The following is a 144,179-nucleotide window of genomic DNA, read 5'->3' as shown; positions in this document are numbered from 1 at the left end:
ACACCCTTTACTTTGGGTCCTTCATCCTCACAGGTGCGACTGGGCCGGATCCTGCTGGAATCGGGCCCAGTTTTGCCCAATTTTGTGTCTGCTTACAGCTTATGCTCCGTGATCGGAACCATGACTGTCCCCAACAGACTGACACTGGCGCATTGGGCAATGAATATAGGGAGAACCCGGGCTAATTGATCCACACAAACTCAACGTCCCTGCGTAAAGAGCAGGACGAGTGTTTGTTCTCCAGCCCACACTCAACCAGATTCAAAGTGAGCCAATGAGCTAAACTCACATGGTGAAGTGAGCAATGGTCAGAAACCGGTCAGATTCTTTATCCGAACCGTCGTAACGGCAGCTTCTCGTCTGTTTAGTCGTCGAGCAGATGCAGTTATTTTACCATCAGTAATTAATTTAGTTGAATAGTTACTTGTAGACAGTTTTGTTGGAAAATATTCTACAACTCTGAACTCCAGAGCAGGATTGTGCATTTGATTTGCCCCTCGATGAATCTGCCGAGTTTGCTTTGTCCGCTGGCTGTCATGTCTCTGTTTACTTCCATCCTCGCAGTGAACACGCTGACGATTGTGGTCCTGTCCCGGGGAAAGTGCGGCCTCTCCAGAGGTGTCACTCGCTACCTGATCGCCATGGCAACGGCCGATCTACTGGTCATTATTATCGACCTGATACTGAGGCAGATTCCAATTGCTTACCGGCAAGCATTTATGTTCTTGAACCATGTCCGAGTGTGTAATATCTACGCCGTCTTGCTTTACGCCGTCACAGACTGTCCTGTCTGGTTCACCGTCACCTTCACCTTTCCAGAATTATCCAGAATTTGCCATCGGCGAAGTAGGCTACATGCTGCAGATCCTGAGCTGCTGCACAAACACGGCTCTTTACGCCCTCACCCAGACTAAGTTCAGGCAACAGTTCAAAGAAGTGGTGACATCCCCCATTTCGCTGATAGTTAAATGCACTCAGCGGCGCGGGGTTTAGGAATACGTGCCCTCTCCATTCCATCTGCTCACCCTCCCCCTCTCTCCTCGACACGCTGAGGATCCTCAGGGCCTGTCCCACTTTCACGACCTAATTTACGACATCTACCGAGTTTTCACAAGATTCATACTGGCAGCATGGTCGTCACGAGGTCGTAGGATGTCGTAAGAGGTCGTAGGTAAGTCGTGATGTTATCCGTAGGTATCCGTGGCATTAAGTAGGCCGGGGCGTTTTTCTAGCCTGATGAAAAATGTCCACCAGTAAAAAAGGTCGTGAATTAGGTCGTGAAAGTGGGGCAGGCCCGGACCTGATCCACAGATGACGCTTGTGACCCTGCTATGTCCTCCGATTCCGCCACGAGGATTTCTTCTTCAGCCCCACCGAATCTCCGGCAGTTTTTGGACCCAATACCGCCCTCCCACAAGAACCATCACCATTACCACACTATCACCAACAGCAGCGCCACGTTATTCCACTCAAAGATCCTAGAGGAGCTCCTCTAGTATCTTTGTTTCCACGAAGACAAAGAATGACTCGACGGATTCAATCCGCTTCTTGCAGGAACATCTTTGACTCACAATGGAGCGGCGGAAAAATAGCTCCCCTCTCACTGCGACAATAATGCGCCTAAATACAGAGTTTCTCAGAACTAGGAACCATTCCAAACTATCTTAGACACTCAGGCTTAATTGCAAATTATATCAATAATTATGAAGCCCAAAGGCAATACGGCATATACTGTCTTCATATACTTTCATAGAGCATTTCATATCGATGGTTCACCCCAAATCAATACATCATCTCAAAAGAATCTAACAGATAAAACACAAAGCTACGTCCAACTTCATCGGGATCACTGAACGTTAAAGACGAGGATAAGTTCACTAAGTCAACAAAGAGATGCAGCAGCACCCGTAGTCGGGATCGAACCCTGGTCTCGGCGCTGCATTCGCGCAAAGGCAGCAACTCTACCGCCACCGTGACCGCCCAGAGGTTAGAGTTCAGCCTGCCAGAGTACAACCGCACCTCCCTTGTGTTGGGTTTGTTGCTCAGTCAGTGTTGAGTTTTTCCCACCAATTTCATTTGTTCACAATGTCCTCTGATTCTTTAAAGAAGGAGAGGCGATTCCACCGCCTCCGTGAAGCCTTTGCCTCCCGGACCATTCCTGAACGGCATCTAACTGATCGTCTGACAACAGCGCAGGATGTCCGCTCGCTGCCGCAGCCACTGCCGGCGCAGAGCTGCCGTTCCCCGCGGCAGCCGCCAGGGGGAGGGGTCTATCTGCCGCTGCGTCTCTTTGTTGAGCGGGATGACGCCGGCGCCGCTGTCACACTGACTCAGGTCCGTCTCTTCACAGACTCATTGATCATGGTCACACGAGTGAATGCCCAACGGTAAATCAGGTCGCCTTCTTGTCGAAATAAGAAAACCCAGTAGCTCACTGTTGCTTTATTGGGGGGGTTGCACGGAAGGTCATCGGTTCAAAGGGCGCACTGAGCAGATCAATCCATGCGGAGGACATGGCAGCCTACGAGAGAGAGAGATAGAGAGACAGATATATATACAGTGGCGGACTGGCCAGGGTGTCAGCTTGCCCGATGGCAAGTGGGCCCCTGATGAAGTGGGCCCCCTTTGTCTCCTGGCAACCAATATTTTTAGACTCAGTCCGCCACTGGATAGATGACGGTAGTGCAGTAATGGTAGGAATTTCTGCGGTTAACACGGAAGGTGCAGATTTATTTTATTCCAAAGAGGATAAAAGATTCCTTGGGGAAAATAAGACGCCAATGGCTGACAACTTAGGTTAAGGACTATGTAAAAGAAAAATAGAAGTAAATAACATTGCAAAGGTTAGTGGAAAGCCCAGAGGATTGTGATGTTTTTAACGAACATAAAAAGTAACTAAAAGGGCAATACGGAGAGAAAAGATGTAGTAGGAATGTAAGCCTGCCAATATTATGAACGGCGATCGCAACCGTTTCTACGGATATATAAAGAGTAAAAAGGCAAGAGTGGGCATTGGACCGCTGGAGAATGATGCAGGAGAAGTAATAACGGGAAATCAGAAATGGCAGAGATGCAAAGGAATTTTTTAACGTCAGGTTTCACAGAGGAAGACACCAGCAATGTCCATGTAATTCGAGCGTGTCAGGGGTGGAAGTTAGTGAAGTGGCGATTACTAACGAGAAGTTGCTAGGTAAAATGAAAAGTCTGAGGATGGATAGGCCACCTGGAGCAGATGGACTGCGCCCCAGGGTTCTGAAGGAGGTGACCTCAGAGATTGGGGAGACATTAGTTGTGATATTTCAAGAATCAGTAGAGTGCGGAGTGGTTACTGAAGATTGGAAAATTGCGAATATCACCCCGCTGTACAAGAAGGGAGCAAGGCAGACAAGCGGAAACTATACACAGGTTAGCCTGATTTCGGTGGCTGGTAAGATTTGAGAGTCAATTATAAAGGATGAAATTACTTTTAAGTTCTCGATAATATAGGCCGAAGGTGGTTCTACTACAGTCGTACCACACCTGGAGTATTGCGTGCAGTTTTGGTCTCCTAATCAGCGGAAAGACATTCTTGCCATAGAGGGAGTACAGAGAATGTTCACCAGACTGATTCTTGGGATGTCAGGACTTTCATATGGAGAAAGACTGGATAGACTCGGCTTGTACTCGCTAGAATTTAGAAGATTGAGGGGGGATCGTATAGAAACTTACAAAATTCTTAAGGGGTTGGACAGGCTAGGCGCCGGAAGATTGTTCCCGTTGTTGGGGAAGTCCAGAACAAGGGGTCACAGTTTAAGGATAAGGGGGAAGACTTTTAGGATCGAGATGAGAAAAATATTTTTCACACAGAGAGTGGTGAATCTCTGGAATTCTCTGCCACAGAAGGTAGTTGAGGCCAGTTCATTTGCTATATTTAAGAGGGAGTTAGATGTGGCCCTTGTGGCTAAGGAGATCAGGGGGTATGGGGAGATGGCAGGTACGGGATACTGAGTTGGATGTTCAGCCATGATCATATTGAGTGGCGGCGCAGGCTCGAAGGGCCGAATGGCCTACTCCAACGCCTATTTTCTAAGGTTCTATGTTTCTAAGTCAGCGTCGTGCTGTGACTGGGAGATATTGCCTGTAGAATCTGCTGGAGTTCTTTGAGGAAATTAATAGCAGGAAAGACAGAGGGGACGCTGTGGATGTGGTTTCCCTAGATTTTCAGAAGGCCTTCGATAAGGTGTAGCACGCCAGGCTGCTAAGGGAAATGGGAGCCCATGGTATTAAAGGGAAGAACATAGCATGGGTGTGTTTAAGAACTACAGATGCTGGAAAATCGAAGGTACACAAAAATGCTGGAGAAACTCAGCGGGTGCAGCAGCAGGGGGGGGGGGGGGGGAGAAGATATGAAAAAGGAGGAGGAGGAGCCCGAGGGCTGAGGGAGAGATAGAAAGGGGAGGAGACAGCAAGGAATAACAAAATTGGTTGGATTCAATGTTGATGCCCCCAGGATGCAGACTCCCTAAGCGGAATATGCGGAGCTGTTCCTCCAGTTTCCGGTGGTGCTCGCTCTGGCCATGGAGGAGACCCAGGATAGAGAGGTCGGATACGGAATGGGATGGGGAGTTGAAGTGCTGAGCCACCGGGAATTCAGGTAGGTTAATGCGGACCGAGCGGAGGTGTTCGGCGAAACGATCGTCAAGCCTCCGCTTTGTCTCACCGACCATATAGCATGGATAGTGGGTTGGCTGGGTAGCAGAATCAAAGAGTTGCAATAAAAGGAGCTTTTGCAGGTTGGCTGCCAGTGACCAGTGGAGTTGCGCAAGGGTCGGTGATTGGGCCGCGTCTATGTACATTGATTATGAATGATTTAAATAAAGGGATTGAAGGCTATGTGGCCAAGTTTGCAGATGACCCTAAGATAGGTGGAGGGGCAGGCTGTGTAGATGAAGCAAGGACTCTGCAGAAAGACTTGGACAGCCTACGAAAGTGGCCAGAGAAGTGGCAGATGAAATTCAATGTAGCAAAGTGAACAATTTAGTATTTTGGCAATAAGAATAAATGCGTATATTATTTTCAGAATGGAGAGAGATTCCAGAAATCGTAGAGCAAAAGGGACTTGTGAGTGCTGGTGCAGGAGTCCCAAAAAGTTAATTTGCAAGTCGAATCGGTAGTGTGGATGGCAAATTCAACGCTAGCGTTTATATCACGAGGACTGGAATACAAAAACAGAGATGTAATACTGAGGCTGTATAAGGCGCTAGTCCGGCCGCATTTGGAGTACTGTGTGCAAATGTGGGCCCCATATCTGAGGAAGTATGTGGTGGTTCTGAAGAGGATACAGAAGAGGTTTACAAGAATGATTCCAGGATTGGGGGGTTAGCATATGATGAGCACTTGACAGCACTGGGTTGAGGGAGGACCTCATTGAAAATTGCAGAAAGATGAAATTAATCGATAGAGTACTTGTAGATAGTGCACTTCCACTGGTGAGAGGGTCTAGGACCAGAGGTCACACTCTCAGAAATAAAGGGCGCTCTTTGAGAAAGAAGGTGAGGAACATCTTCTTCAGTCAGATGGTAGTTAATCTGTGGAACGCATTGCCACTTGGCCTCAAGTTAGTGGATATTTTTTAACGCAGGGATAAACAAATTATTGATAAGAACAGGTGTCAAGGATTATAGGGAGAAGGCTTGACAACGGGATTAGATATCATCCGATGGGCCGAATGGCCCAATTCTACTCCTGTAAGTTGTGAACTTGTCTCTGTCGCTGTGTGGCAGCCACGCCAATGTGCCGTCCTTCAGTACCTAAGCTGGAAGCTGGCCAAACCGCCCACTGAGTCCTCTATACTATTTACAGACTATTTATAGACTATATACTAGACCAAGTGGGACCCGTTGGGTACCGTTCCCTCAACGCGCGGTTGCGGGGGTAGGCTGCGGCGTGACACAAACACTAACCCCCCCCCCCCCCCCCCCCCCCCCCCCCCACCCCCACACACACACACTAACAACCCCCTTGATATTATATTAATATTATTCATCCGCTTCTATTACTGATTATCACGATGGCCGCGCCGTTGTGTTTGGCTGCCCGTCGTCTCCCGCCTGAACAAAGACCCGTTAAAGGTAATCTCTACCGTTCGTATGGCCTGCAGTCAAAGCTGGCGTACGAACGGTAAACATTATTAAATTATACAAGCCTCGGTCGTCGAGGTCTTCACCCGAGGTCCCGCACCGAGGCCCGGACGATGCCCCGCACCGAGCCGAGTCTCTGTCGTCGAGAACTCCATCCGTGGCCCCGGACTAGACCCCGGACTGAGCCCCCCACTGAGCCCCGGACAAGACACCGGACTGGGCCTCCGACAGAGCCCCGGTCTAAGCCTTGGACCGACCCCCGGACTGAGCCCCCGACTGAGCCCCGGGCTGGGCCCCCGGCCGAACCCCCAACAGACCCCGGACAAGATTTCACTTACCATACGCTCCTTGCTCGGCTCCCGATGGATGTATGGGCTCGGTCTTGTGGCGGCCGCCGCACGAGCCGAGCCTGGAGACGGAGTAAACGCGCGGGCGCCGTGGTAAGGCTGAAGAACCTCGCCCGCGCCCGTTTAACATCTGCTCACCTCGCCCAGAGCTGTGAGGACGGACCTGGTCGGCCCTACCGCTCCATCCACCGGCGGTCCCTCGAGCCGATGTATGTTTCTCTCCGGTCGATCCTCCCGGTCCCAGGTCTGTCGGTACGCGGGCTCCCAGCCAGGCCCTGTGTGAAGCGCAGCGGCGTGGTCTCCCTGAACATCCGCCCGCTGGCGTGGGAGCCGCTTCCGGCCCTCAACTCACCTGCAGTCCCTGCAAAAGTGGCCCTGATCAATGCGAGATCAGTGCTCTATAAAACCTTCGTTCTCAATGACTTCTTCACCGCACGTGGATTGAACTTCCTACTGATCACTGAAACCTGGCTTAATCCTGGTGAACTTGCTGCACTCGTGGAACTCTGCCCTGATACCTGTAACTTTTTCAGCTCGCCCAGGCTCTCAGGTCGCGGAGGGGGCCTAGTCACTGTGTTTAAGAAAATTTTCAACTGCCGCCTTCTGAACACTGATCAGGTTTCCAGTTTTGAACATCAACTAATCATAGTTGGTCTAATCTGTCCGCTATTAATTGTTCTTGTGTATCGCCCACCAAAGATGCATAATTCAGATTCAGATTCAGATTCAATTTTAATTGTCATTGTCAGTGTACAGTACAGAGACAACGAAATGCATTTAGCATCTCCCTGGAAGAGCGACATAGCAAATGATTTAAATAAATAATAATAAGTGATAATAAGTGTCCGGGGGGTGGGGGGGTGATTGGCAGTCACCGAGGTACGTTGTTGAGTAGAGTGACAGCCGCCGGGAAGAAGCTGTTCCTGGACCTGCTGGTTCGGCAACGGAGAGACCTGTAGCGCCTCCCGGATGGTAGGAGGGTAAACAGTCCATGGTTGGGGTGAGAGCAGTCCTTGGCGATGCTGAGCGCCCTCCGCAGATAACGCTTGCTTTGGACAGACTCAATGGAGGGGAGCGAGGAACCGGTGATGCGTTGGGCAATTTTCACCACCCTCTGCAATGCCTTCCGGTCGGAGACAGAGCAGTTGCCATACCATACTGTGATGCAGTTGGTAAGGATGCTCTCGATGGTGCAGCGGTAGAAGTTCACCAGGATCTGAGGAGACAGATGGACCTTCTTCAGTCTCCTCAGGAAGAAGAGACGCTGGTGAGCCTTCTTGATCAGAGTTGAGGTATTGTGGGTCCAAGAGAGGTCATCGGAGATGTTGACTCCCAGGAACCTGAAGCTAGAAACACGTTCCACCTCCGTCCCGTTAATGTGGATGGGGGTGTGCGTGCCGCCCCTGGACTTCCTGAAGTCTACAATGAGCTCCTTGGTCTTCTTGGAGTTAAGGGCCAGGTTGTTGTCAGCGCACCATGCTGCTAAGTGCTGGACCTCCTCCCTGTAGGCCGACTCATCGTTGTTGCTGATGAGGCCAATCACCGTTGTATCATCTGCATACTTGATGATGGTGTTAGTACCATGTACAGGTGTGCAGTCATAGGTGAAGAGGGAGTAGAGGAGGGGGCTCAGCACACAGCCCTGTGGAACGCCGGTGTTCAGGGTGAGGGTTGAAGAGGTGTGCTTGTCTAACCTAACAGACTGGGGTCTGTTGGTTAGAAAGTCCAGTATCCAGTTGCAGAGGGAGGGGTCGATGCCCAGGTTACCGAGTTTGGTGATCAGTTTTGATGGTATAATGGTGTTGAATGCTGAGCTGTAATCGATGAACAGCATTCTTACGTAAGTGTCTCTGTTGTCGAGGTGGGAGAGGGCGGAGTGAAGTGCCGTTGAGATGGCATCCTCCGTACTCCTGTTCTTGCGGTAGGCAAACTGATAGGGATCCAGTGTGGGGGGTAGGCAGCTTTTGAGGTGTGCCAGGACCAGCCTCTCGAAGCACTTGGTGATGATGGGGGTAAGTGCAACTGGGCGGAAGTCGTTGAGGCTTGCCGCAGTGGAGTGTTTTGGCACTGGCACGATGGAGGTGGTTTTAAGGCACGTGGGGACAACTGCTTGGGCAAGTGACAGGTTGAAGATGTCAGTCCAGACGTCTGTCAGCTGCGCAGCACAGGCCCTGAGCACGCGCCCGGGGATGCCGTCAGGGCCAGCAGCTTTACGTGCATTAGTCCTACTCAGTGCCACAAATACGTCGTAGGGGGTGAGTGTGAGGGGTTGGTGATCGGCAGGTAGCACAGCCTTGATGGCTGTCTCTAGATTGTCCCTGTCGAAGCGGCCATAGAAGTGGTTAAGCTCCTCAAGAAAGGAGGCGTCGCTGGATGTGGGGGTGGTGTTGGAGGGTCTGTAGTCCGTGATGGCCTGGATGCCTTGCCACATGCGTCGGGGGTCGGAGTTGTTGTTGAAGTGCTCCTCAATCCTGAGCTTATGGCAGTGCTTGGCCTTCTTGATGCCCCTCTTCAGGTTAGCCCTGGCTGAACTGTAGGCTCGAGCATCGCCTGACCTGAAGCGGTGTCCCGTGCTTTCAGCAGTAGCCTGACCTCGCTGTTCATCCATGGCTTCTGATTCGGGAATATGGTCACCTGTTTGAGGGAGGTGACACTATTGATGGTGGAGTTTATAAAGTCCAGAACAGAGGATGTGTAGGAATCAATGTCCGTGTGGGAGTCAAGGGTGGCCTGGGCTGCAAACGCCTTCCAGTCAGTGTTTCCAAAACACTGCTGAAGTGTGAAGTCCGCTTCCTCTGACCAGACTTTAACTGTCCTCACAGTTGGTTTAACCCGTCTGATGAGTGGGGAGTACTTAGGGAGCAGGAACAATGAGACGTGATCAGACTGACCAAGGTGGGGGAGGGGGATGGCTTTGTAAGCTTCAGCCATGTTGGTGTAGACTTTGTCCAGTGTCTTGTCTACTCTAGTGGGGAAGGAGAAATGTTGGTGGAATTTGGGGAGTACAGTCTTCAGGTTAGAGTGATTGAAGTCCCCCGCAACAATGAAGGCTGCCTCGGGGTTGTGTCTCAAATTGAGGACTTTGTCTCACAATTTGGTGATCTTATTGCTAGCTTGTTGCCCAAATTTGACCAGGTCCTGATTCTTGGTGACTTTAACAGTCCTTCAATCTGTCTCTACTCACCACTGGTCCCACGCACAAGCTTGGCCATACACTAGACCTAGTGCTTTCGTCTGGTCTCCCAACTTGTAACACAGATATTATTGATGCCTGCCTGTCTCAAGTCAAGTCAAGTCAAGTCAAGTTTATTTGTCACATACACATACGAGTGTCTGATCATAGTGCTATTATATTTGATATATCTCTGCCTTTCACTCCCTCGAAATACCATCTCCCTGCTCGCTACTCCCGCTACGTTAACTCCACGACGGCCAGTAAGTTCTCTGAGGGTCTTATAGCCGCCACCGACATCTGCACTATTGAGGCGTCCACCCCTCATCTCAGTACCGACTACCTAATTTCATTATTCAATAATACCTGCTCTTCCGTCCTGGATTCTGTTGCTCCTCTTAAAATGAAAAAGCGAGCCGTGGCTCAATGATACCACCAGAGCCCTAAGAAGAGAATGCAGAAAATCAGAACGGAAGTACAAATCTGATAGGCTGCAAATTTCCTTTGAACTCCTGAAAAATAATCTTGACAAATACCAGGAAGCAGTAAAATCTGCAAGAACTAAATATTTTTCCACCCTTATCTCCAAAAACGCGCAAAATTCCAAGGTCCTTTTTAGCACCATCACCTCCATCATCTGTCCTGCCACCAGCACCAGCCTAACTGGGTCCCCTGCTAAGTGCGAAGAATTTACCACATTTTTCACCAGCAAGGTAAAGAATATAAGAACGAATATTTCCCCTCCCACCCGTGACCTGGCTGTCTCATTAGTCTGCTCTTCAAAATTAGACAGTTTCCAACCTGTTACTCTACCCTCCCTTGTAAAACTGATCACCACCATGAAACCTACTGCCTGTCCCCTCTGCCCTACTAAAGGACGTCATTACAACAGCTGGTCCCAGCATCCTCGCCATCTTCAACAGCTCTCTGGCCACTGGCACTGTACCTACCTGCTTCAAGCATGCGGTGGTCCAACCACTCCTGAAAACACCTAACATCGACCCCACCTTGCCAAGCAACTACAGACCCATTTCTAACATGCCTTTCCTCTCAAAAGCCCCTGAAAAAGTAGTTTTAAGTCAACTTATACCTTACCTTCACCAAAACACTATCTTGAAAACCTTCCAATCAGGTTTCAGGGCTCACCATAGCACAGAATCTGCCTTGTTGAAGGTACACAATGACCTACTGCTCACCGTTGGCTCCGGCGACTGTGCAAGTCTGCTCCTTCTTGACCTCAGTGCAGCATTTGATACTGTCGACCACACCATCCTAATTGACCGTCTCCGGTATGGGGTTGGTATTGATGGCACTGCCCTGAGCTGGTTCATCGCCTACCTCAAAGGTAGGAGTTTCTCGACTAACATAGGCAACTCATTCTCCTCCCCAGCTAATCTCTGCTGTGGGGTTCCACAAGGTTCCATCCTTGGCCCCGTTCTCTTCTCCCTGTATATGCTCCCCTTAGGCCAAGTCATTGAAAGGCACGGCATTTCCTTCCATTGCTACGCAGACGATACCCAACTCTATCTCCCCCTGAAGCCCAAAAACCAATCAAATCTGCTTAACCTCATCCGCTGCCTCGAGGATGAGGTTAAGCAGATTTGATTGGTTTTTGGATGGCCCAGAACCTCCACCAACTAAACGAGAGTAAGTCTGAGGTCATCCTTCTCGGCCCCTTGGACTCAATCAAAATAATAGCAGCCAACCTTGGAAGCCTTACTCCACTACTCAAACCTCACGTCAAAAACCTTGGCGTGATATTTGACTCAGCACTGAAATTTGACAAACAAGTCAATGCCGTGGTAAAAGTTAGCCTCTTTCAGCTTCGGACGCCAGCTAAAATAAAATAAAACAATTCCTCCAGTTTGATGACCTGGAAAAGATCATCCACACATTCATCTCCTCCCGCCTAGATTACTGCAACTACACTACACTACAAACAATTACACTGGCATCAGCCAATCTTCCCTGTCCCGCCTGCAACTGGTCCAAAACGCCGCAGCGAGACTCCTGACGGGCACCCGAAAAAGGGACCACATCTCCCCGATCCTGGCCTCTCTCCACTGGCTCCCTGTGCGGTTCCGTATAAACTTCAAGATCCTCCTCCATGTCTACAAAGCCCCCAATGGGCTTGCCCCCACCTACATAAAAAGTCTTCTCACCCACCACTCCACCTCCAGGCCCCTCAGATCGGCCGACTTGGGGTTGCTGAATATCCTACGGTCTAGGCATGAGCTCAGGGGCGACCGCGCCTTTGTGGTTGCAGCCCCTAGACTGTGGAACAGCATCCCCTTTCCCATCAGAACTGCCCCCTCCATCGACTCTTTTAAGTCAAGACTAAAGACTTATCTATACTCCCAAGCCTTTCCTGACGTCCTCTGAGTGAGGGCTACGTGTATATATGTATGTAGTTTGTTTTGTTGTGCTATTCTTATAACAAATGTAAAGCACTTTGGCCAACGAGAGTTGTCTTTTAAATGTGCTATATAAATAAATGTGACTTGACTGGACTATTACCCCATCCCCGTCCTATCTATTCATGCATAGACCCTCGCGCGCGTTTAGAGAGGGAGATGGTTGGGGAGGGGTAGAGAGAGAGGGTAGAGGGAGAGGGGGCAGTGACAGAGTGAGAGGGGGCAGAGACAGAAAGAGTGGGGCAGAGACAGAGGGAGAGGGGCAGAGATAGAGAGAGGGGCAGAGATAGAGAGAGGCGGGCAGGTACTGACACTGATGCCGAGAGGGGCGAGAGAGGGGAGAAAGGGTGGGTGGAGAGAGAGTAGGAGAGAGGGGGAGTGGGAAGAGTGCGGGAAGAGAGAGGGAGCAGAGAGAGGGGGCGAGAGATGGGCAGGGAGAGGGGGGAGAGGTGCGGATAGTGAAAGGGGAAGAGCGGGTGCAGAGAGGGGAAGAGAGAGGAGAGAGGCCGGGAGAGGTGAGAGGGGGGAGAGGAGGGAATGGGAAAAGGGGGGAGAGGATGGGTAGAGCGAGAGGGTGAGTGAGGGGGGACGAGGGGGATGATGGGGGGACGGGGGGGGGCAGAAATGTGGAGGAGAGAGGGGGGAGAGTTTCCGATCGAAATAAAATAAGAAAGTTATGAATATTTTTAAAATCGTGAGGTCAGCTGATTGGTCCTCTCGCCTGTCAATCACTATGGTGAGGGTAACGCCCCTTCCGGGGACCTGGAGTATAAAGCCCAAATTGTATGAAATTGCATTTGAATTTGGTGGCCTGCGTTCTGTATGAAATGGTATGAAATTGCATTTGAACTTGGTGGCCTGCACTCTGCTTGAAACGGTAAGAAATTGCATTTGAATTTGGTGGTCTGCACACTGCTTGAAATGGTATGAATTTGCATTTGAATTTGGTGGCCTGCACTATGATTTGGTGGCCTGCACTCTGCATGAAATGGCATGAAACTGCATTTGGATTTGGTGGCCTGCACTCTGATGGAAATTGTATGGAATTGCATTTGCAGTTGGAGGCCTGCACTCGGCTTGAAATGGTATGGCATTGGATTTGGTGGCCTGCACTCTGCTTGAAATGGAATTTCAAGGAGCAGCAGTGAGTGCACTGCCAGCCCACCAGGCCTGAGTGACAGAGCTGCCAGCCCACCAGGCCTGAGTGATAGAGCTGCCAGTCCACCATGATATATGTGTGTGTGAGCATATATGATGCAAAGAATTGAGATGTTAACCAACCAATCTAACACTAAACAATTTGTGTCTTACCTTTTGACGTTGCCGTTGTTAGCTTCAGATTCAAGATTGTCCTAATATACCGAGTAATGGAAATGAGTTCTTGAGTTTTATTTAAGATTTAGTTATTTTCTTGGGATGTAAAATTTGAAATGTGTTGGAATTGAATTTTGTATTAAACTTGCACTCTGTAATTCATCTAATCTCATTGTTCACAACAGCATGCGCCCTTCAAAGGAAAATGTTAAAACCTCTTCAAGGAATGACAATGCAGAGGGAAGTGGATTCAGGATTTTCTGGAGCTCCTTCCAAAATGACAGTACTTTGTATGCTCAAAGGTAAATAAAAAATGACTAGGCAGGAATACCAAATGATCACCTGCAGCTTAGAGAAAAATGATGATTTGTGTTTTATTTGGTAAAATAATAGCAATATGAAGATGCCAGTTGCTTGACTCTTGGAGTGTTCCTTAATATTTTTTTGTGTTTATGGAATTGTTTTGCAACAATAAAATGGGTTTGATCTTCCCAATAGCCAGAGACTGGAATGAGATCTGTCTGTAATCGTGGGGTTATCTAAATGAAGTATTTAACAAACTAACATTTGTTCTGAGCAAGATTAACAATGGATGTTTCACCTAAGGCTGATTTTATTCAGCGACCATACAACCTTAGATTGGGTAGGTAAGTACTGCAGATGCATGTACGTAGTTCAAAGGTAGATACAAAATGCAGGAGTAGTACTGAAGAAGGGCCTCGACCCGAAACGTCACCCATTCCCACTTTCCAGAGATGCTGCCTCTCCAGTTGTGTTTCTCCTAACTTATTGGATTGATCAATTCTAAATTGCAACCATATACAAGTGTTGAGGGAGAATTTGATATAGTTAAACTTAACCATCTTCAGAGCTCCAATTTCAGAACGTTGCCATTTGCTATGTCCTTTTGCTTTTAGTCAAGGTGCCATAAATTTGACAACTGATGTGAAAGGATGAGGCATTGGCTGTTTTAGCCATTTGACTTCTCCCCCTATCAATAAATTCAGATGGTTGTTTATGTTTCTCTGGCAAAATGGGGACTTGGATGAAATATCCTGGCAGTTTCATCAAGGTTGGTTTAAAACAAAAGGAAAATTGTACTGGGGAATTTTGCAGACCATTCTTGTTCTCTTCTTCTCTTTAACTTATTTCCCATGATGGACATAAGCCATAAATGCAATTATTAATTAATTAAATATATATAATTTAATATATATAATATATATTAAAAACATATATACACACATGTATTTTCATTATATGTATACATGTGTGAGACATAATGAAATATATATTCATTATATATACATGTGTGATACACATATATATGTTATATAGATGTATATAATTATATAACATATATATATATTACTTTAGTTTCTTATATATAGACACATATATTCATAACACATACATATATTTATATAGATATAGATGCATATGTATAGGTGACATATATGTACATAAATATATCACACACATGTATATTTCTCCAGTTTCTTCTTGTGAGCAACCTTTTTATTTATTTATTTATCCGTCCACCTATCAATGTATTTATTTATTTATTTGTCTGTCTGCTTGTATATTTATTTATCCATCTATTTATCTATTTATGTTTGTCTTCCTTCCTTCCTTCCTCCCTTCCTCCCTTCCCTCCCTTCCCTCCCTTCCCTCCCTTCCCTCCCTTCCTCCCTCCCTCCCTTCCTTCCTTCCTTCCTTCCTTCCTTCCTTCCTTCCTTCCTTCCTTCCTTCCTTCCTTCCTTCCTTCCTTCCTTCCTTCCTTCCTTCCTTCCTTCCCTTCCTTTCCTTCCTTCCCTTCCTTCCTCCCTTCCCTTCCCTTCCCTTCCCTTCCCTTCCCTTCCCTTCCCTTCAACTGTCTGCACATCTCTGGCCCGCTCGCTTACATCCCGTCTGCTCCACAGGTTGGAAATTTGTTCGGGAGGAAGCGCTCCACAGTAATCACGGTGTACAACGGGGCTTTCGGTTCTGCCCCGGCCATCTTCCTCGTGGTTAAGGTAAGAGACCTGTCAATACAATACAGGGAGAGGGAATTTCAATTGCAAGCCCAACACGGAGTAAATCCGATTGATTGCAGCAGAGGTTGGGCATTAATCGTCGAACAGGGGGGGATCTCATAGAAACATATAACATTAAAAAATGACTGGCCAAGCTAGATGCAGGGGGGGGGGGAAATCCCAATGTTGGGCGAGTCCAGAACCAGGGGCCACAGTCTTAGAATAAAGGGGAAGCCATTTAAGACTGAGGTGGGAAAAACGTTTTCACCCAGAGAGTTGTGAATTTGTGGGATTCCCTGCCACGGAGGGCAGTCGAGTCCAAATCACTGGATGGATTTAAGAGAAAGTTAGACAGAGCTCTAGGGGGCGAGTGGAATCAAGGGATATGGGGAGAAGGCAGGCGCGGGTTATTGATTGGGGACGATCAGCCATGATCACATTGAATAGCGGTGCTGGCTCGAAGGGCCGGATGGCCTCCTCTTGCACGTATTTCCTGTGTTTCTATGTAACAGCAGACGAATATGCCTATCGGCGCACAATATCACAGCAAGTTATACTAATCACTGCCGTCGCAGAATCCACGGACCTCCATCCCCTGCATGCACTTGAATAGGTGTAGGCATTCTAAATGTTAATATTGTACCTGCCTCCAACGCCGCAGTAGTAGCATGTTGCCGACACCCAGAATCTTTGCATAAAGGGCCACCAGTTCAGGGATCAATGCAGGGTGGAAGTGGGTGGGTAAAGACGTAGATCGAGTGTACGGCGGAGGAGGGCACGTGGCACGAAATGGGAAGAAAATTAGAGTGTGGACCGGTTAAAAGAGGTTGAATGGAGAGGGTATAATTGCACGTAAGGACAAGAGGAGGTGTCGAATGCAATTTCAAGATACCTAAAGAAAGAGATAAGATAGAGCACCGTGGAAGAACTTTCGTGCCATCCCATCCTTCCCAACCGCCCCATCTAAGCCGATCACACTTCGTATAGTTCAACAGAGAGAGATGGCAATGGGATATGTGTAGAACTAGACTAAGTGGGACACGTTGGCTCCCAGCATCACACGGGAGGGCTGGTACCCCAACGCAATATTCCACCTCTCCACCAATTCCAATATTGGTGGCCAGTGGGTTGGGGGGGGGGGGGTTCTGTAACGCTAGTATGGGTGTCGTGGGCTGAAGGGACTGGTTTCCAGAAGGCTAGTATGGACATTGTGGGCCGAATGGATTCTTGGGCTGGCGGTTCAGTCACTCAAGCCTGTTGTGCTGGCAGCTCACACACTCAAGGCTGGTGGGCTGGCAGTTGACTCACAGCTGATCCTTGAAATTCCATTTCAAGCAGGGTGCAAGGCCACCAAATGCAAGTGCCGTTTCTTACCACTTAAACCAGGGTGCAAGGCCACCTAATTCAAGTGCAGCTTCATACCATTCCAAGCAGGGTGCAAGGGCACTAAAGACAGCGAGTCGTGATCTCTCCCTCCTCCATCTTGCAGAGACTGAGCCACGCTCACACTTCTGGGTTTTATAGCTCCCCCCTCCCACCAGAAGAGACGTTGCCTTCATGGCGTGATTGATAGGAGAGAGAAACTCAACATTTTTAAAACAATAATAACTCTTTTATTTTTGATCGATGGGAAAAATCGAAGGAGGACTCTGAGTAAGATGGCCAAAAACCGCAGCCCTACGTGCAAGCGTTTTTCTAAAATCAATATAAAGCGCAAACAGGAAGTGGTCAAGATTAGACTTTTAATTATATAGAAGGCAAGGCAACTTTAATTAGTTAAGGCAACTTTAATTAGGCAAGGCAACTTTAATTAGGCAAGGTAACTTTCGTTAGGCAAGGTAACTTTAATTAGGCAAGGCAACTTTAATTAGGCAAGGCAACTTTAATTAGGCTTCACAGCTTTAGCATTTCAAAACCAAAGGCAACACAGCTTTAGCATTTCCAAACCAAAGGCAACACAGCTTTAGCATTTCAAAACCAAAGGCAACACAGCTTTAGCATTTCCAAACCAAAGGCAACACAGCTTTAGCATTTCCAAACCAATGGCAACACAGCTTTAGCATTTCCAAACCAAAGGCAACACAGCTTTAGCATTTCCAAACCAATGGCAACACAGCTTTAGCATTTCCAAACTATATTTTCAAACCATATTAAGGGGACTGACAGGTCAGTTAAACCACTCACATAGTAGACATGTGTTCAGTGTTATTCACAGCTCAGAATAAGAGACGTGACCCTCTCGCTCCCGCATCTTGCGGAGACTGACTGCGGCACTCAACACTTCCGGGTTTTATAGTCCCTCCGGAAGGGGCGTGGGCTTCAGGAGAGAGAATCTCAACATTTTTAAAATACTAATAAAACTCTTATTTTTCATCGATGGGAAAAAAACTTTTGTCCTGCGCAGCGGAGGGGGTCCCTGATTAAGATGGCCAAAAATCACAGCCGTGGTAGCGTTTTTTTTTTCTAAAATCAATATACAGGAAGTGTTCAAGATCAAACTTTTAGTAATATAGATAATCTGAAATAGAGATGGACAATGAAGCGAAGGAGAATGTTAGGTGCACGGAGTGCTGAGATGGGTAAGAGGGTAGTTAGATGGTTCCGGTGACCTGTTTGCTGATTGCTCTGAACGTTGTCAGATGTGAATGGTCAGACCAACACTCTGAATGAATCCTCTCTTCTTATCCCCTCCTCCCCTTCCCGCGCAGGTGACGTTTGAAGCCGGTTTTTCCTTGAGGGCGATATTTCTGTTCATCAGTTGCCTGACTTTCCTCCATGTTCTGCGCACAGTCTTCCTCCTTCCATGGAAACACATCCCCTACCCGCTGCAGGAGGGCTTCACCTACGGGCAATGTGCGAAACCGGAGCGCGGTTATACCTGCATGCGTGAGTGCGCGACAATGTGGAATAAAAACAAGGTATGATCCATCCAGGACATGCCCCGGATACAGGCCACGCCTTTATCCCCAGGATGTGAGCCGCCAGGCCACGTATCATTCTCCGTGCCACGTCCCCGTGCCTCCACATGGGGCAGGATGAACATCCAACATAGAAGAGCCTAACACTGGAAGGCTATCAAAGTATACGACGAGGTCATATACAATAGACAATAGGAGGCCATTTGGCCCTTCGAGCCAGCACCACCATTCACTGATCCATGATCAGTATCCCTTTCCTGCCTTCTCCCCATATCCCCTGACTCTGCTATCTTTACGCGCTCTATCTAAATCTCACTTGAAAGCATCCAGAGAATTGGCCTCCATTGCCTTTTAAGGCAGAGAATTCCACAGACTCATAACTCTCTGGGTGAAAACAATTTTCCTCATCTCCATTCTAAATGACCTACACCTTTTCCTTAAACTGTGCCCCCCTGGTTCTGGACTCTCCCAACGTTGGGAACATATTACCTGCATCTAGCGTGTCCAAACCCTTAACAAGACGCCCTGTCAAAAAGATCCCCTATCATTCTTCTAAATTCCAGTGTATACAAGCCCAGTCGCTCCATTCCTTCAAAAATATGTCAGCCCCACCATCCGGAAAATTAAACTCGTGAACCTACGCAATAGCAAGAATGTCCTTCTTCAAATTTGGAGTCCACAATACTCCAGGTAGGGTCCCACCAGGGCCCTGTATAACTGCAGAAGGAACGCTTTGCTCCTATACTCAACTCTTCTTGTTATGAAGACCAACATGCCATTCGCTTTCTTCACTGCCTGCTGTACCTGCATGTTTACTTTCAGTGACTGATGAACAAGGACCCCCAGATATCATTGCACCTCCCCTTTTCCAAACTTGACACCATTCAGATAATTATCTGTTTTCTGTGTTTGCCACCAAATTGGATAACCTCACATTTATCCACATTAAACTGCATTTGTCATGTATTTGCCCACTCACCCAACCTGTCCAAGTCACTGTGCATCCTCATAGCATTCTCCTCACAGTTCCCACAGCCGCCCACCTTTGTGTCATCTGCGAATTTGCTAATGTTACATTTAATCCCTTTGTAGCAGCACCAAACGTGGTGAATAAACAGTTGTTTATTCAATGAGATAACAGGTTTGAAATACAATTTGGTCCTCTAATATGAAAATGTCATTGCTGCTGCAGTTGACGGATGGTTCTGGACTCATCCAACATTGGGAACATTTCTCCTGCATCAAGCTTCTCCAGTCCGTATAAAATTTTATATGTTTCTATAAGACCCCCCCCCCCCCAACCCCCCCCCCCCCCCCCCCCTCATCCTTCTAAACTGCAGTGAATACAAGCCTAGTCTTTTCAATCTTTCCTCATGTGTCAATCCCGTCATCCCAGGGATCAATCTCGTGAACCTACGCTGCACTCCCTCAATCACAAGGATGCCCTTCCTCAAATTAGGAGACCTAAACTGTACACAAGACTCTAGATGTGGTCTTACCAGAGCCCTATACAACTGCAGAAGAACCTCCCTACCCCCAATACCATGTGCTCTAATTTTAATAACCAGTCTCCCGTGCGGGACCTTATCAAAGGCTTTCTGAAAGTCTAGATACACTGCATCCACTGGCTCCCCTTCATCCATTTTACTTGTCACATCCTCAAAAAATTCCAGAAGATTAGTCAAGCATGAGTTTGTTTTCATAAAACTACACTGACTTGGGCTAATCCTTTTACTGCTATCCAAATGCCCCATTATTACCTCTTTAATAATTGACTCCAGCATCTTTCCCAACACCGAGGTCAGGATAACTGGTCTGTAATTCCCCGTTTTCTCTCTCGCTCCTTTCTTGAAAAGTGGGGTAGCATTAGCTATCCTCCAATCCACAGGAGCTGGTCCTGAATCTATTGAACATTGGAAAATGATCACCAATGCGTCCACCATTTCTAGAGCCACCTCCCCGAGGACCCTGGGATGCCGACCATCAGGCCCAGGGGATTTATCATGCTTCAGTCCCATTAGCCTACCCAATGCTATTTCTCGCCTAATGAAAACTTATTTCAGTTCCTCTACCTCCTTAGATCATCTGTCCTCCAGTACTTCTGGGAGATTGTTTGTGTCTTCCATCATGAAGACAGATCCGAAGTAATTATGCCACTCTTCTGCCATTTCCTTGTTCCCCATAATAATTTCACCCGTATCTACCTTCAAGGGACCCACATTTGGCTTTGCTACTCTTTTTTCCTTAACATATCTAAAGAAGCTTTTACTGTCCTTCTTTGCATTCCTGGCCAGCTTCCCCGCGTACTTCATCTTTTCAGCCCGTATTTCCCGTTTTGTTTCCTAATGTTGTCCTATGACGGCTGTTTTTCGAGCGACAGCTGGTGGGAGAGAGACGGCTGTGGCGGGAGCGGGAGCTGGTGGGGTAGCGACGGCAGCCGCGGCCTCTCAGCTCCGGTGGTCTGCTCCGGGCAGGTCATGCGCGAGAGATTGGCGGCCGTCAAATGGCTGTTGGCTGCAGTCATCAGGTCTCCCGAGGCGGCATGTGTCGGAAGAAATTCAAAATCCCAATTTGGATCGTCGGGGTCACCAAACATGGTGAATAAACAGTTGCTTTATTCAGTAAGATAATCGGTTTGAAATACAGTTTCACCCTCTAACATAATAATGTAATTGCTGCTGCAGCTGAGCGAGGGCGTTGTCTCGAGCTCAACTACCTGTTGACTGATGATCTCAAGGTGAGATATGCTTATGTAGCAGGACACTCCCCTTAACCCATGACGTCACGTGACAGCCCTCGTAGCCACTGACAGGGTTCGACCTAAGTGGCCTGTCTATCAGCTGACGCCACACCTGCATCTTAATTATTAATGTGTATTGTAAATACCTGCGGTCCCAGGACCGAGCCATGCGGCACCCCACTAGTGGCTGCCTGCTATTCTGAAAGGGATCCGTTAATCCCTACTCTCTGTTTCCTATCTGCCAACCAACTTTCTATCCATCTCAGTACCCTACCCCCAATACCATCTGCTCTAATTTTGCCCACTAATCGCCTATGTGGGACCTTATCAAAGGCGTTCTGAAAATCCAGGTACACTACACCCACTGTCTCTCCCTTGTCCATTTTCTTAGTTACATCCTCCAAAAAATTCCAGAAGATTAGTCAAGCATGATTTTACCCATCGTAAATCCATCCTGACTCGGACCGATCCTGTTACTGCTACCCAAATATGCCGCTATTTCATCCTTTATAATTGACTCCAGCATCTTTCCCACCACCGATGTCAGGGCAACTGATCTATAATTCCCTGTTTTCTCCCTACCGCCCTTCTTAAAAAGTGAGATAACATTAGCTCCTCTCCAATCCACAGAAACTGCTCCTGAAACTACAGAACATTGGGAAGTGATCACCAATGCATCAGCGATTTCAAAAGACACTGCCCTAAGTACTCTTGGATGCAGATCATCAGGCCCTGGGGATTTATCAGCCTTCAGTCCCATCAGTCAACCCATCGCCATTTCCTGCCTAATGTGAATTTCCTTCAGTTCCTCTGTCATCCTAGGTCCTCTGGCCACTAGTACATCTGAGAGATTGTCTGTGTCTTGCCTAGCGAAGACAGATCCAAATTACCTGTTCAACACGTCTGCCATTTCCATGTTCCCCATAATGAATTAATCTGTTTCTGTCTTCAAGGGTCCAACTTTGGTCTGAACTAATTTGTTTCCTCTTCACATACCTAAGTAAGATTTTACTATCCTCCGTTATATTAAAGGCTAGCCTGCGTTCGTACCTCATATTTTCTATGTGTATTGCCGTTTTAGTTATCTTCTGTTGCTCTTTAATATTTTCCCAATCCTCTGGATTCCCGCTTATCTGTTCTATGTTAAACTTCTTCTCTTTTATTTGTATACTGTTCTTGACTTCCCTTGTAATCCACGGTCTCCCCTAACTCCCCTAATGCGGCTTTTTCACGGGGCGACTTGACGCAAGATGTAACCAGAGTGAAGTGGTCGTGGTCTAGCACGATATCACACGATATAACGGGGGGTAGATAAAGTGTTCCCGCGGTACTCGGCATTTCTGTTATTTGTGCGAGTGACTTGTCCGTCTCCCGAGCTTTCCCGTTAAATCTTGAATGAACATTGTGAAGTGTTGTTAAATCATCACGTGGCACAAATGATGTCACTTTTTTTTCACACACTATAAATATCCTCCCTTGGTTGAATTGGCTCATTTGGAGACATGTTTTACTGTGTATGTGGGAGACACAGATGGACTGAGCACAGTACCTCGGTCTTACTGTGTGTGGGAGAGGGGGAGAAAGAGACGTACACTCACAGAGGCAGGGTCTCTCAGCCTGTGTAAGAGGGAGGGAGGGGGAGAGAGAGAGAGGCACACACAAGGTGGATGTGAAATCTCACCTGCCTGTTTCAGTGACAGACACCCGCCGCCAGTAAATGAAGATACCCCCATCTGTCTCCCCCTACTCTCCCTCGACTCCCCCACCTTTCCCTCCCAACTCCAGTCCCGTCCCGTCCCCCTGGGAAACTGAATAGAGCAACAATCAACTGCTGCCTGTGCGCTGATATGACAATAAAGGCTACTTTACTTTACTGAGTTAAAGAGTTCCCACGGTAGACTGTAAAACTGGGACCCTGGTTCTGGACTCCCCCAACATCGGGAACATTCTTCCTGCATCTAGCCTGTCCAATCCCGTAGATACTGATTAGACCGGTATCTATTTATTTACTTTATTAATGATTTCAATTAAATATTGGGAACACCAGGCCGCAAACGTTAGTTCTTGAGTGTTAGTGCTGGACTTTGACTCGACCTTCCTAGTTAGCCGGCGCCTGAGACTGAGCCAAGCAATGTCCAGACCTGACTTCAACACAAAGTGATGGAGGAACTCAAAGGGTCAGGCTCGTCCAACGCTCTGTGTTTTGCTCGTGATTCCTGCATCTGCAGTTCCTCGTGTCTACAGACCAGAGTTGCCACTTTACTCCAAGATGACCATCACAGAGCATACGGAAGATAGACACGAAATGCTGGAGTAACACAGCGGGACGGGCAGTATCTCTGGAGAGAAGGAATGTGTGACGTTTCGGTTCGAGACCCTTCTTCAGAGTCTCGTCCCGAAACGTGACCCATTCCTTTTATCCAGATGCTGCCCGTCCAGTATTTTATGTCTGTCTCCAGTATTACTGTGTCTATCATCGGCGCAAACCAACATCTACAGTTCTTCCCGACACATTAGAGGATACCGTCTCGCCATAACTCGGATTACCCGCTTCATTTCCATAACGTTGCCACCTCTCTTTACTTTGCTTACTGAAGCCTGATCCTTGTCACACCCAGTGCTCTATCGCCCAGCCTCTCATCTTTCAATCGGGTTCGGCCAGGAAGGAACTGCAGATGCTGGATTAAAACGAAGATAGACACAACATGTAGCTCAGCGGGCAAGCAGCATATCAGAAGGGTCTCGACCCGAAATGTCACCCATTCCTTCTCCCCAGAGATGCTGCCTGCCGTCGAGTTACTCCAGCATTCTCTTTAAACCGGCATCTGCTGTTCCTTCCGACACATGCACAAGAAATAGGCAACTTTTCGGGCCGAAACGTTGCCTATTTCCTTCGTTCCATAGATGCTGCTGCACCCGCTGAGTTTCTCCAGCATTTGTGTGTGTGTGTGTGGGAGTTGGGGGGGGGGGGGGGGGGGGGGGGGGGGGGGGATTGAGTCTGAAGATGTGTCTCGTCCCGAAACATCACCTATTTTTCTCCAGAGATGCTGCTTGACTCGCTGAGTTACTCCAGCTTTTTGTGTCTGTCTTCGATTTAAACCAGCATGTGCAGTTCAAATGCGGAGACATGTTTTACTGTGTATGTGGGAGACACAGATGGACTGAGCACAGTACCTCGGTCTTACTGTGTGTGGGAGAGGGGGAGAAAGAGACGTACACTCACAGAGGCAGGGTCTCTCAGCCTGTGTCATCGCTGCTAGGGTATCTTTCCAGTCAAATTTGGCCAGCTCCTCCCTAGAGGTTCAATAGTCCCCTTTGTTCAACTGTAATACAGTCGCTCCAACATGCATTGCTGGGGGTTGCATTCATCAGCAGCCTGCGTGTTTGGAGCAGAGCAGCAAACAACGGCGCACGTTATTTTTGAATGCGCCGTCATCAGTCTTGGTGGAGGGGTAGACCTCACGGCAGGAATAGTCGCAATAAAGGTTTTTTTTTTCTAATTGGCTGCCAGTGACTAATGGCGTTCCGCAGGGGCCGCTGCTCTTCACGTTGTAAATTAATGATTTGGACGAGGGGATTGAAGGCTTTGTGGCCAAGTTTGCGGATGTTACGAAAATAGGTGGAATGCTAGGTGGTGTACAGAAAGCAGAGACTGCAGAAGGACTTGGACGGGTTTGAAGAGTGGGCAAAGAAGTGGCAGATATAGTGTAGACAAATTTGGAGTCATGCATTTTGGTAAAAGGCCCATCAAGTCTACCCCACCATTCAATCATGGCTGATCGATCTCTCCCTTCCAACCCCATTCTCCTGCGTTCTCCTCATAACCTCTGACACCCGTACTAATCAAGAATATACATATATATATCTCCCTTAAATATATCCATTGACTTTGCCCCACAACCTTCTGTGGCAAAGAATTCCATACATTTACCACTCTCTGACAAAATAAATTCCTCCTTATCTCCTTCCTAAAATAACGTGCTTTAATGCTGACGCTATGACATCTAGTCCCACGCTCTCCCGCTGGTGGAAACATCCTCTCACGTCCACGGTACGCAAGCCTTGCCTCTATGAACTGTGAATACGTATGAAGCGGAATCTTGCCACTATAAACTGTGTTTATCCATTTTGTTTCCGCTCAACTTGAATTGTGAGGCGATTGGATTGATCAGACATGAGGATCACAGGAGCAACTCCAGTCGGGCAGCCATTCAAATAGATGGAGAAGGGAACGAACGGCAGGAGGAAATTAGGGGCGATGCCGGAGAGGAAGAGAAGAGAGGGGAAGATGAAGTAGAGCACGAAAAGTCAGAGGAAGAGGAGGGAGAGAGGGGAGAGTGGAAGGAAGAGACTGAGAAACGTACGAGACGGAGGAGAGGCGAGCAGAATGGCGGATGCAGGAGAGAGGCGGAGAGAGAGAATGGGAAACGGAGAAGGCAGGCGGAGGGTCAGAAGGCAGAGTACACGGGAGAGGCAGATAATGGAGAAGGGAGGGAAGATATGGAGAGAGATAGAATAAATAACGAACAGTGGAATGGAGTGAGGGGATTGGGGACGGGAGAGACGGACGGAAAGAACGGAGTGATGAGGAGAGAGATGGAAGCAGAGGGGAGGGAACTAAAGGAGGGAGCACTGGGAGAGTTGAAGGAAGAGGAGGGAGAGTGGAGGGTAGAGCTGAAGGGAGAGGAAGTAGAGGGGTGCTACGACTTAGAAATGTTCGAGGTGATTTTGGATGTGGAAGGGTACCTTGGAGAGAAGGAAGAAAGTAGGGAGGGGACCGTGGAGGCAGAAGAAATATCGGGGGATGTCCGTGAGCATTCAAATTCCGGAGTGAATCTCCAGCACTACGGACAGGATGGTAAGGAGGTCTCGTACTTTCCTGCCAGGATTTGCCTCCAGTCCTTGCCTCCACATCACGTCCTGCCCTCGCCCTTAGCCTGTCACTTCATTCACTTTCTGATTAGAGTCCTTGATTCACTCAGCATGGAAATAGGCTCTTCGGCCCAAATCGTTCAGTACCAACCCAATGAGCTAGGCTGGTTCCATTTTCCCACTTTTGGCCTAATTGCCTCTAAACCATGTAGTTGTTCATTCATACCTTAAACGGTGTTATTTTACTCAGGTCAGCTCGTTACACACACTTACTACTCACTAAGTGAAAAAAAGGTTGTCCTCAGTTTCCTACTAAACCTTTATCTGCTCACCTGAAGCCTGTACCGCTGTTTCTTGATTCCCCAATCCTGGGTTAAACAATCTCTGTGCATTCATCCTATCTCTTCCTCTCATTGTTTTATACCCATCTATAACATCTCTGCTCTACCTACGCTCAAAATAATGAAGTTCTAGCTTGCACAATCCCTCTTCACAACCCTTGCACTTGAGTCTGGCAACTTGCTGGGAAATCTTCTGTGAACGTTTTCCAGCTGAATGATATCCTTCCAATAGTAGTGTGTCCAAAACTGAATAAAATGTTCCAAATGCGGCCTTATCAATGTCCTGGTCCATCAATATTAGCATCCACTTCCCCTCCATCTCCTCTCGTTGTGTTCCCTCCTTTCATCCGACACTTCCTGTTGCCACTCTCTTCCGTGTCAGTCAGGCCGCTTTCTGACATCCCCCCACTCAATGTGCTTCGTAAAACATTCCTATTGCATCCCTAATTCCACCCTTCCTACCATCTTCGTTGCTTCTTCTTCGCGGTCTTCATCCCTCCTCCTATCCTGCTCCCTCACACCGAAAACAAGTTTTTCTCCCGGTCATTCACCATCTCCACTCACGGGCCCTCCATGAAAGTTTTCCCCGCTCCACTATCACCCCAGTCAACGTAGCCCATTCTCTCCCAAAGTCATCTCCTCCTCCCTGCCTCTACTCCACTCTTCCCCCTGCTCCCTGCATCCCAACCCCTCCCATATGTTCTCGTTCCTTAGGCCCCACGCCGTTCAATGGGGGCCAATTGAATTGATTTTGGAAGCTCGGTTGTCAAATAATAGGGATAATTATTCCATTGAAGTCAATGTTTGCGCGATTCGTACGATGGAGTCACAAAACATTTAGCGCATAGTCCGAATGCTTCCTATGAAAATAGAACACAGGGACATACCCTCCAATCCACCATTACCATGCCTCACACGATGTGGTTCAATTAATGTCATCATATCCCTCTATCATCCGCATCTCCATCTAAACCATGCATTTTGAAATGCCTATGAAAATGCCTCTGAAATGCTACTATCGTATCTGCCTCCACCACTGCCCTTGGCAACGATATCCAGCCAATCACCACCCTATGTGTAAACAAAACTTGCACACATCTCCTTTGAATTGGAACCTTTCACATTAAAACTATGCCCCTCTAGTATTGGGGAACAGGGGCTCTGTGTATCTACCCCATCTATGTCACTCATAATTATATACTCCATCAGATCTACATCAAATCTCCGATTCTCCAATGAAAACAATCCCCATTTGTCCAACCTCACCGTATATCTAATATCCTCTAATCCAATCAGCATATTGCTGAACCTCCTGTCGAAAACTACCACATCCTTCCTGTAATGGGCGAGAAGAACCACATGTAATACTCCAGATGCGTCAGACCAAAGTTGTTTAAAGCTACTCGTAACTTACTAACCCTTATACTCAATGCTCTGACATGTGAAAACAGCATTCAACATGTTTAATTTACCAGGCTATTTACTTACGTTGCCACGTTCAGAGATTTATGGATTTGGACCCCAAGGGGCCACTATTCATCAATGCTTTAAGGCTCATTAATTTTATATTTAAACTTCCATTCGTCCACCCAAAGTACAACACCTCACCATTAGGCGGATTTGTCAGCCAGTTCTCTTGCCAATCTTATTTGCCGCTGTACACATCTATAGCGGCCATCACAGTCCAAGACCGTCCATCTTGGTGTCATCTGTAATTTATTAACCGAGTTATCGCTCTGAAGATAGGTCCTGAATCAAAATGTCAAATATCCATGTTCTCCATGAATGCTGCATGGTCCAACAAGTTACTCCAATGGCCGTCTACCTTTATGTCCTCTACTTAGTTGACGTTCACTGTGAAATGAAAATATATGCCACGAGGGCAAGAGACCTGCCTTTCGTCCCGTCCCTTTGCACCCTTGTCTGCCTGTGTTGTTCATGCGAAACGTCAGAGCCGTGAAAACTTTATCCGGCGTCTCTTCCACTTTCACATGTGTTGTTCATCTCCTGATACAGGTTCGCAGGTTGGAGAGAACGAGGAGGAGATTCCCACTTTCCGGAGCTGCGTCTTTTCTCGTCTCTTCCTCAGCAGTCTGCTCTGGTTCTCGCTCCTCCAGCTACGCTTCTCGTTTTTCATCGGAACATTGAACCCTTTGCTCAATCTCATGACGAACGGCGATCCCGAGCTGGGTAAGGGAGTTGGGGGGGGGGGGGGGGGGGTTGCAGTCCAGTTGACATTTCAATGAATTGATTGGTCGAAAGATACAAGGAGTCCACACCGACCGGTGGCATTGGCGTAGCTGCTAGCTGCCGCTTCACAGAGCCAGGGATCTGACCTGTGGTGCTGTATTTGTTCGTATGTTATTTTCACCTTTCCCATGTGACCGAGTGGTTTCGTCCGGGAGCTCCGATCTCCTGCCGCATCCAAAAGTCATCCTAAGGCCAAGATGTGTAGGTTAATTTGCCTTAGTAACAAATCCCCCCCCCCCCCCCCCCCCCCCCCCCCCCAGTGTAATACAGTGATAACATGGGACAAGTGTGAACGGGTGGACTCAACGTTTCCTTTCTGAATCTGGAAACTGAAATAAACTGAGTGCATATCATGCTAGTTGTATGATATCCCATTGCGTGATCCACTCCTTAAAGAGTTGCAGACCATTTTTTACAGAGGCCAATTAATCTGAATATCCCATACGTCTCTGGGATCCCATCAGAAAACAGCACCCGAGGTCATGATAGAAACCGAGTCTCTGGCGCTGTGAAGCGTTATTGATATTAATGGCATCTATGTGAATGTAGGGAGGCATGGTCAGTATGTTTGCGGATGACACTAAATGTGCTGTTGTAGTAGACTGTATTTCATCTAAAATTACAACGAGATCTTATTCAATGGGGCCAATAGGATGAGGAGCTACTACTGAATCTGGTGGTTCGTGTGTTAAAGCTTCTATGTCTTCTGCCTGACGAGAGGGGAGAAGAGGGAATAAACTGATGTGAAGCGGTCCCCGATTATGTTGAATGCTTTCCCCTGAGAGCAAGGAGAGAGTGGAGAGAATGGTGGGAGATATGCTGAATTTGGATGGGTCAACAAAGCAGGAAGCGGAGATGAGAGGCTGGGGGTAGAAGCATTCCGGCATCTCATGGTGCTGCTGCACAAGAGCCTACGTTTTCTACCACCCCCTCACCAGTTACCCGCAGCTTAACAGGCTAGAGAGCAATGGGAAGTTGCTGGAGAAACTGGACTGACGACGTTTTAGGTCGGGACCCTGATGGACGAGGGAGGAGATAGCGTGTAAAGAGAGGAGGAGGTGAGGCACGATCTCACAGGTGATGGATGGATGAAGGTTTGAGGGTTGATTGGTAGATGGGTTCAATCGGGGAGGCATGAGCGGACACAGTAACCAAGACTGGTGGTGATGGGTGGAGAAAGATTGATGTATAGGATGGAATGTTATGAAATAGTAAGATGCGCATTAAAATATAGCAGCAGCGTGAGGGATGGTGAGAAAAGGAAAATGGCTCCCGACTGATATGTCGTCATTACCTCTCTCTCGAACCCCTTTTCTCTAGCTCCCTTTCCATCCCTTTCTCTTTCACTGTCGCCTCACCGTTCCTCACTCTCGCCTCTTTGGCGTAGTTTGCCTGCCTCGCTGTCTCTCTCTCTATCATCGTCCCTCCCTCTCCACTGTATCTCATCCATTTCCCCTTACTTTCTTTCTCACTCCCTTTTTCACTTCTTCCTCTTCCTCGTGTCCGCCCATCTTCTATATCACGTCTTTCCGGTCGGTCAGTGACGGTTGACGGTCGGTGGTTGCTGAATTGGCCACTTCAGTCAGTCACTGTGGTACAGTTCCTGTCGTCAGCATTGCCCGGGATGCGCCACGTGGAGGGTTCTGCTTGCATCCCTCTGAAAGAGTCACTGTCTCTTTCCAACACCGCCCCCCCCCCCCCCTCCCACCATGCGACAAGATGTCTCCCTAATCCTAATGTCTCCTTGTCAGTCAGCAGATTTACAAATGCCTTCGCCTTCACCCAGCTGTTTACCGTCCTCTGCGCTCCTTTGAACGGACTAATTCTGGACCGACGCAAGTGGAGACGTCGGGGAATGAACTCGCCCTCGGGTAATCTGGGAGTGAATGCACGGGGTCGAGCCTGGGAGTGGGTGCGTTTTATTTCGGTAAATGTTGGGAAGAACTAATTTACAAACTTCATATCTAACGAAAACGGATCCCTTTTGCCCAGCTCATCCATGCCGACATTCTCTTTGCCAGCATATGGACGATATATCGCAAAAAAAACATTCCTGTCCATGTACTTGTCCCTTTGGCTTTGAAATCCCTCCAAGCCTTTCCTACCAATGAATCCTCCTCTCTCGCCCACTCAATCCCCCCCCCCCCCCCCTATTGTTCCTACCTCAGCTATTTACCCTGGCAGCTGGCCCTTCGTCCCGACTTTCCCACACCGGGGAAACGCGTTATCCCTCCAAACCTGTCCTTTCCGTGTACCTGTCTAATTGTTTCTAAAATATTGGGATAGTCCCAGGCTCAACTACCTCACATGGCAGCTTGTTCCATATACCCACCATCCTTTGTGTGAAAAAGCTATCCCTCAGATTAAACGTCCCAAAACGCACTTCTCTGTATTGAATTCCATCAACCATTTCTCAGCCGACCAGGCCCATCGATCCAGATCCTGTTGCAATCTTTCACAGCCACCTTCACTATCTGCAAAACCACCCGCTTTTGTATTATCAGCAAACTTGCTAATCTTGCCCTGTATTACATCTATCTATTATATTATATTATATCTATCTATTATTAAATAAAAGTCTGTGGCTGCCGCCTGCCGTCCGTCCGGCTGCCTGTCTGCCTTTTGATTCGTTTCCATCGTGTGATGTCACAATGCCCAATGCTCGCAGATGTTCAATCACAATGCCCAATGCTCGCAGATGTCCAATCGGAATGGATCCATTTACATGTACGGCTGCCGGCTGCATTTCTTCCTTTGATTCACTGCAACTCCGAAACCAGACGCAGAATCGCCGACATCTTTTCCATTTCGGTAGAGATTTCACTTTTCTTTCTAAGTATCCGCTCCTCATTACATTTCGTCGTGTTTAAGTACACGTTTTTAATCAAATCCTCCCCCCCCCCCCCCCCCCAATATTTCAAAAATAAACTGGCTTCGCACCCATAGAAGCAGCCCCAGCCCCAGCCCCTGGTGAACGTTCCAACGTGTGATGTCACAATGCCCGATGCTCACAGATGTCCAATCGGAATGGATTCATTTACATATGCCTTTGCAGGAGCCCCAGCCCCTGGTGAACGTTCCATTGTGTGATGTCACAATGCCCAATGTTCACATATGTCCAATCAGAACTTAAGAGGGAGTTAGATGTGGCCCTTGTGGCTAAAGGGATCAGGGGATATGGAGAGAAGGCAGTTACAGGATACTGAGTTGGATGATCAGCCATGATCATATTGAATGGTGGTGCAGGCTCAAAGGGCCGAATGGCCTACTCCTGCACTTAATTTCTATGTTTCTATGTTGCCCTCTCATCACCCATCTCCCTCTCCCACCCATCCCTCTCTCCCGCACCCCCCTTCCCTCTCTACCCCACCCCCTTCCCTCTCTCCCCCCGCCCCCTTCCCCTACCCCTCTGTCCCTCTTCCACCACTCCCCCTACCCCTCCCTCCCCACTCTACCACTTCTCTCCCCTTACTCCACCCCTCTCCCTCCCCGACCCCTCTCTCTTCCCCTCCCTTTCCCTCTCTCCCCCACCCCTTCCTCTTACCCCTATGTTCCTCTTCCACCACTCCCCCGTCCCTCTTCCACCACTCCCGTTACCCCTCTACCCCTCCCTCGCTCCCTCCCCACTCTTCCACCTCTCTCCCCCTTCTCTCCTCCCCCTCCCTCTCCTCACCCCTCTCCCTCTCCCATCCCTCTCTCCCCCACCCCCTTCCCTCTCTCCCCCCGCCCCCTTCCCCTACCCCCCTGTCCCTCTTCCACCACTCCCCCTACCCCTCCCTCCCCACTCTTCCACTTCTCTCCCCCCACCCCCTCCACTCTCCCTGCCCACTCTTTCCCCCCTCACCCCCCACCCCTCTCCCCCTCCCTCCCTCGTCCCCTCCCTCCCCATCCCCCCCCCCCCCCCACATCTCTCACCCCATCCCCCTCTCTCACCCCCTACCCCGCTCACCTTTCTCTCCCAAATCTGTCCCGTTTCCTCCTCCTCCTCTCCCCTCCCCTCCCTCCCCTCTTCTCACCCCCCTCCCCCCACCTGTGTTTGGGGTGTGGTTAATGTGAGTGTGATGCCGCAGCCCCCCCCGCAAACGCCGTTAGGGAAACAGACCCAACGGGTCTGCACTTGGTCTAGTATTATATAAAAGTCTGTGGATGCCGCCTGCCGTCCGTCCGGCTGCCTTTCTGTCTTTTGATTCGTTCCATCGTGTGATGTCACAATGCCCAATGTTCAAAGACATTGTTGCCATAGAGGGATTACAGAGAAGGTTCACCAGACTGATTTCTGGGATGTCAGGACTTTCATATGAAGAAAGACTGGATAGACTCGGCTTGTACATGCTAGAATTTAGAAGATTGAGGGTGGATCTTATAGAAACGTACAAAATTCTTAAGGGGTCGGACAGGCTAGATGCAGGAAGATTGTTCCGGATGTTGGGGAAGACCAGAACAAGGGGTCACAGTTTAAGGATAAGGGGTAAATCTTTTAGGAGCGAGATGAGAAAAACATTTTTCACACAGAGAGTGGCGAATCTCTGGAATTCTCTGCCACAGAAGGTAGTTGAGGCCAGTTCATTGGCTATATTTAAGAAGGGGTTAGATGTGGTCCTTGTGGCTAAAGGGATCAGGGGGTATGGAGAGAAGGCAGGTACATGATACTGAGTTGGATGATCAGCCATGATCATATTGAATGGTGGTGCAGGCTCGAAGGGCCGAATGGCCTACTCCTGCACTTAATTTCTATGTTTCTATGTTTCCCTCTCCTCACCCCTCTCCCCCCCCCCCACCCCCCCCCCCCCCCCCCCCCCCCCCCCCCCCCGTTGGGGAAACGCCGTTGGGGAAACGCCGTTGGGGAAACAGACCCAATGGGTCTGCAATTGGTCTAGTTTCCATTAAATCTCTCTGATCTAACCTAAAACCTATGCCATGTTCTTCAGCATTCCCTTACCCTGGCGGAATGACCCTTATATATTACCCCCATGATTTGAGGACTGCTCATCCGCCCAGCTTACCCTTGAGCAAACTGCAAAATGCAGATAGCACCGCTCAACCTCGATTGGAGTGAAAGCCACTTAATGTAATGTAATGATTTGATCCATGTCAACACGTTCACTCTGCTGCGTTCCAAGGAATAAACCACTGACCTACTCAATCCCTTCCAATAGCTCATGCCATTGAGTCCTGACAACATCCTCCGATATCCTCTCTGCACTCTTCAATGTAATGGCTTTTATCCTCTGGGTGAGGACCAAATCCAAATCTAGTACTGATTTGCCAAACATGTAACATATGGGACCAATGGCATTACAGTTCTCTGACCGATGAAGACGTGAGAAGAATCATATATTTCTGTCTGCATGTTCATACATATAGCTAGAATATAGGTTATATATCCGAACGTATTGGGACGGAGATAGCACAAGGAAGATAAAGGGTTAGAGGGGTATTATCTAAATATTCAGATCGTTCGATTGTAAGCTATTCAAACAGACTCTGAAGTATTCATACTAACAGCCATTCTAGGCAACCAGACCATAATAGGACAACGTTTATTCAACGTCTCCAGTAGACTTTTGCTGATGCAGAGTTGTTGTTAGTGTTGTGTACGCTGGTTCAAGATACCGATGTTTGTGGGGAAGAGGCTGTATTTGAACCCGGATGGGTATGTCGAGGTCCGATTGAATGAGTATCCACTGCTAAATTTTAACTCCCCTCCTGTTTCACCTCAACATGTCACCCTCTCTCCCCATCAGGCTCAGCAACCTCCCAGAGAGTGAACGACATACAGGCGGTGGTCCTCTCTCTCGCCCTCACCGTCACCCTCTCGGTGCTGTTCTCTCTCGCAGCCGCCATTCCCATACCGGAGGTTCAGTACCTGACATTCGTTCTCTTCATGATCAACCGATCCTTCCTGTATGGGGGACTCTCCGCATTTCTCGCCATGACGTAAGTTACGTCCGCCGGGATTGTTGTAAATAGTCAAGATACTCAGTTGACATACGTACCGCAACGGAAAAATGAGATTCTTACTTGCAGAAGCATAACAGGCCTGTAAACTCAGCACTTCCTTGCAACAGCATAACGAATGAATGAATGAATGAATGGATGAATGAATGAATGAATAGAATAGAATAGAATAGAATAGCCTTTTATTGTCATCCAGACCGAAGTCTGAACGAAATTTAAGCAGTCATACATATAATACAATACAATAAAAAACAACAATAAACACATATTAACATCCACCACAGTGAGTCCACCCAACATCTCCTCACTGTGATGGAGGCAAAAGTCTTAGGGCTGCAGTCTCTTCCCTCCTCTTCTCCTTCTGCGCTGAGGCGATACCCCCCGGGCGATGTTAAAACCTGTCCTCGCGGCTCAAACACCGCGGCCCGGGGTAGTCGAAGCTGCCGCTCACCAGACCTGCTGACGCAGCCGCTGGCCCGCGGCCGAACCCCCGGTCTCAGGCCACCGCCACCAGAACTGCCGTCCCAGCCCCCGGAGCATCGTTCCAGCCCCGAGCCGGATCGCCCTCACGTGAGTACTGCCACCGTCTCAGCCTCGCGCCAGGCCGCCGCTCCTCCCTCGCGCCAGGCCGCCGCTCCTCCCTCAGGCTGGGCCGCCCCGACCGTGCACCGCTCTTCCCTCAGGCTGGGCCGCCCCGACCGGGCGCCGCTCCTTCCTCAGGCTGGGAACGCCGTACCTCCCCGAGCTCGGCTACTCCACCGGGAGTGCCCTCCAGACGTCCACATCTGCGCAAGGTGCGTCGAGATGGGGCTCCTAAGGGACCGTGTCAGGAACCTGGAACAGCAACTCGATGACCTATGTCTGCTCAGGGAGAGCGAGGGAGTCATAGAAAGGAGTTACAGGGAGGTGGTCACTCCAAGACCACGGGAGACAGAAAACTGGGTCACAGTTAGGAAGGTCAACGGGCAGAGGCAGGGACTGGTGAGTACCCCGGTGGCTGTACACCTTGAAAATAAGTACTCATGCTTGAGTAAGGGTGGGGGAGACAGCCTACCTGGGGGCAGCGACAGCGGCCGGGCCTCTGGCACAAAGACCGGTCCGGTTGCTCAGAAGGGTAAGGAAAAGAAGGGGAGGGCAATTGTAATAGGGGACTCTATAGTCAGGGGGTCGGATAGGCGATTCTGTGGACGCAGACAGGAGTCCCGGATGGTAGTTTGCCTCCCTGGTGCCAGGGTCAGGGATGTGTCTGAACGTGTCCAAGAAATCCTGAAATGGGAGGGAGAGGAGCCTGAGGTTGTGGTGCATATAGGTACCAACGACATCGGTAAAAAAAGAGAAGAGGTCCTGAAAGAAGAATTTAGGGAGTTAGGTAGAGAGTTAAGGAGAAGGACTGGAAAGGTAACAATCTCAGGATTACTGCTTGTGCCACGCGACAGTGAGAGTAGGAATGGAGCGAGGTGGAGGATAAATGCGTGGATGGGGGACTGGTGCAGTGGGTATGGATTCAAGTTTCTGGATCATTGGGACCTCTTTTGGGGAAGGTGCGACCTGTACAGAAAGGACGGGTTGCACTTGAACTCAAGGGGGACCAATATCCCGGCGGGGAGATTTGCAAAGGCTACTGGGGAGACTTTAAACTAGTATGGTTGGGGGGAGGGACTCAAATTGGGAAAGCTAGCAGTCAGTGTGTGAAGCAGGGGGCAGAGAATGGTAGCACTCTGACCCAAAATGTAGGGGAGAGAGAAGAAAAAGAAAATAATCAGAGAATAAGAGAGGGTGGGTTTCTTAAATGTGTATATTTTAATGCTAGGAGCATTGTAAGAAAAGTGGATGAATTTAGAGCCTGGATTGACACTTGGAAGTATGATGTTGTGGCGATCAGTGAAACATGATTGCAAGGAGGGCTGTGATTGGAAACTAAATATTCCGGGATTTCGTTGCTTCAGGTGTGATAGAATTGGAGGGGCAAGAGGTGGAGGTGTTGCATTGCTTATCAGGGAAGATATTACAGCAGTGCTTTGGCAGGATAGATTAGAGGGCTCGTCTAGGGAGGCTATTTGGGTGGAACTGAGAAATGGGAAAGGGGTAGCAACACTTATAGGGGTGTATTATAGACCGCCAAATGGGGAGCGAGAATTGGAAGAGCAAATATGTAAGGAGATTGCAGATATTAGTAGTAAGCACAAGGAGTGATTGTGGGAGATTTGAATTTTCCACACATAGACTGGGAAACACATTCTGTAAATGGGCTGGATGGGTTGGAGTTTGTAAAATGTGTGCTGGATAGTTTTTTGCAACAATACATAGAAGTACCTACTAGAGAAGGGGCGGTACTGGACCTCCTGTTAGGAAATGAGATGGGTCAGGTGGCAGAGGTATGCGTTGGGGAACAGTTCGGGTCCAGTGATCACAATACCATTAGTTTCAATATAATTATGGAGAGGGACAAAACTGGACCTAGGGTTGAGATTTTTGATTGGAGAAAGGCTAACTTTGAGGAGATGCGAAAGGATTTAAAAGGAGTAAATTGGGACAGTTTGTTTTATGGGAAAGATGTGGAAGAGAAATGGAGTACATTTAAAGGTGAAATTTTAAGAGTACAGAATCTTTATGTCCCTGTTCGGTTGAAAGGAAATCGTAAAAATTGTAAAGAGCCATGGTTTTCAAGGGAAATTGGACACTTGGTTCGGAAAAAGAGGGAGATCTACAATAGTTATAGGCAGCATGGAGTAAATGAGGTCCATGAGGAGTATAAAGAATGTAAAAAGAATCTTAAGAAAGAAATTAGAAAAGCTAAAAGAAGATATGAGGTTGCTTTGGCAAGTAAGGTAAAAGTAAATCCGAAGGGTTTCTACCGCTATATTAATAGCAAAAGGATAACGAGGGATAAAATTGGTCCATTAGAGAGTCAGAGTGGCCAACTATCTGCAGAGCCAAAAGAGATGGGGGAGATATTGAACAGTTTCTTTTCTTCGGTATTCACCAAGGAGAAGGATATTGAATTATGTGAGGTAAGGGGAACAAGTAGACTAGCTATGGAAACTATGAGGATCAAAGAAGAGGAAGTACTGACACTTTTGAGAAATATAAAAGTGGATAAGTCTCCAGGTCCGGACAGGATATTCCCTAGGACATTGAGGGAAGTTAGTGTAGAAATAGCAGGGGCTATGGCAGAAATATTTCAAATGTCATTAGAAACGGGAATAGTGCCGGAGGATTGGCGTACTGCGCATGTTGTTCCATTGTTTAAAAAGGGATCTAAGAGTAAACCTAGCAATTATAGACCTGTTAGTTTGACGTCAGTGGTGGGCAAATTAATGGAAAGAATACTTAGAGATAATATATATAAGCATCTGGATAAACAGGGTCTGATTAGGAACAGTCAACATGGATTTGTGCCTGGAAGGTCAGGTTTAACTAATCTTCTTGAATGTTTTGAAGATGTTACTCGGGAAATTGATGAGGGTAAAGCAGTGGATGTTGTGTATATGGACTTCAGTAAGGCCTTTGACAAGGTTCCTCATGGAAGGTTGGTTAAGAAGGTTCAATGGTTGGGTATTAATGGTGGAGTAGCAAGATGGATTCAACAGTGGCTGAATGGGAGATGCCAGAGAGTAATGGTGGATGGTTGTTTGTCAGGTTGGAGGCCAGTGACGAGTGGGGTGCCACAGGGATCTGTGTTGGGTCCACTGTTGTTTGTCACGTACATCAATGATCTGGACGATGGTGTGGTAAATTGGATTAGTAAGTATGCAGATGATACTAAGATAGGTGGGGTTGCGGGTAATGAAGTAGAGTTTCAAAGTCTACAGAGAGATTTATGCCAGTTGGAAGAGTGGGCTGAAAGATGGCAGATGGAGTTTAATGCTGATAAGTGTGAGGTGCTACATCTTGGCAGGACAAATCAAAATAGGACGTACATGGTAAATGGTAGGGAATTGAAGAATGTAGGTGAACAGAGGGATCTGGGAATAACTGTGCACAGTTCCCTGAATGTGGAATCTCATGTAGATAGGGTGGTAAAGAAAGCTTTTGGTGTGCTGGCCTTTATAAATCAGAGCATTGAGTATAGAATTTGGGATGTAATGTTAAAATTGTACAAGGCATTGGTGAGGCCAATTCTGGAGTATGGTGTACAATTTTGGTCGCCTAATTATAGGAAGGATGTCAACAAAATAGAGAGAGTACAGAGGAGATTTACTAGAATGTTGCCTGGGTTTCAGCAACTAAGTTACAGAGAAACGTTGAACAAGTTAGGGCTTTATTCTTTGGAGCGCAGAAGGTTAAGGGGGGACTTGATAGAGGTTTTTAAAATGATGAGAGGGATAGACAGAGTTGACGTGGAAAAGCTTTTCCCACTGAGAGTGGGAAGATTCAAACAAGGGGACATGACTTGAGAATTAAGGGACTGAAGTTTAGGGGTAACATGAGGGGGAACTTCTTTACTCAGAGAGTGGTAGCTGTGTGGAATGAGCTTCCAGTGAAGGTGGTGGAGGCAGTTTCGTTTTTATCATTTAAAAATAAATTGGATAGTTATATGGATGGGAAAGGAATGGAGGGTTATGGTCTGAGCGCAGGTATATGGGACTAGGGGAGATTATGTGTTCGGCACGGACTAGAAGGGTCGAGATGGCCTGTTTCCGTGCTGTAATTGTTATATGGTTATATGGTTATATATGATATTAGCTACTAAGAAGTACAACGTGCTGGAGTAACTCAGCTAGTTCGGCAGCATCTCTAGTACGCCAGCATAGGCAAAGTTTAGGGTCGGAACTTTTCCTCAGACTGGGTATTAGCTGTTGGCAGTTCTGGTCGTCCGTTTACAGGAGGGATGTAGAGGCTTTGTAGAGGTGTTGCAGAAGTTGCAGAAGATATTTACCAGTGTGGCAGTGTGAACAGTGAAGAGGATGTTAGGAGGTTGCAGGGTGACCTGGGCAGGTTGAGTGAGTGGGCAGATCCGTGGTAGATGCAGTATAATATAGATAAATGTGAGGTCATCCACTTTGGCGGCAAAAAAAGCGGTCAGATTATTCTCACAATGGGGTTAGGTTAGGCAAGGGGGACGTGCAGCGAGACCTGGGTGTCCTTGTACACCAGTCACAGAAAGTTGGCGTGCAGGTACAGCAGGGAGTGAAGAAAGCTAATGGAATGTTGGTCTTCATAACAAGAGGATTTCAGTTTTGGGGTAAACAGGTTCTTCTGCAGTTGTATAGGGCTCGGGTGAGACCACATCTGGAGTATTGCGTCCAGTTTTGGTCTCCTAATTTGAGGAAGGACATCCTTGTGATTGAGGAAGTGCAGCGTAGGTTCACGAGATTGATCCCTGGGATAGCGGGACTGTCATATGAGGAAAGATGGAAAAGACTAGGCTTGTATTAACTGGAGTTTAGAAGGATGAGGGGGTATCTTATAGAAGCATATACAATTATGAAAGGACTGGACAAGCTAGAAGCAGGAAAAATGTTCCCAATGTTGGGCGAGTCCAGAACCAGGGACCACAGTCTTAGAATAAAGGGCAAGCCATTTAAGACTGAGGTGAGAAAAAACATTTTCACCCAGGGAGTTGTGAATTTGTGGAATTCAGTGCCACAGAGGGCAGTGGAGGTCAAGTCACTGGATGGATTTCAGAGAGAGTTAGATAGAGCTCTAGGGGCAAATGGAATCAAGGGATTTGGGGAAAAGACAGGCACGGGTTATTGATTGGGGAGATCAGCCATCATCACAATGAATGGCGGTGCTGGGTCGAAGGCCCGAATGGCCTCCTCCTGCACTTATTTTCGATGTTTCTATGAATGCTGCCATGATTATGAGGCATTGACTACAAGTAGCATGTATTGTTTTCTCTGGAATAACGAAGGTCGAGTCGATCTGATGCAAGTATAGAAAACGATGAGAGGCTTAGATAGCGTAGACAATCATACCCTTTGTCATAGAGTGGCATTTTCAAGGACTAGGGGCAAAGTCCTAAGGAGAGCGGGAATACTTAAATGAGGTACAGGAGAAGTTTACATTTCCACACAGATGGTCGTCGGCGTCAGGAACAGGTAGCCAGGCGCGGTGATAGAGGCTAATATGACAGTGGAGTTTGTGTTTTTAATATGGGAACAAGAATATGCAGTGAATGGAGGATATTGATAACATGCAGGAAGATTTGATTGCTATAGGGGACATAAAGAATAGCACAGTACAATAATGGAACGTGCCCTTTGCCCCATAAAGTTTGTGCGGAAAGTAATGTCATCACCAACTGGTATCTGCTTGTACTGGATCCATAACTCCCCATTCTGTGCATTAGCCTATCTAGACGTCTACAAAATACCATTATCGCGTGTGCCTCCATGACCACTCTGACGTTCTTGTCACTCACCACCCCCTTGTGTAAGAGAAAGGAAGCACAACTCCTATAAACGTTGCCACGCTCAATGCTTTGCCATTGTGTAATATTTATACCGTGGGGAAAGGTTCCCATTGTCTATCCTGCCGATGCCTCTCATGATTTGATGCCCTTTCATCAGATCTCCCCGTACACTGCGGCGTTCTAGAAAAATCAAACCCAAGTCTGTCTGCCCTCTCCCTGTTGCTGATACCGCCAATCCAGGCTGTATTATGATAAACCGACTCTGACACTTTTCAATGCTTCCCGTAATATGGCGAATAAAACTGCATATCGAACTACCAATACTGTGGAATTAGAGTCCCATAAAAGTACATCGTGGCATTCTGCTGTCCCTCTGTCTCTGGTATGTTGGGATCATGTTTATCACAAAAGGTGGAACCGAAAGCCGTGTTCCTGCGGCGTACTGTTCTATGTTCCATGTTCTATATTCACATTGACTGATACAAACGTCACGTGGGTCAGTAGCATAATGGGTTATTTGGATCAAATGGCCTGTTGTTTTGATATTGATTTACAGCAATAATCTGAACTCCCTCATTATTTCTCGACAAGGTTCCCTCCCTGCCACTTTGGGAAACTCTACGGGGCAACACGGGCGCTGGCGGCAATCGTCTCCCTGCTTCAATATCCTTTCTTCACTATCGTTAAGGGCCCCTTGCAGGACGATCCGTTATACGTAAGTCCCGGAAGTCCGAGTGTTTGGATTACCCCCCAACAAGTGTTGGGCTTTGCACTTCGATATGTCAAATCAGGGCTGAACACAATACATAATAATAGGTAAAACCCATTACTGGTAGATATTCGATGTAAACCAGATTATGTAGTACTTTCCTACACTAGCAGATAGTTACAGTACAGAGAGATAAGAAGCATAGTATTTATTTATGTTTATTGTTGTCATGTGTACTGAGGTACAGTGAAAATCGTGGTTTGCATATGCCATCCTAACAATTCAAATAGGCCATTCATAAATATAATCAGGCCAAAACGAAATATTATTGGCAGTGCAAAGAGGAAGACCCAGCATGCAAAATATGTTTATAAACATTGTCGCACAACAATCCAGTAGGCAAAGTCTATGGTCCTTAATGGATGTAGGTGAATCGCACAATACCTTAGCTTATGGATTCTTTTGATTATGCTAGCTGAAAGTGGCGAGACGGGTGGAGGGTGGCGGAGAAGGTATTTGGCACGCTACCTACATTGACACCAGCATTGAGTACAAAAGTCGGAAATGACGTAGCTATGCAAATCTTTGGGGGGAGTGTCTGTCTACACCAGAGGTGTCCAGGTTACAGAAAGGATCTTATTAAGTTGGAGAAAATGCAGAGAATATTCACCAGGCGGTTACCTAGCTTTGCGGGCTTGAGTGATAGGGAGACATTCGATAGACTGGGACACTACTCTTAAGGGTGCAGCACTCTGAGAGGTGACCTTGTTGAGGTATACAGTGTCATGAAGGCCAGTGGTGGGGGGGGGGGGGTGTTCTCTCTCTCCATGCTGTGCAGCGATGCGGGGTCGATTATGTTCATTACGCCTAAACTGAACCTCTTCCTCGTCTCCTTTCGGATGCAGATGAACATCGGTTTTATCGCATTAGTAGCTTTGGCCTACGCCCACCCAATCAACGTCTTCATCTATTGCCGATGGACCAATCATCAATTGAGTGTGTGAGGCAGGTGAGATGGAGGGAGAGGAACGGAAGACAGAAGCCCAGGAGATGCTGTCCCTACGGAATATTTGGAGGAAAAATCAACAGTAGATACTGGGATCTTGAGCGACACACAAAGTGCTGGAGGAGCTTGGCGCGACAACCATCATCTACGGAGGGAATACATAGACGACGTTTCTGTGTTTTCCCGGGACGATGAGATGGTGTCATTTTGGGCACGTTGATGCATTTGATGGGAGCGGGGCAGGGGAATCAGTGGGGTCGGGCTAAAATGAGGTGAAGGTCAGCGCATTAAGTAATTAGAGACAAGAAAAGGCCATTCGACTTCGCAATTGGATTGTGGCTTGACTTTTGTTGTTTCCTTAATCTCTTCCTTCCACGGGGTGCGAGAGGTATGTACAAAGTCGGGTTTCCACAATGCTCATGTGTTTAAACAGAACATGAGGGTCATTGTGACCCACAATGCCCGTGTCAAACGCCTTGCCATGTAAAAATAATCTATTCTGCCTGCCTCTGATTCATATCCCTCCATTCCCTGCAAATCAACGTGCCTATCCAAACCGCCATTCTCATATCTGCCCCCAACATTACCACTGGTAACACGTTCCAGGTACCCACCACTATTGGTGAAATAAGCCTTGCCCCATTCTTTCCTCGTCTGACCAAAATGGTATACCTTCTAGTCTTTGAATTAGGAAGCAATGTTCTGGCTGTCTACCCTATCTATTGATTACATAACTCCACATACTTGTTTACCAATATTTGTTTATGTGGGTAGCGAATAGGAATAGGTAGGGAGGGCACATAACTTTTAATATGTTCAACAACAGCCTCCCTGCAGCAGCAATAGTATTGCTCGGTTATTTCAGGTGAATTGACCAATTTGGGAATACCGTTTTATCCGGAGCCCGTGAGACTAATGTCGGTTTGAATAGGAATTTTTAAATAAACCGCGCCTGATCAAATATTGATGGGTTATCAATTAATACACCGCGGCTGATCAAACTTGTCACTATCTCGTGTGTTGTGAACTCATTTAAAAGTAGGATTATAAATGTATATGATTGAATGAAGGGAACATGGAAAATATGTGCCGGAGTAGGCCATTCAGCCGTTCGAGCCAGCACCGCCATTCATTATCATGACTGGTCATCCAGAAGCAGTACCTTCTTTCTTCCCATACCCCTTAATTCAATTAGCCCTAAGAGCTATAGCTTACTCTCTTGAATACAATTGACGTGTCACAACAAGTCCATAGAGGCTGGTAATGGAGTCGGAAAAATGCGTGTGTTGCAGACTAAGCCCTGACCTGGTAGTTGAGGAATACTGGGGATCTCTTGAGACAATAAAGATGATGCATTGTACCGCGCTGGAATCTACTGCGCGGGATCCTGTGATTCGGCCGAACACGCCCATGCCCCATATTCACATTTGCCGGCGTTTGGCCCATATCCACCAAAACTTCCCTACCCAAGTACCTGTCCACATATCTTCCAAATTATAATGTTCATTCTAATCTACAACTCAGAAGCCGTGTATTTCGCAATGTCAACCCATTCCAGTCACACCGTCCCGGAGAGCCGCCTGTTCCACAGAAGGCAACACTTCACAGAAGAATATAAGGACGTTAGGGAAAATGTTTGTGGGTGTGACCTTTAGGACCAGCAGCCACTCTTCTATTAGGTTTATGATTGTTATGGATAGACAGAGCGGATCCACGTATTGACGTTTAAAATTGAGCACGGTCAACTATGAAGATATTTTTTAAAGTGTGCTGATAAAAGTCCAGGACCTGCATGTGCATGTTAGAGTGGAGTTGCAAGCAGGTGGGCTTTCGGAGATTTTAATAAATAGAGAAATTGAAGCTCTGGTCAAGAAATAGAAAGAGGCTTTGAGCAGCTGGGATCATGTATCCTTGCAGGAGTTTCGGGTAGCAAGGAGCACGATAAAAAAGAAAAGGGGGACGGAAGATAGCTCCGGCAGACAATATTAAGGATCATCCCAAGAGATATTATGTACATTAAGGGAAAACAACAAACAGAGAGATAATGGGGTTCCGCATGTATGAAAACGGTCAACTCTGCGAGGAGGCAGCGGTTCTCAATTAGTTTTCGCCTTTGTTTTTAGACGTGGAGAAATCCATGCGTACTGGCGATGCTGGGGCAGTCAATGGCAGTGTCTTGAGATCATTCAACCTTACGGTCGAGAAGCTATCGGCGGCGAAAAGGCGTATGGGAATAGACAGATCTCCCGGGCCTGATCAAATATATCCAGGGACATTGAAGGAAGCTGGAAATGAAATTGTAGCTGCCCTGGCTGAGATTTATGTCATCACTAAAGGTGCCGGAAGACTGGAGGGTGCAAATGTCGTGCCTCTGTTTCAGAAGGGGTGTGTGAAAAAGGCTGTTAACTACCGGCCATTGAATCTCACCTATGTGGTCGGAAAGTTACTAAAGTGTTCTGAAGGAAAATATTTAAATGCATTTAAATGGACAGCGGTTGATTAAGGATGGACAGCATGGTTTTGTACGAGCGGATCATGTGTCACGAATCAGAATTATTTGAAGATATGCATATAAACGCTGACAGAGCAGAGCTGCAGAGGCGTTGTATATGTTGATTTCAATCATGCATTTGACAGGACCTCGCTGATTGAATGGAAAGTGTCCTTCATGGAAGGAAGCAGAGGGTGATGGTGGAAGGTTGTTTTTATCGGACTGGAGGACTGTGACGTGTGGTGTGGCTCAGGGTTTGGTGCTGGGCAGACATGCTGCTTGTCGCACAAGACATGATTAGTACGTTTGAAGGTTACACTAAAGTGAGTGGTATTGTACACAGTGTAGATTGTTGTAAAGAATTGCAACAGGATGTTGTGTTCAGATTGTAGTGTAGTCCAGATTAGCTAACTGGACTACACGTCTTCCCACCCTGCCCCCTGTAAAGACTCCATCCCCTACTCCCAATTCCTCCGCCTACGCCGCATCTGTTCCCAGGATGAGACATTTCATACCAGGGCATCGGAAATGTCCTCGTTCTTCAGGGAACGGGGATTCCCCTCCGCCACCATAGATGAGGCTCACACCAGGGTCTCATCCATACCCCGTAACACTGCTCTCTCGCCCCATCCCCGCACACGCAACAAGGGCAGAGTCCCTCTGGTCCTCACCTTTCACCCCACCAGCCGGCAAATACAACACATAATCCTCCGCCATTTCCGCCACCTCCAACGTGACCCCACCACTCGCCACATCTTCCCATCTCCCCCCATGTCTGCCTTCCGCAAAGACCGCTCCCTCCGCAACTCCCTCGTCAATTCTTCCCTTCCCTCCCGCACCACCCCCTCCCCGGGCACTTTCTGTTGCAACCGCAAGAAATGCAACACCTGTCCCTTCACCTCCCCCCTCGACTCCATTCAAGGTCCCAAGCAGTCGTTCCAGGTGCGACAAAGGTTCACCTGTATCTCCTCCAACCTCATCTACTGCATCCGCTGCTCTAGATGTCAGCTGATTTACATCGGTGAGACCAAGCGTAGGTTGGGCGATCGTTTCGCCGAACACCTCCGCTCAGTCCGCAATAACCTACCTGACCTCCCGGTGGCTCAGCATTTCAACTCCCCCTCCCATTCCCAATCCGACCTCTCTGTCCTGGGTCTCCTCCATTGCCAGAGTGAGCAACAGCGGAAATTGGAGGAACAGCACCTCATATTCCGTCTGGGGACCTTGCGTCCTTATGGCATTAACATTGAATTCTCCCAATTTGGCTAGCCCTTGCTGTCTCCTCCCCTTCCTTAACCCTCTAGCTGTCTCCTCCCACCCTCCCATCCGCCCGCCCTCGGGCTCCTCCTCCTCCTCCCCTTTTCCTTCTTTCTTTCCCCACCCCCCATCAGTCTGAAGAAGGGCTTCGGCCCGAAACGTCGCCTATTTCCTTCGCTCCATAGATGCTGCTGCACCCGCTGAGTTTCCCCAGCAATTGTGTGTACCTGCAACAGGATGTTGATCGGTTGGGAAAACGGGCATCAGCTCGAGGTATGGGTGGAGCGGACTATGGGTTTATTCCTTGAAGCCTAGGAGGATGAGGGGTGATCTTATAGTCGTGTACAATAGCAAGAGAGATAGATTGAGTAAATGACCAGAGTGGTTTATCCGAAGTAGGAGGGAAATAAAACCAGAGACCATAGTTTTATGGTGATGGAAGAACATTTGACGCGAGAGGCTAACTTCAAAGGCTTGTAAGTCTATGTCGGAGGTATTTGAGGCAGGTACTATCACAACGTTTAAGACACTTTTAGCCGTGTGTAAATTAGGTTTAACGGGATATAGACCGTACCTAAGCAGATGGGAAGAGCGTTGTTCGGCATGGGCACGTTGGGCCGTAGGGCCTGTTTCGCGCTGTGTGAATCTATGACATGGTTAGAATCAGGTCAACAACGGTTATCACACGTCGTTATATCATTTTCTATTGCGGTGCTCACCACCAGGAACTCCAATGACAGCAATAATCACGTGCTGGATTGTCTCCACATTTTCATATACCCCATGCATTTTCTCTGTCCAACGACGTGCCCCGTGTGCTACCGTTGATGGATATAAATGATGGGGCAGACATCCTTGGAGATTTTATTCCATTCCCATCAAAACCGGAATTATGAGGTTTCAATAGTATTAAAACTAGAGATGTGATTATTCGCAAGCAGGTTACATTAAACAGATACAATTCACGGTGTGAAAAGATGTGTTTAATTCAGGGAATTGATTGATAATCTCGAAAGACTGGGAATTGTGGCGATTATGTGGATTGGCAATTGAGAACGGAGTTATTCCATAAAATGGGACATTGTTTCAAACTCCATCAGACCCAATTCTACACTTTACGATGTTGATCTGAATTCCTTCAACCCGCTTCGCTCAGCAAGACAATTACAAATTCTAGGGAGCCTCTCGTGCGCGGTTAGAAAATACATTGGGCGACCTTTGTTCACAGGTTTAGGAATTAGGTCAACACATCGCCTCGGACTGAAGTACCCCATACACTCGGATTCGACCAGCCTGTCCTGACTCTTGTCCTAATCGGAGCAGTTGGGCCTTACGTTTATTTACGTACATTTTGTTGGGATCATTGCCCTCATTATACACACATCTGTATGCCTCTGTCAAAACGTCCCAATTCAACGATGGAAGGTCCTGCTGTCTCATTCACCCTGCATTCCGCTGGGGCACAACCATGCTGGCGACCTCTCGCTTTCCGGACTGGCAAATATTACATTTGTATCCCGTCCCTCCTATTTTCCGCCGGAATTCTCTTCGGCTATCCTGAAGCAAGTCCACATTTCACTCCAGGCCGATGCTAAGCTTGCATTGGAATATATATCCTCACCAACAGTCTGGAAATAAAGTATCTTGAAAGCACATACAGAAGAGTCAGAGATTTCGATCAAGCTAACTTCAACAGTGTACTGCCAAAATACTAACATAATCCCGCCCACCCCGAGTCCCAAACACACTCGACAACTGCTACATAACCATAATACATTTTCAGACCGCATTTTGGTAAAAAACGTATCACCTGGCTATGGTTCTACTCCTTACCTAACCAAACAAAGCCGAAGCGGAGGCGGGGGGGAAAGGGGGGGGGGGGGGGGGGGGGGGGGGGAGGGGGGGGGGGTAACAGCGCTTGTCTGTGGAAACTGGTGAATCCTTTGCGACTGGTCCATATTCAGGGATTCTGCGGTTACCGATGAACATTCAACTCCTGTCACAGACTTTATCAGTACATGTGCAGAGGATTAGGTATCAAACAAGGCGACAGCCGTGTTCTCCAACCTCAGGGGATGGATGAACACTCCCAGATGAAGTTCAAGTCTGCAGTGTTCAAGCGAAATGCGTGGATTACGTGAAGTCTATTCGAATATTCATAAAACACTCAAGGATTCCAAGAGGGAATCGAGGCTATGCTGCAGTCCAGAGCCAATTCCATGGAAACGCATAGATTGCGACAGGATTACTACATGCGCTTGCCCATCTTTCGTCTTGCTGACATTGAGGGGGATATTGCTGACCTGAAACCATACAACTAACCTGACTTCGTCGCGTCATTTGTTGTAATAAGCCCCAGCACATGTGTGTTATCTGCAAATTATATGGAGGTAGATCTGAATTTGGCCGCATAGTCGTAAGTGTATCGATCGATTCATTGAGGGCCATAAGTGAGAGGCATATGTGACGTATCATTGAGGGGCATAAGTGTTCCATACTATTGGGGAAGGGGGTTCCCACCGATTGTGTCTGTGAGACAAAAAGTTGAAGATTCGTGGTCATGCGGACTGCGGTGCTTATTCCAAAGCCCTGGTGTCCGACGATGAGTTTGGAAAATGATTATAGCGTTGAAAGCTAAGGTCTCGGCGATCAATAGAAGTCTATCGGAGAAGTACCGGTTGTTTAGGTTGTCCACAATGAGGTTAGACTTTAGTAAGTTGGCGTCTGGTATAGACCTGTAGGGATGGTGAACAAACCGCAGTGGATCAAGGCTGACTGGGAGGAAAGTGTGCACCATCACCAGACCCTCGAAACACTTCATAACGTTGGACGCCAGAGCCATGCACAGTGGTCATTAAAGTAAAGCTATCTTAATTTTCTTAGGCGTTGCGATAATAGATGTCTTCGTGAAGCAGGTGTGGAACTCGGAATGGAGTACTGGGAGATAGAAATGTACCCCTGCCAGCTGCCGGGGGACGGGAACTCCACTCGGATCAGTTGCTCTCGTGGATTAATTATTTGGAAGGCCAATCTTTTGTCCGCCACAGTAATCGATTGGTACATGTGCACGTGGGACTGGTGGGGTGGATGACGTTCCTCCAGCGAACCTCTGCTCAAAGGGGGCATAGAATGTGGTAGGCTCAGCGTTAGTCACCGACTTCGGGGGTGGTGGAAAACATACCCCAGTCTGCAACAATGGTGCTAAAGTGAAAACGATTGATCGGTTCAAGTGCCTTGGCGTTAAGATGGCCAACAGTCTGTTATGGACTAACTGTATTGAAGAGACAGCTAAGAACACACATCAACGACAAAGAACCATGCACTTGAACTCCTAGATCCCCTCTGCTCTACAGCACTATCCAGAGGCCTATCATTTACTTTGTAGGCCTTGCCCTTGTTCGACGTCCCAAAATGCAACACCTCACACTTCTCTGTATTAAATTTCACCCACCTGACCAATCGATCAAGATCCTGCTGCAATTGTTCACAACCTTCTTTACTATCTGCAAAACCACTTCATTTTGCATCATCAGCATACATGCTAATCTTCCACTGTATGCATTTCATTGATGTAGAAGTCTGTATGCCTAATTCATTGATGTAGATGACAAACAGTAACGGGCCCAGCACCGAACCCTGTGGCACACCTCTAGTCACAGGCATCCATTCTGAGAGGCAGCCTTCCACCATCACCCTCTGCTTCCTTCCATTGAGCTAATGTGCTATCCATTCAGCTATCTCTCCTTGGATCCCTCATGATTTTTTATACCTCTCATGATTTTGTTTACGTTAATAAGATGTCCCTTCATCCTCATACACTCCACGGAATAGAGACCAAGCCTACCCAACCTCTCCCGATAGCTCACACCCTCTAGTCCTGGCAACATCTTCGTAAATCTTTTTTGAACTCTTTCAAGCTTCTCTTCTCTCTGTACAAGACCCCAGTCCCGTGACCCCTGCTTGACTCTTTCAATTCGCCCTTCTAACATGTCACCCTCCGCTCCATCTCTCACTAACCTTCCTCTTGTTCACAGTCCATTCTTTCTACTAGAAACTAGGGTTGAAGGGGGGAAGGAGAGGGAGGTGGATAGGGGGGAGAGAGGGGAGAGTGCCCTTCCTCTCTGCCCCCCGCACGCCCCCCTTCGATGAACTAGACGAAGGAATAGCAGATGGCATTCATCTGAATACGGGTAAATATTTTGTAAGTTAATTCAGAGCGGGGTTAGTGTTTGTTGTTATTGGGTGTTTGTGTGAGGAATTATTGCTGTTAACGTTCCTGCTGTTACAAGGGTAAGTACCCGTGAAGGGGCTTGTTTGGATAGGATCATCCATCCAGAAGTCCCAATAGTCCTTCCGATGACACAGGTGTTTACATGTACCTCCACCACCGTCATCTCTACATTTGGCGCTGCTGAGTTGGGCTCCTTTGCAATGGCCAGATCAAAAGTAGCTAAGGCGACCGTTTGCCACGCGAGTGTTACAGCACGGAAATAGGCCATTGACCAATTCTTCCACGGCGGCCAATATGCCTCATCTAACGTAACCTCGTATGCCCACGCTTGGCCCATAATCCCTGTAAACGCTTCCCACCCTCGAAAACCCGACACGGTAACGGTGAAATTTTTACATACTCCGCTAGAGATTTACCTCATGATTTCAAAAATCCCATCAATGTAAATTTAATTCATTATTTCCCGGGTTTTTCACTAAAATTGTTCACCAATCTGACATATATTTAAAATCTAACGTGATGAAGTCAGCTGGATGACGTCACAATGCCTTTGCTCCTCGTGGCCAGCTGCGCAGAATTTTCAAATCGCAGACACGAGCTGCGAGTTACGTGACCCAGCCGCCCCCCCACCCCCCATCCCCACCCCCATCCCCACCCCCACCCCCAACAAGTCTGTGGAGTTGGGGGTTATGCGTGAGTGGATAGGGCGGGGGATTGGGTAAAAGGAGTGAATGAATAATATTAATTTAATATCTAGGGTGTGTGCGGGTGCGTGCGTGTGACGCCGAAGGCCGCTCTCCCACGCAACCGCGCGTTCAGGGGACGGGACCCCGGGATCCCTTGGTCTAGAATAATATAAAGCTCTGATCTTGGATGTGGATGTATGTGTGTGTCTTTGCATATGTGATTCACATCTCCTCGAAAACCCGACGCGGAATGTTACATATTCCGGTAGAGATTCACCTTATGAACTCAGAAATCCCCTCATCTGTAAATTTCATTCATTATTTCCCGGGTTTTTTTACTAAAATTGTTCACCAATCTGACATTTTAAAAATCTAACGAGCTGGATGACGTCACCTGGCCTTTGCTCCTCGCTACAAGCTGCGCAGAATTTTCAACGCGCAGGGGGACTGTTCTCCACGAGCTGCGAGTTACGTGTCGCACCCGCCCTCCCACCCCGGGCTCTGGATTGAACCCGATGACGAGTTACGTTAACCCCCCTCCCTCGACTCACAGTCGTTTTGTCGCCTCCCGACTCACAGTCCACTCGCTCTTTTTTTTAAATATGTTTTTTCTTATTTCGGTCCGCGCCAGCACCCAACCGCGGCAGCGATCCTCAGTGGAGGCCCCTCCACAAGGGAGTCCCCCGCCCCACATCTGGGACCCGGGGTGGTGAGTGCCATACAATTGACATCTGAGCCGGCTCACGGATTCGCCAGCCGCCCGGCCCTTCCGCGGCGAGGAAGAGACCGTGCCCCACCTGCAAATTCAGTGTGAGAGGCCGCAGCCCCCGCTCGACCATCTGAAGGGGCCGCTCCCCAAGTCCCGGACACATTCCAGCCCCACACTACCGACACCTGGGCACGCGGTACAGAGGGAGGAGTGCGGGGAGTGATGGGAGGGATCTCCCCTAACGTCTGCTGCTGGGCCGGGCCAAGACGGCCACCCGCCGGTCCATGCAGCGGGCAGCCGACCGCCACCCCGCCGTCGGCCGTCCGGGCCGACCCCGGAGGCCCTCCACGAACGCTGTTCGCCGCAGAAGGTCGAGCTGATAAAGTTGGCGACACATCAACTCGACGATCGCCTAACTACAAACTGGCAACATTACTCGCACTCGGCCGGCCGTCTGCAGCGCAGGCTCCGCCCCTGCCCCCTCCCCCTCCACCTCCCCACTCCTCTCTTCCTCCACTCTCCCCCCACTTCCCCACTCCCCCCTCTGCCACCCAGCCTCTCTCTCCCCCTTTCCCTTCTTCCGCCCCTCTCTCTCCCCCTCCTCTCCCCTCTCCCCTCTCATCTCTCTCCCCCTCCGCCCCGCTCCACCCCTCCCCGCTCCAGCACCACCCCCTTCCCTCACTCCCTTCCCCTCCACGTTCCTCCCCCTCCCTTCCCCCCTCTCCCACGACTCTCCCCTCTCTCCCTCCCTCCCCTCTCTCCCCCCCTCCCCCTCTCACCCCCTCCTCTCTCTCACCCCTGTCCCCCTCCACCCTCATCCGTCCATCCACCCCACCGCTCACCCCTCCCCCTCCACCTCCCTCCCCCTCCTTCTCACCCTCTCCCCCACTCCCCCCTCTTTCCCCCCTCCTCCCTCTTCCCCTCCCCTCTCTCTGCCGTCCTCTCTCTCCCCGTCCACCCCAAACCCCCTCCTCTCTCCCCACTCCCCTCCCCCTCTCCTCCCCCTCGCCCCTCCCCCTCCCTCCCCCTCCCATCCCCCTCTCCCACGACTCTCCCCTCTCTCCCTCCCTCCTCCCTCTCCCTTTCTCCCCCTCCGACCTCCCTTCCCCCTTTGCCCCGCTCCCTCCCCCTCTACCCCCCCCCCCCCCCACCCCCTGTTTGTGTGGGGGTTGGTTAGTGTATGTGTGACCACCCCCGTTGAAGGTACGAGACCCAACGGGTTCCCCTTGGTCTAGTATCCATCTAAACCTTTCCTATCCGTGTACATGAACAATTGTATTTTAACTGTTGTGATAGTACCTGCCCGTTCCTTGTACCCAGTTACTTCCGTGTGAGAACGTTGCCGCTAAGTTTCATTTTAAATATTTCGATTCTCACCTTAAACCTATGGCCTCGCATTGTTAATTTCCATATCAGGGGACTAAAGGGCTATGCACATTGACACCTTGTATTGAATTTCGATTAACCTTACTCGTTTGTTTTATGTGGGCGGACTGAGCTGCAATCGGTGAGGCGACTCAGGGGTAAAATTATTATCTGAAATTCTCATAAGGCCGCGATGCCAATTACGCGCACTATGGTAACTGCGAGACTGTGAAGCGTTCTAATTTTAGATATGCATCTTGGAATCAACCACTGACTCCATGCCGACCTTCGAACCCCCGTTCATCCTGGTTCTACTTTATCCCACTTTCTCATCCATTGCATACCGTCAAGGACATATAGTTTTAGCCAAATTAACGTACAGATCTAGCACTTCATTGGGATGTGTGATTAATCTGGAGCACCCAGAGAAATGTATACCTACACTTCACGGTTCGTTGTCAAGGCCAACAGTATGATCAAGGGTTGTTCAAGAAGGAAATGCAGATGCTGGAAAATCGAAGGTAGACAAAAGAGCTGGAGAAACTCAGCGGGTGCTGCAGCATCTATGGAGCGAAGGAAATAGGCAACGTTTCGGCACGAAACGTTGCCTATTTCCTTCGCTCCATAGATGCTGCCGCACCCGCTGAGTTTCTCCAGCACTTTTGTCTACCAGTATGATCAAGGACCAGTTTCAACATTGTCACTATCTCCTCCCCTCACTCATCGGGCATAAAGAACAAACCTTTAAATACGCACATCTCCATATTCAGGGACAGTTTCTTCCCAGCTTTATCAGGCACCTGCACCGACTTGTCACCAACTAGAGAGAGGACCTGACTTTCATCTACCCCATTGGAGCACTTCGAAATATATTTAATCGGACTTTACTGGAAGTTATCTAGCTGTAAACGTTATACTCTTTAGTCTGTATCTGTACACTATGGACAACTTGGGTGTAATAATATGTTCTCTTTTTCACAGTACGGATAGCAACAAAAAGCTTCTCACTCTACCTCGGTTCACGTGATAATAATTAACAAAACTAAACAATACTATCCAAACATAATTAAATTAAACTGAATCCCACCTGGTCACAGGGAGATCACGCAATCTCCAGAAAGACGACACATGAGGGCGATACATAGAAAATAGGTGCAGGATTAGGCCATTCGGCCCTTCGAGCCAGCACCGCCATTCAATATGGTCATGGCTGATCATCCAAATTCAGTACCCCGTTCCGGCTTTTTCCACATAACCCTTAATTCCCTTCGCCCTAACAGCTAAATCAAACTCTCTCTTGAAAGAGGCCAGGTTCATACTTGGGTCGCGCGCGCTGCGCCTCTACCCTGTGCGCCACTTGTGCCGCCCTTTTAATACCGATGAGGTGTAATCCACAAAATGTTATCAACAAGCCGTTAACAACACGTGCTGTAGGTCTGCGCCATCCCGTCATCGAAAACACGCACGTCGGCCCAACTTGTCCATGACTACCATCAGACCCCACTTATGCGAATCCCACCGGCCCGGCGTCTGCCCATATCCATCTATCTTTAAATGGTCTTTAAATGCTATGATAGTATCTGCGTTTGCTACCTCACCTGGTAACTTGTTGCTTTCTATAAATCTTTACAGTCCCCGACTTAAACTTACGCCCTCCATTTTCAGACTGCCCTGTCATAAGACCAACCTTGATTTCATAACCTCCATAGGTTTACCACTCAATCGTCTCCAAAACAGGGCAAGTAGTTCCAATGTAATCAGTTTATTCTTATAATTCATAATGTCATAGTCATGGAACCATGCAGCACATAAACAAGTTCATTGGCGCAACATGGCCATGTCAACCAATATGTCAGATCTACGCTAGTCCCACCTGCCTGTCTTTCGCCCATATGCCTGTAAACCTTAGCTATCAATGTCATAGAGTCAAACAGCACTGAATAGCTTAGTAAACAGACCTAGCGAGTCAGCGCCGACCAGCGACAGGCCATGCATTAGGTCTGTCCTGCATTGTAATCTACAAAACTGCACTTATTTCGGATGGGGGCTGGGAGGAACAGATACACCCATAGAAATAGCAGGGGCTATGGCAGAAATATTTCAAATGTCATTAGAAACGGGAATAGTGCCGGAGGATTGGCGTACTGCGCATGTTGTTCCATTGTTTAAAAAGGGGTCTAAGAGTAAACCTAGCAATTATAGACCTATTAGTTTGACGTCAGTGGTGGGCAAATTAATGGAAAGAATACTTAGAGATAATATATATAAGCATCTGGATAAACAGGGTCTGATTAGGAACAGTCAACATGGATTTGTGCCTGGAAGGTCATGTTTAACTAATCTTCTTGAATTTTTTGAAGATGTTACTCGGGAAATTGATGAGGGTAAAGCAGTGGATGTTGTGTATATGGACTTCAGTAAGGCCTTTGACAAGGTTCCTCATGGAAGGTTGGTTAAGAAGGTTCAATGGTTGGGTATTAATGGTGGAGTAGCAAGATGGATTCAACAGTGGCTGAATGGGAGATGCCAGAGAGTAATGGTGGATGGTTGTTTGTCAGGTTGGAGGCCAGTGACGAGTGGGGTGCCACAGGGATCTGTGTTGGGTCCACTGTTGTTTGTCATGTACATCAATGATCTGGACGATGGTGTGGTAAATTGGATTAGTAAGTATGCAGATGATACTAAGATAGGTGGGGTTGCGGGTAATGAAGAAGAGTTTCAAAGTCTACAGAGAGATTTATGCCAGTTGGAAGAGTGGGCTGAAAGATGGCAGATGGAGTTTAATGCTGATAAGTGTGAGGTGCTACATCTTGGCAGGACAAATCAAAATAGGACGTACATGGTAAATGGTAGGGAATTGAAGAATGTAGGTGAACAGAGGGATCTGGGAATAACTGTGCACAGTTCCATGAAAGTGGAATCTCATGTAGATAGGGTGGTAAAGAAAGCTTTTGGTGTGCTGGCCTTTATAAATCAGAGCATTGAGTATAGAAGTTGGGATGTAATGTTAAAATTGTACAAGGCATTGGTGAGGTCAATTCTGGAGTATGGTGTACAATTTTGGTCGCCTAATTATAGGAAGGATGCCAACAAAATAGAGAGAGTACAGAGGAGATTTACTAGAATGTTGCCTGGGTTTCAGCAACTAAGTTACAGAGAAAGGTTGAACAAGTTAGGGCTTTATTCTTTGGAGCGCAGAAGGTTAAGGGGGGACTTGATAGAGGTTTTTAAAATGATGAGAGGGATAGACAGAGTTGACGTGGAAAAGCTTTTCCCACTGAGAGTAGGGAAGATTCAAACAAGGGGACATGACTTGAGAATTAAGGGACTGAAGTTTAGGGGTAACATGAGGGGGAACTTCTTTACTCAGAGAGTGGTAGCTGTGTGGAATGAGCTTCCAGTGAAGGTGGTGGAGGCAGGTTCGTTTTTATCATTTAAAAATAAATTGGATAGTTATATGGATGGGAAAGGAATGGAGGGTTATGGTCTGAGCGCAGGTATATGGGACTAGGGGAGATTATGTGTTCGGCACGGACTAGAGGGGTCGAGATGGCCTGTTTCCGTGCTGTAAATTGTTATATGGTTATAAGAGACCCGCGCGGTCACAGGCAGAACGTGAGATAGATAGATAGATAGATAGATAGATAGATAGATAGATAGATAGATAGATAGATAGATAGATAGATAGATAGATAGATAGATAGATAGATAGATAGATAGATAGATAGATAGATAGATAGATAGATAGATAGATAGATAAATACTTTATTAATCCCCTTATTCAGGGGAAATTCTGATGTCCTTGCAGCACACTAATAAAAATACAACACAGTATTCATAAAGAAATTCAACACCAAAACATCCCCCCACAGTGATTCCCACTGTGGGGGAAGGCACAAAGTCCAGTCCCCATCCTCTTGTCCACCCATAGTCGGGCCTATTGAGGCCTCCACAGTCGCCGCCACGGCGCCCGATGTTCTCGCCGGGTGATGGTACTCCGGCGTCGGGAGAACCCCCAGCGGCTTGGGGTGCCAGGAACGGCCGCCTTCCCACCGGAGCCTGCGGCTTCCAAGCCAACAGACCACGCCAGACGGAGCTCCGCACACTGGTAATCTCGGCGAGATGTAAGTTCAACGTCGCAGCTGGCCGCTCCGCAGAACCGCGGCTCCACGATGTTTTCCTCGGCGGTACCAAGCATACTGGAGTCCCAGCGCGGCGACCCAGGAAAGGCATCGCCCGCTCCGCAATAGGGCTCCAGCGCTGCGCCGCCGCCAAAGCCGACGTTCTGCGCCGCCGCCAACGCCGATGTTCTGGCCAGGTCCCCTCAGGGAAACGTCGCTCCAGGACCCGCTGGTAGGCCGCGAGGACAGGTCGAAGACGCTGCTCGGAGGAAGGCAACCCCTCCGACCAGGTAGGGACTTAGAAAAGCAGTTTCCCCCTTCCCCCCCACCACCCCCCACACATAAAAGATTTAGACCCAAGAATATGTACACACAGCATCCGAGGATAGGATCCAACCCAGGTCTCGATGTGCCGCCTCAATGCATTATGTACCGGGACCGCCCCGTGGTCCGTTACAGCAAGTCTACACAGTACTTTGGTTGACCGACTATTCATGAACAGTCTCACGAATTATTGAGCCGATGATCTCGCCCGCGCTCTCAGTACAAATCGCTCGCTGATTGAGTTGGATCTGCGCGACAATGAACAGGGGGAATCAGGGGGGAAACAGTTGTATCTGGCTTCGAAGAATCCAAGTTCAAATTGCAGAAACTGCGATAGGTACGGGATACTGGAACAGACATTAAAATCCATAATTCCTCTTGTTACTCTCTCCCCATCCCTCCCCATCCCTCCCCCCCCCCCCCCCCCCCCCCCCTTTCGGATGTGCCAGAGAAAACATCTTATTTGGAGGCATCCGTTAATGTTTTTGTTTTGAAAAGCAAAATCTAAGACTGCACGAAATTGCAGACAGTTGGTGACGTAGCCCGGACAACCGCGTAAACCAACTTCCCTTCCATCGAATCCATCCAGATCACGCTACCTCGGTGAGACCACTAACATAATTAAGGACAAATCTCATCCAGGATTCCTCCTCCTTTCCCTTCTCCCAACAGGCAATAGGGGCAGACCTGTGAAAATGCACACCTCAAGATTCAGAAACAGTTTCGGCCCAGCTGATATCAGACAACTATTCCTTCCTCTCACCAACTATAGTGCGGTCTTTAATTACCATCTACCTTCATGAAGACCCTCATAGAATCTGTTATCGAACTTTACTACACTTCACTATGTTACTGGAAACGTATGCATTACTCTACAGATATCTCGTGAGCCGCTGAGTTACTGCAGCATTTTGCATGCATTGATGAAGTATTAAAATAATTCCTCAAACTGTGAACAAATGCCGGAAAGTCCATCTCGGAAGATGGGTTTTGACCCGAAACGTTGCCTATTTCCTTCGCTCCATAGATTCTGTCTCACCCGTTGAGTTTCTCCAGCATTTTTGTCTACCTAGTCCATCTCGAAACCGGTCAGCTAGAAGCCCAGAACGGGCCCCTTGTATTTTGGGATTACTTAGCCGAACAAAATGATCGAAGGAAACACGTCAAAGATGAAGAGAGTCATGGAGTCAGAGTTATAGAGTGATATAGCGTGCAAATAGGCCTTTCGGCCCAACTTGCCTACACCGCCCAACATGCCCCAGATACACTAATCTCACCATCCTACGTTTGACCCATATCACTCCAAATCTGTCCTATCAATGTACCTGTCTAAGTGTTTCTTTAATGTTGGGATAGTCCCAGCCTCAACGACGCCATCTGGCAGCTTGTTCCATACACCCACCACCCTTTGTGTAAAAAACTACCCAACAGATTTCTATTAAATCTCCCCTTCACTTTTAAACCAATGGCCTCTGGTCCCCGATTCCCCAACTCTGGGCAAGAGACACCTTGCATCTACCCGATCTATTCCTCTCATGATTTTATACAATTGTATAAGATCACCCCTCATCCTCCTATGCTGCAAGGAATAGAGTCCCAGCCTACTCAATCGTTGCCTGTAGCTCAGACCCTCCTGGCAACATCCTCGTAACTCTTCTCGGTACACGTCCCAGCTTGACAATGTCTTTTCTATAACACGGGGCGTAGAACTGAACACAATACTCCAAATGCGATCTCACCAATGTCTTCTACAACCGCAACATGACCTCCAAACTTCTACAATCAACAATTAATCTTATGACTGATTAGCTGGAAACGTTTTGACCTGAAGTTTGAAATAACATCTCCATTGTTGCCGCTCCCAATTTCCATCATTCAGCGTCACCAAAATCGCAGTTCTTTTGAGAATTGCAAACAATTCCCAACATGGATGACAATATGTCTCAGGGCGAATGCCGTCTGGCTGATGCAATCGGTTTGTGAATAATTATAACATCTCTATTTTCGACATTGTTGGAACCTCGTTGTCCCCGTGGAGTTAGCGAATGGTATAAAAATCATTAGGAAAAATCTACCACCTTTATTTCCCAGAGATTACCCGTAGAACACGGGGACAAAATTCTGGGCAGGTATAAAATGTGGGAAACGTATGCCAACGTCGAGAAAATATTATACGTAATCATTGCTTTCATTGGAGTTCCTGGTAAGTTAACAAACCAGATATTTTCAGAACTACGTTATGCGGTTTCGATTTGCATATCATCAGGCTACATGGATGGGTCAGTGATATCTTTCAGTTGAATGTTCTAAATTACCGTTGCGATATGTTCTTATTTTCAGACAGCCGAATCTAAACTTGCTTTCTTTTACTCCAAGATTCACTAGAATGGTGTTCTTGCCTTTATTGGGAACTTGCCCAGAGATGTTCCAGATAGGTGGCTCTCATTGAAAATGTGGCTGAGATAGTTTTCATCCAGGATTTCACTGCGTCCGATTAGAGTGAACAAACTTATCTGTGGAGGAAGGAACTGCAGATGCTGGTTTAAACCGAAGTTTGACACAAAATGCTGGAGCAAACTAAGCGGGACAGTGAGCATTTCTGGAGAGAAGGAATTTGTGCCGTTACTGGACGCGACGCTTCTTCAGAATGAGATTAACGGGAAAGGGGAACGATAGATGTAGACGGGGATGTAGAGCGATATCTAACAAATTAACGAATTGTAATTGCAATTGTAATTGATTTCTATTAGCCAAGTATGAAAACAAAATATGTATGTAAACATAGAAACATAGAAAATAGGTGCAGGAGTAGGCCATTCGGCCCCTCGAGCCTGCACGGCCATTCAATATCCTGTACCTGCCTTCTCTCCATACCCCCTGATCCCTTTAGCCACAAGGGCCACATCTAACTCCCTCTTAAATACCTGCATCTAGCCTGTCCAACCCCTTAAGAATGTTGTAAGTTTCTATAAGATTCATTGGCTATATTTAAGAGGGAGTTAGATGTGGCCCTTGTGGCTAAAGGGATCAGGGGGTATGGAGAGAAGGCAGGTACGGGATATTGAGTTGGATGATCAGCCATGATCATATTGAATGGCGGTGCAGGCTCGAAGGGCCGAATGGCCTACTCCTGCACCTATTTTCTATGTTTCTATAATCTCACATGTATCCACATTATACTGCATCTGCCATGCATTCGCCCACTCACCCAGCCTATCCAAGTCACCTTGCAGCCTCCTAGCATCCTCATCACAGCTAACGCTGCCCCCCAGCTTCGTTTTCATCCGCAAATTTGGAGATGTTGCATTCAATTCCCTCGTCCAAATCATTAATATATATTGTAAATAGCTGGAGTCCGAGCACTGAGCCTTGTGGTACCCCACTAGTCACTGCCTGCCATTCTGACCCGTTTAATTTTTGCTTCCTGTCTGCCAGCCAGTTCTCTATCCACATCAATACTGAACCCCCAACACTGTGAGCTTTAAGTTTGTATACTAATCTCTTATGTGGGACCCTGTCGAAAGCCTTCTGAAAGTCCAGATATAACACATCCACTGGTTCTCCCTTATCCACTCTGCTATCCCATCTTTTATAACTGACTAGCAGTTTCCCCACTACCGATGTTAGACTAACTGGTCGGTAATTCCCCGTTTCTCTCTCCCTCACATTTTTAAAAAGTTTGGTTACATTAGCTACCTTCCAATCCTCAGGAACTACTACAGAATTTAAAGTGTTTTGAAAAATTATCACTAATGCATCCACTGTTTCTGTGCCTACTTCCTTAAGTACTCTGGGATGCAGCCTATCTAGCCCACGGTATTTATCAGCCTTTAACCCATTCAATTTACCTAACACCACTTTCCGGCTAACCTGGATTTCACTCAGTTCCTCCATCTGATTTGACCCCCGGTCCCCTGCTATTTCCGGCAGATTATTTAAGTCTTTCTTGGTGAAGACAGAACCAAAGTAGTTATTCAATTGGTCTGCCATGTCCTTGTTCCCCATGATCAATTCACCTGTTTCTGACTGCAAGGGACCTACATTTGTTTTAACTAATCTTTTTCTCTTCACAATTCTATATTTCTCCCAGTCCTCTGGTAGGCTGCTTTTTCTGGCTAATTTGTATGCTTCATCTTTTGTTTTGATACTATCCCTGATTTTACTTGTTATCCACGGATGCACTCCTCTTCCCTGATTTATTATTTTGCCACACTGGGATGAACAATTGTTGTAGTTCATCCATGTAGCCTTTAAATGCCTTCCATTGCATATCCACCGTCAACCCTTTAAGAATCAATTGCCAGTCTATCTTGGCCAATTCACGTCTCATACCCTCAAAGTTACCTTTCTTTAAGTTCAGAACCCTTGTTTCTGAATTAATTATGTCACTCTCTATCCTAATGAAGAACTAACCATATTATGGCCACTCTTGCCCAAGGGGGCTCGCACAACAAGACTGCTAACTAACCCTTCCTCGTTACTCAATACCCAGTCTAGAATAGCCTGCTCTCTCGTTGGTTCCTATACATGTTGGTTTAGAAAACTATCCCGCATACATTCCAAGAAATCCTCTTCCTCAGCACCCCTGCCAATTTGATTCACCCAATCTATATGTAGATTGGAATCACCCATTATAACAGTTTTACCTTTGTTGCACGCATTTCTAGTTTCCTGTTTAATGCCATCCCCAACTCCACTACTACTGTTAGGTGGCCTGTACACAACTCCCACTAGCGTTTTCTTCCCCTTATTGTTTCGCAGCTCTACCCATATTGATTCCACATCCTCCAAGCTAATGTCCTTCCTTTCTATTTCGTTAATCTCCTCTCTAACCAGCAACGCTACCCCACCTCCTTTTCCTTTCTGTCCATCCCTCCTGAATATTGAATATCCCTGGATGTTCAGCTCCCAGCCTTGGTCACCCTGGAGCCATGTCTCAGTGATCCCAACAATATCATATTCACTAATAGCTATCTGCACATTCAACTCATCCACCTTATTACGAATGCTCCTTGCATTGAGACTAAAAGCCTTAAGGCTTGTTTTTACAACTCTCTTACCCCTTATACAATTAAAGTAAATCATACAAGGAATTTGATTTGCCAATAAAGTCTTATCTTCCTTCCTCCATTTCCTCCCGCGGTCGGGGGAGTCGAACCATCCGTAGTCGAGGCGATTGAAGCTCCCGCAGACGGCGATCGAAGCTAGCACGACGGGGCGATCGAACCTCCCGTGATCTGGGCGGCCGCAGCTCCTGCGGCTTGGAGATTCCGAATCCGCGAGATCCACGGCGTTAAAGTCCGCAGGCTCCCGCGGTTGGAGCTCCCGATGTCGATCCCTGGCATAGCGACCGCGGGCTCCGAGATGTTAAATCCTCAGATTCCCGCGGTTGGAGGTCCCAAGGACAATCCCCAGCAAGAGGCCGCCAGCTCCACGGTGTTAGGCAGCAGTGCAGACGGAGACACGATGAGGAAAAAGTTGGATCTCCATCGAGGAAAGAGCTAAAACATGTCCCCCCCCCCACCCCACCCACCCACCCCGCCCCTCTTCCAATCCCGACATAATCCAGAACTAAAGATAAACTAAAACAACATTTAACTACAAGACTAAAAAACAACAAAGGGAGAAATAACGAGACAGACTGTTGGCGAGGCAGCCATTGTACGGCGTCAGCCGTCTAGATTTGCAAAACAAGTAACGATGATAAAGGAAACGGGCCATTGATCGCTATTTGCTAGGTGAAATCACACAGATGATCAAGTAATCCCTGCATTCCCTCGCGCCCCATCCCTCCCCCACCCAAGTCACATCAGCTTCTTGTTCTCACCAACCAAACAGCTAACAAAGGCCCGTATCCTTTACCGTCATTACTGTTTTGCCTACAGTTCATTCATTGTTCTATATCTCTCTACATCATCGTCTATTCGCAGTGGCTTCCTCGCCGACAGTCTGTCTCGTCCCTTCCATCTTTGTTGTTTTTAGTACATGTTAAAAATATGCTTTCGTGTTCTTTTGCTTGTTTTATGTGTGTGTGTGTGTGGGGGGGGGGGGGGGCGGGCGGAGATGCGACTTTTTTCGTATCGTTTCTCCGTTCGCACTGCCGCCTAACATAACTGCGGCCTCTTGCTGGGGACCGATTTCGCGAGCTCCAACCGCGGGAGCCTACGGACCTAACATGATGGAGCACGCGGTCCCTGGTTAGTGACCCACATCGGGTGCTCCATGTCGTCGGAGGTTCGATATTTCCAATATTTACCGAAGCCAATTAACCTACAGACATGTACGGCTTTGGAGTGTGGGAGGAAATCGAAGCACCTGTAGAAAGCCCACGCGTTCACGCGGATAACATGCAAACTCCGTACAGACAGCGCCTGTACTCAGGATCGAACCCGGGTTGCTGGCGCTGTAAGGCAGCAACTCTACCGCTGCGTCACCGTACAACCCCTTTCTTTCCAACTCGTTACCCCACTCATCTCATTATCTCGTTTCCCCGGAAGCAGGCAGATTCGGCAGGGTCGAGGCCGTCTCTGACGCTGTGAAATTTGTAGCCATGCAGCAACTGAAAAGTCTCATGATATTTAGCTGAAAGTCCAGTCAGCGTTCAGACCCCGAGAATGTGTTCAATAATATCCAGTGTTCTTTCCCTTTCCTTTCTGCAGCCAATCTAATTGCGATGGTGATCCTGTCCCGGGGAAAGTGCGGCCTCGCCGCCTGCACCACTCGCTACCTTGTGAGCATGTCGGCGGCCGATCTACTGCTCCTGACGACCGAAGTCATTTTGTATCGGATCAGTTATTATTACTTCCCATGGCTGTTTCTGGACATCGCCCCTGTGTGTAGAGTTATCCGTGTTCTGACTTATGCAGCTGCAGACTGCTCTGTGTGGTTCACCGTCACTTTCACCTTTGATAGGTTTGTCGCCATTTGTTGCCAGAAGTTGAAAACAAAATATTGCACCGGGAAAACCGCGACTGTGCTCCTCTCAACAACCGCCGTCTTATTCTGCCTGAAAAACATTCCACGCTACTTCATATATAAAGCCAGAGTGATCATCGACAACGTCCCACGGTTTTGTGTGGAAATGGACAGTTATTACACTGAGCCCGCGTGGGTGGGATATGGCTGGTTCGATGCTGTTTTAACGCCCCTCCTCCCATTCGCTGTAATCCTGATGCTCAACGCTCTTACTGTCCGGCACATTTTAGTGGCCAGTCGGGTCCGTAAGGGGCTGAGAGGTCAGAGCAAGGGGGAGAACCGCAGCGACCCGGAGATGGAGAGCAGGAGGAGGTCTGTGGTTTTACTGTTCACCCTCTCAGGCAGCTTCATCCTCTTGTGGCTGACATATGTTCTTGAATTCGTCTATTATCAGATCGCAGCACACGCAACGGGTCGTAACAATTCCGAATGGATCTTCCTCGATGTCGCGTACTTGCTAGCAAATGTCAGCTGCTGCACCAACACATTTATTTACACGGTGACCCAGTCCAAGTTCAGGGAGCAGGTGATGAGCGCGGTGAAATATCCGCTCACCTCGGTGCTTCGGGCCATTAATAAATCGGCGCCCTGACAACAACCGGAGACGACCACTGTCTTTCTGGGGCGCTGGTCGGTTCAGTTTTTGTCACGGGTACCGAGGTACAGTGAAAAGCTTTTTATTGCATGCTAACCAGTCAGCAGAAAGACAATACAATATTACAATCGATCCATTACCGTATATATATATACATGATAAGGGCATAATATTTAGTGCAAGGTAAAGCCAGCAAAGTCCGAACAAGGATAGTTCTATGGTCACCAAATCAGAATCAGAATCAGATTTTATTCGCCACGTATATTTGGCAACATACGAGGAATTTCATTGGCCAGGTCAGTCTACAATTAAAAGCAACAAATGCAAAAACATATTTAACATGAACACCCACCACAGTGACTCCTACACATTCCCCGCTGTGATGGAAGGCGAAATAAAGTTCAAGTCTCTTCCTTGGTCTGGGGCCTCGAGCCCTCCGTTGACGGGACGGTCTTAACTCCCGTAGCCGGCGGTGTTTGGGCCCTCCGCGTCGAGGCGTTCAGCTCCTGCATCGGGGGGATGTCAGCTCTCCGCGCCGGGCGATCGAACCTCGTGTCGGCGTTGGAGCTCCCAACTTGCCTCACCCGAGACTTCGAGCCCTTGATGGTAAGTCCACGGTGGTCGCGATCCCAGGCAAGGGATCCGCTCCGATGGTAAGTTCGCGCCCGCGGTGGGGCTCACGACAGTCCGAGGCGGCTCCCAGCTCCAGCGTTGGTAGGCCGCAGAGCCCAGAGAATGTGATCCGAAAAATGATCACATCTCCGGGAAGGTAAGGACTTGAAAATATTTTTCCCCTAACTCCTCCCCCCGCTCCCCACATTAAACAAACTGAAGAACATAAAAACAAACTTTAAACAGACGCTAAAAATAACAAAAAGTTGAAAAAACGAACAGACTGCCGGCAGGGCTGGCCATCTCCCCGGCGCCCCTAACCATATAACCATATAACAATTACAGCACGGAAACAGGCCATCTCGGCCCTACAAGTCCGTGCCGAACAACGTTTTCCCTTAGTCCCACCTGCCTGCACTCATACCATAACCCTCCATTCCCTTCTAATCCATATGCCTATTCAATTTATTTTTAAATGATACCAACGAACCTGCCTCCACCACTTCCACTGGAAGCTCATTCCACACCGCCACCACTCTCTGAGTAAAGAAGTTCCCCCTCATGTTACCCCTAAACTTCTGTCCCTTAATTCTGAAGTCATGTCCTCTTGTTTGAATCTTCCCTATTCTCAAAGGGAAAAGCTTGTCCACATCAACTCTGTCTATCCCTCTCATCATTTTAATAATGACCTGGTGGTCTGAGGGTCTCCTCTTCACTCCACTCATATTCCCTCCACTCCTGTCCCCTCCTCTCCTTATCATTCCTCTCCCGCCTATCCTGCCCCTTTACGCTCGTGTTCCTTCCTCACGCCGAAGCGCCGTTCTGCTTTCAACTCTGATGTGGGATTGTCAGGAAATGTTTTGAACGATGCGTCCAGTGGCTAAATCTACATTAATTTGTTAACCCATTCATTTCAGGGATCATTCTTGTAAATCTCATCTGGACCCTCTCCGGAGCCAGAATATACTGTGATCAGATATGGTGCCCAGAATTGCTCGCAATATTCCAAATGTGGTCTGACCAGAGCCTTATATACTAGAGCCTCAGCATTACTTCCCGGTTTTTTTATACGAGCCCTCTCGAAATAAATGCTAGCATTGCGTTTGCTTTCTTTACGACCGATTCGAATTTTAGATTAATTTGTTTAGAATCCTGCACTAGCAATGCACCTACGATTTTTGCATTTTCTCGCCCATTTAGAAAATAATCTACGGCTAAAATTTAGGCTATTCTTGATATTTCCAATGCCTCAAGAAGGCAGCAAATTTAATCAAAAACCTGCACTGTTGTGGCCACACTCCCATTTCGAGGAGACCGAGAGCCGCGACCTCAGCTTCCAAAACACCTTCATTCTGCAAACACCAGCCCCGTGATCCACATTGCACAACACTATCTCAGCAACGATCAACTTTGGACATATTATAGACTCCACTACGTCATGTGGTTTTGCATTACTATGGTCAACCTAGCTGGTATAATTGATAATTTAGTGTATTAACTAATTAATTAACTAATAAGTCCGTAACTCATGTAATTGTCAGAATTTACGCAGGAGGCATTCAGGGTCACGGATGGATTTTGTAGCAATCTGGACACCTGCCGCATCAAGTCTCGCGGGTTCATAGTGAAACCTTCTGGCACGACGAGCAGCTTCTGTGCCTGCCAAATTAAGAAGGATTGATGCTCGAACACGAGGATCAGCATTAGGGTGTGCCGCATCAATGTAGATTGAAAAAATCCTCTTCAAATACACGCCATCAAACACCAAGATCTCTGGTTTTCTGAGAGCAGAAGCCATTGCAAAACAGTTGAAAAACAATAAACTCAAATAAAAGCAATAGAATTAATCAAGGAGTGAGTACGTACACTCTGACAACATGTTGTGTTACGGCTGTGGTAATAACTGAAGCCTTACACAATGATAAGGATCCAAAGACGTATCTGAGGTGATAGCTGGACAGCGCGGACTCGGTGGACGAAAGGCAAAAAAAGCATTTCACCTGCTATAAAATATGATCACCAGTTTGATTTTATTGTTCTTCCTATAAACTTATTGTCGTGCAAAATAAAAATATTTCACATGATCACTCATGAACTATAATGCAACTGGGGGACCAGCACACTTAACACGGGATTGAAATCATAAGATTCAATGCTGAAGAGACTTGATCATTTGTTAGGTAAAGGTAAGACCAAAGGGAACAGCAGCAAAATTAGAGCCAGCTCAACGGTAGAGTTGCTGCCTACAGTGCTCACAGCTCAGAGACCAGGGAGTTTGTACGTCCTCCCCGTGCATGTAGGATAGTTAATATGTAGGTATTGCTGGTAGGCGCGGACTCGGTGGGCCAAAGGCCCCATTTCGGCACTGTATCTCTAAACTATACTACACTCGTCAGCAGAAATCTGTGCAGGTTAAATCAGGTCAATTATATAGTGGATGAGTGACCAGTTCTCTGTGAGGCACCAAGCATCTCAGGTCACGCACTGGAGGGAAGTTGGCTGCAGTGATCGCAAGACGAGCGCTGACCTCACTCCTCAGAGCGACCAATGTTAGCGTTGTGGATTGAGAATTAATGAATTTCTTGGTTTACCTGTACCATCTGCCCCTGTAGTTCAGGTCGCATCTTCAGTTCATAGCATTGGCAATTCTTTCACAAGTTATTCTTGCCTGACCGAGGACGTCAGGTTCGTATACAGCAGGAGGGTTTACAGAATCAGTCATACGCTGATGTGAACCACAAGGCAGATCAGAGTTCAAAGTTTAAAATACTTTAATTCGAATTTCAGAAAATAATAGACGGTGAATGAAAAGTTACAGAACATTTGACAAATTAATCACAATAGCACCCAATTAATAATGTCACATGTAAGAAACAGGCAGGAATGTCACAGTAATTCATTGTGTGAAGTGGGATGGGGGAATGCAACCTTCACATGGTCCACCCTGTTTCGACTAATGCAATCAACCCAACGTGCAAAATGAAGATCAAATAGAACAAGTTGACCTACAACTTTAGGCTGTGCACGACATTCGCAAGAAGAAGATTGTGTGAAGTATCAGTGGCTACACGAGGTTTGTTCAGAAATGGGACATAATATGTAGCTGTACTTCAAAAAGTACTTGGGTAAACATTCCTACTCCAAAGTCACCGCTGCACCGTCTTCAACAACTTAATCAAGTACATCATTTACCCGATCAAATCAACCCTAGGATTAGTGAATAAGATTCTCATTCTCCGACTGCTGCCCAAACCGAGCTCATCCTGAGCCATTCCTGTCTCTGCATTTGCACAGGGCTCAACCTGGAGGTATGCAGGCTGACATGTCCCGCAGATCGATCGACAAGGCGAGGGCGCTCAAGATACATCAGTATGAATTGGGCCCAGCTTTTCTACACGGGTGGCAGCACATGCTCACCTCGAGGTAGGGGTGGATGGGGGTTCATCTGCAGCGTAGCCCTTTGACCAGGATGGCAAGGATTCAGGAAATTGGTCAAAAATATAACCATCCCGAGGATGGAAATATTTCTTCTTGGAATTGTCACAGTTCAATATTTAATCCTTTTCTGAGTCCACGCAGAGACTTCAGTTGATTCTGTCCATCTGAACTGATCGGATTCCCCTGGAGTCTGAAACAGATTGAAGAGTAAAGAGATTAAGAAGGAACTGCAGATGCTGGAAAATCGAAGGTAGACAAAAGTGCTGGAGTAACTCAGCGGCTGCAGCAGCATCTATGGAGCGAAGGAAATAGGCAATGTTTCAGGTTTCTGCCCCAAACGTTGCCTACTTCTTTCGCTCCATAGATGCTGCTGCACCCGCTGAGTTTCTCCAGCATTTTTGTCTACCGAAGAGTAAAGAGAATGAGATTGAACATCAGTGTCAATAACACGGAATTAAGTTAATATATCAACCACATTTACAGTCAAATATCACCAGAAAAGCATCAAACCCACAGATACTTTAAATTGTAACACACTTACATGATCTGCTTCAAATTCTTGCGTTTCTCAATGAGGCGGCGGAGAGAGGGAACAGATATGTCTGTGAAAGAGTTTGCTCCCAGGTCCACAACTTTCAATGAATGCATTTTCCTGAGACACGAAGAGAGATCCTCCGTGCAAGAATCTGTCAGGCCATTTTTATACAGCCTGAGGATCAGACAGAGAAATAACAGGAGTCAGATAGACTGTGGAAACAAGCCCCTTGGCCCAATATGCCCGCCCCGGCCAACATAGAAAATAGGTGCAGGAGTAGGCCATTCGGCCCTTCGAGCCTGCACAGCCATTCAATATGATCATGGCTGATCATCCAACTCAGTATTCTGTACCTGCCTTCTCTCCATACCCCCTGACCCCTTTAGCCACAAGGGCCACATCTAACTCCCTCTTAAATATAGCCAATGAACTGGCCTCAACTACCTTCAGTGGCAGAGAATTCCACAGATTCACCACTCTCTGTGTAAAAAATAATTTTCTCATCTCGGTCCTAAAAGACTTCCCCCTTATCCTTAAACTGTGACCCCTTGTTCTGGACTTCCCCAACATCGGGAATAATCTTCCTGCATCCAGCCTGTCCAACCCCTTAAGAATTGTGTAAGTTTCTATAAGATCCCCCATCTGAAATTGAAAGATCCCTTCAATCAGTTCTTACTTCTGTTCAGAAATGGCTATTATTTAACAAATTAATTTTAAATAAAAATAAATTATGCAGTATGTTATTTGGTACCAGACAAGGCCTTGGTAATTCTGTAGATCTGACTATATCATTTAATGAAGGATCACCATTAGAACAAGTATTGAACTTCAAATATCTTGGTGTTTGGCTCGACCCAACGCTTTCATTTACGCAGCATAGTGAGACGATTACTAAAAAACTCAGCTGTAATCTAGCTATTCTTTACCACCATATAAATTGTTTCACCTTTCAGATGAGAAAAATAATTGTCTCTCAACTACTACTACCAACACTGGATTATGCTGATATTGTCTATCAGAATACATTTGATACACATCTTCAACCCCTCAATGTAGTTTATAATAGTCTTTGCAGATTTATTTTAAGGTGTCCATATATAACTCACCACTGTTCTATGTACGAAACTCTAAACTGGTTATCCCCCCACGCTCGAGGATGCTACCACTGGTTCCAGTTCATCTTTAAATGCATCCATCTCAATTACCCTTCTTATTTAAAACAAGACCTATTACCATACACACCCTCATATTCACTAAGACATATTCTGCAACCCTTCTTTTTCATTCCAAGAACTAACAAATAAATTGGGAGACGTGCATTTAAATTCAAAGCTCCTTCTGACTGGAACACTCTGCCTAGTACCATAAGAACTATTAGCTCATTTCGTCTATTTAAAAATACACTTTTACCCTTCCTTATAAAACCATGTACCTGTTTCTAGTATTAGAGTCTTCGAGCTCCTTTATCTAGCTTGCTCTGTGTGTGATCATTTGGCATAACTATTGTATATGCATGGCCATTACACTTATATATTATTGTATTGCATAGTGTAACAAGGTCTTATATTGTATTATGTCACAATATCATGAAATAATATATCATGTAATAATGTTGATAGTATGTATTAACGTACGATGTATGATAGGTGGTATATGGTATTATGCATCAACATTATGCTGTAACACATAACTATTATTATTATTGGATATGTAAAGCCAATTAACAATTGTTATAAACTATAACAAGTGGGGATGGAGGGGTTTTGGGATTGGTGTGTGGGTAGGTGGGTCAATGAGAGCCTCTATGTATGTTATGTCTTGTGCTGTATGTTCTATGTTGGACCCCCTCGAAAACGAGATGACTGTCCATCTCAAGGGGTTATCCATGAATAAACTTGTTTCAATTGTTGCCAAAAACTCAGCTTCCTGCAATCTTTCTGGCAGCACATTGCAGATACAACTCAATGGGTGAAAAAGGTTTGCCTCAGACCCCCGTAAACCTCTCACTCATCACTGAAATTTGATATCCCCAATTTTACTACATCTGATCGAGGGAAAAGCTCATGTCATCTACTCTACCTTCATTTGACATACTTCAGCTGGTGTCTGACCTATATTTTGTATGGTTAGATCACCATATTCTGCCTTTTTGTTCCACATATGCCTGACAAGTAAAGCTCAGTAACTTATTGTCCATTTTAAGACCTTTAAGAATGTTGTTCCCCGTCTCTTCACCATCAGCAACACAACCTATCACCATGACACAAAGAAACAGAAAATGATAGTAAGGAAAGTGGCCAGTTAACCTACTCTTCACAACATTGGGAAAGGCAAGAGATTGAAATGTCCAAATCTCCTAAGTGCAGCTCAAACTTCCATAGAAACATAGAAAAATAGGTGCAGGAGTAGGCCTTTTGGCCCTTCGAACCAGCACAGCCATTCAATATGATCATGACTGATCATCTAAAATCAGTACCCCATTCCTGCGTTTCCCCCCCATCTCCCTTTATTCCAATAGCTCTAAGAGCTAAATCTAACTCTCTCTTGAAAACATCCCGCAAATTGGCCTCCACTGCCTGTGATGGAGCATTCCACAGATTCACAACTCTGGGTGAAAAAAAATGACCTAATCTCAGTCCAAAATGGCCTACCCCTTATTCTTAAACTGTGGTTCTGGATTTCCCCCAACATCATGAATATTTTTCCTGCATCTAGCCAATCCAATGCTGTAAGAATGTTATATGTTTTTTTAAGATCCCCGCTCATCCTTCTAAATTCTAGTGAATACAAGCCCAGTTGACCCATTCTTTCATCATCTCTCAGTCCCGCCATCCCGAGAATTAACCTGGTGATCCTACGCTGCACTCCCTCCATAGCAATAATGACCTTCCTCAAATTAGGAGACCAAAATTACACACAATACTCCAGGTGCGGTCTCATCATACCGCACAACTGCAGTAGGACCTCCTTGCTCCTAAACTCAAATCCTCTTGCAATGAAGACCAACATGCCATTTGCTTTCTTCTTTGCCTGCTGTACCTGCATGCTTACTTTCAGTGATTGATGTACAAGCACACACAGGTCTCGTAGCACCTCCCCTTTTCCAAATCTAACACCATTCAGATAATAATCTGCCTTTCTGTTCTTGCTAGCAAAGTGGATAACCTCACATTTATCCACATTATTATACTGTATCTGGCATGCATCTGCCCACTCACCCAACAATCCAAATCAACCTGCAGCCTCTTAGCATCCTCATCGCAGCTCATACTGCCACCCAGCTTTGTGGCATCTGCAAACTTAGAGATGTCACTTTTAATTCCCTCGTCTAAATCATTTATATTGTAAATAACATTGTTTCCAGCACCGAGCCTCGCGGCACCCCACTCATCACAGCCTGCCATTCTGAAAAGGACACATTAATTGCCACTCTTTGTTTCCTGTCTGTCAACCTGTTCTCTATCCATGTCAATACCATACCCCCAATACCATGTGCTCTAAATTTGCATACTAATCTCGTGTGCGACCTTGTCAAAGGCTATTTGAAAGTCCAGATACACCACATCCACTGGCTCCCCCTTATCCATTACTTGTTACATCCTCAAAAAATCCAGAAGGTTAGTCAAGTATGATTTCCTCTTCACAAATCCATGCTGACTTTGACCGATCCTGTCACTGATTTCCAAATGCACTGCTAAAATATCTTTAATAATCGACTCAAGCATCTTCCCCACTACCGATGTAAGGATAACTGGTCTATGATTCCATCCTTCAGTACTCCTCCCACATCTTTCAGTACTCTGGGATGCAGCCCATCAGGTCCTGGGGATTTATCTGCCTTCAGTCCCAACAGTTTACCTAATACCATTTTCTGAATAATGTGGATTCCCTTCAGTTCCTCACTCCTACTAGATCCTCAATCGCCTAGTATTTCTAGGAGATTGGTTCTGTCTAAACAAAGTACTTGTTTGTGTAAGAAGGAACTGCAGATGTTGATTTAAACCGAAGATGGACACAAAAAGCTGGAGTAGTTCAGCGGGACAGGCAGCATCCCTGGAGTGAAGAAAAGGGTGACGTTTCGGTTCGAGACTAGTCGGGTCGCGTCTGAAGGAGGGTCTCGAACTGAAACGTCACGCCTGCCTTCTCTCCACAGATGCTGCCTATCCCACTGAGTTACTCTAGCACTTTGTGTCTATCTTCAAAGTATTGTTTAACTGTTCTGCTAGTTCCTTGTTTCCCATTACAATTCACCCCTCTCTGATTGTAAGGGACCGACATTTGTCTTCACTAATCTCTTCCTTTTTACATATCTAAAGAAGTTTTTAGTCAGTTTTTATATTCCCACAAGCTTTCTTTCATGCTATCCCCCCCCCCCACTTAATTAACTCCTTTGTCCCCCTCTGTTAAGTTCTAAATCTCCCAGTCCTCCAGTTTGCTGTTTACTATGGCCAATTTATATGCCTCTTCCTTGGATTTAACACCATCTTTAATTTCCCTCATTAGCCACGGTTGAGCTGCTTTCCCCGTTCTATTTTTTCGCCAGACAAGGATGAACAATTTTTGGAGTTCATGCATGAGGTCTTTAAATCTTTGCCATTGCATCTCCACTGTCAGTATAATTTGCCAGTTTATGCTAGCTCATACTTTCAAAGTCTCCTTTCTTTAAGTACAGGACCCTAGTCTAATGTTGTTCCTCTGTTTAAGTAGGGCTGCAAGGAAACTATAGACCAGTGAACCCAACATCCGTGGCAGGTAAGTCAATGGAGAGGATATGGAAACATAGAAAATAGGTGCAGGAGAAGGCCATTCGGCCATTCGAGCCAGCACGGCCATTCATTGTGATCATGACTGATCGTCCCCTATCAATAACCCGTGCCTGCCTTCTCCCCATATCCCTTGACTCCACTAGCCCGTAGAGCTCTATCTAACTCTCTTAAATCCATCCAGTGATTTGGCCTCCACTGCCCTCTGTGGCAGGGAATTCCATAAATTCATAACTCTCTGGGTGAAAATGTTTTTTCTCATCTCAGTCTTAAATGACCTCCCCTTTAATCTAAGACTGTGGCCCCTGGTTTTGGACTCGCCCAACATTGGGAACATTTTTCCTGCATCTAACTTGTCCAGTCCTTTTATAATTTTATATGTTTCTATAAGATGCCCCCTCATCCTTCTAAACTCCAGTGAATACAAGCCTAGTCTTTTCAATCTTTCCTCATATGACAGTCCCGCTATCCCAGGGATCAATCTCGTGAACCTACGCTGCACTGCCTCAATCACAAGGATGTCCTTCCTCAAATTAGGAGACCAAAACTGTACACAATGGTCTCACCAGAGCCCTATACAACTGCAGAAGAACCTCTTTACTCCTATACTGAAATCCTCTTGTAATGAAGGCCAACATTCCATTAGGTTTCTTCACTGCCTGCTGTACCTGTAAGCCAGGGAGGGATCGGGTAAAAATGTATTTCTTTAGTTCAGTTTAGTTTATTATTGACACATGTACTGAGATAGTGATTTTCTTGGTGCATGCTATCTGGTTGGAGAAAAGAACTATACATGATTATAATCAGGACATCCGCAGTGTACAGACACAGGGCAAAGGGTATAATGTTTAGTGTATGATAAAGTCTAGTAATGTCCAATGAAAAAAGTTCAAAGGTTTGCTTTGATATCCAGGCAAGTAGACGGTCGTGTCGGAAGGGTTTTTGTTTCAGAAAGGAGGCCAGCGACGAACAGCATGTCTCAGAGATCGGTACTGGATGCATTGTTGTTCGTGGTTAATATCAATGATTTGGTTGAAAAATGTACAAGGCATTATTATTAAGTTTGCAGATGACACAGAAGTATCATAGATAGTGTAGATAGTGATCAAACCTACAGCAGCCAATTGATCAGCTGGGAAAGTGGGCTGAGGAGTGGCAAATGGAGTTTAATGCAGATAACTGTGAGATGCTGCATTTTGGAAAGTTAAACCAAGGCAGAACCTTCACTGTGAATGGAAGGGCTTCGTGGAGTGTTGTGGAGCAAATGGAACTAGAGTACATGTGCACGAAGGAACTGCAGATGCTGGAAAATCGAAGGTAGACAAAAATGCTGGAGAAACTCAGCGGGTGCGGCAGCCCCCGAAACGTTGCCCATTTCCTTCGCTCCATAGATGCTGCCGCACCCGCTGAGTTTCTCCGGCATTTTGGTCTACCCTAGAGTATAGGTACATTGTTCCTTCACAGTGACATTACAGGTAGATCGGGAGGTCAAGAAGGCTTGTGGTACAATGACCTTCATCGAGCTGGGTAGTGAGTATGGTAATTAGAACTTTATGTTACAGTTCTACAAGACATTGGCGAGGCCTTACTTGGAGTACTATGTTAATTTATGTTCACCCTGTTATAGAAATGATGTCATTATTCTAGGAACAATGTAGAGAATATTTACAAGAATGGTGCCAGGACGTGAGGGACTGAGATAGATAGGATAGGCAGGCCAGGACATTATTTGTTGGAGCACAAGAGGCAGAAGTGTGATCCGATATATGTGTGTAGATATATAAAATAACAAGGGGAATAGGGAGAGTGAATGCAGTATTTTACCTTGGGTAGAGCAATCAAGAACCAGTGGAAATAAGTCTAGAGAGGGGAAATACTGATCCAAACTGCGGTGCGGGGGGGGGGGGGGGGAAACATTTGCACTAAGAAGTTTGCGTGAATGTGGAACGCGTTGCAAGGATGATGTAGTTGAGGTCACTACTATTACAAATGACACTCTGACAGGTGCATGTATAGGACATTTTTAAAGGCACATGGACCATGCAAGTGTTGGGACGATCGCCTCTGCCCGTGCTGTATGCCTCTAATACTGGTAACTTAGTAGGTGAGGCAACATCTCTGGAGCACATAGGTAATGTTCAGCGTCTGAAGGCTTGGCAAGTGAAGTGGATAAAGATAAGGGGGGGGGGGGGTGTTAATTGGCAGATGAGTGGGCAAAGGCTAGAGATGAAATGGAGACAAAAAGGTATAAGCGAAGGAGAGAACAGGAATGAAGTGAATCTAGAAGAAGAAATGCAACTTGCAGGGGACAGTGGGAAAGGGGGCGACATTGTGTTGACATCTGTGAAACCCGTCTGGGGCAGAAGGAAGAGGGTAATTGGATAGATATATGGACGGGAAAGGAATGGAGGGTTATGGTCCGAGTGCAGGTAGATGGGACTAGGGGAAAATAAGTGTCCGGCACGGACCTGAAGGGCCGAGATGGCCTGTTTTCCGTGCTGTAATTGTTATATAGTTATATGGTTATAAGAGAAGGGGGAAATAGGAACGGGACATTCCAGAATATAATGTTTACATCATTGGGTTGCCAACGGTACTGATACTTACTCCAGTTCCTGCAGTTTGCAGTGTTGATTTCCCAGGGCCACAGACAAACGTTTCACCCCCAGATCTCCAAGTTGGTTATCACCCAGTGACAGAACTTTCAGTGAGCAGTTTGTGAAAAGAGCAGAGGCCAGATCCTCACTGCACGACTCTGTGAGACCGACGTCCCATAAACTGAGGACATAAGACAAGAATGTAAGAGAGAGACATTGACAGCATGAGTTAATATAGTACAGCACCTGAACAGTCCGTTTGGCCCACAATGTGTGGTGAAACATAGAAAACATAGAAACATAGAAAATAGGTGCAGGAGTAGGCCATTCGGCCCTTCGAGCCTGCACCGCCATTCAATATGATCATGGCTGATTATCCAACTCAGTATCCTGTACCTGCCTTCTCTCCATACCCCCTATATCCCTGTCCTCAACTACCTTCTGTGGCAGAGAATTCCACAGATTCACCACACTCTGTGTGAAATATGTTTTTCTCATCTTGGTCCAAAAAGACTTTCCCCTTATCCTTAAACTGTGACCCCTTGTTGGACTTCCCCAAGATCAACTCATCTACTTGCATGTAATTTCATGCTCATTGCTATGCCTTTCCAAAAGTATCTAAATTGCCAATATCACATCGACCTCAACCACCACCCACTGTTTAAAAAACCTTTCCAAGCACATCTTTGTTAAACTTTGTCTGCCTCACCTGAAAGCTATGCCCTCTGGTATTTGATTTTCAATCATGCAAAAATGTTTATGCCTGTCTATCCTATCGATGCATCTCGTAATGTTGCATGTCAGTCCTCCCATAAGTTTGTGCGTTCGAGAGAAAACAATCCCGTCTGTCCAACCGCTCCCTGTAACTGATAATCTAGGCATAATTGCTTAATCTAGGCATTGATCAACCTCCTCTGCAACCTTTCCAAAGCCTCCACATCCATCCAGTAATGTGATGACCAGAACGGCATGTAAATCTCCAAATGTGGCCTATCAAACGTCCATTCAAGCTGCATCGTCTTGTACTCGCTAGAATTTAGAAGATTGAGGGGGGGGATCTTATAGAAACTTACAAAATTCTTAAGGGGTTGGACAGGCTAGATGCAGGAAGATTGTTACCGATGTTGGGGAAGTCCAGAACAAGTGGTCACAGTTTAAGGATAAGGGAGAAATGTTATAGGACCGAGATGAGGAAAAACATTTTTCACACAGAGAGTGGTGAATCTGTGGAATTCTCTGCCACAGAAGGTAGTTGAGGCCAGTTCATTGGCTATATTTAAGAGGGAGTTAGATGTGGCTCTTGTGGCAGAGGGATCAGGGGGTACGGAGAGAAGGCAGGTACAGGATACTGAGTTGGATGATCAGCCATGATCATATTGAATGGCGGTGCATGCTCGAAGGGCCGAATGGCCTATTCCTGCACCTATTTTAACCATATAACAATTACAGCACGGAAACAGGCCATCTCGGCCCTACAAGTCCGCGCCGAACAATTTTTTTCCCTTAGTCCCACCTGCCTGCACTCGTACCATAACCCTCCATTCCCTTCTCCTCCATATGCCTATCCAATATATTCTTAAATGATACCAACGAACCTGCCGCCACCACTTCCACTGGAAGCTCATTCCACACCGCTACCACTCTCTGAGTAAAGAAGTTCCCCCTCGTGTTACCCCTAAACTTCTGTCCCTTAATTCTGAAGTCATGTCCTCTTGTTTGAATCTTCCCTATTCTCAAAGGGAAAAGCTTGATCACATCAACTCTGTCTATCCCTCTCATCATTTTAAAGACCTCTATCAAGTCCCCCCTTAACCTTCTGCACTCCAGAGAATAAAGACCTAACTTATTCAACCTATCTCTGTAACTTAGTTGTTGAAACCCAACTATTTTCTATGTTTCTATGTTTCTATCATGACTTCCTGACTCTTGTACTTAATGCCCCACCTATGAAAGCAAACATAACTTGTGCTCTCTTGACCACTCTGTTTAATTCTGTTTCAACTATCAGGGAGATATGGACTTGCACCCAAAGGTCCCATGCACATCAATGCTGTTAAAGGTCATGCCATTAATTGCATATTTTCTCTCACATTTGATCAAAATGCAACACCACAGACTTGATCAGATTAAACACCGGAGATATTTGAATATTTAAAAATAATTCTTTATGCTCCCACCCCACTCCAATTTTCAGTCATTGTTATTGATCATATAGTTATTCATATGGACGTATATATAACCACTTCAATATAATATAATTTCAGTCTCTTTCTTTTTGAATAAAACAATCATTTGGTACTTACTGCAGTTTCTGTATTTTGCAGTCTGGATTCTTCAAAGCCTCAGATACCAACTTCACTCCGGATGTTCCCAGTGTATTAGAACTCAGAGAAACATTTATCAGAGAACAGTTTGTGCTGAGAGCGGAGACGAGATCCTCGGCACCAGAAGCCGTCAGACCGATACTACATAGCCTGGATGGACACAAAATGCTGGAGTAACTCACGGGTCAGGCTGCATATCTAGAGAAAATGAATAGGTGACGTTTCGGGTGGAAAAGAAAAGGACAGGACAGAGAGCTGCCAAGATATGACGTTCGGAAGGGTGGAGTCCTTAAAGGCCCATTGTTGGCTGGGGAAGATGTGCTGTCATCAGTGATACAAGGATGCAAATAGTGGAACGAGTAGGTTACATAGAAAATAGGTGCAGGAGTAGACCATTTGGCCCTTCGAGCCTGCACCGCCATTCAATATGATCATGGCTGACATTGCGAACAATCTTAACCATATAACCATATAACAATTACAGCACGGAAACAGGCCATCTCGGCCCTACAAGTCCGTGCCGAACAATCTTCCTGCATCTAGCCTGTCCAACCCCTTAAGAATTTTGTAAGTTACCATAAGATCCCCCCTCAATCTTCTAAATTCTAGTGAGTACAAGCTGAGTCTATCCAGTCTTGACTAGAATTTGGGATGGGGGCGGGGGGTGATTCCAGGAATTACTTGGGATTAGAGAATCCAATTTCATAGTTTCTCTAATTTGCGTGTGACCTCACTGTGACAGTGGAGGAGGCCCAGCACGAAAAGAGATTTTGGGAATCGATGGGGAGTTACAATATTTGGCAACTGGGAGATTGCGTAGGCCGAGGCAACTGAGCGTCAGTGTTCAGCGAAACGATCGGCAAGTCACCGATAAATATGAGCCCACACCGGGAGCACCGGATACAGTAGATGAGATTGGAGGTGGTGCGTGTAAACTTTGACCTCGCCTGAAATTACAATCGGCGTCGATGGATGGAGTCACGGGAGGCGGTGCAAGGACCAGCATTGCATCTCCTGCGATTGCAGGGAAATATACCTGGGAAGGGATGAGTAAACCAGGGAGTTGCAGAGGGAACGGTCTGTGCAGAAAGCAGAAAAAGGTGGAGATGGGAAGATGTGACAAGTGGTAGGATCCCGGTTGAGTTGGTGAAAATATTGCATGATGTGCTGTGTGCGATGCCTGATGGGGTGAAAGTTGGAGTAGGGGGATTCTGTCCCTGTTGCGACTGGGGGGGGGGGGGGGAAAGAGGGGGAGCAAGAGTGAAACAACGAAATGGAAGATTGTGTGAGGCCCTTATCTATGATGAAAGTGTGATATTCCCGTTCCCGAATGAATGAGGACATCTCGGATGTCCGAGCATGGAACACCTCCTCTTCGGAGTAGACAAAGAAAGAGCCAGGGTGGGAAGAAGTGTTGTCCATATAACTAGGGGAATCAGTATGTCTATGATAGACGTCGGTCGATTGTTTATCTGCTGCGATGGAAACACACATTTCCTGCGATGGAACCATCACAGGCAATAGACTAACGACTGATAGTATAAACCAGCTTGTGCAGTTCCTTCGTACATAACCTGAAGCTCAGAGAAAAAAACATTTCAAATCCGTGGGAATATTTCTCTGTTCCTCATCTCAAATCCGTTGATACAAACATGAGTGCACATAATTGAACCAATTACTGCCATCAACATTTGTCAATATCAGGCATCCCGTAGTGAACACAATTTCTCTCACTCCAGTACTTACCGTAGAGTTTGTATTTTGCAATCTGTGTTCCTCAGAGCCGCACACAGCAGTTTCACTCCCGAATCTCCCAGTTTATTGTTATCTAGTCCCAGTTCCATCAGCGAGCCACTGAGCGCAGAGACGAGTTTCTTCATGCAAGATGCTGTAAAACTGTTATTTTTCAACCTTGTGATGAATAAGATGTGACAAAAGGAGAGAAGAGGCAAAAGCAGAGAGAGTCAATAAACCGTTCAAATTGCCAGTATTCACTGACGACCTATGAATAACGTTTCTCATACCATGTCATTATAGAAACAATCTATTAGAGTATTTTACTTACTCCAATTTCTGTATTTTATTTTCCACGTTCTTCAGAGGCTCAGATAGAAGATTCACACCCAAATCTCCCAGTTTGTTATCCTTAATATCAAGCTCCATCAGTGAACGGTTTGCGGAAAGAGCAGTGGTAAATTCGGCAATTGGAGAAGCGGTGAGACCATTATTTCCCAATCTGAGCAACAAAACCAAAATAAAAAGCATGGGTTCAGAACATTGTGAGATTTCACCAGTAATTCTTTGAATTGCATTGCGTTTCATCATAAGCGTTCTAATAAGCGAGTTCGGTATTCTGATTGAGTATGCCCAGGTCCTCGGTCACTCGCGATAAACATTCTTGGCAGCTATGCTACTGCATGTACACAGACCTGCGTTTCATCTATAGTCAGGATCGTGCCCAGGTCTCCGGCACTGTAAGCGCTGTTGAATTGCTACTGGACCGTCCCGGTACCCTCCCGAGATGTGCGGGATAACCCTGGACTGATAGGACACCGGCCCAGAGCAGTGGCATCACGGAGAAGAAGCACTAACTCCACTGCTCTGCGCCAGTGTCCCGTCAGTCCAGGGCTTTCGGTTAACCAGGCGGGACAGGCAGAGTTGAGCGGGAGTTAGCTCTTCTTCTCCACGCTGGCTGGATGCCTGGGCCATCACTGCTCCGGGCCAGTGCTCCGTCAGTCAAGGGTCACCCCGGACATCTCTGACCGCCCCCCCATACAGCAATGGGACACGCGGGAGGGGACGGGGTCGGTCCAGTAGCAATTCAACAGCGCTTCCAACACCGGACACCCGAGTTGCCGAGAATGTTTATCGCGAGTGACCTTTGACAAATCCTATGATTTCTTGCGTTTAAGAAAACCAAACGCGCTTATTACAATAAACATGTTATCAGGGGGTCATAACCCGAAACGTCACTTATTCCTTTTCCCCAGATATGCTGTCTGACCCACTGAACTGAGATCGACCAACTAACCATAAGGTGCCAGCACAACAACCTGGCTATCAATATCAGTAAAACCAAAGAACTTGGAAGAGGAAGGTTGAGGACTCACAATCCTGTTTACATCAATGGGACAATGGTGGAGAGAGTCAAAAACTTCAAATTCCTGGGCGTGCATATTTCCGACAACCTTTCCTGGACCCAGCATACTGGTGCAATCATAAAGAAAGCACATCAGCACCTCTACTTCCTGAGAAGATTACGGAGATTCAGTATGTCAAATAGGATTCTCTTGAACTTCTACAGATGCACAGTAGAGAGCATCTATATAATTAAAAGTCTCATCTTGACCACTTCCAGTCTACGCTGTATATTGCTCTTAGAAAAAATGCTACGCTGTAGCACTGTGATTTTTGACCATCTTACTCACAGTCCTCCTCCGCTGAGCCAGCCCTGAGGATTTTTCCCATCGATAAAAACTAAAAACATTATGAGTGTTTAAAAAACCTTGAGATCAGCTGATTGGTCCTTTCGCCTGTCAATCACCACGATGAAGGCAATGCCCCTTCCGGGGGGAGGGGGCAGGACTATAAAACCCCAGATGCCTGGACGCGAGTCAGTCACTCTGCAAGATCGTGAGGGAGAGGCCATGACTGTCATTCTAAGCTGTGCATCAACTGAACTGTGAGTCTGCAATGCACTTGCATTAAATGATTTGTTAGCCCTTAATGACAATGTAATGACTAGAGCCAGGATGTTTAGGCGCTAAAAAAACTCTGAAATAGGCAGGCAAAAAGGCATAATAAAATTGCAAAAAAGGCATGAAAAAGGCACTTATTGACAAAAAAAGCATAAAAAGATGTATTTCCACCCCGAAAATATGGTTAAAAATGATAATATACAGGTATTCTACATTAAATGACCAAAGTTGCCTGGTTGCACATAATTACAAGCAATTTTTTCAAATTCAATGGAGTTACATTTTGCCACCTCTCAGACAGAATATGCTTCAGTTGTGAAAAACTTAATTCTACCTCAGCTGAGGTCACTGGTGCATACCCAAAACAAGCTACAGACTCATATTCATGACAATATCTTGTGCATTACAACTACCTTTGAGAACTTTAGCTATGTTTTGTATTTCTTCGAGATCTTTGTTAGCTAAAATCACTCTCTCACATTTTCCTTGTATATCTTTACCTCCATCGTCAGGAATTATACCATATCGTCAGTTACTTTGTTGAAAACCTGCAAGTTATTCACTAATGTTTTGCCACATTTCTCAAGGGAAGTGATAGCTTGTGGGAAGTTTGCAAAATTAGAAGCAATAAACACAAGATCGCGGTGGAGGAACTTTTTCTGCATGATTTCACTGACGATCCTGACAGCAGCAGATTCTTCTTCAAAACAGTTGACAAATTATTTTATGTTTTCAAAATTTGCAGCATAGTAGAGTACAGCAGAGAGCCATGTACCCCACCTAGTCAAAACGGGCTGAGGAGGTAGCGGAATCTCGGGTGCCATTTCCTTGAACATGCTTTGAGGAAGATTTTCTTGACATTGGAAACTAGGCAATCGACATTTGGAAACAACCGTGTATGTGCTTGACAATTCTATGAAGTCCTTGAGCTAAGCATGCCAAATGCAACATTTTGGGGGAATCAAACTTTAAGAGCACGATCAGCTTTTTTCATGTTCGAAGCTGCATCAGTCACAAACAGAAGAACATTCTCGTGTTTTATATCTTCTGGCCAAAGATCAGCAAGTGAAGATGTAAACAACTGAGTAATAGTTGAGCTGTTTGACTTCTCCAATACTTCCAATGTCAACAAATACTCCTTTGATGGTTGACCTGCCTCCAGTGTACCGATGACCACATTGGCAACATATCTCCTCACAACATCGATTGTTTCGTCTATTGAGATCCATATTATGTTGCGTGCAACTTCAACTCTAATTTTCTGCACAACAATGTTGAAGTTGATGTCAACATAATTTTTCCATAATTATGACTCGCTTGGTATATGTTCCTCTGTGTATTTCTCTAAAAAAACTCAGAGATTTGTTTTCCAATTTCCAAATGGAATTCCAGCATCAATGAATGCCTTGCACAGACCACTCGAAAACTCCGATTTGCGACTGGAGCCAGCAGTAAATGTAGTGAGAAGACAAGCTTGGGTATTTCACTTGTGTAGTCTACACCCCAGCGATATCAACATTGACTTCTCTAATGTTTGATAGCCCTTGATTTCTCCCTCCTCCCCCTCATCCTATCCAGCTCTCCTTCTAGTCCTACTGTCTCTGCCTCTTCCTTTCTTTTTCCCAACTCCCCCCCCCCACATCAGTCTGAAGAAGGGTCTCGACCAGACACGTCGCCTATTCCTTCTCTCCATAGATGCTGCCTCACCTGCTGAGTTTCTCCAGCATTTTTGTGTACCTACAATTTTTCCAGCATCTGCAGTTCATTCTTAAATAGATCTTGGAGAAGGCTGAACCAGCGGGCAGCGGCATGAACGAATGAATGACCGATGGTGGCGCCCCTGGTGGTGGAAATTTTCTTGCAAGTTATACTATGTTAACACGTTAATGTGTTAACGTACAAAACGTCATTGAAATTGACGGTGGCAGCGACCCGACTTTGGATGTTCGGCCGCGGGCCCAGTAGACGACATCGTCGGGAGCTTGCAGGTCACAAGTTGGTGACCTGTTTTTCTGGAGCTCCCGCGGCAACAGCTTCTTCCGCTGGACAGGAGGGCGGGAGCTTCGACCACCCTGGGCCGCGGAGATTGAACTGGCCCGTTCGCGAAGCACGGTTGAGCCGCGGGACTAAAGCACCATCACCCGGTGGGGTCACAACATCGGAGGCCTGGATCGCCTCAGCGCAGAGGGAGAACAAGGAGGGAAGAGACAAAGACTTAAGATTTTTGCCTTCCATCACAGTGAGGAGGTGTCTGGTGAACTCACTGTGGTGGATGTTAATTTTGTGTTTATTGTGTGTTTTGTTACTTTATTATATGTGTGACTGCGAGGCAACAAAATTTCGTTCAGACTGTTCAGACAATAAAGTTTCCAAGATCCATGAAATCACGGTACAATTAGAGAAAATAGCACGACCTTTGAGCAAAACGGCAAAAACATTTAGGCACTCGATCGTGAAAAAGGCATTATCCTGGTGAAATCATCAAAAAAGGCATGAAGCACTTATGGCATTTATGGCAAAATCCTAGCTCTAGTAATGACTTATTTTCCCTGCTGCCCTGCTTGTGCTTGGAAAGTGCAATGCTTAAGTGGAAATTAAATGAAATGAATTGACAATGCCATTAGTTGTTTAGCCTGCTGTCCTGCCTGTGCTTGAAACTACAATGCTTTATTAGGTCCGACTGTGTTTGGAAGGAATAATTGCTTTATTAGGTCCGAATGTGTTTGGAAGGAATAAATGCTTTATTACGTCCGACTGTGTTTGGAAGGAATAAATGCTTTATTTCTTCCAGGAGCGGAAAAGATTGCAAAAATTTGTAAACTCTGCCCAGGCCATCTCCGACTTCCCCATCATCGAAGGACTTTATCGTAGTCGCTGCCTCAAAAGGGCAGCCAACATCATCAATGACCCACACCACACATTCATCTCACCGTGGCAATCGGGAAGAAGGTACAGGAGCCTGAGAACTGTAACGTCCAGATCCAGGAACAGTTTCTTCCCTACAGCCATCAGGCTATTAAACACCACAACCTCAATAGTCGTATACATCACAAATTCTGTGACTTACCCCAGTCTCTGGATTTTACAGTTCGGATTCCTCAGAGCGTCAGACACCAGCTTCATGGTCGAATCTCCCAGGTCATTATTTCCCAATCTAAACCAAACCAGACAACATTGAGGAACAAGTTGAACCAGATGACTGATGTGATATAATTTCTCTCATTCAAATTACTCATTAAACATATCAATGCATTTAAGCATTTAGTAACCAGATTTCACAACTGACAGCATAAAGTCTTTTGAGTCCAAATCCATTTATGTTAAAGTTTTTTCATAAATCATTGATTTATGAATGTTTCTCTGTGCAGTCTCATTTCCCACTTTCCTCCTGGGGTTTAAATCATATATGCAACAATTGTTTGATTTTTGCTGTGATATTGTTGTCTTAATTGCTGAATATCAATGAAATGGATGAATTATGAAATAAATTAATATTGACCTATTGATCTGGTTAAAAATAATTTGTTTTAAAATTCATTCGTTTGAGGATCTTTTGGAAATTCCGGGAGGCAGTTTGTTTCATTTGTTAACCACGTTGTGAATGTAAATATATCCCAGAGATTTATGTCAAATCATTCCCTTCTCAACTTAAACCTCTTGATTCCCTTACCCTGGGGACAAAAGTGTGTATTTAGCCCTTCCATTCCCCTCATGGTTTTATACACCAGTCCTCAGCCACCTGCGCTCCATGGAATAAAGTCCATGGATTTGATAGCAGGCCCACCAGAACAGAATGTAATACTTCAAGTTCTGCCTCACCAAAGTCTTGTATAACTCCAAGGTAACATCGAAACCTGTATACTCATTCCCCTGACTGACGACTGGCAACTTGCCAAACGCCGTTTTCACCACCCAATCTTCATCTCTCAGAGAACTATGTATAACTACTCCCAAATCCCTCTGTTCCCCACAAGTGGCCTATCTCTCTGGGAGGCGGTTGATGTTATTAGTGTTTCTAAGCACTATCATTAAATTTAAAAACCTACTTTAGACATAAAAATAGTTAGCTTGAATATCAATGTCACCAGTTTGATCCCCAACCCTATCTAGTAACAAGTAGACAATCAAAATATTTAGTTACCCCAAGTGTTGACACTTATGCAGCCTGGGTCCCAGCCGCTGGAGTCCTTCACATTGAATGTGGCAGCTCTCCAAATCGAGGTGTTTTATTGTATTGCAACAGCCAATGACATGAGACAAGACTGCACAGTCAATCGGTGTCAGTCGCAATCCACTGAATGAAAGTGTTTTCACAGATCCCAGTGCGTTCTGAGCCAGTCCACTATTATGAGACTCAAACAGGTAGTGCATTGTGTTCAGGAGGCTCCTTTTACCAGCTTCACACTCTGTATTTCCAGCCTGGCGTTTAACCTCCTCCTTCACCCAATCAATCACCTGGCAGGTAGTTTCATGAGGAAATGGACCCAGAAACTCCGCCAGGCCTCGAGCTGACAAAGACGAGGAGAGACCAGCCACAAACCGGAGGAATATCTCAAATCGCCCGTCTGTCGTGCTGTGGGATTCGGTGAGGAGTCTCCGAAGATCCTCAGAATATGGAGTCAGGAATTGCGCGAGTGCAGCTACAAACTCTTGAATGGTGAGGTGAGGGAATGTGTACACCACGTTCTGAACAGAATCATCTCTGTCCAATAATTCTATCAGGAAGCCAGACAGGAACGGGGAAGGCTGCAGATTGTACTTGTCCAAATCTCCATCTGTAAACACAATTTTCTTCTCTGATACACCTGTAAAGGCCATCTTACCAAGCCTCAGTAACACCTCACGAGGGCTCTCGGTCTTACGGCCGTGGTTTTGCAGGATGTTGTAAATATAGTAGGAATATAATTGGGTGATGGTCTTGGGAACTCGGTTAGGGTCCATATGTCCTTTTGTAAAGAACGGACCTAGTGTCTGGACAAGGATCGAGCAGTAGGAGGGGTTGTAGCTCATTGTGTACAGGATCGCGTTCTCTTCCACATGTTTGAAAACTGCTCCTGCCACTGTCTGATCTCCAAAATGCCTGGTGAAATATTCCTTCCGTTGCTCACCAACAAATCCCAGGATTTCAGCACACATACTAACCTTTGCCTTTTCCAATAAATGTAGTGCATTGGGACGGGTGGTCACTAGCACTGAACACCCTGGGAGCAGTATTTGCTGGATTAAACTGTACACAATATCAGGCACTTTACACCGGAACTCGGGATCTGGGCACTTATGCTGAGGTTCTGTGTGTCTCTGACTCTCATCAAAATCTATCATGTCCTTGAATTCATCCAAACCATCAAATATAAACAGCAGTCCCTCTGGGTTCTTCCAGATCTCTCCCAGAATATTCCCAAAGTAAGGGTACTGATCCAGAATCAATTCCTTCAGGGTTATTTGACAGTTAATGGTGTTTAAATCCCGGAATCTGAAACTGAAGACAAAATGGAAGTGTTGGTAAATTTTCCCCGTGGCCCAATCATAAACGATCTTTTGCACCATTGTTGTTTTTCCAATCCCCGGAACTCCGGCCACTACTGTAAAACTCCCAAAGTTCTCTCTGGTCGCTGACACCAAGCTTCTAGATTCGTATCTGAAGAAACGCATGATTTTCTCCCAATAAGTCACGTTATGGAAAAAGCAGCTCTGAAACAATTGATCAATCCGGATTTTTTCCAACTCTCTCTGGAGGCATTTCACTCTGCACTTCTCATGGTCCCGGCCTCTTGCCAGCAACTCATGTTCCACCAGGCTCCGATCTCGAACGGTAGAGATGACCGTGAGCGCAGCGTATCCGTCAACCAACTGGAAATCCTTCACCTTTTCCTTGATCAGGATCGTGTTCATGCTCAATGTTTCAGTCTGTGTCCGCAGAGTCTCTTTGTGTTTCTTTTGAAGATCTTTATTTTGGAAATACAGGCAATGGTTGAGACAATGTTAATTCTAAAGATTAACAATAGACAATAGGTGCCGGAGTAGGCCATTTGGCCCTTCGAGCCAGCACCACCATTCAATGTGATCATGGCTGATCATCCCCAATCAGTACCCCGTACCTGCCTTCTCCCCATATCCCCTGACTCCGCTATTTTTAAGAGTCCTGTCTAGCTCTCTCTTGAAAGCATCCAGAGAACTGGTCTCCACTGCCCTCTGAGGCAGAGAATTCCACAGACTCACCACTCTCTGTGAGAAAAAGTTTTTCCTCGTCTCCGTTCTAAATGGCTTACTCCTTATTCTTACATTGTGGCCCCTGGTTCTGGACTCCCCCAACATCGGGAACATGTTTCCTGCCTCTAGTGTCCAAGCCCTTAACAATCTTAGATTGAATCACAGACGTGAAATGTAATGTGCATGAAAATGAGCAATGACTGAAAAACATGCTAAATAACTTTCAGTGGGCATGTTTTTGGCTGAAAGTCGTTAACCCTCTCTGCCCTCTCTAGTTCTTGTCTTGCCCAGAGATAACTACGAACATGACGACGGAGCAGCTGGGTTCGACAGGATAGCTGATATAAACCGCCTGTGTTCACACTGAGTGTTCACGACCGATTTAAATCAATTTACAGTCTATCTCTTGCATTACTGTGGGTTAGGCAGATATAATCAGAGTCGCAAGAAAACTGTTGAATTATTAAAGGCAAAATAAAGTCATAATAAATAATTCTAACTTTACTAAAACATCTAACCACATATCAAGAATAAGATATATGAAATCAAATATACCTATGTAACATAGAACACAGAATAGTAGAGCACAGCACGGGGCCATTCGGCCCGTGCCATTTCTACCGGAAATTATACCAATTTAAACTCATGTGCCTGTACAGGATTAATATCCTTATTTTCCATCCACTTCTATGTGGCGATTTAAATGCCACTTAAAAGTCACTATCGTATTTGCCTCCACCACCAAACCTGGCTAGGCGTTCTATGCCCCCGCTACGAGCTGTGAAAATATACTGCCACACATCTCGGCATGGTGGCAGCACATGGCGCAGTGGTAAAATTGCTGCCTTACAGGATAGTGTTAATGTGCAGGAATCGCTGGTCGGTGCGGACTCAGTGGGCAAAAGGGCCAGTTTCTGCGCTATATCTCTAAATTAAACTAATCTGCATTAAACTCCCACTAACCTTTTAGCTATGCCCTCTAGTGTTGGACCTTTCTACCATGGGAAATAGTTTCTGGCTGTCGCCACTAGCTACATTCACATCCCCCTCAGCGCATGCCTGGAAACCAAGGTCAACCTTCAACCAACAAGAGCAGAATTTATGGGACGTATCAGACCTCGTAAGCGAACTGTGGCGATTAACCATTGCTGTACTGAAATATCCCACCGAATGAGGGTTCCGGTGTCAGACCCCACAGTGCGAGACTTCCTGGCTGGAATTGGCGGCTCCAATTAGAATTGTCAGACTTCAGTTGTTGAGGGTTTGGCAATTTGCTGGATTCTCTGCTGGTGATACGTAATGTAGAAAATTACTGATGGCTAAACAGCATGGAACAGTTTATGTGGTCCGTTGCTGGACCCTTGAAGAATCCACAGGATGGGGCTACAAGTGCAGGACCAATGCTAAGGATCCTGTAGAGACTTTCTCTGTAAATCCTCCCCAACATTTGCAAGGACCAAGTCAGGAATGTGATGGAGCACTCTCCAATTGTTAAGCTCAACATCATACGAGACACAGAAGTGATTCAAGAAGGCAGCTCATGTGATAAATTACAGCAGGATATTGATCAAATGGCCAGATCGGCTGAGGAATGGTTGATGGAAACAGTGAAATGTGATGTGTTGCATTTTGGAAAGTCGAACATGGGCGGGACTTATACAGTGAATTGTCGGGCTTTGGGGTGTCGTAGAGCCGAGGGATCTAGGAGTGCAAGTGCAAGGTTCCTTGAAGGTGGACTCGCAGGCAGATAGGGTGGTCAAACGGGAATTTGTACATTAGCTATTGGTCAGAGTATAGAAGTTGGGAGCTCATGTTGCAGTTGTATAAGACTTTAGTAAGACCGCATTCAGAAAATTGTGTTTAGTTCTGGGCACCATGTTATAGGAAAGATGTTGTCAAGATGGAAAGGGTACAGATAAGATTTATGAGGATGTTGCCAGTACTAGAGGGTCTGAGCTACAGAGAGAGGTTGAGTAGGCTGGAACTCTATTCCTTGGAACGCAGGTCGATGAGGAGTGATCTTATATATGTGTATAAAATCATGAGAGGAATAGATCGGGTAGATGCACAGAGTCACTAGCCCACAGTAGGTGAATCGAGGACCAGATGACATCGGTTTACGGTGAAGGGGAAAGATTTAATAGGAAGCTGAGCAGTATCTTTTTCATACAAAGAGTGGTGGGTGTATGGAACAAGCCTCCAGAGGAGGTAGTTGAAGCAGGAACAACCCCACTAAGAAGCAGTTAGACAAGTACATAGATAGACAGGTTTAGAGGGATATGTGCCAAACGCGGGCAGGTGAGACTAGTGGAAGGCTTTGCGATTTCCATTCCATTGCTTACGGGGTTGGACAGGCTAGGTGCAGGAAGATTGTTCCCGATGTTGGGGAAGTCCAGAACAAGGGGTCACAGTTTAAGGATAAGGGGGAAATCTTTTAGCACCGAGATGAGAAAATTATTTTTCGCACAGAGAGTGGTGAATCTCTGGAATTCTCTGTCACAGAAGGTGGTTGAGGCCAATTCATTGGCTATATTTAAGAGGGCAGGTACAGGATACTGAGTTGGATGATCAGCCATGATCATATTGAATGGCGGTGCAGGCTCGAAGGGCCAAATGGCCTACTCCTGCACCTATTTTCTATGTTTCTATGTTTACCTTTCAGGTGAGTGGGCACTTGAGATAAACACCGTTCTGTGTCCATGTAGGCGAAATGACCAGCACCTGTTCAAACAGAGTAGCTTGCATGAACACATTTATGTGTAACATTCTCACATTAGCAGTCAGTATAGCTGAAATGTAACGTAAAATATGCTGTTCATCGTACCACGTTCCTGTATGTCTTTCAATATTCTGTTCACCTTCGGTAACGTGTGACATGTTTTCACAAGGGATTCCCACATCACCCTTTGAGCCCCAGAGCCCTTCTCCATTACCAGATCCAGTAGGAGTTTGGAACCAGCCGCTCGGTTTCCCTTCTCCGCGAGGCCAATCACACTCTGTCATGAATAATGGTGCATAAAGTCAAAATGGTAGCAGAATCAGACCATTTGGCCCATCAAGTCTACTCCGCCATTTAATCATGGCAACTCTATCCCTCCTCCTAATCCCATTACCCTGCCTTCTCCCCATAAACACCTGACACCCATACTAATCAAGAATCTATCTATCTCTGCCTTAAAAACATCCATTTACTTGGCCTCCACAGCCTTCTGTGGCAAGGAATTCCACAGATTCACCACCCTCTGAAACAAGAAATTCCTCCTCATCTCCTTCCTAAAGTAATGTCCTCTTCTGCGGTGCTCCCTTCTTGTACAGTGAGGTAAAATTGGCAAGTTTCCAATATGTTAAGGCGTAGCCTTAAGGTTAAGGCATATGATAAGGTGTGGAGGGAAGCAAGCAGCAGTCTGGAGGAAAGGGTCGTTCCGGGATAGGACAGTCAGTGGCACTGGGATCAGGTACTGTCATTAGGCATTACTGACCCAGCAACAGGTCTGACTACTGGAGGATCAGTGTTGATCTACTCCAGGATGCTGAAGAAATGCAAGAACCTCTAGTCTGCTAATGTAATGAAGGAGGCATGGTAGAGTTGCTGCTTGACAGCACCAGAGTCCCAGGTTCAATCCAGCCTATATGTGCTGTCTGTACGGAGTTGGTACGTTCTCCCTGTAACCACATGATCTTTCTCCGAGTACTTTCGTTTCCTCCTACATGCCAAAGACCTACAGGTTTGTTGGTTAATTGGCTTGATATCAATGTCAATTGTCCCTAGTGTGTATGAATGCATTACTGTCTGGGGATTGCTGGTAGGTGTGGTCTCGGTGGGCCCCACACTGTGTGTCTAAACTAAACCTCAATGAGGGGCCGGTGCAGAAACAGCAGCACGGAGCAGGCATTGAGTTCAAAACTTGTTCACACAGGAGGGAGATAGAGGTAAATTCGTAATAACACAGGGAAATGGGTTTGCAGTCAACTGGCAAATGGGGAAAGTTACGATTATGTACGATTTGTATTCTTCTTCTCACCCAGGTCGGGGATCAGCCACTAGGTTCTTGAACACCAGTCATTGATTAATTTGGCGGCTGCTTTCAATGTCTTTATTGTTGCTAATTCTTCAAGTTGCACAGCTAATCTTGTGCACACTGCAGCAACTACAAAGCTACGAAACGGTGGTCAGTATAAGAAGCCAACTCAAACATGAGAGATGATGAAATATCCCCAAAACAAGACAGTCAGGTGTTTACGTTCACAAGTTATAGGAGGAGAATGTATCTCTCCCTCCAAACCCCTTTCTTCTGCCTTGTCCCCATAACCCCCGACACTCGTACTAATCAAGATTCTATCAAACTCTGCCTCAAAAATAGACATTGACGGCCTCCACAGCCTTCTGTGGCAAAGAATTCCACAGATTCACCACTCTGACTAGAGAAATTCCTCCTCATCACTTCCTAAAGGAATGTCCTTTAATTCTGAGGCTATGACCTCTAGTCCTAGTCTCTCGCACTGGGGACACATCCTCTCCACATCCACTCCCAAGCCTTTGGTCCACACACACCTTTGCCTTTTCATAGCCCATCGGTTCCTTTGCATCTGTTCCAACAGTCAGTGATGAAACAGGTTATACATTCAATCTGCGTCCCATCCACTTACATGGTACTCTGGTCCACTGAAGTGATCCGCGCCCATTAACATGAAGCCGAGTCCATCCACTCCCTCTTCAATCGCCTGCTCCAGTCGGTTCCGGTAGAATCTCGTCAACTGGAACAGCTTGTGATCATCACAATGTGACAAGAAGGCAGAGTTAACAGAGTTCAGATCTGTAAACACAGGCGGGGATGGTCAATACCTTCAGAGAAACCCACACTCACCATTGGTCCTCTGCACACACAGCCATTAGTGTATCACTCTAGGAATCGATTACTCTAACTGGGCATGGGGAAATAGATTCAAGGGAAGTCCTGTTATCTCCGTAGTAACAAAAAAAATCCAGAATTAAATTTATCTTGGCCTTCCAATTTAATGTACCAATATAGACATAAAAAGCTGGTGTAACTCAGGGGGTCAGGCGGCATCTCTAGAGAGAAGGAATAGGTTTTGGGTAGAGACCTTTATTCACACGGAGAGTCAGGTGAAAGGGAAACGAGGAACATAGACGGTGATATGGAACAAATGAATGAAAGATATGCAAAAAAAGTTACAATGATAAAGGAAACAGGCCATTGTTAGATGTGGGTTAATACCAATAATCTGTGCTTCTGGAAATGTTCCTATCTTCTAGTGCTGTGCTTTATTTATCAAACAAAACAGCTGATTTTTCCACTGTTTGTTGGGAGGCATCTTCCACATCCAGGTCTGCCCAAGGCTAAAATAGACTCTTCGTATTCCCTTGGCTGACAGTTTGGAATATTGCATGCAGTTCTCGTTGCCCTTTTGCAGTAAGCATGTGCAGCTTCGGAGAGGATGCAGAAGAGATTTACACGAATGATGCCTGGATTAGGGGGTATTAGCTAACAGGGGAGGCTGGACAATCTTGGATGGTCTTGTATGGAGCTCTGCAGGTTCAGGGTAGACTTGATAGAAGCGGCGGGTGCAGGGAATGCGCTACCAGTGGTGGTGGTGGACACAAATACCGCAGTGGCATTGAAGAGGTTTCCAGGTTGGCATGTGGATATGCAGGGAATGGACAGGTATGAGGGAGAGGTTTAACACCATTAAATCCAACATAGACATTATGGCCTGAAGGTCCTGTTCCTGTACTATAATATTCTATATATTACTAAGCACCCCGCGCTGTCCGTGGAGTCCCTGTTCCCGATTCTCAGAAGAACACATGGCTGAGTCAGTCCCTCAGCATGCAGATCCTGGTGTCAGAACCCTACACTGCAACTGTTGGACACTTCCAGCACTCAGGGCCTCTTCACAGGTGAGGCTAACATCCCAAATAGATGACATCTCTCTACGTCTACTACGCGACTGGGTCAGTGCTCCGTCCTTAGAACTGTTGTTCGTTTGGCGAGATTTGAACCAGCAGGACAAGTGGACAGACAAATAACTTTAAAGATCGTTTTGGGCTTACCTGTGTCCATTCTGATTCCTTCAAACTTGTAGTTGTTTGTATCTTTGGTCGTGCTGCTGTGGTCAATCACTGTCCGCTGAGAACCAGTGACTAGATAGCGATAAAAGTATGAAACACTCCTTACAGCCCAAGTTCGCTGTTACTCTGATATCGGAGGTAGTGGCTCACCAAAAATAACTGAAAAAAGAAATAACAAACGCAAGCACAATGTCTGAGTATCATTAAACCAAAAATGTACCCTGAACTTTCAGCTGTTGTTGAATTTTTGACTCAAATTCCAACGTTCCCCCTTCAGATCCATAAATTCACAGTGAGTTTCAGATTAATGGAATATTAAAGGTACACAAAAAAAGCTGGAGAAACTCAGCGGGTGCAGCAGCATCTATGGAGCGAAGGAAATAGGCGACGTTTCGGGCCGAAACCCTTCTTCAGACTGATGGGGGGTGGGGGGGGAGAAGGAAGGAAAAAGGGAGGATGAGGAGCCCGAGGGCGGGGGGATGGGAGGAGACAGCTCGAGGGTTAAGGAAGGGGAGGAGACAGCAAGGGCTAGCAAAACTGGGAGAATTCAACGTTCATGCCATCCGGACGCAAGCAACCCAGGCGGAATATGAGGTGCTGTTCCTCCAATTTCCGGTGTTGCTCACTCTGGCAATGGAGGAGAGACCCAGGACAGAGAGGTCGGATTGGGATTGGGAATGGGAGGGGGAGTTGAAGTGCTGAGCCACCGGTAGTTCAGGTAGGTTATTGCGGACTGAGCGGAGGTGTTCGGCGAAACGATCGCCAACCTCCGCTTAGTCTCCCCGATGTAAATCAGCTGACATCTAGAGCAGCGGATGCAGTAGATGAGGTTGGAGGAGATACAGGATAATGGAATATTAATCTCTGCAGTATCTGCAATAGGTACAAGCCACCTCAGCAGAAATTAGGTGCTGGATTTCCCGTTTGTGTGTGGCTACATACTGCCAGTGGAGGTGAAAGGGGGAGCATTTGTTGTCGATTGTCCCTCAGCCTCACTCGGACCACCTTTCATACCCCTGGATATTTCGCTCCATTTCAGGTGATGCCCTATCCACAGGCAGGGTCATTTACCATTAATGAAGCCGTCCATGCAAGACACAAGGTGTGAGGAGTCGCTGAATTGGTCGATGTGAGAATTATTGTGTTTGTCATAGATCTCTGACGATGGACTGTCTCCTCAGGAGGAGCCAAAGAAAGTCCAATTGAATTTGAAGGCAAATCTGTAGCGAACACACCAACTACAACAGTTAGAGAGAAGCCACAAGTAAACTCAATTCTACTTAGGGAACTAACAACCTCATATCGTCAAGTACCATCGTCCCCGGGTCACACATGCCTCTGACCCTTGGGGCCATTTTAGGTCAAGCATGGTCCTAGAAGTACACAGGTTCTTCTGCAGTTGTATAGGGTTCTGGTGAGACCACATCTGGAATATTGTGTACAGTTTTGGTCTCCTAATTTGAGGAAGGACATCCTTGTGATTGAGGCAGTGCAGCGTAGGTTCACGAGATTGATCCCTGGGATGGCAGGACTGTCATACGAGGAAAGATTGAAAAGACTAGGCTTGTATTCACTGGAGTTCAGAAGGATGAGGGGTTATCTTATAGAAACATATAAATTATTAAAGGACTGGACAAGCTAGATGCAGGTAAAATGTTCCCAATGTTGGACGAGTCCAGAACCAGGAGCCACAGACTTAGAATAAAGGGGAGATCATTTAAGACTGAGGTGAGAAAAAACTTTTTCACCCAGAGAGATGCGAATTTATGGAATTCCCTGCCACAGAGGGCAGTGGAGGCCAAATCACTGGATGGATTTAAGAGAGAGTTAGATAGAGCTCTAGGGGCTAGTGGAGTCAAGGGATATGGGGAGAAGGCAGGCACGGGTTATTGATAGGGGACGATCAGCCATGATCACAATGAATGGCAGTGCTGGTTCGAAGGGCCGAATGGTCTCATCCTGCACCTATTTTCTATGTTTCTATGTCTTTTCACCCACAATCCACGTTCCCAGGTCACACACTGTCCGATCCCCAGATCCTATCTTCACCGGGTCACACTCTGTTCCATCCATCTATCTTACCCGGATCACACTCTTCCCCCTTCTCCAGGGCCATTATCTCCAGATCACACACTTTCCTATCCGACCTGGGGCTCGTCCTCTCAGGTCATAAAAGTGTCCCATCCCCGCAGTCCATGCAATGGCGAAGAAAGGTCTCTAGATCCTTAGAAGTCATGGGAGGTTTGACATGTGCTGAACAAACCTCACTAACATCTACAGATGTGCCTCAGAAAGCATTTTATCGGGAAGCATCGCAGCATGGGAACAGCTCCATCCAAGACATTTCAGGGAGGTGTGAAGCCCAGACCATCACAGCCCAGACCACCACACAGACCAACCTCCCTTCTATTGACTCCATCTCACTTAACACTGCCTCCAGCATAATCAAGGACCAGTCTCATCCTGGTCACTTCCTCTTCTCCCCTTGCCCATCTGGGAAGAAGTACAGAAGATTGGAAACGCACACTTTCAGGCTCAATGACAGTCTCTTTATGCTGTTATCAGGCAACTGAACCATCCTACCACCAATTAAAGAGTGGTACTGATCTTCCATCTACCTCATTGAAGACCTTCGAACTATATTTAACCGTACTTTACTGGACTTTATCTTGCACTAAACGTTGGACCCTTTACCCTGCATTGGTGCACTGTGGATGGGTTGATAATGATCATATATCGTTTTTTTGCTGACTGGACAGCACGCAGCAGAAAACTTTTCACATGTACCTTTTCATAATGTTAGAGGGATCTGGCTGTTGGGATGTCAAAGGAAGCTACAGTGAAGAAGAGGCAGAATAACTGTGTTGACCGGTGACATCTGATGCGCAACAATTAGATGATATTTACATCCACTTTGACAGAACATTACTAACTGATGGGGTACAAAATTACAATTTGTTCTTGATTCCCGAAACACTTTACAGTGTTCCCACTTCCTGCAAAGTCTAGAATTCATACTCTTACTGCCCCGTTGATGCGTGCGTGCATTTGTACCCATGTATGTATATATACTTGCAACACCGAAACAGAATATGTAAAACAGTATATACACATATATACACACATATATACACACATATGCATATATATATACATACACATATACATACATATATACAGACACACACATACATACACACACATACATACACACACATATATATAACAGTGCACTATGTTTTACATATTCAGTTTCGATGTTGCAAGTATATATACATACATAAATTCAAACTTGCAACATAGCAACAGAATATATAAAACATTGTGTGTGTGTGTGTGTGTATTTATATGTATATGTATGTGTATCTGTATGTATACACATACACACATATATATATACACATATATATATAAACAGATATACATATATACATGCCATTCAATATGATCATATATACATACATATATATAGACTATGTTTTACATATTCTGTTGCGATGTTGCAAGTTTGAATTTCATGGTTGTATCTGGGATATATGACAATAAAACACTCTTGACAGTGGAACTGTATTTAATTTCTATCACAGGTGTGGAAAACTCAACCTCTGTAACAGACAACAGCAGGAGTACAGATATCACCACTGCAAGCACAGGATTAAACCAAAGTCAAGGTTTCCTGAGGTGCTGATCTAAATGTCCTTCCACCATTTAAAGGCGGATTGTAAACAAAGACCAGAAATAAATATCACCTGCGATAGCCTCCTTTGAAAACCAAAAGGATCTGCTGTCTCTGTGGAATTTATTCTTGCTTCAATCCAGCCGATCAAGTGAGGATTGAAGATAGACACAAAGAGCTGGCGTAACTCAGCGGGACAAGTAGCATCTCTGGTGAGAAGGAATGGGTGACGTTTCGAGTCGAGGCCCTTCTTCAGTCTCGACCCGAAACTTCACCCATTCCATCTCTCCAGAGATGCTGTCTGAGCCGCTGAGTTACTCCAGCTTTTTGTGTCCATCTTCGGTTTAAACCAGCATCTGCAGTTCCTACCGACACAAGGATTGATATGAGAGGTGCTGGTTGCTGTAGTGTGAGGCTCAGAACACTGCGTGCAAGCAGCAGCCTGTCCACACAATGGATGTCAAAACACACATACGCAGTCTGAAGAAGGGTCTCGACCCGAAACTTCACCCATTCCTTCTCTCCAGTGATGCCGCCACTGAGTTACTCCAGCATTTACTGCCTACCTCACATAACTAAGAACAGGAAGTAGTTGGTCACGCTCTGGAAATCAATTCAAACTGGTTCTGCAACCCACTGTCAGAAAACTTTGAACAACATTAGCTTAAAATTCTGTTTAGCCCTTTCTGCTATAGAGAATGTACAATCTGGATTTAAACATCCATTTTATAGATTCTCTACTGCATTCATGGCAAAGTCTCGGCGGGATTCCTGCCCACTGTTACTGCGAGTAGAAACATGGAAAATAGGTGCAGGAAAAGGCCATTCGGCCCTTCGAGCCAGCACTGCCATTCAATATGATCGTGGCTGATCATCCAAAAATCAGTTTCCCCTTCCTGCTTTTCCCTCATAACCCTTGATTCCGTTAGCCCTAAGAACTAAATCTAACTCTCTCTTGAAAACATCCGCAGAATCAGCCGCCACTGTGGCAGAGAATTCCACAGATTCACAACTTTCTGGGTGAAAAGGTTTTTCCTCATCTCAGTCCTAAATGGCCTACCCCTTATCCTTAAACTGTGACCCTTGGTTCTGGATTCCCACAGCATAAGACACATTTTTCCTGCATCTAGCCTGTCCATTCCCTTAAGAATGTTACATGTTTCTATAAGATAACCCCTCATCCTTCTAAATTCCAGTGAATATAAGGCCAGTCGACCCATTCTTTCCTCGTATTTCAATCCCACCATTCCGGGAATTGAATGGGTGAACCTATGCTGCACTCCCTCAATGACAACAATGCCCTTCCTCAAATTAGGAGACCAAATCGCACACAATACTCCAGGTGTGGCCTCACCAGGGCCCTGTACGACTGCAGTGGGATCTCCTTGCTCCCAAACTCAAATCCTCTTGCAATGAAGGCCATTAACTTTATTCACTGCCTGCTGTACCTGCTTACTTTCAGTGACTGATGTAGAAGGACACCCAAATCTCGTATAACCTACCCTTTCCCTAAACTGACACCATTCAGATAATAATCTGCCTTCCTGTTCTTGCCACCAAGTGGATAACCTCACATCTATCCACATGATACTGTATCTGCTATGCATCTGCCCACTCCCCCAACCTATCCAAGTTACCCTGCAGCCTCGTCGGGGGTTACGTAATAGACAGGCGGGAGAATACGGTCGCGAGGGAAAGATTGAGTCATGATTAAATGTCAGAGTAGACGTGATGGGCCGAATGGCTCCTCGAACTTATGAGCATTAACTGTTGTAGTTAATCGGGGACCACCGTTCTCGCGAGGCATTGTGCTTGATTCTACCCAGAGTAACTACGGGCTCTTTTGTGGGTGTGTGGCAAAGCAGGATATGACCGTGTTCAACCCGCAGTGAGCTGAAGATGTTGGTCTCCGCACGTGTTCCGGAAAGTGAAGTATCTGGTCAGCTGGGTGTGGCGGTGTAAGTGGAAAATTCCGGTGAGCCCGCATGGGTTGAAATCCCAGGTTGCGGGTACCACTGAGTTGACCACAGACTCAACCAAAGATCCTATAGCGGAGCAAGATGGTCTACTCCTGCGAAATGCAATGGGCTGACGTGTAGTACGCTACGAAGGGGATCCTGGGCATTTTTCCCCGCCCATTTTAGTAACCGGAACGTACCCGACCCGACTCGCAGTGTAATCCAAAGATCTTATAGCAGAGCTATAAGATCTTTGGTGTAATTCTGTTAGTTCACACTTCTGTTAATCCTTGTCAAGAATAAAATTTGACTCTGGTAATTGTCTTTTTTAATGTTTTTTAAATCATTTCTTTTTAAATGGTTCATAGGCTGTGTTTGAGTTGATTTTGTATTAACCGGAACCTACCCGACCCGACTCGCAGGGTAATCAACGTTGCGGGGGAAGAGCTTTTGTGTGTGATATAGGGTTAGATTCATAATTCTGTTAATTCTTGTTAAAGAATAAAATGTTTATAAATTTTGCCTCTGGTAATTTTCTTTTTTAAATGTTTTTAAAATCATTTCTTTTTAAATGCTTGAGTTGATTTTGTATTACACATGCACTCTGTAATTCATTCATCTAATCACATTAATGAAATCACACTGTTCACATCTGCAGTATTTGGGAAAATAATAGCAATATGAAGATTACAGTTGCTCTCGCCCTGGAATGTTACTTTATGTTTTTGTGCTTATTTTCTATTTTCTATGGAGTTGTTTCTCCACAAATAAAAAGGTGTCTGGTCTTCCCAATAGCCAGAGAGTGGAATGAGATCTGCCTGTGGGGTTACCCAATTGAAGAATTTCACAAAAGTAACTTTGTTTTGAGCAAGATTTACAAAAGATGTATAACTTAAGGATGGTTTTATTCCATGAGCATACAACTGACTAGATTGTGCTGGAAAGAACACACATACATGAATGTGATATATATGTATATAATCATATAACACACACAATTATATTTCTTCTGATTTTTATATCCAATGATGAACTTTATTTCAGACTAGACAAGGGACATTAAATAATAAACATTGTAAACCTCCCCGCAACTTCACAAACACTAGGCCCTATCCCACCCCCCAACTCCCCCTCCTACAATGTCTCCCCCCCCTCCTATATCCCTCTCCCCGCTGCCCCGAGCCGCACACCCCCCTCAACCCGGGCCGCACACCCCCCCTCAACCCGGGCCGCACACCCCCCTCAACCCGGGCCGCGCACCCCTTCTCCCCGCTGCCCCGGGCCGCACACCCCCCGCTGCCCCGGGCCGCGCACCCCTTCTCCCCGCTGCCCCGAGCCGCACACCCCCCGCTGCCCCGGGCCGCACACCCCCCTCAACCCGGGCCGCGCACCCCTTCTCCCCGCTGCCCCGGGCCGCGCACCCCCTCTCCCCGCCCAAGTCAAAGACCAAAGCGAAGATACGGGAGCTGAGGCGGAAGCAAAGATCCGATCTTTGGCCGGAAGCAAGATGGCGGAGGCTGGTCGCTAAAATGGGTCCTATAATCACCCATGTATCTGCCCATGACCGTACTACGCCATCTTGCTCTGCTATAGGATCTGTGGACTCAACAGAAGTGTGTATGTGTGTTTGGGATCGGAGGGACACCTGTACGGAGCTGAACATTGAAGTGGTCGGTCATGGTAAAGGTGGGCTGCAACAGTCCTGTTTCCACCCACCCTCACTGAACGACCGGACACTCACTCACCCGCGGACCAAAGATCCATATGCTCTGCTATAAGATCTTTGCCGCGGACGGGCCAGAGAGCGGGAGGAGGGACAAGCGGAGGAAAAACAGACAGGAAAATGAAAGGCTGCCTTACCCCTTACGTGGCGCTCGCAAATAGTTTTGGATTGGATTTCCGGGTAGACCAAAGATCATAGAGGAGCAAGATAGACCACTCCTCCGAAATCCAATGGACTGACGTGTAGTACGTGACGGAACGTCACGGCCGCCATTTCTTAATGCGACACGCGACTTCCGGTATGCCACCCGCTGAAATCCAAAGCAAAGATTATAGAGCTCCTCTATAATCTTTGATCCAAAGCAAAGATCCTCGAGTATCTTGTAGCGGGAACAGCCCCCTCCTTTGCGTAGTTTCCCTTGCATTGTATTGTGTAGTTTCCCTTGTATTGCTTTAACACACACTGCACAAAATTAAATTTAACGTATATATATTTTATATATTTATATGAATGTGTGTCTGTGTGTGAGAGGCAAGTTAGAGATAATAAAGTTTATTCTCATGGATCGGAAGCAACTTTGATTTAAATAATCACTATTAATTCATTCACTTGTAAGATGATATACATAAACCATAAAGGCAATTATATATATAATATAGTAATAATAAATATATGCATATATATATATATATATATTTATACACATACATATATATACACATACATATATACACACATACACATACATATGCACACATACATATACACATATATAAACATATACATACATATATACACACATATACATATACATGCATATATACACATACATGTATATATACACATACATATATATTTATACATATGATCATTTTCCAACGATCAATAGATTTACGATCAGTTCCTGTGGATTGGAGGATAGCTAATGCTATCCCACTTTTCAAGAAAGGAGCGTGAGAGAAAACGGGGAATTACAGACCAGTTAGCCCGACTTTGGTGGTGTGAAAGATGCTGGAGTCAATTATTAAAGATGTAATAATGGGGCATTTGGATAGCAGTAAAATAATTAGTCCAAGTCAACATGGATTTATGAAAGGGAAATCATGTTTGACTAATCTTCTGGATTTTTTTGCCGCAAGGCTTAGTGTTGGGGCCGCAACTGTTTACCATATATATTAATGATTTGGAAAAGGGAATTAGGAGCAAAACTAATGCATACATACCTACATATTTAAATTCATCTGATAAGTTGGTCAAATAACATGGGCACCTTCTTGCTTTTTTTGAGACATCGATTTTTTAAATGTGAATGTCTCATAGCAACACATTTGTGGGTCAGCAGTATTTTGTACCAACCCCCACAATTTCAAATACTTCTAAATTGAACTTCGTAAAGAAGGAAAACAATTTTTATTTACATCATTTTGTGTGGCTGTCAAGGTGGCTGTGTTGACTGTAATTATGAGACTGCCGGGCAGTATCACTGTGAATGGCGGTGGCTGTGTGTTTTAATGCAAGTGTGAAAAGGAGAGTAAATTTAAAGAGACAATGTGAGAGCCATCAGGGTTTCATCCAAGAACCAATTTAAAGGCAAGGTTCCATCAATTACAGTATTTTAATTGAAAATCTTACTCTTAATATTCTTCCTAATTAGGCTTATTGTGTTCCCTCTTGAACTTTGTGTCTCCCAGAGCCTCTGGGGAGGTTCTGGAGATACAATAATCCAATCTTGAGGCAAATAACCATCTTTAAAACTGGCATTGCCTCTGCCTTTAATTCTACATTCTCCGAGGATGCTGGATGCCGCGACAATCTCTTGCAACAAGTACAGAAAGGCAGTCAACTGCAAAAAGATCAAAGAGAGGAAAGAGTATGGAAGGGAAAGGCTTTTCAGAATCATAATCAGATTTTATTTGCCAAGTATGTTTTGTAACATACGAGGAATTTCATTGGCCAGGTCAGTCATACAATTAAAAGCAACAGCACTCAAAAACACATTTTAATACGGACATTCACCAGTGACTCCTACACATTCCTCACTGTGATGGAAGGCGAAATAAAGTTCAAGTCCCTTCCTTTTGTTCTTCCTCGGTCGGGGGCCTCAAGCCCCCCGTTCAAACTCCGTTCATTGGTGAACTCCTCTTGGTCTCCAGGCCTATAGTGCTGCACAAATCACTGCACCACATGCATCTATATATTCCCTTTTCTCATGGTTCATGCAGCTGGATATTAACTTGCCGACATGGAAAGAGATGCAGTGAGCATTCAATAGTTCAGACTTCTGGGTGAATTAAGGGGCTGCTTGATGGGCTGAGGGTAATCGAGATTGTATGATTGTTATTCTTTTGGAAGAACTGATGGAAGTTCTTATGGAAAAGCTGATGAATTGACTACGGGATGAGCTGGTGGGCTCGAGGATTGCTGGATGAGTGTTCTAGAAACATAGAAAATAGGTGCAGGAGGAGGCCATTTGGCCCTTCGAGCCAGCACCGCCATTCATTATGATCATGGCTGATCAGCCGTAATCGATAACCCGTGCCTGCCTTCTCCCCATATCCCTTGATTCCACTAGCCCCAAGAGATCTATCTAACTCTCTCTTAAATCCACACTGCCCTCTGTGGCAGGGAATTCCACAAATTCACAACTCTCTAGGTGAAAATTTTTTTTCTCACCTGTCTTAAATGGCGTCCCTTTTGTTCTAAGACTGTGGCCCCTGGTTCTGGACTCGCCCAACATTGGGAACATTTTTCCTGTATCTAGCTTGTTCAGTCTTTTTATTCATTTATATGTTTCTATAAGATCCCCTTGCATCTAACAAGAGTGTTTTATTGTCATGTAGAACAATTTCCTACATCTAGCTTGTCCCAGATAGAACAATTAAATTCTTACTTTCAGCAGCACAACAGAATCTGTAAACATAGTACACTGTAAACAATATGATAAGATCACCCCCTCATCCTTCTAAACTCCAGTGAATACAAGCCTAGTCTTTTAAATCTTTCCTCATATGAGATGCATTCCTGGAATATGTAGGAAGTTTATTGTAACCTAGTGCCCTAGTGGATTAAGGGCGACATGGTGGTGCAGCGGTAAAGTTGCTGCCTTACAGTGGGTGCTGTCTGGACAGAGTTCGTACATTCTCCCCGTGACTGAATGGGTGTTCTCCGAGATCTTCGGTTTCTTCCCACACTCCAATGACATACAGGTTTGTAGGCCTGGTATAAGTGTAAATTGTCCCTAGTGTGTGTAGGATGGTTTTAGTGTGCGGGGATCGCTGGTCAAAGCGGACGCGGTGGGCCAAAGGGCCTGTTTCCGCGCTGTATCTCTGTAAGAAATAGAAGCAAGGATAAGCCATCTAAGTTCACACCACCATCAGTAAGATTATTGTTGATCCTGCAACTCAACACCTTATTCCCACATTCTCTCCATTATCCTTCATCCTTTTCGTATTTGAAAATAAATATCTCTCCTTTCAAGGACTCGACTTCCACCATCTCACGCGATAAAGAATTCCAAGATTCCCAGCCCTTGAGTGAAGAAACTGCTCCTTGTCTCATTACTAAATATCATGACCCATATTCTGAGACTTTGGCCCTCGTTCTAGATCACCAGACCAGCCGCAATCTCCACCCACGAATCCAATCTAAACAGAGATAGACACAAAATGCTGGAGTAACTCAGTGGGTCAGGCAGCATCTCTGGAGAAAAGGAATAGGTGACGTTGCAGGTCGGAAGCCTTCTTCAGACTGCGTTCTGACACTACTACTTCTTCTTCTTGCGTATGGCGTGCACAGCCTAAAGTTGTAGGACAACTTGTTCTATTTGATCTTATTTGACTGTGCACACCAGGTTGATTGGATTTGTCGAAACAGGGCGGACCACGTGAAGGTTGCAATCTCCCACCAATCTGACACCAAAGAGCAAAATGTCCAACGTAGATACAATAATAAATATATCGCCATTTGCATTAGTTCTGTGCAGTTAACAAATCACAATTTCACACAATGTACATAAGACGGCAGTTATTTGACAAATACTCTGCGGTCGGTGCAGGAGTATTTGTCGACGAGTATTCTGGACCCACTGTTGACATCTGAAATTACAGGAGATATAATTTAGGATTAACTAATAAGAAAAAAGATGATCATAACTACATGCCTGAACAATGGATGATATATCACTTAAATGCAATTGTTTTCAGTTGTGTGGAGAGACCTGTATGTTGAAGATGCTTTTTGCCTCTAATATGTCAATTCATCTTAAATGTAGAAGAGCTTATTAAAATCTTCTTACAAAGACCATTAAGTATTTTCTTTCTATCCTCTTTTGGACCCAAGGCATAGCAGAGCTGCCAACTCTCACGAAGAGGTAAGGGAGGGAGAGAGGGAAGGGAGGGAGAGAGGGAAGGGAGGGTGATCGAGAGAAGAGAGGGAGAGAGAAGAGAGGGAGAGAGAGAGAGATCGAGAGAAGAGAGGGAGAGACAGATCGAGAGAAGAGAGGGGAGCGAGAGATCGAGAGAAGAGAGGGGAGAGAGAGATCGAGAGAAGAGAGGGAGAAGGGGGGAGAGGGAGATGGGGGGAGAGGGAGAAGAGGGAGAAGGGGAAAAGGGGCGAGAGGGAGAAGGGGACAGGGAGAAGGGGGAGTGGAACGATAGCACATTATAACGCGCAGCCGTCCCATTCCGACCAAAGATTATAGAGCAGATCTCCTCTCGTATCTTTGATTGCGGCCGCCGCCGCCGAACCCCCCGGCCCACCATTGCACCCAAAGATGATAGAGCAGAGTTGTATAATATTTGATTGCACCCTTCTTCACGGCGGGCTTGTGATCTTTGCTTGTGATGTCTCGACAATTCGATGGCTATAACGGGTAACAGCTGCCGCGTCCTCGGACTCGAATCTGAGCTCGAAAAATCTCCTGGTCACTGGGCCTAATGTGTCCCGCGGGCCATATTTTGGAGACCAATCCCTTACAAGAACAAAACCAAAAACGTACAGAAGTGTTAAAATTGTCTTTATTATTATGGTAAGTAAAGATCTATTAAAAATAAGTCTAATAACTTTCTAATGTACCGACAAACCTAGTTTCCCAATGGCCGTTGATGGGAGAACAGAAAATAAAATTTTCACGACAGAATATCGACTGAAAATAATAATAATATTTTCTCACCTTTCTTTTTTATTGGGGAACCTAAAGATTGACAGGTCAGGTCGTTTAGATTTGCGATTAGAACAATTGATAGCAGAGCAGTGATGTGAAGATTTAGATAAGGACGCCATGACAGTGTGGGGGGAAGCCCAATAAAATGCCTCAAAAAATGGCGTCGACAATCACACGCGTCATACTACGCGTTTTTCGAGGAGTGGTCTATCTTGCTCCTCTATGATCTTTGGGGTAGACCGCACAACCTCCTTCCGTGTTATTCCATCCCAACTGAAAGGGCGGGTGTTCTTGCTTAGTTCAGCCAATCCCAAACTGTATATCGGACCCACCCCTTCTTCTTCTTCGTGTGACGCGGAGGGAGGTTCGCTGCAAAGGAGGGTTTAACCCAAATATACTTCTACGATGGTACACAAAATTGCTGGGGAAACTCAGCGGGTGCAGCAGCATCTATGGAGCGAAGGAAATAGGCGACGTTTCGGGCCGAAACCCTTCCTCAGACTGATGGGGGGTGGGGGGGGGGAGAAAGAAGGAAAAGGGGAGGAGGAGGAGGAGCCCGAGGGCGGGCGGATGGGAGGGTGGGAGGAGACAGCTAGAGGGTTAAGGAAGGGGAGGAGACAGCAAGGGCTAGCAAAATTAGGAGAATTCAATGTTAATGCCATACGGACGCAAGGTCCCCAGACGGAATATGAGGTGCTGTTCCACCAATTTCCGCTGTTGCTCACTCTGGCAATGGAGGAGACCCAGGACAGAGAGGTCGGATTGGGAATGGGAGGGGGAGTTGAAGTGCTGAGCCACCGGGAGTTCAGGTAGGTTATTGCGGCCTGAGCGGAGGTGTTCGGCGAAACGATCGCCCAACCTACGCTTGGTCTCCCCGATGTAAATCAGCTGACATCTAGAGCAGCGGATGCAGTAGATGAGGTTGGAGGAGATACAGGTGAACCTTTGTCGCACCTGGAACGACTGCTTGGGTCCTTGAATGGAGTCGAGGGGGGAGGTGAAGGGACAGGTGTTGCATTTCTTGCGGTTGCAACGGAAAGTGCCCGGGGAGGGGGTGGTGCGGGAGGGAAGGGAAGAATTGACGAGGGAGTTGCAGGAGGGAGCGGTCTTTGCGGAAGGCAGACATGGGGGGAGATGGGAAGATGTGGCGAGTGGTGGGGTCACGTTGGAGGTGGCGGAAATGGCGGAGGATTATGTGTTGTATTTGCCGGCTGGTGGGGTGAAAGGTGAGGACCAGAGGGACTCTGCCCTTGTTGCGAGTGCGGGGATGGGGAGAGAGAGTAGTGTTACGGGGTATGGATGAGACCCTGGTGTGAGCCTCATCTATGGTGGCGGAGGGGAATCCCCGTTCCCTGAAGAACGAGGACATTTCCGATGCTCTGGTATGGAATGTCTCATCCTGGGAACAGATGCGGCGTAAGCGGAGGAATTGGGAGTAGGGGATGGAGTCTTTACAGGGGGCAGGGTGGGAAGACGTGTAGTCCAGATAGCCATGTGAGTCAGTGGGTTTGTAATGTATGTCGGTCAGGAGTCTGTCCCCTGCGATGGAGATGGTGAGGTCAAGGAATGGTAGGGAAGTGTCGGAAATCGTCCAGGTGTATTGGAGTGCCGGATGGAAGTTGGTGGTGAAGTGGATGAAGTCAGTCAGTTGTGTGTAGGTGCAGGAGGTGGCCCCAAAGCAGTCGGGATCTTCTACGATCTTTGGTTTAACCTGTGGAAGGCAGCGTGTGGAACCCACAGTAGTATGTCAGAGGTTGGGAGGCGTGACATAAGTAACACACAGTGGAAACAGCTCCATCGGCCGAACTTACCCACACCGGCCAACATTTGATCCAAGGTACACAAAAATGCTGGAGAAACTCAGCGGGTGCAGCAGCATCTATGGAGCGAAGGAAATAGGTGATATTTCCTTCGCTCCATAGATGCTGCTGCACACGCTGAATTTCTCCAGCATTTTTGTGTTCATTCGATTTTCCAGCATCTGCAGTTACTTCTTGAACATTTGGTCCATATCCCTCTAAACCTGTCCTGTCCATGTTCCTGTCTAACTGTTTCTTAAATGTTGGCATAGTCCTTGCCTTAACTATCTCCTCCGGTACCCCCATCAGTCTGAAGAAGGGTTTCGGCCGGAAACGTTGCCTATTTCCTTCGCTCCATAGATGCTGCTGCATCCGCTGAGTTTCTCCAGCATTTTTGTGTACCTCCTCTGGTAGCTTCTTCCATATGCCCAGTGTGAAAGAGTTACTCTTCTATTAAATCTTTTCCCCTTCACCTTAATGTTGTCTGGCCCTCGATGCATCTACTCTGGGCAAGAGACCCTGTGCATCGACCCGATCTATTTCATGATCTCATACTCTAATTCTATAAAACCATCCTTCATCCTCCTGCGCTGCAAGGAATGGAGTCCCAGCCTACTCAACCTCTCCTTATAGCTCATGGGAAGGAACAGCAGGGAAAAGTGACGGAATATGGTGGGGCTGATGGTCTTCAATGTGTTTATTTCAATGCAAGGATTATTTTAGAGAAGGCAGATGAACTTAGGTCCTAGCTCAGGGCTTGCGACATTGATGTTATGCCTATTGCGAAAACATGGTAGGTATATGACACGACTGGCAGCTCAATGCTCCCGGTTTTCAATGTTTCAGACATGATGGAAAGGGATACAAAAATGTAAAGTTACGCTACTAATCAGGGAGATTGTCACTGCGGCTATGTTATGGATTATAGTTATGGATACTATGAGTTTCAAAGTAAAAGAAGTACTGACACTTTTGAAAAATATAAAAGTGGATAAGTCTCCAGGTCCTGACAGGATATTCCCTAGGACATTGAGGGAAGTTAGTGTAGAAATAGCCGGGGCTATGACAGAATTATTTCAAATGTCATTAGAAACGGGAATAGTCCCCGAGGATTGGCATACTGCGCATGTTGTTCCATTGTTTAAAAAGGGTTCTAAGAGTAAACCTAGCAATTATAGACCTGTTAGTTTGACTTCAGTGGTGGGCAAATTAATGGAAAATATATTTAGAGATAATATATATAAGCATCTGGATAAACAGGGTCTGATTAGGAACAGTCAACATGGATTTGTGCCTGGAACGTCATGTTTGACTAATCTTCTTGAATTTTTTGAAGAGGTTACTAGGGAAATTGACGAGGGTAAAGCAGTGGATGTTGTCTATATGGACTTTAGCAAGGCCTTTGACAAGGTTCCTCACGGAAGGTTGGTTAAGAAGGTTAAACTGTTGGGTATAAATGCAGGAATAGCAAGATGGATTCAGCAGTGGCTGAAAGGGAGAAGCCAGAGGGTAATGGTGGATGGCTGTTTGTCGGGTTGGAGGCAGGTGACTAGTGGGGTGCCTCAGGGATCTGTGTTGGGTCCTTTGTTGTTTGTCATGTACATCAATGATCTGGATGAAGGGGTGGTAAATTGGATTAGTAAGTATGCAGATGATACCAAGATAGGGGGTGTTGTGGATAATGAAGAGGATTTCCAAAGTCTACAGAGTGATTTAGGCCATTTGGAAAAATGGGCTGAAAGATGGCAGATGGAGTTTAATGCTGATAAATGTGAGGTGTTACACCTTGGCAGGACAAATCAAAATAGGACGTACATGATAAATGGTAGGGAATTGAAGAATACAGTTGAACAGAGGGATCTGGGAATAACCGTGCATATTACCTTGAAGGTGGAATCTCATATAGATAGGGTGGTAAAGAAAGCTTTTGGTATGCTAGCCTTTATAAATCAGAGCATTGAGTATAGAAGCTGGGATGTAATGTTAAAATTGTACAAGGCATTGGTGAGACCAAATCTGGAGTATGGTGTACAATTTTGGTCGCCCAATTATAGGAAGGATGTCAACAAAATAGAGAGAGTACAGAGGAGATTTACTAGAATGTTGCCTGGGTTTTAACAACTAAGTTACAGAGATAGGTTGAATAAGTTAGGCCTTTATTCTCTGGAGCGCAGAAGGTTAAGGGGGGACTTGATAGAGGTCTTTAAAATGATGAGAGGCATAGACAGAGTTGATGTGATCAAGCTTTTCCCTTTGAGAATAGGGAAGGTTCAAACAAGAGGACATGACTTCAGAATGAAGGGACAGAAGTTTAGGGGTAACATGAGGGGGAACTTCTTTACTCAGAGAGTGGTAGCGGTGTGGAATGAGCTTCCAGTGGAAGTGGTGGTGGCAGGTTCGTTGGTATCATTTAAGAATAAATTGGATAGGCATATGGATGAGAAGGGAATGGAGGGTTATGGTATGAGTGCAGGCAGGTGGGACTAAGGGAAAAAATTGTTCGGCACGGACTGTAGGGCCGAGATGGCCTGTTTCCGTGCTGTAATTTTTATATGGTTATATGGCTCTCACAGAGGACATACTGGAGTGTTCATCTGCTGTGACTGAATGGACAGAGTTTACCAGTAAGGAAGGTGAGAAAACTTTAATGAGATTATATTATAGTCCCCCCAGTAGTATGCGGGAGATCGGGTAACAAATATGCAGACAGATTGAAAAGCAACAGGGTGGTCTTATTGGGTGACTTCAATATTGACTGGGACTTGCTCATAGTCATAGAGTCATACAGTGTGGAAACAGGCTCTTCATCCCAACTTGCCCACACCGGCCAACATGTCCCAGCTACACGACTCCCACCTGTCTGCATTTGGCCCATATCCCTCCAACCAGGCCCATTGGCCCAACTTGCCCACACCGACCAACATGTCCCAGCTACATGAGTCCCACCTGCCCGCATTTGGCACATATCCCTCCAACCATGTTCTATCCATGTACCTGTCTATAACTGTTTCATAAATGTTAGGATACTCCCTGCCTCAACTAACCCCTCTGGCAGCTTGTTCCATACACCCACCACCCTTTGTGTGAAAAGGTTATCCCTCAGATTCCCATTAAATCTTTTCCCCTTCACCTAAAACCTATGTCCTCTGGTCCTCGCTTCAACTGCTCTGAGCAACAGACTGTGAATTCACCCGATCTATTCCTCACATGATTTTATACACCTCAATAAGATCATACCTCATCATCCTGCTCTCCAAAGAATAGTCCCAGCCTACTCAACCTCTCCCTATAGTTCAGAACCTCTAGGCCTGGAAACATCCACGCAAATCTTCTCTGTACCCTTCAGCCTGAAGAAGTGTCTCGAACCAAAACATCACTCATTCCTTCTCTGCAGAGATGCAGCCTGTCCCGCTGAATTACTCCAGCATTTTGTGTCTGTCTTCTCTGTATATTTCTGACCTTGACAACCTCTTTCCTATAACATGGTGCCCAGAACTGAACACAAGACTTTAAATGTGGCCATACCAACATCTTATATAATTGCACAGGACCTTCAACTTCTATACTCAATACTCTGACTGATGAAAGCCAATATGTCAAAAGCCTTTATGACCACCCTATCTACCTGCTATTCCACCTTCAAGGAAGCATGCACCTGCACTCCTAGATCCCGCTTCTCTACAACTCTCCTCAAATCCCTACCATTCACTGTGTAGGTCCTGCCCATGTTAGACTTCCCAAACTGCAACACCTCATATGTCTCTGTATTAAATTCCATCAATCATTCCTCAGCCCACCTGGCCAATTGATCACGATCCAGTTGCAATTTTTCACAACAATCTTTACTATCTGCAGAACCTCCCACCTTTGTATCATCTGCAAACTTGCTAGTCTTGCCGTGAATGTTCTCATCCAAATCATTGATGTAGATAACAAACAGTAATGGGTCCAGCACCAAACCTTGAGGCACACCACTAGTCACATGCTTCCGGTCCAAGAAACAACCTTCCACCATCACCCACTGCTTCATTCCATTAAGCCAATTTTCTACCCATTCAATTTTCTACTCCTCAATGCTCAGTCTCAAAGCTTATACGGGGAAGAATTTGTGAGGTGTAACCAAGAGCGTTTCTTGAAACTATGTGGATAGGCCAACCTGTGAAGGGTACATACTGGACTTTGTGTTAGGAAATGAGCCTGGCCAGATGATGCTGTTTCATTTGGGGTTATTTATCACAACTCAATAGGATTTAAGATTGTTTTAAATAGGGAGGAGCCTGGACCTTGCAGAAAAAATACGCAATTGGATGAAGGCAAATGGAAAATTTATTAGGCTGCAGCTCCAGAGGGCAGACTGGGAGGAATTGTTACCAGGTAAGTTCACATTTGAAATTTGAGAGTTGTTTAAAGAGCAGATTATAGAAGTTCAGAACCGGCATGTTCTTGTGAGGTGGAGGGATAAGGATGGCAGAGTAAGGGAACCTTGGATGACCAAACAGGTTACAAATTTACTCAAGAAGAAAAAGGAAGTGCGTGCAAGATTTACTCGCATAGAATCAGATAGGGCCTTTGAGAAATTTAAAGGTAGGAAGGCAGAACACGCATTAACAGTGACTTGGTCACATGGATTCAGAACTGACTTCCTGATAGAAGACGGATGGTTGGGCAATATTCTTGCTGGTGGTCTCTGAACCAATGGAGATCCACGGGAACAAGATCATAGGAGACCCCTTCCACCCCAGCAACAGACTGTTCCAGCTGCTACGGTCAGGCAAACGCCTCAGTTGCCATGCTGTGAAAACAAAGAGGATGAGAAGGAGGTTCTTCCCAGAGGCCATTAGGATTGTAAACTCTTATCTCACCAGGGACTAACTTACTGTACCAATTTACTGTTGTGTGGTGTCTTTTCAAAATTGCTGTTTTTTTTCGGGTTTTTTTCTCCCACAAATATGTAATTACTGATTTTGATCCATTCTGTTTTGTAGCTTTTTTGCACAATCCGCAAGCATTGCCACTTTTCATTTCACTGCACTCTCGTATGCGTATGTGACAAATAAACTTGACTTGACTTGACTTGACCTCTGCTGTTTGTAATACGGTATATATTACTGACCTGTACTTAAAGGCAGACAAAATGTGTAGGAAGGGACTGCAGATGCTGGTTTAAACTGAAGATAGACACCAAAATCTGGAGTAACTCAGTGGGACAGGCAACATCTGAATAAAAGGAATAGGTGACGTTTCCGGCCAATCACTTAAGGGAGATGTAGGTTGTTGTTATGTGAGACGCAGAAGTTTGCGTCTCTGTGTAAAAGGAACTGCTTGTCCACAGAATAGATGCCAACACACAAATTCCTAAGAACAGGGAGCGGTCTCATTGCTGAAATCAATTAAGATCAATTCTGAAAAAAATTAGTTTAAAACTCCATTTAAACCTTTCTGCTATAGGGAATGCACCATTCGAATTTAAACGTCCACTGTATAAATTCTCTCTGCTACATTCCTGGCAAGGTCTCAGCGGGTTTCCTTCCCGCTGATATATTTTTGTTATGGTCTCGCTCCCGTGAATCTATCACAGTTCCGATTATACACTGAATTCACTTCTAATACGAGCCAAAGCTGCAAACATTACAGTGAAACACCTGGATAGAGTGAATGTGGAGAGGATGTTTCCACAAGTGGGAGAGTCTAGGTCCAGAGCCTCAGGCAGCCTCAGAATTATAATATGTAAGGAGATGAGGAGGAAATTCTTTAGTCAGAGGGTGGCGATTCTGTGGAATTCATTGCCATAGATGGTTGTGGAGGCTAAGGCAGAGATTGACAGAATCTTGATTGGTATGATTGTCAGGGGTTATGTGCAGGAGAATTGGGTTAAAAGGGAAAGATAGATCAGCCACGATTGAATGGCGTAGACGTGATGGGACGAATGGCCTAATTCTGCTCCTAGAACTTATGAACATTAACTGTTGTAGTTAATCGGGGACCACCTTTCTCGCTACGCATTGTTCTTAATTCGGTCCTGAGTAACCACAGGCTGTTTTTTGGGTGTGGGGCAAAGATTCGATCGTGTTCAACTGGCAGTGAGCTGAAGATGTATGTCTCCACTCGTGTACCTGGAAATAGAGGATCCAGTCAGCTAGGCGTTATGGTGTAAGTGGAATCGTATGCATGCAGTTACAGAGAAAGAGAGTGTGGGAAAGGTCACGTTTAAGCTAATTGGGCAGGGGGATGGGAACCAAGGCAAGGAGACAGAGGGACATAAAAGGTAGAAGGGAGATAAGAAAAACTAACCCGAAAGCTTTGTGCCTTAATGCAAGGAGCATTTGTAATAAGGTGGATGAATTGAATGTACAGTTTGTATGATGTAGTTGGAATTACAGAGACATGACTCCAGGGTGACCAAGGCTGGGAGCTAAACATGCAGCGGTTTTCGATATTCAGGAAGGATAGACAGACAGGAAGAGGAGGTGGGTTGGCATTGCTGGTTTTAAGAGCAGATTAAGGGGATTGGAGACATTAGCTTGTAATATGTAGTATTGGCATGGGTAGAATAGCAAACTAACCAAGGGCGGAAAACGCTTGTTATAATTGTATACAGACCACCATGCAGCAGTAGGGAGGTTGCGGATAGCATCAAGCAGGAAATTTGGGATGCGTGTAGCAAAGGTACAGCAGTTATCATGGGTGACTTTAATCTACATATAGATTGGGCCAACCAAATTGGTAGCAGCGCTGAGGAGGAAGCTTTCCTGGAATGTATACGGGATGGTTTTTTTAACCAATATGTAGAAGAACCGACTAGAGGATAGGCCATCCGAAACTGGGTATTGTAGGTATGTTACAAAACTTACCTTCAGCGGCGCTGCAGTTTTGCCACTGGCCGTGTGCGCGACTTTGGCGCTTTGAGCGGGGGGGGGGTGGGGCGGGGTTAAAATGCCGTTTTCTATCGTCTGTCCGAGATATATTTTCTTGGGCTGCTAGCTAATGCTGAAGATTTGTTCCGACTGTCGTGATGTTAATTTTTTTTAAAACATCGCTGGATTTAATTGCTGGTGTAAAATAAAAAAGCGACTTCTAATGCCGTTAACGCCGACAAAGGGACGGTTCTCACGACGGGAGGGCTAAAGGCAAGCCGTTTATTTTACATATAAACATGCTACTTAGGATCGCCTTAATCCAAATTTTACGTTGCGAAAAAATGATCTAGGCCCCATACGAACTGGCCGTGTTTTTCCTGCCGATATGGGGTTTAAATTCACCGCAAAGCGCAACGTTCCAATCGATCGCGTTCTACAAAATCCCACTCACAAGATGATTTAAATGGCCATTAATTTACAGGAATTAAACACTAAATTCCCTCTACTTGGCCTAAAAATTCATGACAATGAGATTTAAAAATCATCTTATATTGTGAATTCTTGTGTGAATGTTATTTGGACACTTAGGCTATTTAAAAATGTTAATCTTTTCTTAAAAAATGGATAAATGTTTAGATCTAGTAATTGAATTTTGCAATTAGCTACAATTAGGTAACTCATTATATGCTTTAATTTCAGGTCATCCAAGTAAGATTGTTTCATATTTGTTTCAGAATGCTTCAATCTAATAACTGAAAATTTATTTCAATGGAAAAGCAATAGGGAACAAGATGCTAATTTCCGAGTATGAAAATGGCCATAACCTTTTTAATACTGATGATATGAAAGTGAATTAGGTGTCAAATTAAAACAATTTTGCTGCTTTATCTGATTGTAAATTGCTTGATTTTTAAAATCTCAAAATTTTGTAACATTGCTAGTATTGTATTGTGTAATGAGGAAGGATTAGATAGCGATCTTGTTGTGCAAAGCCCCTTGGGCAACAGGGATCATATGGTGGAATTCTGCATTATGATGGAAAGTGACACATTTAATTCAGAGACTAGGGTCCTGAACTTAAAGAAAGGAGACTTTGAAGGTATGACTCTGTAGGATAGACTCACAAATTATACGTTAAAAGGGCTGACAGTGGAGATGCAACGGCAAACATTTAAAGACTGCATTGATGAACTCCAAAGGCGGCTCAACCATGGCGAACGAGGGAAATCAAGGATAGTGGTAAATCCAAGGAAAAGGCATTTAAATTGGCCAGAGCAAGCAGCAAATCGGACGCCTGGGAGAAATTTAGAACACAACAGAGGAGGACAAAGTTGTTAATTAAAAGGGGAAAAAAGATCATGAAAGAAATCTTGCAGGGAATATAAAAACTGACTCTAAAAGCTTCTTTAGATATGTAAAGAGAAAAAAATTAGTGAACATAAATGAAAGAATGAATGAATATAGGTTTATTGGCCAAGTATTCACATACAAGGAATTTGCCTTGGTGCTCCGCCCAAGTGACAACATGACATACAGTGACAGTTACGAATGACACATAAAACATTAAACAATAATAAAACACCATTGATCAAAGATGTGAACCAAACAAAATATCAGAGCAAAAGGAAGCTACAGATTTTTGGCTATTGAGTAGAGTTACTACTCATGGGAAAAAAAGCTGTTTTTTATGTCTGGCTGTGGCAGCTTTGACAGTCCGGAGTCGCCTTCCAGGGGGAAATTATTCAAAGAGTTTGTGGCCAGGGTGAGAAGGGTCAGAGATGATCTTACCCGCTCACTTCCTGGCCCTTTCAGTGTACAATTCGTCAATGGAGGGAAGGTTGCAGCCAATAACCTTCTCAGCAGATCGGACGATCCGCTGCAGCCTCCGGGTGTCGTGCTTCATGGCTGAGCCAAACCAGACCATGATGGAGAAGTGACGACAGACTCTACGATGGCCATATAGAATTAGACAATAGGTGCAGGAGTATGGCATTTGGGCCTTCGAGCCAGCACCGCCATTCAATGTGATCATGGCTGATCATCCCCAATCAGTACCCTGTTCCTGCCTTCTTCCCATATCCCCTGACTCCGCTATCTTTAAGAGCCCTATCTAGCTCTCTCTTGAAAGTATCCAGAGAACCGGCCTCCACCGCCCTCTGAGGCAGAGAATTCCACAGACTCCCAACTCTCTGTGAGAAAACGTGTTCCCTCGTCTCCGTTCTGAATGACTTGCCCATTATTCTTAAACTGCACCCCTGGTTCTGGACTCCCCCAACATCTGGAACATGTTTCCTGCCTCTGGAGTGTCCAAACCCTTAACAATCTTATATGTTTCAATAAGATGCCCTCTCATCCTTCTAAACTCCAGTGTGCAAGCCCAGCCGCTCCATTCTCTCAGCACATGACAGTCCCGCCATCCCGCGAATTAACCGTGTAAACCTACGCTGCACTCCCTCATTAGCAAGAATGTCCTTCCTCAAATTAGGGGACCAAAACTGCGCACAATACTCCAGGTGTGGTCTCACTAGGGCTCTGTACAACTGCAGGACCTCTTTGCTCCTATACTCGAATCCTCTTGTTATAAAGGCCAACATGCCATTCGCTTTCTTCACTGCCTGCTGTACCTGCATGCTTACTTTCATAGACTGATGAACAAGGACCCCCAGATCCCGTTGTACTTCCCCTTTTCCCAACTTGACGCCATTTAGATAGTAATCTGCCTTCCTGTTTTTGATACCAAAGTGGATAACCTCCCATTTATCCACATGAAACTTCATCTGCCATGCATCTGACCACTCCCCCAACTTGTCCAAATTTCCCTGCATTCTCATAGCATCCTCCTCACAATTCACACTGCCACCCAACTTTGTGTCATCTGCAAATTTGCTAATGTTACTTTGAATCCCTTCAACCAAATCATTGATGGATATTGTAAATAGCTGCTCTCCCAGCAACGAGCCTTACGGTACCCCACTAATCACTGCCTGCCATTCTGAAAGGGACCCGTTAAGCCCTACTATTTGCTTCCTGTCTGCCAACCAATTTTCTATCCATGTCAGCACTTTACCCCCAATACCATGTGCCCTAATTTTGCCCACTAATCTCCTATGTGGGACCTTATCAAGCTTTCTGAAAGTCCAGGTACATAACATCCACTGACTCTCCCTTGTCCATTTTCCTAGTTACATCCTCAAAAAACTCCAGAAAAATAGTCAAGCATGATTTCCCCTTCGTAAATCCATGCTGACTCGGACCGATTCTGTTACTGGTATCCAAATGTGCGGCTATTTCATCTTTTATAATTGACTCCAGCATCTTCCTCACCACCGATGTCAGGCTAACTGGTCTATAATTCCTCGTTTTCTCTCTCCCGCCTTAAAAAGTGGGATAACAAAAAGTGGGATTCTATGTTAACATTAGATCCCCTCCAATCCACAGGAACTGATCCTGAGTCTATAGAACATTGGAAAATTATCACCAGTGCATCCTTGATTTCTCGAGACCGTTCCTTAAGTACCCTGGGATGCAGACCATCAGGCCCTGGGGATTTATCAGCCATCAGTCTACCCAACACCATTTCCTGCCTAATGTGGATTTCCTTCAGTTCCTCTGTCACCCCAGATCCTCTGGCCACTACTATACCAGGAAGATTGTTTGTGTCCTCCTTAGTGGAGACGGATCCAAAGTACCTGTTCAACTCATCTGCCATTTCGTTCTTCCCCATAATAATTTCACCTTTTTTAGTCTTCAAGGGTCCAACTTTGGTCATAACTCATTTTTTCCTCTTCCGAGTTGGACCATCATTGCCTGTGGCAGATTGAGCTTCCTCAGCTGCCGCAGGAAGTACATCCTTTGTTGTGCCTTTTTGACTGGGGAGTCTATGGTAGCCTCCCACTTAAAGTCATTGGAGATGATGGTTCCCAGGAACTTAAAAGACTCCACAGATGTGACTGTGGTGTTGTTGATGGTGAGTGGGGTGAGGGAAGGGGGAGCTCTCCTAAAGTCTACAATCAATTCCACTGCCTTAAGAGCATTGAGCTCCAGGTTGTTGCGATGGCACCAGGACGCCAGCTGTGACACTTCCTGTCTGTAGGCAGATTTCTCCCCACCCTGGATCAGTCCAATCAGGGTTGTGTCGTTCGCAAACTTGAGAAGCTTGACAGAGGAGTCAGTGGAGGTGCAGTCATTGGTGTCAAGAGAGTAGAGGAGAGCGGAGAGTACTAGCCTTGCGGTGCTCCTACGCTGAGGGTTTGCGGGTCCGAGATGTGCTTTCCCAGCCTCACATGCTGTTTTCTGTCTGTCAGGAAGCTGGTGATCCACTGACAGAGGGGTTCAGGCACAGTCAACTTGGAAAGTTGACTGTGTAGTTGTAGGTCCCTTACAATTAGGTATGTTACAAAATTTACCTTCAGCGGCGCTGCAGTTCTGTCACTGCCCGTGTGCACGACTTTGGCGCCTTTGAGAGGGGGGCAGGATTAAAATGCCGTTTTCTCCAGGCTGTTCAAATCGATGTTGGTCAGCCTGTTTAGTTGCTAAAGAAAAATCACTCCGACATTTGTTCTCTGCAGTTATTTTTAAACATCGCAGGATAATTTAATTGTTAGAGTAATTTAAAAATCATCTTCTAAAGCCGTGAACGCCGACAACAGGATGGATCTCACATAGGAGACAAGGCAAGGTACGCCGTTTATTTTTACATTAAAAAGTGCTTCTTAAGATGCCGTTAATCAAAATTGTAAGTTGTGAGAAGGTGACTTGGGGCCCATCCGAACCGGCAGTATTTTTCCTGCCGACATGGGGTTCAAATTCACCGCAACTGCTACATTCCAAACCATCGCGTTCCACAAAATCCCACTCGCAAGATGATTTAAACGGCCATTAATTTACAGGAATTAAACACTAAATTCCTACCATTTGGCCTATAAATTAATGACAATGAGATTCAAAAATCATGTTATATTGTGAATTCTTGTGTGAATGTTATTTGGACACTTAAGCTATTTAAAAATGTTAAGCTTTTCTCAAGAAATGGATAGTTGTTTAGAACTAGTAATTGAATTTTGTAATTAGCTACAATTGGGTAACTAACTAATTATATGCTTTAATTTCAGGTCATCCAAGTAAGATTGTTTAATATTTGTTTCAGAATGCTTCAATCTATAATAACTGAAAACGAAGATCTAGTGGGAGGGAGGAACTGAAGGGAATCCACAATAGTCAGGAAATTGTGTTTGCTAAATTGTTGGGACTGAAACATAGAAACATAGAAAATAGGTGCAGGAGCCTGCACCGCCATTCAATATGATTACGGCTGATCATCCAACTCAGTATCCTGTACCTGCCTTCTCTCCATACCCCCTGATCCCTTTAACCACAAGGGCCACATCTAACCCTCTTAAATATAGCCAATGAACTGGCCTCAACTACCTTCTGTGGCAGAGAATTCCACAGATTCACCACTCTCTGTGTGAAAAATGTTTTTCTCATCTCGATACTAAAAGATTTCCCCCTTATCCTTAAACTGTGACCCCTTGTTCTGGACTTCCCCAACCTCGGTAACAATCTTCCTGCATCTAGCCTGTCCAACCCCTTAAGAATTTTGTAAGTTTCTATAAGATCCCCCCTCAGTCTTCTAAATTCTAGCGAGTACAAGCCGTATCTATCCAGTCTTTCTTCATATGAAAGTCCTGACATCCCAGGAATCAGTCTGGTGAACCTTCTCTGTACTCCCTCTATGGCAAGAATGTCTTTTCTCAGATTAGACCAAAACTGTACGCAATACTCCAGGTGTGGTCTCACCAAGACCCTGTACAACTGCAGTAGAACCTCCCTGCTCCTCAAATAGAATAGAATAGAATAGAATAGAATAGTTTCTTTATTGTCATTGTAACATGAACCATGTACAACAAAATTAAAAAAATGTCAGCCAGTCAGTGCACCATTCAAACATTTCTAAAAGCTAACGATACATACAAGGTACAATATAAAAAAAAAGATAAACAACTAAAATAAATATCATGAAAATAGCACGCATACACACCGAACCCTACATCCTTCTGTCGATTTCACAGTGTACCACAGTCCCTTAGTATGTATCGCCCCTGCGTTCCTTGGCGGCTACATTTAGTGCCTTTATAGCAGTGGGGTAAAAACTGTTTTTAAGTCTGTTTGTCCTTGTCCTTGTAGATCTGTACCGTCTGCCTGACGGCAATAGTTCAAACAGGGAGTGTCCGGGGTGGGAAATGTCCTTTATAATACTCTGGGATTTTTTGATGCAGCGGGAACTGTGTAAGTCCTCCAAGGTAAGGAGAGGGCAGCCGACAATCCTCTGGGCATTGTCAATGGCCCTCTGGAGCGCTTTTCTCTGAGCCGCTGTGCAGCTGGTGTACCATACGCATACACAGTATGTTAGGATGCTCTCAATGGAGCACCGATAAAAGGACAGCAGCAGTCTCTGAGTGATGTTATCCTTCCTGAGCACCCTCAAGAAGTGCAGTCTCTGCTGGACCTTTTTCAGCAGCGCAGAGGTGTTCACGCTCCACGTCAGGTCCTCCTCAATATGGATTCCCAGGAAGCGGAAATCCGCCACCCTCTCCACACAGTCCCCTCTGATAATTAATGGTACCATGTCCGTTTTATTCTTCCTGAAGTCTATTATTATTTCCTTTGTCTTTAAGGTGTTGAGGAGCAGGTTATTTTCTACACCACACTGTCAGCTGCTCCGCGGCATCCCGGTAGGCGTACTCGTCCCCCCCGGAGATGAGTCCCACCACCGTAGTGTCATCCGCAAATTTGACAATGGTGTTGCTGTGGTGGGCGGGGGTGCAGTCATGTGTGTAGATGGTGTAGAGCAGGGGGCTCAGCACGCAGCCCTGTGGAGAGCCGGTACTGAGGCTAAGGGCCGTGGATGTGTGATGGCCCACTCTGACTCTCTGGCTGCGACCCGACAGGAAGCTATTTATCCACATGCAGGTGGAGTGTGGAAGTCCCAAGTCCCCCAGTTTGTCCACCAGTTTGTGGGGAAGGATGGTATTAAAGGCAGAGCTGTAGTCCACAAAGAGCATCCGCACGTAGCTCCCCCGCTGCTCCAGGTGGGACAGTGCAGCATGGAGAGCTGTGGCTACTGCGTCCTCTGTAGATCTATTCGCTCTGTACGCAAACTGGTGGGGGTCAAAGCTTCGGGGCAGGAGTGATGTGATATGACCCCGGACCAGTTTTTCAAAACACTTCATCACCACTGGTGTGAGTGCGACTGGCCGGTAGTCGTTGAGGCTGGAAATGTGGGGTTTTTTGGGCAAGGGGACTATGGTTGCGGACTTCAGACAGGGTGGAACAGTGGACTGGGCCAGAGACTGGTTGAAAATCCTCGTACAGACTCCAGCCAGCTGGTCTGCGCAGTCCTTCAGCACGCGTCCAGAGAATACTGACATACCATTCGCTTTCTTCACTGCCTGTTGCACCTGCATGCCTACTTTCAATGACTGGTGTACCATGACACCCAGGTTTCGTTGCATCTCCTCTTTTCCTAATCGGCCACCATTCAGATAATAGTCTACTTTCCTGTTTTTGCCACCAAAGTGGATAAACTCACATTTATCCACATTATACTGCATCTGCCATGCATTTGCCCACTCACCCAGCCTATCCAAGTCACCTTGCAGTCTCCTAGCATCCTCCTCACAGCTAACAGTGCCCCCCAGCTTCATGTCATCCGTAAACTTGGAGATGTTGCATTCAATTCCTTCATCCAAATCATTAATATATATTGTAAATAGCTGGGGTCCCAGCACTGAGCCTTGCGGTACCCCACTAGTCACTGCCTGCCATTGTGAAAAGGACCCATTTACTCCTACTCTTTGTTTCCTGTCTGCCAGCCAGTTCTCTATCCACATCAATACTGAACCCCCAATACCTTGTGCTTTAAGTTTGTATACTAATCTCTTATGTGGGACCTTGTCGAAAGCCTTCTGAAACTCCAGATAAATCCCAAAGGCCTGATTGTCTGCATCCCAGAATACTCAAGGAGGAGGCTCGAGAAATCGTGGATGCATTGGTGATCATTTTCCAATGTTCTCTCGGCACTCGATCAGTTCTTCTTAGTTCTTGGTTCTTGGTTACTTGGTCCTCCAAAATATTCCAACTGGAATTTAAACTGGAGGTGGTGAAGGGAGGGATTAAGCCAGAAAGGGTTATTGGGAAGAAAGTGCTACTTTAAATTTAGTTGCATCTGGTTGGGTAACTATAGTTTGGTGGAGATTATTCCATGCTTTAATTGTGCGTGGGAAGAACGAATTGCTGTACCATTCTGTCTTTGTAGCTGGGATCACAAATTGGATCGAATGCCCTCGTCTGCTCCTAATTGGTTTGGGGTTGGTGTAGGTCTTGTGATCTATGTCTAGCTGCCCATTTAACATTTTGTAAAAACAGGTCAAATGGTGAGCTTCACATCTGTCTTGGAGAGGGTTCCACCCCAGAGAATTCAGATGTTTGGTGACACTCGCTTCTCTCTCATAGGTGTTAGTTCTGTGAACTGGAGGGTAGCCAATGGAAACCCACTTTTTAAGAAAGGAGGGAGAGAGAAAACAGAGATTTGCTGACCAGTTAGCCTTGCGATGGGGAAGATTCAGATTCAGATTCAGATTCAACTTTATTGTCAATGTGCAGTGTACAGTACAGAGACAACGAAATGCAGTTAGCATCTCCCTAGAAGAGCGACATAAATATGAGCAATAAATAAATCTATTTACGTGCATACAGTCATAGTATTTTTTTTTCGGGGTGGGAGGAGTGTCCGGTGGGGGGGGGATGATTGGCAATCACCGAGGTACAATGTTGAGTAGTGTAACAGCCACAGGGAAGAAGCTGTTCCTAGCCCGGCAACGGAGAGACCTGTAGCACGTCCCGGATGGTAGGAGGGTAAATAGTCTGTGGTTGGGGGATGCTAGAAGATGCTTGAGTCAATTGTTAAATATGTTATAGCAAAGCATTTGGAAAGCAGTGACATGTTCGGGAAAAGTCAGCATGGATTTATGAAGGGGACATCATGCTTGACTAATCTTCAGGAATTTTGTTGAGGATGTAACAAGTAGAATGGATAAGGGAGAGCCAGTGGAAGTGGTGTATATGGACTTTCAAAAAGCCTTTGAAAAGGTCCCACACAAGAGATTAGCGTGCAAAAGTAGGGCATATGGTATTGGGGGTAGGGTATTGACATGGATAGAGAACTGGTTGGCAGACCGGAAAGAAAGTGCAGGAATTAACGGGTCCTTTTCAGAATGGCAGGCAGTGACTCATGGTGTGCCGCAAGGCTCAGTGCTGGGACCCCAGTTATTTATAATATATATCAAAGTTTAGATGAGGGAATTAAATGTGACATCTCCAAGTTTGCAGATGACACAAAGTTGGGTGACAGAGTGAGCTGCGATGAGGATCCTATTACGCTGCAGGGTGACTTGGATAGGTTGGGTGAGTGGACACATGCATGGTAGTTGCAGTATAATGTCGATAAATGTTAGGTTATCCACTGGTTCCAAGAGCAGGAAGGCAGATTATTATCTTAATGGTAGATAAACCCAAAATCTGGAATAACTCAGTGGGACAGGCAAGGCAAGGCAAGTTTATTTGTATAGCACCTTTCAACAACAAGGTAATTCAAAGTGCTTTACATAAAACATTTAAAGCATTTGAAAGAAACACATATAAAATGACATTTAGATGTAAAACGATTATTAGATTATTCAGATAAAGTAATTACAAAATTAAAAGCAATCAAATAAAATATTTAAAATAGAATAAAACCAGGAATAGAAGTTACAGTGCAATATAGGTAATTAATAAATTATATTGTTTACTGAAAGGTAGCGGCAAACAGAAAAGTCTTCCGTCTAGATTTAAAAGAGCTGAGAGTTGCAGCAGACCTGCAGTTTTCTGGGAGTTTGTTCCAGATATGTGGTGCATAAAAACTAAATGCTGCCTCTCCATGTTTAGTTCTGACTCTGGGGACACAGAGCAGACCTGTCCCAGACGATCTGAGAGGTCTGGGTGGTTCGTAGCTAAGCAGAAGATCAGAAATGTATTTTGGCCCTAAACCATTCAGTGCTTTGTATTAGTATTTTGAAATCAATTCTTTGACAGACAGGAAGCCAGTGTAAAGACCTCAGAACTGGAGTAATGTGATCTACTTTTTTGGTCTTAGTGAGGACTCGAGCAGCAGCGTTCTGAATTAACTGCAGCTGTCGGATCGACTTTTTAGGGAGACCTGTAAAGACACTGTTACAGTAGTCGAGCCTGCTGAAGATAAATGCATGGACAAGTTTTTCCAAATCCTGCTGAGACATAAGTCCTTTAATCCTTGATATATTCTTTAGGTGATAGTAGGCTGACTTTGCGACTGTTTTTATGTGGCTGTTGAAGTTCAGGTCTGAGTCCATGACTACTCCTAAGTTTCTGGCTTGGTTTGTTGTTTTTAGCATTACCATTTGAAGCTGGGTGCTAACTTTTAATCGTTCTTCCTTGGCTCCAAAAACAATTATTTCAGTTTTTTCTTTGTTTAATTGGAGAAAACTCTGGTTTATCCAATCGTTGATTTGCTCAATGCATCTACTCAGTGCTTGTATTGGACTATAGTCTCCTGGTGATATTATTATGTAGATTTGTGTGTCGTCTGCGTAACTATGATAATATATTTTGATGTTTTTCATGATCTGAGCCAGTGGAAGCATGTAGATGTTAAACAGAAGAGGCCCCAGAATGGAGCCCTGGGGAACTCCACATGTAATTTTTGCACGCTCAGATGTGTAATTACCTATAGACACAAAGTAGGCCCTGTCCTTCAAGTAGGATTCAAACCATTTTAATGCTGTGCCCGAAAGTCCTACCCAGTTTTCCAGACGGTCTAGTAATATGTTGTGATCGACTGTGTCGATTGCAGCACTGAGATCTAGTAATACTAAGACTGAAATTTTGCCATTGTCTGTGTTTAAGTGAATGTCATTGAAGACCTTAACAAGAGCCGTCTCGGTGCTGTGGTGTGGTGACATTTCGGGTTGAGACCCTTCTTCACTCTGAATCTGAAGAAGGGTCTCGACCCGAAACGTTACCCGTTCCTTCTCTCCAGAGATGCTGCCTGTCCTGCTGAGTTACTCCACCTTTTTGTGTCTATCTTCGGTTTAAACCGGCATCTGCAGCTCCTTCTCACACATTATCTGAATGGTTAAGAAGGAACTGCAGATGCTGGAATAATCGAAGGTAGATAAAAATGCTGGAGAAGCTAAGCGGGTGAGGCAGCATCTATGGAGCAAAGGAATAGGTGACGTTCGGAATGGTGTCAGATTAGTAAGAGGGGAGGTGCAATGAGACCTGGGTGTGCTTGTACATCAGTCACTAAAAGGAAGCATGCAGGTACAGCAAGCAGTGAAGAAATCTAATGTAATGTTTGCTTTCATTGCAAGAGGATTTGAGTTTAGGAGCAAGGAGGTCCTACTGCGGTTGTACAGTGCCCTGGCAAGACCGCACCTGGAGTATAGTGTTCAATTTTGGTCTCCTAACCTGCGGAAGGAGGGAATGCAGCGTATGTTCACCAGGTTAATTCCCGGTATGGCAGGACTGACATATGATGAAATTCACTGGAATGTAGAAGGACTGACATATGATGAAATTCACTGGTCTTGTATTCACTGGAATGTAGAAGGTAAATTACACAGACTCACAACTCTCTGTGTGAAAAAGTGTTTCCTCATCTCCGTTCTAAATGGCTTACCCCTTATTTCTTAAACTGTGGCCCCTGGTTCTGGACTCGCCCAACATCGGGAACATACCCAAACACTTAATAATCTTATATGTTTCAATAAAATACCCTCTCATCCTTCTAAATTCCAGAGAATACAAACCCAGCCGCTCCATTCTCTCAGCATATGACAGTCCTGCCATCCTGGAAATTAGCCTTGTAATCCTAGGCTGCACTCCCTCAATAGCTAGAATGTCCTTCCTCAAATTGGGAGACCAAAACTGCACACAATACTCCAGATGTGGTCTCATTAGGGCAACTTCAGAAGGACCTATTTTCCGTCTTGTATGACTGACTCTAAGCGAATTATATGAATATTTGCCGTTATCTGGACTTTTAATGAGGCCTCTCAAGGTCCAGTAGAAGAGGACTTTCAGTTTCCATTAATTAAAAAATATCTATTATATGTGCATTGGATGTGTTATGTCTCTGTAGTCGGGTCTGGGAATCGAACCTGGCTCACTGGGGCGACGCCGGATGAGTTGAGCTGGGGAAGGGCGCTGACGATTCAGGGCGGTCCTGAATCGATGATCTCGCCCCTATTTGCTGTCAATCACCGGGCAGCTTACTCATCACTAGCCATCCAGCGCGTGACCGCCCGAAAGCGCGACCGTGCGCGTGCGCGTCACGCAGGCGCGGCGCGGACACGGTTTCACGGCCGCGCGTGCGCAGGCACCGATCAACTGACCCTCCCACCGTTAGCGCAGGCCACACCAGTTCCTCTGTTCCCATTGGATCCAGGCGGCGTCCGTCACCGATCCCAGCCAATAGAAGATTCGGGCCCGGCAAAGGGGGCGTGTCCCTGCAGACCCCGCCCCCTCCCCGGTCAAGCTAGCGGTAACAAACCCGCTGGACTCGGGCAGTTTGTGAACCGGGTTCCCGCTCATCAATGAAGCGGCTTCTGTGGCCGCAGCTGAGTTTATAGATCACGGTGCAGAGAGGCTTCAGCAGCGGGAATGTTCATAAGCTCATAAATTCATAAACTGTAGCAGCATAATTCTGCCCATCGAGGGTGGTTGATATATACATAGGAACAAGCTGCCAGAGGAGGTAGTTGAGGCTGGGACTATCCCATCGTTTACGAAACAGTTAGTCAAATACATGTTTAAGAAAGAACTGCAGATGCTGGTTAAATCGAAGGTAGACACAAAATGCTGTAGTAACTCAGCGGGTGATGCAGCATCTATGCAGAGAAGGAATTGGTGAAGTTTTGGGTTGAGACCCTTCTTCAGACCAAAGATCCTATAAGATCTTTGCTTTAGACTGATGTCAGGGGAGGGGGCACGACCAAGAAAGAATGTAGGCGGAGACAGTAGGACTGGTCGGGGGTAGACAAAACATGCTGGAGAAACTCAGCAGGTGAGGCAGCATCTATGGAGAGAAGGAATAGGCGATGTTTCAGGTCGAGACCCTTCTTCTGACTAGTGGAAGAACTGGGGAGGAGATGGAGAGAGAAAGCAGGGGTTGTCTGAAGTTAGATAAGTCAATGTTCATACCGCTGGGGTGTAATTTCCTCCAATTTGTGCTGGGCCTCACTCCGACAATGGTCAGAATGGGAGGGGGAGTTGAACTGCTCGGCGACAGGGAGATCAGCTTGGTTAATGCGGACTGAGCGGAGGTGTTGAGCGAAACGATCGCTGAGCTGCGTTTGGTGTCGCCGATGTAGAGAAGTTGACACCCGGAACAGCAGCTGCAGTAGATGAAGTTGGAGGAGATGCAAGTGAACCTGCCTCACCTGGAAAGACTGTTTGGGTCTTGGATGGAATGAAGGGGGGAAGGTAAAGGGACAGGTGTTGCATCTCCTGCAGTTGCAGGGGAAAGTACCTGGATACGGGGTGGTTTGGGTTGGAAGGAACGAGTTGACCAGGGAGTTACAGAGGGAATAGTCTCTGCGGAAAGCAGAAAGTGGTGGTGATGGGAAGGTGCGGCCAGTCCAGTAGTGGGATCCCTTTGCAAAGTTGGCAAAAATGTTGGAAGATTATATGCTGTATGCGACGGCTGATAGGGTGGAAGGTGAGGACTAGGGGGATTATGTCCTTGTTATGAGGTGGGGGGAGTAAGAACGGGGCTATGGGATATCGAGGAGACCTTCGTGAATGTACATGGATAGGACAGGTACATGGATAGTAGACAAAAGTGCTGGAGAAACTCAGCGGGTGCAGCAGCATCTATGGAGCGAATAAATAGGCAACGTGTCGGGCCGAAACCCTTCATCAGACAAGGGTTTCGGCCCGAAACGTTGCCTATTTCCTTCACTCCATAGATGCCGCTGCACCCACTGAGTTTCTCCAGCACTTATGATAAACCTTTGATTTTTCAGCATCTGCAGTTCCTTCTTAAACAGGTACATGGATAGGACAGGTTTGGAGGGATCTGGACCAAGCGCAGGCAAATGGGACTAGTGTAGCTAGGACATTGTTGGCCGGTGTGGGGGAGTTGGGCCGAAGAGCCTCTTTTTACACTCTGTGATTATGACTCATTCAATCATGGCTGATCTATCTTTCCCTCTCAATCCCATTCTTTTGCCTTCTCCACGTAACCTGTGATACCCGTACTGATCAAGAATATGTCAGAATCCACCTTGTACATACCCAATGACTTGGCTTCCACAGGAATGAATTTCACAGATTCTGGATAAGGAAATTCCTCTTCTTTCTAAAGGTACATCCTTTTATTCTGAGGATATGGCCACTGGTCCTAGACTCTCCCAATGATGGCAACATTCTCTTCAAAATCTATTGGGCTCCGTTCCTGTTTTTTTTTTTTAATTCCCTGGACAATTTAATAATTGGATTAAAATAAAAGACGACTTCTAACGCCCTCAACGCCGACAATGTGATGGATCGCAAGAACGGGACAAAACAAAGGGTATGTCGTGTATTTTACATAGAATCTTGCTTCTTGGGATGGCTTTAATCTAATTTTACATTGCGAAAATGTTATTGTGGCCCCATACGAACCGGCAGTGTCTCCTGCGGATATGGGGTTCAAATTCACCACAAATGCAACGTTCCAATCGATCGCGTTCCAGAATTACCCACTCGCAAGATGATTAAAATGCTCTTTTTTGGACAATCATGTCATAAGCTGTCTAAATTGTCTATATTTTGTGTTATTCTCTCTCCATGATCATTATTTTTAAACTCAATATTCACAACAGTTTGAGTCATATGTATTATGCAAAAAACAATAATTTTGATTATATTTTGAGTGGATGTTTCTGGATTAATTTATGGGAATTAAACATTAAATTCCTTCCATCTGGCATATAAATTCATGGCAGTGAGATTTTAAAATCATGTTATATTGCGAATTCTTGTGTGAATGGGATTAGTTTGTTATTTGGATACTTGAATTGAATTGAATTGAATACCTTTATTGTCATTCAGACCTTACGGTCTGAACGAAATTTCGTGCCTGCAGTCATACATACAATCATACAATAAAAAACAACAATAAACACAAATTAACATCCACCACAGTGTATCCTCCAAGCAGCTCCTCACTGTGGTGGAGGCAAAAATCTTAGGGTTACTGACTCTTCCCTCCTCTTCTCTCTCTGCGCTGAGGCGATTCCCCACCGGGCGATGGCACAAACAGTCCCGCGGCTCACCGAACCCCGCAACGGGCCGGTTCAAACACCGCAGCCCGAGGTGGTCGAAGCTGCCGCCCTCCAGTCCAACGGAAGCAGCCGCTGGCCCGCGGCTCAACCCCGGACTCAGGTCACCGCCGCCAGAATGCCATCCCAGCCACCGGAGCACTGTTCCAGCCCCGAGCCGGATCGCCCTCACGTGAGTACCGTTCCACCCTCGGGCTGGGCCACTCCGACGGGAGTGCCGCTCCTCCCTCGAGCTGGGCCACTCCGACGGGAGCGCGGTTCCACCCTCGGGCTGGGCCACTCCAACGTGAGTGCCGTTCCTCCCTCGGGCTGGGCCACTCCGACGGGAGTGCCGTTCCACCCACGGGCTGGGCTGCTCTGACGGGAGCGCCGTTCCACCCTCGGGCTGGGCCACTCCGACGGGAGCGTCACAGCCCCTCACGAGAGAGTCTCAGCCCCTCGTCAGGCCGCCCTCACGGGAGCGAGCCCAGGGCGAGTCCTGACAGGCTCTGCCTCCGGAGCCTCGAGGTCGCCAGCTCCGCCATTAGGCCACAGCGCAGACGGAGGCGGAGAAGGGGGATACGACAAAAAGTCGTATTCCCCGGAAGGGAGAGACAGCAAGCCCCGTTTCAACCCCCAACCCCCCACCCCCCCCCCCCCCCACATAAACACAGCTTAAAAAACAAAAATGTAACTACACAAAACGAAAAAAAACAACACAAAAAAGTAAAGACAAACGGACTGCAGGCGAGCCGCAGCCGTTCCCAGCGCCGCCACTTCCGGATACTTAGGCTATTTAAAACAAATATCCTTTTCTTAAGAAATTGAATCTACAGGACATTCTTAGTGGGAAAGTAGTAGGCAGAAAGGCATGTCATATGTGGTTTGAAGAGCAAATACCTGTAGTTTACAATGCCAACATTGAAAAGTTGAGGAAAAACAATGTGTACAGAGTTGCTTATTGGTTACAATCTGAGGAGTATGATGATACTACTGATTATGATATGCCAATGTACCAGCTCGCAATTGATCTTCTCCATAAAGACTTGTTCAATTGCTAGAAATTGAAATGTATTTACCTATCTGTTACGGACTTACAGCATATAATACAATAATATTAAAGTTCTGATCTTGAGAATATCACATTTTTGAATTTTCAAGGCAGTCTGGGTGTTTATTATTATTATTTCCGTCACAACGGTCAGTTTTGCAATTAGCTACAATTAGGTGACTAACTAATTATATGCTTTAATTTCGGGTCATCCAAGTAAGATGTTTCATATTTGTTTCAGAATGCTTCGATCTATAATAACTGAAAATTTCATTCAGTTCTCTTAATTTTTAAGAAAGTTATGGGCTTTTGACCGTCCTCGATCACAGCTTTTGTGTAAAGTCAATGGAAAAGCATTAGGGAAGAAGTTGCTAATTTCTGAGTATGAAACTTTTTTAATACTAAAGATATGAAAGCGAATTAGGTGTCAAATTAAACTTCTTTTTATGCTTTATCTGATGGGATAATTTGCAGACTTGATTTTTTAAATCTCAAAATTTTGTAACATTGCTACTCTATTCACACCTTTCACTCGCTACTGTGCAGACGTGAGATTTATCCGCGGATCTCCCGACCTAAATGAGGAATAACTATTGCATAAAGTTTCATCAGACTGGTGTTGCAGGTCTGCCGTGTGTGGAGAGACCGAGTGCTCAGCCTCTGTTCTTTAATGTTTGGTGGAACGAGGGGTGACCTGAATGAAACGTCCCCATATTGGATGTATGCCGGAGGTTTTGTTTTGTTAAGCTGCAAGTAAGGATTTAAAACTTGACTCCTGGTTTTTCCCCTGAGTGAAGAGTCCAGACTGACTCTGACTCTATTTCTGACTTTGAGGAACGGTGAACCAGTGACTGCCCAGCTCCACCCAGTGTAAATGTGTTTTAGGTTTCTGCCTTCCTCACTCTGTCTACCAGTGGTACCTCTCATACTTGTATATACTTTTATCAGATCTCCCATCAGTTTTTGACGTTACTAAGGAATTAATCCAGGTTTGTCCAAACTCTCCCTATAGATTATACAATTTAATCCAGGCAGCATTCTGGTAACCTCTTCTGCAACTTCTCCAAAGCCTCCACATCCTTCCAGTAATAGGACAGCCAGAACTGCACACAATGCTCCAAAAAAGGCCTAACCAAAATTGTACAGGGCTGCAACGTGATTCCCATGTATTCAATGCCCCATTGGATGATGCAAGCATACCATACACCTTCTTTACCACTTTATCTACTTGTATTGGCACTTTCAGGGAACTTGTTATCCTAATGCCCTTGATTATCAATGCTTTTAAGGATCTCGCTATTCACTATGTACTTTATGTGCGGGGTATGCTAACTGACCTCTTCAGATTGCAGCTCTTCACTGAGGTTACTTTCTCGCTATCCATTGGTCCTTTTGCAGTTGAAATGCTTGGTGTCACTGGCTTGAATATATTCAATGTCCTCCACCCCATAACTCTGGCAGAGAGAGTTACAAAGAATTAATGCATGATTCTGAAATTATGCCCTAGTTGTATAGACCTGCAGAAGGAGAAACTTCCTCATTGCCATCAAGTTTTTCCTCCTCTATTTCATTTCAATAAAATTGGCTCTTTCTTCAAAAGTTAAGTGAGTATAGGCTCAACATCTTCAACCATCACCCACTTCATCCCAGGAATCGGTCCAGTGAACCTTCTCTACACGGACTTCAATGTGAATCTCTGCACTCACTTCCCCAGGTGTGGTCTGACCAGCACCCTGTAAAGTTGCAGCAAAACTAGCCTTATGTTAATGTTCCAAACTGTTGCAAATAAACACTGACTTTATGTTAGCTTTTCTAATTATTTGACTACCTGCATGTGAAATTTTTTTTTCATCCTGTAGAATTTCGGTGTTCCGACTGCGCATGCCCAGGTCAAGGTCACACTGCATGAACATTGCTGGAAGCAGTGGAGCTGTGTACTTATTGACCTTCATTTCATCCATTTTTTCCAGCTTTGATTCTTCTAAGTAAGAAAATACTGCTTTCAAACTATGAATTAGTTGTATTTATTGTTCTTTTGTTAAGAGCTAACATTATTTTGTTGTTTTTATTGCTTTATGCTTTGCTGAGTGAGCGATATCATGCTCGTCTGTGGTTGGGGTCGGGCCCGGGTCTCCGGCGGGCGCTATTGAATTGCTGCTGGGCCATCCTCGTCCCCTCCCGGGTGTCGTGTCCCCGTCTGGGGGTGGCCGGAGGAGTCGGGCAGGGCTTGCAGCCGGCGCAGGGAGAAGGCTCTGGCTCCGGCTCCTGGGGGACCGTCGGCTGCGCCTCTCTCCTTGTCCAATGGCTGTCGGCTGGCCCCCTCAGTGCTGGCGGGGGCTGGATTTGGTGTTTCTTCTCATGTTTCTTCACTGGCTGTGGCCTGGTGTCCAGTCGTTCCGGACTGTCGGCTGGCCTGACGGGGCAGGCGTAATTGAGTTTGGGTTGGCGCTTCTACTCCGCGCTGGCACAGGGCCTTGGGCCGCTGTTGTCATCGGTCTGGGGACACGCTGCACGTCTCCGGCCACCCCCCGGCGGGGATGGGACACTCGGGGGGGGGGGGAAGGGGGGTCCAGTGGTGGTTCGGTAGCGCTTGCGGCACCGGGGACACGGGTTCGATCCTGGCTGTGTGAGGCGCGGGTCCGTGTGCGCGCTCTCCCCTGTCTCGCATCTGCCCTCTCTTTCGCTGTTACACCCTGCTCTTCCGCTACCTGGTCCTTTACACATAAATTACGAATAAAGATAAGAATTTATACACAGTTTCTTTTTCTATATGGTGAATGACAAATCTCATGATTCCTTGCGTTTTTCAGAATACCAAACTCGCTTGTAGAAATAGGAGTGAGCCAAAGAGCGATACATAGTTGCGAGCTGAGAAGCTGGATAATGGATCATTAGTGAGGGAGAGGGAGGGGAAATGGGTGTGGGAGGGGAGTGGGGGGAAGGAAGAAACTGGTGCAAGGTCAGCGAAGGTCCAGGGGAAAGGAGAGTGGGGGAAACAGTAAGGGTGGGGTGGTGTTGGGGGGCAGAGAAATAGGGGAAGAGAGGACCTTTTAGAAGTTATCTAAAATTGGAAAATTCAATGTTTATTTTGTTGGGTTGGAAGCGACCCACGCAATGTATGAGGTGTTGTTCCTCCCATTTGCATGTGGCGTCACTCAGGCAATAGAGGAGGTCCAGTACAGAAAGAGCAGTAGGGGAATGGAAAGGGGAGTTAGTGGTTAGCAACCTTGTGACCCAGTAGGCCTTGGTGGACCAACGCAAGTGTTCAGCAATGTGGCCACCAAGTCTGTGCTTGGTCTCAAATTGATAGAAACATAGACAATAGGTGCAGGAGTAGGCCATTCGGCCCTTCGAGCCTGCACCGCCATTCAGTATGATCATGGCATATCATCCAACTCAGTATCCTGTACCTGCCTTCTCTCCATACCCCCTGATCCCTTTAGCCACAAAGGCTGCATCTAACTCCCTCTTAAATATAGCCAATGAACTGTCCTCAACTACCTTCTGTGGCAGAGAATTCCACAGATTCACCACTCTGTGTAAAAAATGATTTTCTCATCTCGGTCCTAAAAGACTTCCCCCTTATCCTTAAACTGTGACCCCTTGTTCTGAACTTCCCCAACATCGGGAATAATCTTCCTGCATCTAGCCTGTCCAACCCCTTAAGAATTTTGTAAGTTTCTATAAGATCCCCCCTCAATCTTCTAAATTCTAGCGAATACAAGCCGATTCTATCCAGCCTTTCTTCATATGGAAGTCCTGCCAACTCAGGAATCAGTCTGGTGAACCTTCTCTGAACCAAAACTGTACGCAATACTCCAGGTATGGTCTCACCAAGACCCTGTACAACTGCAGTAGAAACTCCCTGCCCTTATACTCAAATCCTTTTGCTATGAATGCTAACATACCATTCGCTTTCTTCACTGCCTGCTGCACCTGCATTCCTACTTTCAATGACTGGTGTAGGAACTACTCCAAAATCTAAAGAGTTTTGAAAAATTATCACTAATGCATCCACTATTTCTGGGGCTACTTCCTTAAGTACTCTGGGGTGCAACTTATCTGGCCCTGGGGATTTATCGGCCTTTAATCCATTCAATTTACCTAACACCACTTCCTGGCTAACCTGGATTTCACTCAGTTCCTCCATCTCATTTGACCCCCGGTCCCCTGCTATTTCCGGCATATTATTTATGTCTTCCTTAGTGAAGACAGAACCAAAGTAGTTATTCAATTGGTCTGCCATGTCCTTGTTCCCCATGATCCCACAAGGTCCCACATAAGAGATTAGTATACAAACTGTATTGGAGGTTCAGTATTGATGTGGATAGAGAACTGGCTGGCAGACAGGAAGCAAAGAGTAGAAGTAAACGGGTCCTTTTCAGAATGGCAGGCAGTGACTAGTGGGGTACCGCAAGGCTCAGTGTTGGGACCCCAGCTATTTACTATATATATTAATGATTTGGACAAGGGAATTGAATGCAACATCTCCAAGTTTGCGGATGACACGAAGCTGGGGGGCAGTGTTAGCTGTGAGGAAGATGTTAGGAGGCTGCAAGGTGACTTGGATAGGCTGGGTGAGTGGGGAAATGCATGGCGAATGAAGTATAATGTGGATAAATGTGAGTTTATCCACATTGGTGGCAAAATCAGGAAAGTAGACGATTATCTGAATGGTGGCCGATTAGGAAATAAATAATAATAATAATGCATTTTATTTGCTGCCGCCTTTCTGGACACCCAAGGACACCTTACAGGACATAAAATCACAATACATTTATCAATATTACAATCAAGTAGCTTAAAAACAAAAAAATAAAAAAAAATAAAAAAAATACACAAAACATTTTAAGTCATTAAAATCAGGGTGAACATGGTGGATGTTATGTCGGGTATGCTAATCTAAACGTGTGTTTTGAGTTGTGATTTGACTTGATCGATAGTGTCCAGGTGACGGATGGGAGGTGGGAGAGTGTTCCAGAGACATGGGGCAGAGCAGCTGAAGGCTCTGGCACCCATGGTGCTGAGTCTAAATGTGGGGACAATTAAAATTGCAGCTGAGGAGGAACGAAGTGACCGGGAAGGAGTGTATGGTAGCAGCAGGTCAGAGAGGTATTGGGGAGCAAGGTGGTGTAGGGCTTTGAAGGTCAGCAGTAAAATCTTGTAGTTAATCCGGTGGTGCACAGGGAGCCAGTGGAGCTGAGTGAGGTTGGGTGTGATGTGGTCCGATGATCTGGTGCAGGTGATGATCCGGGCTGCAGAGTTCTGAATGCATTGGAGGTGAGATGCAATGAGACCTGGGTGTCATGGTACACCAGTCATTGAAAGTAGGCATGCAGGTGCAGCAGGCAGTGAAGAAAGCGAATGGTATGTTAGCATTCATAGCAAAAGGATTTGAGTATAGGAGCAAGGAGGTTCTATTGCAGTTGTACAGGGTCTTGGTGAGACCACACCTGGAGTATTGCGTACAGTTTTGGTCTAATATGAGGAAAGGCATTCTTGCCATAGAGGGAGTACAGAGAAGGTTCACCAGACTGGTTCCTGGGATGTCAGGACTTTCATATGAAGAAAGACTGGATAGACTCGGCCTGTACTTGCTAGAATTTAGAAGATTGAGGGGGGATCTTATAGAAATTTACAAAATTCTTAAGGGGTTGGATAGGCTAGATGCAGGAAGATTGTTCCCGATGATGGGGCAGTCCAGAACAAGGGTTCACAGTTTAAGGATAAGGGGGAAATCTTTTAGGACCGAGATGAGAAAAACATTTTTCACACAGAGAGTGGTGAATCTGTGGAATTCTCTGCCACAGAAGGTAGTTGAGGTCAGTTCATTGGCTATATTTAAGAGGGAGTTAGATGTGGTCCTTGTGGCTAAAGGTATCAGGGGGTACGGAGAGAAGGCAAGTACAGGATACTGAGTTGGATGATCAGCCATGATCATATTGAATGGAGGTGCAAGCTCGATGGGACGAATGGCCTACTCCTGCACCTATTTTCTATGTTTCTATGATCAATTTGCCTGTTTCTGACTGCAAGGGGCCTACATTTGCTTTAACTAGTCTTTTCATCTACACATATCTATAAAAACGTTTGCAGTTTTAATGTTCCCTGCCACTTTTCTTTCATAATCTATTTTCCCTTTCCTAATTAAGCCCTTTGTCCTCCTCTGATGGATTCTGAATTTCTCCCAGTCCCCTGGTAGGCTGCTTTTTCTGGCAAATTTGTATGCTTCATCTTTTGTTTTGATACTATCCATGATTTCCCTTGTTATCCACGGATGCACTACCTTCCCTGATTTATTATTTTGCCAAACTGGGATGAACAATTGTAGTTCATCCATGCAGTCTTTAAATGCCTCCCATTGCATATCCACCGTCAATCCTTTAAGAATCAACTGTGGGTGGTTCAACTGTGTCCTGTTGGAAATGTTCTTTGACTGAGTGTGATGTGAATATTGGTCGCAACTGCCTGCCCCTAAAAGTTTTGCTTTATCTAGACTTAAGGTCCTGTCCCCAAACTGCAACCCCCTATCTGTAGACCACTGCAGGGAGTGCCCTCTCTGGCACAGGATGTACCCAGGGATTGTGATGGAACAGTCAGGCTTGCTGTTTGTGAGGCAAGGAATTGTAGACGCTCCTTTAAACCGAAGATAGAAACCTGGAGTAACCCAGCGGGCCAGACGGCATCACTGGAGACAAGGAAAAGGTGATGTTTCGGGTTCATCTCTTTCTTTTCTCTAGAGATGCTGTCTGACCTGCTGAGTTATTCCAGCTTTTTGTGTCTATGTGAAGTTTGATTCTGGATGAATGCCGTTGTGTAAGGTTCTTGGTGGACTCAGCTATGTTTGGTTTATCCTTGTTTAGGAAAGAGTCCACTGATGATTGTGTGGTGGACTTTGCACAGTCTGGTCTGAGTGACTCTGGCCATTGTCTTGTACTTTACACATACTTGAATGAACTACATTTTCAATTATTAACTGAATGAAAGAAGGAACTTAAAATTTTCATTATAAAATGCAATGTTCGGTGATGTATATAGTGCCTGATATATTCCTGACGTATATTTGGATCATTGTGTTGATTTAATTGACTTGCTGATGCAGCACAATTCAATATTCAGTTAAAGTTTAAACTACAACTGACAGTAGATTTACTGAAGGCACCGAGGTCTGATTCAGGTGAAAGCAAACATTGAAATTGCTGCTTCACGTTTAGAAAATGTATCCAACCCCCACCCTTGCCGTGTGTTTACCATCCCCTCTGACCTCCCCCTTTCGGATACGGAACGGTCTGTCGTCAGCAGAGGCCTCACCTTTGTTCCCCTCTGCCCCCACCTCACCGAGTTCTGGGTCCGCCACGATGTAGAGTTCTCCGCCTCCGTGCCTTTTTCTATGGGAAGGAGTCAACGGAGGTGCCGTGGTAGTCTGTTGCGCTGACCTCTACCGGGCTGAGGCCAGGCGACAACTCTCAGACAACTTTCTCCTACTTATCCTTGGAATATGACTCCACAGACGAGCACCAGACCTTAATATCACACACCATTTCTGATTTCATCACTTCCGGCTCTCTGCCCTCGAGAGCCTCCAATCTTATCGTTCCCTAGCACCGCACGGCTCGATTTTATCTTCTCCCCAAAAGCCACAAACAGAACTGTCCTGGCAGACATTGTTTCTGCCTGTTCATGTCCCACTGAATTAATTTCCACATACCTCAATTCCATCCTATCCCCCTGGTCCAATCTCTCAATACTTATGTCCAAGACATCTCACACACTCTTTGTCTCTTCAATGACTTCACTTTCTCAGGCCCCCACACCCTCATCTTTACTGTGGATGTCCAGTCACTCTACACCTCCATCCCCCATCAGGAAGGTCTTAAAGCCCTCCGTTTCTTCTCAACCGCAGAACCAGTCTCCTTTACTATTACTATCCTTCACCTAGCAGAGCTGGTCCTTGCCATAGCAGAGCTGGTCCTTACTGTCAACAACTTCTCCTTCAATTCCTCCCACTTCCTCCAAATCCAAGGTGTAGCTTTGGGCATTCGTATGGGCCCTAGCTATGGCTGCCTCTTTGTCGGGTACGTTGAACAATCAATGTTCAAGGAGCCCTATCCCCGAACTTTACCTCCGCTACAGTGATGACTGCATTGGTGCTACCTCCTACATCCATGCAGAACTCACTGACTTCATCAACTTCACGACCTATTTCCATCCTGCACTCAAATTCACTTGGACCATCTCCAACATCTCCCTACCGTTTCTGGATCTCACCATCTTCCATCACAAGAAACAAACTATTGACCGACATCCACTACAAAGCCACTGATTCACATAGCTATCTAGACTACACATCTTCCCACCTTGCTTCCTGTAAAGACTCCATCCCCTGCTACCTTCCTCCATCCACACTGCTTAAGCGCCCAGGATGAGGTTTTCCATACCAGGGCATCGGAGATTTCCTAATTCTTTAGGAATCGGGTTCCACTCTCCCATTATAGATGAGGCTCTCACTGGGGTCTCCGCGATATCCAGCAGCTCCACTCTTGATCCCCTCCCCCCATCTTAACAAGGTCAGAATCTCCGTTGTCCTCACCTTCCACCCCATCAGCTGTCGCATACAGCATATAATCCTCCAACATTTTTGCCACCACCAATGGGATCCCACTACTGGCCCCATCTTCCCATCTCCACACCTTTCTGATTTCCGCAGAGACCGTTCCCTCTGCAACTCCCTGGTCAACTAGTCTCTTCCCACCCCCTACCCAGGTACTTATCTCAGCAACCACAGGAGATGCAACACCTGTCCCTTTACCTCTCCCCTCGACTCCACCCAAGGACCCCGACAGACATTCTGGGTGAGGCAGAGGTTCACTTGCACCTCCTCCAACCTCATCTACTGTATCCGCTGTTCCAGCGAGACCAAGCGCAGGCTGCCTTAACCTGCCTAATCTCCCGATTGCTCAGCACTTTTATTCCCTCTCCAATTCCCAATCTGACCTTTCTGTCCTGGACCTCCTACATTGTCAAAGTGAGGCCCTGTGCAAATTGCAGGAACAGCACCTCATATTTCACTTGGGTAGCCTACACCCCAGCGGAATGAACAATGAATTCTCTACCTTCAAATAGCCCTGGATACCACTCTCTCCATCCTCTCCCACTTCCCAGTTCTCCCACCGGTCTTGCTGTCTCTGACCACAGTCTATTTCTGTCCCACCAACTCCCCTGACATCAGTCTCGACCCAAAACGTCACCCATTTCCATCTCTCCAGAGATTCTGCCTGTCCTGTTGAGTTTTGGCTTTACCTTTGATTTATACCAGCAACTGTAGTTCTTTCCTACACTTTCCCATTTGTTTCTTGTGAGTCATTAGCCCGCAGATGTTCATAAGGTCATAATTGACATAGTAGAATTAGGCCATTCGGCCCATCCAGTCTACTCCATTCAATTATGGCTGATCTATCTCTCCCTCCTCACCCCATTCTCCTGCCTTCTCTCCATAACCACTGACACCTGTACCAGGCACGTGCCGTCAGGGTCGGCAAGGTAGGCACTGCCTACCCTGACTAAAATTATAAAATGGTAATAACTAAATATAAATAGTCAAGGCATGGGAGAATTATGCCTATCTAAGAGATAGATCTCTTAGGGAGGCATAATTCTCCGTGCCTTTCAGCCGCAGCGCTTGTAACACGGGAATCTCTGTGCAGCCCACGTGCCGTCAGCGCTGCTGGTAGCGGTCAGTTTCAAGGGGAGCTGAAGGCAGCAGCCTACTGCGCATGCGCCGCGCGTTTATTTGCGGGGTTTTCAAATATGGATTGGCAATATTTTAAGTGTATCTTAGAAAACGGAGAGAGAAGAATGGAGTGTTCAAGAAGGAACTGCAGATGCTGGAAAATCGAAGGTACACAAAAATACTGGAGAAACTCAGCGGGTGCAGCAGCATCTATGGAGCGAAGGAGATGGGTAACGTTTCAGTCTGAAGAAGGGTTTCGGCCCGAAACGTTACCTATCTCCTTCGCTCCATAGATGCTGCTGCAGAGAAGAATGGAGCTCGTGTACCAATGATGTGGTAAGTACATTTCTTGGTGATGTTTTTAAATACCGTATTTCCCGGGGTGTGGGGTGGGGGTGGGTGGGGGGAGGGGGGAGGGGAGAGCTCCTTTCACAGCTTTTGGGGAGTCTAGCCTGGGGGAAAGTTGCGGGGAGGGCACGAATGCTGTGAAGGAGGGAATCGGGATAATGCCACTTGCGACGCTCCTTGCACGGAGCCACAGTATTGAGGCGGGGGAGGGGGAGAAGCAGTTCGGGTGGCTGTGAGCGGCCGCCTTCTGCCGGCCCCCGCTCTGTCAGCTCTCCGTCTAAAAACCCCTCTCCTGCCGCTCGCTGGCCTCACTCTTATCCCGCAAATCCTTAAATTCCGACAGCGGTTACTCGACTGTGGGAATTTAAGGTTTTGCAGGAACCCTTGAACAAGTGTTGTCATTCAATAAGATGACAACTGATTCAACTTTACCCTGTACTCCCATTTTCCCCACCATCTCTCCACCTGCCAACACCCTTCACCCCCACCCATTCAGTAATTAACAATAAAGGAGACTAGGAAGCCATGGGCAAATTGAATTATTTTGTCACTAGTTAATTTTTTATTTTTACGGAATGAACAATCTTTTTTAAAGCCGGCTGACTGCCTACCCTGAGTAATCACGTGCCTGACCTGTACTAATCAAGAATCTATCTCTGCCTCAAAAATACCCACTGACATGGCATTCACAGCCGTCTGTGGCAAAGGTTTCCACAGATTCACCACCCTCTGACTAAATAAATGTTTCCTCATCTGCTTCCTAAAAGAATGTCCTTTAATTCTAAGGCTGTGACCTCTCGTCCGAGACTCTCCCACCAGTGGAAACATTCTCTCCACATCCGCTCGATCCAAGCCTTTCACTATTTTGTATGTTTCAATGAGGTTCCCCCTCATTCTTCTAAACTCCAGCGAGGTACAGGTCCAGTGCTGACAAATGC

At 46.2% G+C, this 144,179-nt stretch overlaps 2 protein-coding genes and 3 long non-coding RNA genes across 6 annotated transcripts in view; 3 read left to right on the top strand and 2 right to left on the bottom strand.

Annotated features, from left to right (window-relative positions):
• Nucleotides 1–13,561, top strand: part of LOC116989201 — a 20,906-nt gene extending 7,345 nt beyond the window's left edge. Inside the window, exons 2-3 of the long non-coding RNA XR_004416169.1 lie at nucleotides 3,487–3,493; nucleotides 13,552–13,561. This is a non-coding gene — a long non-coding RNA (uncharacterized LOC116989201). The remainder of the gene's footprint in view (nucleotides 1–3,486; nucleotides 3,494–13,551) is intronic.
• Nucleotides 13,562–28,243: 14,682 nt separating this feature from the next.
• Nucleotides 28,244–42,954, top strand: LOC116989132 (solute carrier family 43 member 3-like). The gene is made up of 5 exons (XM_033046357.1): nucleotides 28,244–28,442; nucleotides 30,254–30,373; nucleotides 34,247–34,439; nucleotides 41,410–41,533; nucleotides 42,433–42,954. Exons 1-5 carry the CDS (start codon nucleotides 28,244–28,246, stop codon nucleotides 42,529–42,531), a joined length of 735 nt encoding a protein of 244 aa, XP_032902248.1. The 3' UTR covers nucleotides 42,532–42,954.
• A 13,566-nt stretch (nucleotides 42,955–56,520) lies between these two features.
• Nucleotides 56,521–75,670, top strand: LOC116988708. Its single transcript, XR_004416046.1, has 3 exons — nucleotides 56,521–56,531; nucleotides 68,512–68,516; nucleotides 75,549–75,670. It is a non-coding gene; the product is annotated as an uncharacterized LOC116988708 (long non-coding RNA).
• LOC116988707 (NACHT, LRR and PYD domains-containing protein 3-like) lies at nucleotides 68,653–103,086 on the bottom strand. 2 transcript variants are annotated; one of them, XR_004416045.1, is made up of 14 exons: nucleotides 103,050–103,086; nucleotides 95,538–95,714; nucleotides 94,112–94,278; nucleotides 92,289–92,460; nucleotides 92,120–92,185; nucleotides 87,396–89,199; nucleotides 86,322–86,408; nucleotides 81,622–81,792; nucleotides 81,303–81,467; nucleotides 79,536–79,706; nucleotides 77,243–77,413; nucleotides 69,879–70,046; nucleotides 69,352–69,527; nucleotides 68,653–69,306 (listed from the first exon to the last, which is right to left on the bottom strand). XR_004416045.1 is itself a non-coding variant. In XM_033045547.1 (13 exons), exons 2-13 carry the CDS (start codon nucleotides 95,545–95,547, stop codon nucleotides 69,440–69,442), a joined length of 3,240 nt encoding a protein of 1,079 aa, XP_032901438.1. In that variant the 5' UTR covers nucleotides 95,548–95,714; nucleotides 103,050–103,086; the 3' UTR covers nucleotides 68,653–69,439. The 2 variants fall into 2 exon arrangements, 1 of the variants encoding a protein (XP_032901438.1); XM_033045547.1 differs by having other exon boundaries at nucleotides 68,653–69,527.
• A 31,952-nt stretch (nucleotides 103,087–135,038) lies between these two features.
• LOC116988706 overlaps nucleotides 135,039–144,179 on the bottom strand; it is a 14,640-nt gene continuing 5,499 nt past the window's right edge. Inside the window, exons 2-3 of the long non-coding RNA XR_004416044.1 lie at nucleotides 140,502–140,507; nucleotides 135,039–135,144 (exon numbers count right to left, since the gene is read on the bottom strand). This is a non-coding gene — a long non-coding RNA (uncharacterized LOC116988706). The remainder of the gene's footprint in view (nucleotides 135,145–140,501; nucleotides 140,508–144,179) is intronic.

The sequence above is a fragment of the Amblyraja radiata genome, chromosome 28 (genome assembly GCF_010909765.2).
Source record: "Amblyraja radiata isolate CabotCenter1 chromosome 28, sAmbRad1.1.pri, whole genome shotgun sequence".
Lineage (NCBI taxonomy): Eukaryota > Metazoa > Chordata > Chondrichthyes > Rajiformes > Rajidae > Amblyraja > Amblyraja radiata.
This window is presented reverse-complemented; position numbering and strand designations above follow the sequence as displayed.

Excerpts from the sequence above, each read along its gene's own strand:
- LOC116989132 (XM_033046357.1), top strand. The coding sequence starts at position 28,244 with ATGTGTTGTTCATCTCCTGATACAGGTTCGCAGGTTGGAGAGAACGAG. Across the intron at positions 30,374-34,246 it reads GGGAATGAACTCGCCCTCGG|GCTCAGCAACCTCCCAGAGA; the intron begins GTAATCTGGGAG and ends TCTCCCCATCAG. Across the intron at positions 41,534-42,432 it reads TGCAGGACGATCCGTTATAC|ATGAACATCGGTTTTATCGC; the intron begins GTAAGTCCCGGA and ends TTTCGGATGCAG.
- LOC116988707 (XM_033045547.1), bottom strand. Across the intron at positions 89,200-92,119 it reads AGTGCCCACTCACCTGAAAG|ATCTTCAAAAGAAACACAAA; the intron begins GTAAACATAGAA and ends TCCAAAATAAAG. Across the intron at positions 77,414-79,535 it reads TGCAAAATACAGAAACTGCA|TTTATGGGACGTCGGTCTCA; the intron begins GTAAGTACCAAA and ends TTATGTCCTCAG.